Source organism: Pelmatolapia mariae, linkage group LG15, assembly GCF_036321145.2.
Source record: "Pelmatolapia mariae isolate MD_Pm_ZW linkage group LG15, Pm_UMD_F_2, whole genome shotgun sequence".
NCBI lineage: Eukaryota > Metazoa > Chordata > Actinopteri > Cichliformes > Cichlidae > Pelmatolapia > Pelmatolapia mariae.
Window position 1 is genome coordinate 40,643,857 of NC_086240.1, and position 144,179 is coordinate 40,788,035.

Here is a 144,179-nt window from a genome sequence, read left to right on the forward strand (position 1 = left end):
ATTGGTCAGCAAAATGTAATGCTCCAAACATTGCTTTCTTTTAAAATGAAACAGAAATGAATGGATCCTCACAGATTTGTACAGCTGTGTGCTACTTAAAAGTGCATCATTCTTCTCTCTGTGCTGCACCTGTTCTCTCGTCACAAAGGTGACATTCTCCTGTATCACCTTCATTTTGCACAGCAACACATGCCAAAATATCCCTGCAGTACTGATTTCCACAGCCCATTGTTCTTTAGTTTTATCATCACTTATTTTTCACATACTGAAGCACATCTGCGTTTTTGTCGTACCTATGAGAGCTGTTAATGCACTCTGTGAGGGGAAGATTCATGTCTATGTTGTCCACATAGACAGTTCATTTATCCAGTGATAACGTTCTTCCTACTCGGACATTTGGGAAGCACCATCGCTTCTGATGTTCTGTCAGCTTTCATTTTCAAATATGCTCAAATGCAATTTTGATCTGCTCTAGGATTTTTACTAAAAAAAACTATTTTTCATCAATCGATCAATATTTTTCATTATCTGGTAATCACTGGTATTATGCTAGTACAGTCGCTGTCTCTCAGACCTGGCACAAGCTGATGTGCTGCTGAGATTTCAGTTTCCATAAATCTTTGTCCCATTTATTTATCACATATGAACACGTGTGAAGTGTCTGAACAGAGAAAGCAGAATAAAAAAACTCTGAATTTGTCACAGTACTGTGACCCAGTATTTGTGTTTCAGACTGTATAATTATGTTCTTTGATTATTGTTGTTCGTGGTTTTGGTTTTCTTTAGTTCTCCGTGATCTTTGTTCTCCCTCCCATCACTGTTTTTCCCAGCCTGTGTCTGTTCCCGTGTCCACTCTGTGCTTCTCCTGTGTCCCACGTTTCTCCCCACTCACTGTGTTAAGCTTGCGTGTCTTGAGTCTGAGTTTCGGCTGTGTGTTTCCTGTTTTATTTTGATAGTCCTGGTCCTGTGTGCATTGTAGTCTTGCTTCCCTGTGCCTCATTGGGTCTGATTTGTCCCAGCTGTGCTTGTGTATTTAAGCCCTGTGTTTTTCTCTAGCAGTTGTCGTGTCGTACTCTCACTGTGCTGTGTTTCCTAGCTCTCAGTTCCTGGTTTATTTTCTGTTTTTTTAATTTAATTTTGTATTTGACGTGAAGTTTTTCCGGCAACAAGGCTGCTGTTTTGAGTTTACTCCTTCGTCTTGAGTCCTGCATATGCATCCTCATCCTGCCTGCCACACAGCAAATTCATGACAGAATTCTTAAATAGTCAACATGCATGCAACTTTTCGAAAGGTACATAAAAATAAATAAATAAATGAAAAAATAAAAAACTAAATAATAATTTCTGTGTTGCTACCCCAAGGAGAGAAGCTGAAGCATGTTGGGGTTTGATGGACTGGCACGGTGTCTGCAGTGACCTTAGAGAAAGGGTGATGAACTCTGAGTAGAGCCCATCCTGATAAAGCCAGCTGAGGGGTTTCCAGGGTGCCTCCTGGATGAGGTGCCTGGAGGTACTGAAGTGATTATGTCTTCTGGCTAGCCTGGGAAGGCTTCAGTATTTGCCCTGAGAGTTAGAGGGAGCAGCCAAGGACAGGGAGGTCTGGGCATCTCTGCTCACGCTGCTGCCCTGTGACCTGGATGCTGATAAGCTGCAGGGAGGGTGGAAGGATAAAATAAAGTTGATTTTGGTAGAAAAACCCAAACTTGTGAAAGGTGAAAACTGCTATCCCTTTATGAAGACAAAGAGGTTGTTTCTTTAAAATTTGGTGGAAAACGAGAAAATGTTTTAAATATATTTTCGACAGTAAACACAGATATCCCCAAATTGATGTGCCTATCTGGACTGTTTTAACACAAAGAGGACCAGCACAGGCGGTCTACAGTTTATTTAGGAAGCCCACAGTCAAATTAAAATGAATTGTCAAAACTGAAGCTATAGATGGAGATAATATTTCAAATGGTTTGCAACTTTAATCACTTTAGGCCAAATTTCTTTAGTTTCTTATCCTCCCCTAATATTTCCCTATATGCAAATATTAACAATACAGCTGTGGAAAATGAATTAAGATGTGATTCAGTGTGTAAAGTGCCCTGTTGGTTACACCTGGTGACATGTTTCACGTGTCATGGTGTATTTTAGTCAAAGTTATATTACTGGTCTCTGAAAAGTGTCTGAAATTGAAAAATCACAAATTAGGAAATCTGGAATGACAGTTCGGACGGCAGAAGGATCCCTGTGGATATCAAAGAGGTTCATTTTGACTAGAAAAAATGAACTGCTGAGTTCTCCAACATCATTCACTCTGGTTATTAAATGTTAAAACAGCCAGTTTCGTTTTACTGTTCTACGGTTTCAAGTCGTACGAACATGACTGTGAATGGCTTTAATTATGATTCTGACCAGAAATGCTGTGACAAAGATTTCCAGTTAGATTACAGACGTGAGAGTAACTGATTAAATGTTTAAACAGCTCGCTGTGACTACATGCAAACTGGGATTCATAATCTCTTTAAATTATTTAATTTTTGCTTTTCATAATTATCACACAGATATGTTTTAATACCATAAAGCACAAAAACTGTCTTTGATCTTTATTGTTATTTTGTATATGCCCAGCCATTTAGCTTTATTTGATTTATTCCCTTTGAACTGTTTTATCTGTCTTTAAATTCTAATTGCACAAAACAACATTTGAGCTACTGAATAAATAAACTGTGATCTCTGTGTGTGTGTGTGTGTGGGTGTGTGTGGGGGTGGTAATGTGATAATTGTTTTATATATATATATATATATATATATATATATATATATATATATATATATATATATATATATATATATATATATTATATATCCCTCAAAATTAAAACAACTATTTCAATCACTTGCGTGTTAGCTCTCCAGGTCAGGACCACATTGTTGTTTTATGTATCTGAAAAAGCTGTGCGTACACACACACACACACACACACACACACAGCAGGCCAAGTGTGTTTGTCTAATTGTGTGAGATCTCAAGAGACGGCCTGAGCCTTTCCCATTTTCTCTGCTCTTGTGCCTGTGAGCTTGTGGTTGGCTGCTGGGGAAAGATACTGCTGATGTGCCCTTGGGCCTGGTTAGCAAAGACACTCTGTGTGTTTCGCGTCGAATTGGAGATAAAAGGCCAAAGGAGGACGAAGAGGATTTAAAGCTGTCACAGAGAAGCTGCTGAGGACTAGACTGTGGCAAACATGCTGAATGCCAATGTGGGGATGTATGTCACTCTGTCACATGACTCTGTGTTCAGCCATTCATTCACTCTGCAGTGAATCTATAGAAACAACATCGCTTTTCCCAACCCGCTGATCGTGTTAAGGTGAAGTGCTGCCTATGCATCATCCATTATGGCAGGTTAAACCATACGAGTGTATTACACTGGCAACACAGTGAAACCTACTCGTGGTTTAAACAGTTTCATATTCTGAGGCTCAGTACTCGGGGGATGTGGGACACACAGGAATTAGATGAGAGTAGGATGAGCCTCACTGACAGTGGAAACATCTATTATTTCAAAAAAATGTGCAATAAAAATAATCTCTGTCATTTATTAATTAAAGTTAAAATGCTTTTATTTTCATGGCATTGTTTAACCCTTCCCCAAAAGCAACTGGAGTCAAATGAAACAGATTTCATAGAAGCCTCGTTTCCTGTCATGCTGTGCAACAGCAAACTTCACTCTGAGGTCAAACTGACCATTCAGCTGGTGGAGTTGTGTCAAGCTTCAAACTTGGATGATGTCGAGGAGTCTCAAAACATATAAAGACATCAGTCCAGATATCCAGCATTTTATTTAAATTTAAATGTATGTTAGCCTTTAACTTTTTGAACTCCTGCATCTCTGCAGTTTATATTGAAATGTAAGTACTTCAAACCCAATAAATAACCTTGAATGGTTAAAAGGGTAAGCAGCAAACTAACAAAGTGAAAGGAAAAAAAGAAGTCACTAAATATGAAGTGAAATGTGAACCATGTCACGTTTTACAGAAAGCAGCCTTACAGTGGTGCTCTTTAACTAAAAAACCACAAAATCCTGTGATCTGCAAGCTTCAGCGTCATCTCCTCGTGCACCTCTGCATCGCTCTGGCATTGCTCTTACACTCCCTGGACGTCCTGCACACACCACCGCTCGTGTTAATGTTTGTGAAAACAGCTGCAATGTCTGCTGTGTTTCTTCATCTTTTTCATGCCTGAGAAAATATCTGTCTTTGTGAGATGACCCAGGTTAGTTCTGTTTTGGAGTTGAATCCACAGACGGTAGTATATCACACTCTCTGCTGATTTCATGTTGTTCAGGTTTTAGTCTTCTGGAAAAACCTCCTAACGGCTCATTGTTACCTTTAATGGTGGTTTTACATTGCGCAAGTATTTCTGCCACCAATTACTTCTTGTCATGACGCACACTTATCATGGTTGTTTTAAATGCAACAGAGGACATTTGTAGTGCGATGAATCATTTTAGCCAGTTGTGTTGCTGTGTGACGGTGTGTAGCCTGTTGTGTGCTGGTTCCCTCTGAGAACACATGTGGACAAGTCTGAGAACAGTTTATTGTGCGGCATTACTGGCAGAAGTTACAGGAATTTCTGAATACTGTGTGTTGCATCTGTAGCCGCTTATTAAACACCAACATCAGTGCTTCCAACTTTTGGACCCAGGAATTCTGTTATGCTGTGCCGGTGCCAGCTTTCAGCATCAGCGTCTGTGCCAGGTTGTAGGTGAAAAATTGGTAATAGCGTCCTTCTGGCCACAGCAGGTAAGCTCTGATAAACCTACTGCCCAGCTAATCAACACTGTGGAGGTTTTACCTGCTAGAAAATTGTTTTAGAACGATGGAAAATGAAGCCAGGGGGATAAAAACACCAATCCAAATGAATAATGATGCTGCTTTGTGCCCATTGGATGTGGAAATATGCAACAGTTGGCTTATTTACACAAGTGACAAAACCATTAATTAAAATGTCATTGATCTCTTTGACCTTTAAGGTTTGGATGAGCCGCCTCTTTGGGCTTAACCACTCCAAAGGCAGAGTCCAGAGCGTCTGTGTGCTGGTATGTGTGGGTTTGATGTTTAACTCACTGGAAAAAAACCATCCAAAAATTATTGTTTTCCCATAATAAAAAGATAAAAACATGCAAAAACGTTTTAATTTGTAATCCAAATTACACATATACAAGGATTCAAGATATTAGCATGTCATTTTCAGAGACCACAGCCAAAAGAACAACAAGAGAAAAAATACAATCTGTACATGTTTCAGTTTACAGTGAGTAGCCAGTTGAAGAGTACCAGAGAACACTAAGGCAAATCATCAGCAGACAGAAGAAAACATTGCCTTTTGTATTTAATCCACCACAGCAGAGTATCAAGAAGTATCTTTGCTACAAAACAAGGACTGATGACTCCCTTTATTAGCAATCAGCTGCATACGTTACATCGTGATAAAAGCAAAACAAAAAACAACAGAAGGTATCTATCTAAAGTCTAGCATTACTGTACATGTCTTCTCACCAGCTTTGGAAAATCAAACTCGCAAAAATATCCAGCTCCTCTGTGCAGCTCTGGGTCTGACCAACCTTTGTTTCAAACAACATCACTGTCAAAGGAACAATGTTACTCGTGCAGCTTCACCAAGATGGCACGTCGGTGCTGAGCGTGGTGCGCCCTGCACTCAATTTTACAGGTGCAGCAAACAGTTTACTTCAATTATCTGATAATACTGGAAATCGGCTTCAAAAAGCATAAAACTGGACCTTTTATTAAAGTTTAGAAGTGAGACACTGATGTCCACGGCTACGCATTTTTGGTTGTTCATGTCGCTAACATGCAACTTCATCGAAGCCCTTTAAAAATGTTGAGTTTGGTGAATCCCTGGAGCAGTTTATGATGGCTCCACCTCAGAGGCAAAAAACTAGTCCTGATGAGTGAAATCAAAAAAGGGCCCGGGGACGCCGATCACCACTGTCACAGGATGGAGCGACTCCTGTGTGCTGTCACACAAAATCATTTTCATTGTCTAAAAAGCCTGAAAGCAAAGTGGGTGAGTAACAGAGCGCACACATTTAAATAAGCTGAGGGTGTCCTGTATGAAGTGTGCATGCTTTTGCAGTAAGAATTAAAAATGATCCAGGTTAGGTTATTTGGTCATTAGTAAATTATTTGAATATGAGACTGAGTGAGGCTGGTGACATGTCCAGGAGATATAACCCACCTCTATCCCTATGACAGCTCGGAAAGGCTCCAGCTTTTCACTGATGGGGTGGGCTGCAAAGTAGCTTGCAGAAGCAAAGAGAATATGAGAAGGCTACAACAGCTTCAAGCACACATTTACTGATGAACTGAGCCATCAGCTGATGTAGGCTGGCACTGAGATCAGCTGAGCTGCCTGAACTATGGACTGCGAGTACTTTGAAAAACAGATGCTCTAAAAGAGGCGCATTCTTGCAGTCTGTCTTCTAGCAGTGAACTGTGGAGTCCCATTAGTACTGAGTGTGAAGCAAAATCCATGCAGCTGATGCAAATTTGTGCCGTGTGGCGTGAACAGAAACTAATACGTGTCTGAAAGTTTTTGAACTTTGTAAAAAGATGAAATTCTCTCACAGACAGCAGCAGGTTTACATTAGTGGGCAGGATTCACTCTGCTCTTAAACAGAGAGACGACAAACAGGAGAAGGCTGGAGGAAGCCGAGTGAAACCACAGGAGCTCTGATCATGTTACTGTCCTCTTTCTTCTGTTGGTTGTTATGAAAAACAGAGTAATGGGAGGTGACACATGTTACTGTTTCAGCTTCTGTGGGACACAAACCACCTGTTGGCCTGTTGACTTTGTTTGGTCCTGAATGCTGAGCAGCTGTGTTTGCTGTGTGTGTCTCTATAGCTCTGCACAGACCTGCTAAAATACAAGATGGCAAAGGTTGGTTGGATAATACATGAGACACACTACCATTAGGTTTCCTGTACCTTAAAATTTCCTTTTGTACAAATATGCATATACACGCTTAACCACAAACCTGTCAAGGCTGAACATCAGTCAGCAGTCAGTCACTTTATATTCTGTCCACAACCTGTTCATCAAACATAAATGCTCACCTGTAAATAAAAGCTCCATCCAGAGTGCGTCTGCTCAGCCCAGACACAGCCCCACTGCTGCCATCTCTGTCATATTCATTAAATATTTCATTACCCAATCCATTTCTTTTATGATGGGAATTTTAATTTTATCTGTCACTTCCTCTAACAGCGGCTCAGCAAACAAAAATGTTTTTAGATTCCAGCTCCTTTGTTTGTGGCCTTGATGCTTTGTTGCCGTTTTTCTTTTTCTTTTTTGCTTTCATCTGCACAAACACCCAAATGGAAATTATATTTTATCTACTTGTTTTTCACTGCTTTGCTTCAGTGTTTTGTCATCCTGCAAACAAGCTAAACTGCATCCCATTCTGAATTCCCTTTTGTGAACGCACAGCAAGGACGTAACCACAACAGTTTAACTGCACCACAAATAACATCGTGTGTTTGCACAAACCTCACAGATCAGAAACAGTTGTTTAAACTCATTTTGGCCAACTAAATGTTCTCGACCATCTAAGAGTGAAAGCCAGACGAGGCAACGTTTCTGTGTAGCTATTTACTCAAAGACCAGGACGGATACTAAATGATCAGAATTTGCGGCGTGCGAAGAAGCATTAAGAAAATGAAAACTTCTGAGCTTGTCCAGGTTTGTTGATGCAGACAGTCACATTAATACTAGAGCACTGTGAAAATGTGCTTCAAGTAACCACTGCCACCAAGCAACACACGCAGCTGCGACTGTAAGTACAATGTGTTGGATCAAATCCAAGTCTAGACGTTTGACACTGTAGGCCGTGTGAAACCCAGAGTTGCACACTGAAGCCATGTTTTTGCTGGTAGGATCATCCAAGGCATCTCATAGTAGGCTTTACCCTTTAGAGTATCCATCCAGTGTGTCTCTGTGGAAACGGTTTACACTTGCTCGCACACACACACACACACACACACACACACACACACACACACACACACACACACACACACACACACACACGTTATGAGGTGGAACTCGAACATACACACACACACACACACTCATTAACATGGCGCAGTGCTCCTCCAGTTGCTGCTGCAAAACACCGGGAAATTTAAAGCAACAAAAAGAATCAAGACTGAACACAATCAAAAGAATGTACAAAAGGCACATTTGACCCCAGTGCTGCTGTACTGTAAGATTCAAGTGTAAATGAGCGTCTGTAGCATGGCTGTCGAAGCTCTCGACCATCACAAAGACAACATCCTCTCTGAGAGCATTGTTCTGGCTGCTCGCGTTTGTTAGCACAGAGGCTAACGCCCAGATCATGTCAGTTAGCCTGAATGCTAGCCAGTGCCAGGCCTTGCTAGGCCAGGAGTCAGCATGGCCCCTAGTGCCATCAAACTGTCCTTAAGAGGCAGCGAGTCTCTTTACAAGCTGTCCCGCAGAAATACAGAAGTGCAGATCCAAACCCCGTGTTTACCCAATTTCATCTTTCTTTACCCCACCCACCACCTGTGCTCCGAAGCAAGGGTGGGGGGCAGAGTGGCCGTTGTTAGTAGGGAGTGCTAATCATCCCCTCCGCCGTACAGGTCGGCCAGCTTGCGGAAGCGTGGCCCCCAGTCGCCCAGGTAATCGTAATCCTGGTCTCCGCAGCTCGAGGAGGAGTGCAGGGAGCTGAGGGAGCCGGCGGTGGAGCCGCTGCCTTCATAGTCAAACACCAGCAGGGAGTCATAGGGAGGAGCGGTGGGGTCGTTGTCTGCTGCCTTCAGACCCTGCAAAACAAAGAGGAGGAGGCAGGAAGGTGAGGGAACAATACTGGAAATAAGAGTGATACGAGCTTTCTCCAAGATGTTTCCTACACTGAGCCCTCGTGGTCATTGCCTGCTGGACCTGGAATGTCTAAAGCAGTCCCATAACACACTGCAGGACTATGAGGCCTACCTTTGTAGTAGGTTCAGAGTGCTTATCACATTTCATACCTCATCCATGTTCTTCCCTAGCAACAGCTTAGTCCTAACCAAGAGGAGTATTTCCAGTCTGAAGTGGACCGTTTCATGCTGCGTGCTGATTCCACTCACACTGTCTGGGGTTCATGTCTGCAAATGACTTTAGGCCAGTCGTTCTCAAACTTTTCGTGTATCCAGCCTGAGGATCATAGCACCACCATGTGCTTCATCAGACCTTTTGGAGACCACCCAAAGTTTGGTCTTTTATTCACCCTGTAGACAAGAACCTGGAGCACATCACTGGGTTCTAATACTGACACTCTGTTGTGAGTTACTGTTAGTAAATGCATAGTGGGTGGGTCAGTAAAGGTTTCATTTTCTTTATCAGTGGTTGCTGCAGCAGGGGAGTGATAACACCTTCCACACACAGACTGTTTTCTGTGGGTTAAGAACATCCATACTCCTGACACAGGTTAATCTGGGAAGTTCCACACTCATCACTTCTAAACCACTGAAGACTGTATGGAAAATCTCTGCTAAGTAAACTTTCAGCTGATGAGGAATAGATACTTCTGTATTTGTACCAGAGGTTTTCCACCCGTAACAACTCAGTGACTGAGAAAAGCACAATTTATAGTAGAGCAGCTACAAGTCTGACAGTATTAAGTAGAGGATTATAGTAATCTTACATTTCTATAGTAACTGTACAGTAAGCATGAGGGTATTATAGAAACCTATGTTCATGCTTGAACACAGGTGCTAAAAGTTACAAGACCAAGTTAAAACCGCAAAACAGCCCAGCTGATGATCTTTGTGGAGCCACCGAGACCATCGTCAGGGAGCAAAGCTCGCTTTCCCAACCAACTGGGATTTGAAATGTCAGTGTTCACTCCCAGCACTACTTCAGTCCCAGGAGAAGAAGAACGAGGGCGGCACTTTGGATCAGAGTAAGGTAGAGGAGGGTTGGAGGGCGAGGCAGGAAGATTCTGTCCTTGTATTCTGGATGAAGTGGGGACAAACTGTTTATGCAGCTGTAGTGTGGGGACCATGGCTATGCAAATACTCCTCATAATTAGGGTTGGGGTTATGTGTGTGTGTGTGTGTGTGTGTGTGTGTGTGTGTGTGTGTGTGTGTGTGTGTGTGTGAATGGGTTGAGATGGACAGTATGGAGGAAAGAGGGATTATGGAGGAGTGTAGGAGAGAGGAGGATTTGGGTCATGCTGGACAGATGCTGCCTCTGTCTCTACGAGGAGATTGAACAGATTACTCAGTGTGGCCTGAACTTAAAACCACCAAACCCCTCCTACATACAGTAAACATGTGTTTCACAAACATGCACTATTTTTATGAACAAAAAAAGTCTGTTCAAATGTGTTCAAGTAGCAGTCCTTTTCTTCTGCATCTCGCTGTCACTCAGAACGCTTAAATTGAAAGAAGCAAATCTGATAAGCTGTGAAAATGTTTTGTGGGCCCCGCCTGTCATCTGACTGAAGACACTCCTGTCACTCTGAACTCAGTGGAAGGAGAGAATTAACGCAGAGAGGGAGGGGCGGGATCAGCTTGCATCAGCTTGTCATGTCTGTAGGATTAAGCTGTCTAGATCAGCTTGCCATGTCTGACAGCTCCTGATCATTATTCATAGCTGTGCTTGGCAGATGTCTTTATGCAGCCCAACCCCACACACACACACACACACACACACACACACACACACACGTACACGTACATGCAGACAATATGGATGCAACTACTGCAGAGACAGCAACATGCATCAGCTGCATCAGTACAGATAACTCTTTGTGCTTGAGATTATGATGTCAGCTCTGTTGAAGAAAAAGTCTCTCTGAGACGCTTCGATGGATTAAGACGGCTCTCAGTTATTTCTCTAAGCGAGTGTACTTCTGTTAGGAAGAGTTACACGTGTGGCAAACACACAGGTGAAAGGAATAAATAATTTAAATACAGGAAAAACGTCCACCTCCTCACTGGAGTTCCACAGTGGGTCATTACTCATTCACAGCCGAGTCAGTGCTGCACAGCTTGTACATGAACTCAAACGAGAACCTCATATTCACATGGACTGAATGCAATGATTGGTCAGGTGTCTTTATATGTGAGCCTGTGCTGTATGTGTGCACATCTGATTGTTCTAGAAGCTCTTCATTATTAATTGTTTAAACTTAAATTTCAGGTTTGGGTGATGATAAGTCTAACACAGCGGTCCTCAACATTTTTACGCTACGGACGGTTTAATGTCCGACAATATTTTCACAGACCGGCCTTTAAGGTGTTGCAGATAAACACAACAAAATAAAACGATACAGACAAAGACAAAAACTGTGGTATTTTGTAAATATAATAATAAATGTGAGTTCACTGTGTAACTGTGTAACTTTATTAGCAGCGTCCTCCTGAAATGCACCAACAACATTGAGAGTAACATCCTCCTCTCTGCCCCTTAATGCTCTCTGGTCGCTATGGTAACGCGTAAATATTTCTTTCAAAATAAGACGCACAGCTACAACACGGGAAACGACCCAGGGAAACCGAGTTAACGATAAAACCCCCTGAAAACCATAAACTTCACATCCGAGCCTCAACTCTCGCAGCCCGGTACCAAACGACTCACGGACCAGCAGCGGTCCACGGGCCAGGGGTTGGGAACCGCTGCTATAGAGCATCAGAATCCCAAATAGCGAAGCAAACCGCTCTTCAAACAGATCAAATATGAACCTGATGATTATAAATGACCTGTATTTGTATAGCGCTTTACACTACATTCAGTCATCCACACATTCACACACTGGTGATAGCTGTGGCTACATTGTAGCCACAGCTGCCCTGGGGCGCACTGACAGAGGCGGTGATTATAAGAAGTTTCATTTGACATAAGAAAGGGCACTGCATGCTCATGCAACACTATGACCATTAATATAAATATGATGAGTTCTTCTACAGCACTGTGCAAAAAATCTTGAGCCCCCATAATTTTTTAGATTTTGCTAGAAACATGGGAAACAGGTGCAGTAATTTATTGAAACATGTATGGAAATGACAGTACTTAGGGCAACAATTTGTAACAAGCTTGACAGTCAATATCTGGTACGACCACTTTGAGCCTCCAACACAGCCTGGACTTAGGCAAGCTTTTCTTATAATTAGATTAACCGGTCTTCAGGAATAATTCTGCAGGCTTCTCTGAGGATAGATTTTGGATGTTGGCTGCAGTTTATTCCACTTTCTGTCGAGATGATCCCACACTGCTTCAATAACGTTGAAGTCCGGGCTCTGGCGAGGCTAATCCGTGCCTGAAAGTGTTTCATTGTTTTTTCATCCAGGTTTGTTTCTATTGCATTGGTCGTGTGTTTGGGATGAATGACATGCTGAATAACGAGGCTGTTCCAAATCAGACGCCTTCCAGGTGTTATCACCTGCTGGATCACAATCTGATTGGATTTTTCTGCATTAATGAGTCCATCATTTTTAACAAGAATGCCAACATCACTGCTAAAATGCAGCTCCTGACCGTAACAGCTGCATTTTTACAAACACTGTACCCTTTCTGACCTCCTCCATGCAGATTGTTGATAACTTGATATATAAGACCTGTTTTCAGCCGAGTTCTTGTATAATTTGGCTAATCTCATCCTTTTATCCTCTCTTCTGGAGATCCAGCTTTACACTGAGACCATTTCTGCTGAGGCTTTGCAAACAGTAAATGGATAAACTGAAGGACCAGATGTATCTCTTCCACTGCATGTCAAGTTTTTTGTGTATTTTTTCCTGTTTCTTAAAGACACTGCTTTCAGATACTCTTTATCTGCTGTAGATAGTGTTTTTTTCTTAGACATGCCACTTCTTTTGTCCTAACAAAATATGACAAGCAAAGCTCTTCAGAAATCACCTTGTTGGTTCAAAAACACTTTTTTCTGTTATCTTTACCATTTTTTTTAGATTCAACTAAAGAAATGGGCGAAAAATATTTGTTCTTGCAACAGGCTTCTAGTAATAAAATGCATAAAGATGCAATTTAATATCAGTTCTTTACTAAACCCTGTTAAATGTTATATAAACACTGGTTTATCTTTTGAGTTAGGTGCATCTTTAATACCTGATTCATACGTCAGTGTTAAGCAAAAAAAAAAAGAAAGAAAAGAAGAAGAAAATCCTGTGAATGTCCAAAGAAACAGCATCCTACAAAAAGCCAAGAAAGTCTAACTCATTGGAAGCAAAATATAAAGAAATGAGAAATAGCTGAAAACGTTTGCCCAGTAAAACAATCAAAGTTGGATTTCCCTAAACCCTAAATCAGCCCTTTAAGGACCCATGGACGGCCTCAGCTGGTCTGTGGGATTAACTAAACGTTGTGGATTTACCTCCAGTTAGGTAGCCAGGCTGTGACCACATGTCAAGCCAGCAAATCCGAACCATTAGCAGAGCTAATTAAGAATTAGCCATCACATCTCTGTGTTTTTCTAAATGTCACCAGCTCCATGAAGTGCTTCCTTCTTTCTCTTCGTGACACTCACAACTATCATTTCCAACAGTTTGATCAAAGAATTTGACATTTATTTGAGGGAAATGTTGTAAACAGCAGAGCCTAGAATGAAATACAATCTAAATGTGAATCATTTTAGTGATGATTAATGTGAGCTTCCCTTTTTAAATATGCTCAGCTTTCAGTTTTAAATAGCCACAGTCAAAGACTGTTGAAACGGGCCCGTTCTCACACTGGCAGCTCAGAATACCTCCACAGAGCTTTAAACAAACTGTTTGAACTTGAATATTTTAAATCCTTTAAGGTGATGAGGTAAACTGCACACATCCTGGACGCTCTTTGATGCTCGACACCAAAGGAGGAAAAAAGATGAGAGAAGCAAAAGTAACTAATGTTGGCAAATCCAGCTTTTTATGGACACAGTGTTCACTTAGTGCTGTCAGACAGACACTTTGTATTTCACTGAAGCTGTGATTCATCACTTCCTGTGTGCTTAGAAGTGCATGTGTACAACACTGGAATTTAATCTGGGAAACAGTCCGAATCCAAGTTTGTGCGGCTGGAACTCGACCGAAGCACACGCACAGGTTTGAACTGACATTTTACACAAAGATGTTGTCATCCAGGTCTGTATCATCTCAAAGATGCTGCTTATTGCCGTACCTCATGGATGAAGTCGCCTATGTCTCCTGGGTGGGGGGCTGCGGAGCGGAGCGGGTACTGGTGGTCATGGTGGAGGGGCCTCTCATCCAGACGTCTGATCCCCACTTTGACGCACTCTGGCTCCAGGGCATCAGGCTGCTGCAGCTGGCTCAGGTCGTAGTCCTGCACACCCACACAAACACACAAATGTTGGCATTACAGTGAGTCACACAGCCCTGCATCACAAATCACTATTCTGCCTCAAAGGGCTTTACAACCTGTGCAGCACACCGTCAATCCATAAAGAGGGAGTTCTCAGGACAGTCCATTGATGATTAATCCAGCATCCCATACTTCATAAGGATAAATAGTACGTATTATATTATGTATTAAACTGCTGTTTCCTGTTGCTGTTGTGTGTAAAGTTGCGGTCAAAGGTTTACATGAATGCCAGAGTAATGTTGGACTGATTTCTTTACAGCACACACCTCAGACCAGAACCATCGGCAGGTTAAAGCAGCTTAAACAGCACGCAGTGTGAAATTTGCCTGAAGCAGGTTATCAGCTCTCGCTGGCTCGGCACTGAGATCAGCCAGTTTCTGTACATCTGAAACTATTTATGCTCAGTTATACCAAGTTGTTATAACAGTTCAGCTGCTCAGTTTGTGTTTTATTTACTTTTCTGTTAAAATAGCAGAGCTGTAAGCCCCGGAGTGAAGTGGGTAGCTGTGTTATTGATTTGCTCTGTGGCAGCACAGACAGAGGTGCAGTGATGCTCTGCTCTGGTGTGAACAAAGAAAAACATCTCTAGATTTCTGCTTTGCTGTTGCTTATTCAGAGTGGGTCCAGAAAATGAGTAATGACCACAATTAACTGTCAATAATTGCATTATTTAAGGTGAGATAATGTAGCCATATTACTCATGTCTGCCTCAAGTAATGGGATTACAGTGCTGTTTTATCCAGGAGCAACATCTCAGGGTATCATTTTGTGTTGTTGTGAATTAAGAGTACTCTCTTATATACTCTAATGTTATGTGAGGCTGTAGAGTCGTTATATGAAAGTCACTCTCTACACGACTTGATCAGCACAATGCTGTAACAGCTGTGGCAACTAACCTGCTGTATGTAGCCAAATCTACCTGAATGTAGTGAAGACTCAGAAACGTTGGATTTCATGTACGGCTTAAAATGTCTCATTACTATGCACGGAGACACGGCGACCTCCAGAGTGTCCTGAAATATGAATTCAACTTCAAACACTTCCACCTTAAAAGAGACATTGGCAGAATATTTAAGCTGCTATAAATTCACACTTCAAGCTAAACGAGAAGAAATTAGTTCCTGGCCAACAATCCTCGCCATCATTGAATAATAATATATTCTCACTAATCGTAGCCTAATGCCAGGTACTCTGCAAGCCCGTGGCAGTGGAAATACCAAAAGGATTCTAAAATTCATAACGAACTTGACAGATCCATGAAAGCAGCAGTCTCACACTCAGTTAATGGACTTATCACCTTTCTGTTTTAGTTGTATTTAACAGTTTCAGTGAATTTCACCCAGTCAAATGAGCATAGTTGGCTCTCGTGATGCAATGTCTACCATTTCTCCCACATCATCCTCGGGGAAAAATGAGAACGACCCTAATGCAAACTAATTAGCATCCACTTAGAGAATCGCAGCTAGTCTTTCACCTTCTCTCCTACAGCGTGGATACAATCAGAGGAGTGTCACAGCCTCTGATCTGCTCATGGTGAATGGTTGTGTCTGAGTCATCGCAGAAAACAATTTATGCTTTCTGGTTTCCAGGGAAAATCGACTAAAGGAGTCTTTCAGGACAATAACTGTGGACTGACCTTGGGCTTTATTCACAATAACGACCAATCAGAAGAACACTCTGACTGAGAGCCCAGCGTTAACCTGCCAGGCAGCAACAAAACGATGTTTGCTTCTTTTCTTTGTATACTTGCCATGACCTGATTGAATGACGGCCTTTAGAAAGAATGTTTCATTTGAGGACTACAACTATGCCCGCACATTTGGATTTCTGTTGAAAAGATATAGAATTCTTTCTAAATGACATGAATGACTTACAAATTTGAGACGTGACAGCTTTGTCCCTGTTCTGAAGTTTAATAATAAGTGTCAGCATTTCTAAATTCAAGGATGGTTCAACTGAACGCAAAACTCATTAACCTCCGAGCATCTACCAGGCTGACGCTGTCAAGTCAAAACCAAAGCACGACACTAGAGGACTAACTAGTAGGAAAAACAATAACAATATGAACTCCATTCGGTTCAATTAAAATGTATTTATATATCACAAAATTGCAACAACAGTCGCCTGAAGGCGCTTAATATTATTAGGTATTGTCCCAAATCCTCGACCAACAAACCTGTGAGGAGAAACCCCCACACAGTGTATTATGGCTGTGTAATCAACTCGCGTAGCAATGCTGGCTACTTTGTGTCTTTACAGACTGATCGCAGCAGATGGCCCCGCCCCTCCCTGAGCCTGGTTCTGCCGGAGGTTTCTTCCTGTTAAAAGGGAGTTTTTCCTTCCCACTGTCACCAAAGTGCTTGCTCATAGGGGGTCATATGATTGTTGGGCTTCTCTCTGTATGTATTATTGTAGGGTCTACCTTACAATATAAAGCACCTTGAGGCGATTGTTGTTGTGATTTGGTGCCGTGTAAATAAAACTGAATTGATGGACCTTTTTTTATAAACTGAGTGGAGTTGTTGTCACAGGTTTAGTCATTTGTTATTAGTGGCTATATGTTTATCTATATATCTGTTTGCATCATTACTGAACCACAATTAAAGAACAAACACAGTTTGAGATTTTCAAGTTAAGCTGAATTTTTGAGACAACCCAGAAACACAAATGTTGGACTTGAGCCTGGTTTTTGCACGCTGTGTCACATATGCTTGTTCATCAAGCTGCTAACATCCAGTCGTAATAGGTTAAAACTTCCACAAATGTTAATAATTCCTTCATGACTCTTTTATGGTGCAGTATTGTGGTTCTTTCATGCTCTGGTCTTTTGTTCTAATGATGTTTTCTTGCACAAAAATAAAATGAAAATACTTTACAGATAAGACAGGTGCAGGTAATGGAGCTGGGTGTGTTTCAGTCTTGGACTGTATGCTGTAAATATAGCATCATCTGATCTGGTGCATTGGTGCTCTTTATCATCCAACTTACACCCCACAGCTATCAGTGGAATGCTATGCAACATCTGCTAATATGTATAAGTCAGTGTGCTAAATCCACAAATAGCAACAAACATCTGCGCCCCAACAGGTTCAGTGAGAACGCCTGCCCACAAAAACAAATGCTCAGAGTTATTCTGAGTCATTTTTCTTCCCAAACACTAAATCTCAGGATCCTCGCACCTTCCAAATCCCACATTCACCTGTGATTGTGACGAACATTTATCCACACAGATCGCTGTTATCAGATTATGTCGAGAGAGTTTGAGCATCTGTGTATTTCACTCTGTTTCATGTCACAGGCCAACGCCTTCACGTAGCGTTTAAAGATAATGTATTATTAGTTTAGTCAAAGAACACGGTGATCTGCAGTAATTTATAGTTGCTGGTTTGGCTCTGTCTTTCCTGCATAGATGAACCGCAGCATAGGGCAGTGATGAGGCCAGATGTTGGAGCTGGGAGGAAGCGGTTTGCAAAGCAGCTTGCAGAAGCATGGCAGTTATAGGCAGGCTAAAGTAGCTTAAAGAGGACACTGTACAATCTGTCAGTTGAATGTGTAAAAGGTTATCAGTTGAGCCATCAGCTGATGCTGAACTGGCACTAAGATCAGATCATCTGCTGGAGGGTGGCTGAACAATCTTGTAGCCTGTATGAACTCATGCGAAGCTCAGTTTTTGGCTAATGGTGCATAAGCAGAAGCCGACTAAAGGTCTAATGTGTGTATATGTAGAGTATGTCTCTGTGTTTCTTGTTGTTGGCATGCTTAAACACACAAGTGTGTTCCCGAGAACTCAGTCTGCTTTTTATCTGAAGCTTAAATCCAGACAAATAAAGAGCTGAGCTGCCTGTAGAAAAGAAATGAAAATCCTTATCAAACAGTGCAGATCCCCGACACCATCCGAGGCCTGTGCAGTGTGCTACTGTGGCAATGATAAAGGAAGAAGCAAACCTTGATTTTCTTTTATTAACTTTGTGTCCATTGTTTAGACTGGAGAGAGATTACATGAGCGCTGGTTCCTTCTGTTTATTGAACTGCAGGGAATAAAGTACGAACTGAACCAAAGTCAACCAACATGCCACTCAGTTCACTTTTCATTTTCTCTGTTTTATTCAAGGCTCTGTTGAGTGTGTTCCCTTTAATAATGTACTTTGTTATGATGTTTGGAAAAACTTCATCACTTACAATATTGATAGGATTCGTCAAGCTTATCAAGGCCCAGTTTTCAAATTCAGAGAAATATTTAAAATTAATATCTTTTGATGGAAATGTCAGTTTTTATTTTAGAGGAGCTGGAACAAAGCCTCGGGGCTTTCATGACCCTTTGTGTTCAAACTGGGTTATAAGTTACTGAGTTAGACTCAAATGTAATAACTGAGGAGGAAACGCTGTTTCTAAAGTTCTGTCTAAATATACGCACAGCTACAGCAGAAAGAGGATGAAGACGAATGAGTCAGAAACCATATTAAGTCCAAACTAATGTGAGCTCAATGAACATAACAACAATAACACAGATGTTGACCCTAATACACTTTAGTACTTCTAAGCCAGGGGCCGACTCTTTCATCCCTTATAATTTATTTTCCCCTCAGTCACGCGGAGCCACAGTATAAGTATTTAATTGAAGTTTATTTTATTTGTGTTAGTTCTAAATTGGAAGATTATTGTGATCTTGAAATATTAAAATAAAATTATATGTAATTTTGGTCACTCAAAATAAGCATCACACTCCACATCAGAAGGCCACTCCTGTTCACAATCACAAATGGAGTGAGAAGAAGGAGTGGAGAATTTTCCAAGACCGGAATAACTCTTGGAGTCGTGTTGATCTTTGGATCCACACACGTATGTGAGCAGCTGTTCTCCACCATGAACTATGTTAAAAACAAACACCGCTCACAGACGAGCTCACAGTCCTGCGTAAAGATGAACGGGACTTTGTGCAGCCCTGATTAGCAGACGCTGTGCGCAGAGGTTCAGGAGCAGACGTCCCATTAACCAGGTAAAATAAATATTTCTGCAGATATATTGTAAATATTTATTTTTTATTGTTTAGTGACACAGTGCTTTTTTCGAATTTATTTTTTAAATTGAGGTCAAGGCTCGGCGACACGCTCTGAAAGCCCAAAGGCGATGAAAGGATGAGGCTCACGACAGCTTTTGTTATGTGGATCATTTAAGTTCAGCTTTTTAATTCATTTGAAAGAGACCTTCAACTCAGAGTGTTTCTTTTTGTTATTATTTTTTAAGAGTCCAAAATGTTCAAAATGTGTTCATTACATAAATAAAATTGAGATTTCTCTGTAGACCTTCATGGATTTCATAAGCAACACACTACAGTTTCTTATACAAAGCATAAAGGTAAAAAAACAATCTACAGGGTGGGCCATTTATATGGATACACCGTAATAACATGGGAATGGTTGGTGATATTAAAGTCCTGTTTGTGGCACATTAGTATATGTGAGGGGGCAAACTCCTCAAGATGGGTGGTGACCATGGTGGCCATTTAGAAGTCGGCCATCTTGGATACAACGTTTGTTTTTTCAATAGGAAGAGGGCCATGTGACGCATCAAACTTATTGGTAATGTCACAAGAAAAACAATGGGGTGCTTGGTTTCAACGTAACTTTATTCTTTCATGAGTTATTTACAAGTTTCTCTTTGTTCACAGCCATTGACATGTCGAAGAGGTTAACACGTGAGGAGCGGATCGAAATTGTGTTGATATCTGGTGAACGCAGTAACTGGGTCATTGCAGCAGATTTCAATGCAAGACACCCTACGAGACCACCCATCTCCCATGCTACAGTTAGCAAACTGCTTGCTAAGTTTGGAGAAACTGGTTCAGTGTTCGATTTGCCAAAATGTGGACGCAAGAAAACTGTCACTAATGAAGAAACATCAGTGGCTGTCCTGGCTTCATTCAGCAAGAGCCCACAGCGTAGCACTCGCCGCATGTCACTGGAGAGTGGCATTAGTCGAACATCCCTTCGGCGGATATTAGCTACTCACAAATGGCACCCTTACAAACTCCAGCTACTGCAGCATCTCAACGAGGATGACCCAGATCGGCGCACAGAATTTGCAGAATGGGCAAAACAAAAATTGGAACAGGACCCTCAGTTCACGCAGAAGATTTTGTTCAGTGATGAGGCAAACTTTTATGTGAATGGTGAAGTTAACAAACAAAACCACCGCTATTGGTCTGACACTAACCCACATTGGACGGATCCCTCCAAGACTGTTGGAACAACAAAAGTGATGGTTTGGTGTGGTATATGGGGTACAACGATAGTGGGTCCATTCTTCATCAATGGAAACCTCAAGGCCACTGGTTATTTGAAATTACTACATGATGATGTGTTTCCCTCTTTATGCACTGAAGCTGGCACGTTCCCTGAGTTTTTCCAGCAAGATGGTGCACCACCACATTATGGGTGCCAGGTCCGAGCATTCCTAGATGAACAGTTTCCTGGAAAGTGGATTGGTCGTCGTGGGCCAGTTGAATGGCCCCCAAGGTCTCCCGATCTGACCCCCTTAGACTTTTATCTTTGGGGTCATCTGAAGGCAACTGTCTATGGTGTGAAGATACGAGATGTGCAGCACCTGAAACTACGGATACTGGATGCCTGTGCTGGCATTTCTCCTGCGGTGTTGCTATCAGTGTGTGAAGAGTGGGAGAAGAGGGTTGCATTGACAATCCAACACAATGGGCAGCACATTGAACACATTTTATAAGTGGTCAAAAACTCATTTCATATACATACAGTGTTATCTTCATTTTAGATGTCAAAAAGTATTTGCGGTGTTTTTTTTCCATGGAAACTGGGTCCAAATGTCTCTGTGGGTGTTAAAGGTTGCTGTTCTAAACAGTTCTTCACTTTCATGTTGTGCTTGTAGCAGAGTGTAACTCCTCCCGTGCTCTCAAACTGTTGTGGTGCCTGTTTGTCATCGTGCTCATCAGCCTCACTCATAATAGTGAGACTGTCTCATATTTGGGATCTGACTTATTCCCGAGAATTCTGCTGTGAGACTAAAGAACAGACGTGATCATGAGAACCATCATCGGGTAAAACAAGAGCTCTGCAGTCACGCTGTTTGAATTACAGCAGCATGCTAGCATGCTCAAACCATTGTGTCAAAGTACAGCGAGTACAATCATCTTTACCGTCTTACTATTAAATGTCATCTTTACAAATCTGATCAGTACACAGAGCGCAAACCAAACACAAACTTCCTTCTAAATGTTCAGGAATTTCATGTGAAAAAAGTTGTGACCTCATGGTGGTGGTACATAAAGAAATCAGAAACCAGCATCACTCCGACACACCACGCTACATGCTTACAATCTTAATGCTGCTGTTGGGCTGACGGCTATCAGGGACTAAAACACTGGCTGTGCCAGTTGGTGATGACAGTGGCCTTCACTTTTTGATGAAGGGGCAAATTTCTTGATTGTGGTTTTGCTGGAATAGTCTTGTTCAGTGCCCCGCAGCTGTGAAACCAAACTCTCAGGCCTGATTAGTAAAAGTTTGATGTATGAATCGCTGAATTGGTTGCACCCTAAATCCAAAAGGCAATTTCACTCATTTCTCTTCATTTTGAATTTTCTTTCCTCTTTGGAATAGTTTTTGTCCCATATTAATCTTTATACCCTCTCACACACAAACAGCCTGATGTGGATCCTTCCAGAATGAATGAATCATCTTGTGACCAGAATAATCTTCCCTCCCTTTCTGCTGTTTCAGCTCATCTTAAAAAGGACACATTTATGACTTTGACATGACAAATATCTTTTTGTCGAATCTGTCCAAGCTGTTGTATTTGTGTACTTGTAATGTCATGTTGTAACATGTCACCTTCAAAATAAGATGCTTTTTTCAGGAGACTATTCTTCAATAAATTCCAAGAAGATGAAATTCTAGAAACCTGGTCACTGATGAAGCCTCTCGATGTTAGCTTACTTTATGACTCTGCTGATTAGACTGGTGTAATATTTCTAAGCCAAATTCTACATTTATTATTAGAGAAGCATAAATATGATTAAAAAATGAAAAACAAACTATTGTTAGTCTTCCACAGGCTAATAATCGACTGACTCTGCTGTTTATTTCCGATACTTGAAGGAAACTAAAGCATAGCATCGATATTACTTCAAGCTACGCTTTCTGAGAGTACCAGTGCTTCTGTATTACCGCTGACATTGTCTTGCTTCCATTTTGACTGACTGCAGTTAGTTTGAAGACTTAATAAAAGCCCAGCAGGCAGGAGAAGAGGCGCTAAACAAAAGGACTTTGTCTTTTTCTGGAAAGCAAATGAGAAAATGGTGCAGCCTGTGAACCACAGCCTGCGTTCTCCTGAATGTTTTTTCATATTTTTTTAAACACACTTCCTACATCATTCACAGTTTAACATTTGTTGTTTCGCAGAGAGCCGCTTCTATAGAAAGTAAAACATGCCTGAGTGTGGTCGGCCGGGTAAACAGGGGTTAAACATTTCCGCAGTAGAAGTGCGGAGCGGCTTATGTGCTTGGCACCAGCAGAAAAGTTGTGTGCAGAGACACAGGAAATTGTTCTCCAACAGAAAGCAATTAATCCTGTTTCGAGGTCCTCTTTTGTAGTACACTTAATCTTAGCTGGAGGACAGATGATTGAAAACTGCAGAGAGGCATTGTGTGTGTGTGTGTTTTAGGTCTTCTATCTGAAGACGTGTGTGTGTGTGTGTGTGTGTGTGTGTGTGTGTGTGCTGCTACTGTATGGCAGTGATGGAAGGAAGCAGGCTAATATAAATAGTTACAAAAACATGAAGTGTTCATATGTATACCTGGTCCTCCTCTCCACCTCCCTCCTCGTCATATTTCAGGATGTTGTCTCGTACGTCGTCCTCCGGGTCGATGAGGAGCTGCTTGGCCTGACGTTCCTTATCCCTCCTCTTCATCCACATCACAAACAGCAGCACCAACACTGCAACGCAAGAGTGACGCAAGCAGATGAGGACACTGGCTAATAGAGAGGACATATGAAGACCTCAGTGAACATCAGTGAGTTTCCATAAAGGGCTTCAGAGACCACCAACTGTTTCATGTTTAGCTCAGACTGAAAGAACAAATCTACCAATCAGAGGCTCCGTTACAAACCCCCTATTGACTCACAGTAGGAAAGAAAACTGAAAAAAGACCCATCTACTGACATACTGAGCCATCCCACAGTCACAGATATATAAGATATGGTTCTGTCAGATATCTAAGCTGGAGTGGTCCCAGTATGATGTTACACTGAGGCCCAGTATTGTCAAAAAACATCTCCCTGCCCTAAAACACAGCAATGAAGTCATTTTGCTTTAGTTAGCAGCTACATGTTTGTGACGAGATCTTCAGTGATATGTAAATATGCCTTTGGTTTTTATTTCTCTCTTTGTTTTCTTTGAATTTGCAGATATGTTCCCACTTTTCTCTGCGTCTCTGCTCTGGCAGTGTAGTAGCAGTGAAACATAACATAATATAATATCATTATGTTTCCATTGTTTATGTCTGTCACTTTCACTTCTCTTCAAACTGGATATAAACATGCAGTCCATAAAGCAGCTGCTGCATGGGCCTGATTTTCCTCGACTCCCTTATTCATTTGAATTGAAGCTGCCACCGAAATGTGGAACTTTGCACAAACACCAGAGAGCAGCACGCATGGCTGTCCCATCAAATCAAAACGCTGCACTTTCTCCTGATTTATAGTTTCACATCTGTCTTTTTCCAGACTGGTTCTCTATTTAAACCACGAGGCAGTTCTCCAGGAGACTGACTTCATCATCTCTGATGCAAGATTTGAATCACCACTGCAAAGCCCCTGTTATCTCCTCAAGTACCGTGTACACAGTCACAGTTCAATACAAAATAGCTGCATGTTTCATTCCATTCTTTAAAATACTTGCTCCCGTACGCTGGGATTTCAGCTCTTATTTTGAGACAGCTGGTGGGTTTTAAAAGTCAGTGTGAATCTCTCTGTCTTACTGATCACATTAATCTGGAGGGATTTATGAGACAGCTCAGGGTGTGCCTGTATTCATGAACCTGCACCAATGTACCTGCACAGGCCAAAATACATGAGGAGAGAAATTCTAAATGACAATTGAAACCCCAGAGAGCCGATAATGTCACCATTAGTAACATTTCTCAGTATAACCATCAGCAAAAGCTGGATGCTATCCACCTAACCGCCTTTCAACAGGATACCAGACAACACATCCGGTCTATTTAGAATGCAAATCACTGCTGCTCCACAATTTACATCATTCCATAATGTGGGAAATGTTCCTCAGTCTGAGACCTAAACTTCCCATCTGTAGGTGTTCAGGCCCGGGAGCTGGTAGAAGTCTGTTTGCCAAAGATGTAAAGAAACATGCAGCTTTGCAACTTTCTCTGAAAAACAGATCAAACTAAGGAGAATACTTCACACACTGAAAAGTGCTGCAAATTACCTATGGCCACCAAGGTCGCAAAAACCTTTTTTATGGAGTGCTGAATTTGGCCAAAGAAGCACACAAAAAAAGCTCAAATATGGCCGTTTCCATATAAACAGAAAATCCCATGGGGCCCAGCTTATCTTAAAGCCTAACTCTATTCAAAATACAAGAGACATTGATGCATTTCCTTGAAAATTTTATTCCAAAATCATAAATAACCCAGGCTGCTGGTTATAAATGGTGTTGGTACCCAGTCATATGCAAAGTGTTCAGACCAAGGGACACATTTCAAGAACTGTAAATTTAGGTCAAAGTAATGAGAAATATCTCAAAATAACTAATTTGTTTTTTATATAAATAAATAAATGTGTATAAACAGGTGACCGTAACTGTACATGACTCCCCTGCAGTACCGTCACGGCCCACCAGGGGCGCCCGGCCCACACATTATATCCTGATATAATATGATTGAAAAAAGAAAAACCTTTAAGTTGGGCATATGTGTGCTTGTCAGCTACACATTTAAACACTGCTGCTCCTTCCAGCTGGCCAAAGGAATCCCAGTCGGTTAAATGCATATTAATATACAACTGAAGTTCCAACGCCAGCAGCCCTGAGAGGCTTCTTCGTGCCCCTCCTCTCTTTCCCTCTGTGAATGGAAACTGAAACCGACCGAGTGGGGAGAGTAAACGATGACACCTGTGCTAACCCTTAGATAAGCATGCAACCAAAGTGATGTGCAGCCACACTTTGCTCAGGGTGTGGATACGAGCATTAGCAAGGAGGGCTGTGTATTTTATTTGTAAAACCAAGGAAAGGCATAAAGTGTCGAGATGACATGAGCATTTAGTCTAACTGGTATCCACGTGTGCAGTTTCTTCTGCTGCTCTCTGCTAGCTTTAGCTTAGCTGGATCTCTCCACCACGTTTGTGCTGTTTGTAGTTATCTGACAGGTGACACAGCGTGCTGCCTGCCCAAGAAGTTTGTGCTTCAGTGTTGGTGAGTGAAATTAAAGCAAGTCCTTTACTCAGCACCAGTTAGCGTGTTTGTTTGCACCCATACTGTTTATGAATGTAGCTTGCTGGTGTTCATTTATAAGTCGATACTCCAGCCTTTCATCCAAATGTAGCCACATGTCACAAGGGCTGCAGCCATCTTTTATATACAGTCTATGGTCAAGAGCTGATGGTAATGTTGTAGCTATTATTTAAAATAAAGATGTATTATAAATATGGTAATAGTAATAAACATATTGACATCTCCAGTTCTCTGCACAGCCCTGCTGTCTTTGCTGCTACACAAAAGCATTTCCAAAGTCAGTACAGTAAAATACCAGAAACCTTCATCTTTTATCAGAGACTGAAATGAAGCTGCTTTAGTGGTGGACACTTGAATCTTCCCCACATCAAGAACTTTCATTTAAACTGATTTGACTTCACTTAGCTCTAAATCTGAAACTCAGAGTTCACTTTGATGTCTTTCAGTGCTCAAACCTCAGTTAAGTATTTCCTCTTGTAGCATTGGCTGCTTTCGTTGTCCCTCAGTTACTGAATCAGGTCCATGAAAGGCATATTGATGTGCTGCTCTCCTGCTTGTGGCTGTTTCTTCCGACTCCATTTGACCTCCTCTCGGCACAGCCAGACTTTATCAGTGGCGACATTTTTGTGCACAAAAATGGCCGTCATAATGATTTGAATGCTTTGTTCATGCCTTGTGTAACTTGAGGTGACATTACAATTTCCAGTAAGATTGCAGTTATTAAAATACAGTACAGCAGATTTCATTAAAGCTTCTCTGGCCCTGAATGTCGCCTGCTGCACTAATAATTCTTCTGCCACAGCTCAGTGTAGCCTGCAGAGCTTTGGCAATGGCTCTATTTTAAAGTATCCTAGCTGGCCAAAATGCTTTTATTCTAACTGGCTAATCAAACAGTTTGATTTGATCCATCATGTGAAACCCGAGTGAGAGCTCTGTGTTTTTTTCTTTAAAAAACCTACGCTTTAAAAGTGTGACTCAGTGGTTAAATGCAGGCTTCAGATCTCTTCTTTGTATAAGAACGCTCTGCAGTGCTTCAGCTGAGTTATCAGTGAGGCTGACTTTGTTTGCTGCTCTTCTGTCACCTGTAGCTTTGTGCTGAGGAAGCAGCTCAAAGGGCCACTCAGAGTGTCCAAGCACATCAAGTGCTACTTGCTAACAAGGACATAATTCAAGAAAAACTGTAAGACGTTTGACACCAACACTTTGGATTAGACCTGAAATGTCTTGCTGTTGCACACAATCTTGGCTCACAGGATCTGACTGTAGCTGAGCTGCAGCAGCAAACTGAACTGTTTCTTTAGCTCTGCTGTTGTGGCCTCTGTTCATACATTTACAAACACAGAAAGGAATGCATATTTAATAGCTGCTGTATTTTGCACAGAGACGATCATTAACATGGAGTTGACGGTGCAGTGAACACACAGGGTTTAGCAGCTTCGCTACATAGCTGAAGACCCACAACTCTATCAGCACCACTGAGCTGATCTAATAGTATCTGACCCAAGGTTTACAAGCATAGTAATTAATTTCTGGTAATTTGATTGGACACAACTATACTTAGAAATAAGTACCCTGTGAACACAATATGCACACACGGGTACAGCTGAGGATGATGGGAAAGTCATTAGTTTTGCAGGTATTTAGTCATAAGCCAAAGCACTCGATAGATTAAAATTGTGACCCGATGAAGTGATTATAATTCACCTTCACAGGAACATAAATGTCTGTAGAACATTTCACAGCAGTCCATTCAATATTTAATTTGACCCAAAGTGATGTACTGATGGACAGACTGATACTGTCATCCCTCAGAGCAATGCTGCCAGTGAGGATGAAACTGCAGTAAATGAACAGTAAATGAAACAGCTAAAGAAGGAACATCCATAAGCAGTGATAAATGTGATAATTAGTTTATTACCAAATATCTGGTCTAAGTGCTTGGCTTTATTTTGCCTTGTTTGACCGGTTCTAGCCACTTTCTGTGATATCATTTATTTTCTGAATACAATGTCATCAGAAGTTAATGCCCGAGTAATCAAATATCATTTCTGCAGCAATCTTAGTTCACTCTGGAAATCAGATTATTTCCATCTGCAGTAATTTATATGTGGCAAAATGGCTCGAGGCAGCTGCAAGATCTGAGCACAGAACAGAGACATCATGACAACAGATGTGACATTTATTAAGTCACATGCAGCACCTTATACGAGGTCTGAGAATTGGATGAATCAGCTTAGCCATCAGACATCAGTTTCTGTTCTTCTGCCCACTATCTTCTGGCTTCTCTCTGGTTTTGTTCAATCAGGCTCTAGTACAGTGTGCCTACATGCCCTTCACACATGTTTCCACACGGTACAGCGTCACAAATTAACAGAAGCCTTACGGTTAGGTGCCTAGATATACTGCCCAGACTTTCAGTTCTGGAAGGTTCAATATTCATGAGTTGACCAGTCACACCTAATGAAGCTTTGGTTGCAAACAATCTCTGCAGACAGCATTTGTTGAAATGCAGCGTCCAAACCACTGGCTGCCGTCTGCTGACAAATTAGCTTTATTAGCTTTTTCCAAATACATCTGCATTCATAACCACGGTAAGAAAAAGGACAGTCAGGAGACTAGCTAACAGGTTCCCACAGTGGCAAGTGGGAGTTACTGTCAGGATGTGGGGATGTTTCCAAGGAATTCATTTAAATCAATGAGTGTGTGTGTGTGTGTGTGTGTGTGTGTGTGTGTGTGTGTGTGTGTGTGTGTGTGTGAGAGACAGAGCTGGGCTGTAAGGGCTCACCTAGCAGGATGATGATGCAGATGAGGATGGCGATGATCGCTCCGGTGCCCAGTCCAGCTGCGATGATTCGCTCCATGTCCACACAGTCTCCATGGTGATCACACTGACACACTTTGACCCTCAGGTAGGATGTGTTGGACATGGGCAAGTTGCCAGAGTCTGTTATTGTGATGGGAACCTCATAGAGCCCACTGGCCAGGAAACCTATCCGCAGTCGAAGCTGGGCATGCTCACCTACGATGACACAGGGATGGATACAGATGAGTCACTGTCACCGACTCCTGGAATGTTTCCAGCTGTTCAGCTGTTGTAGCAAACTAACAAAAAATGTTTTTACTTTTTTCCTTTGCAAAAAACTTTCCACAATAAATAAAGAGAAGAGTTTCATCCATTTTCCTTTTACCTACTTTCAAGGATACCATTTGAAACAGAACGTGACATCCAAACAGAACATTTCACCTGAGGCTTGAACTCATTTAGTGCTGTGTTACTGAACTACTTAAGTCAAAAGGAGAATAAAATGTTTATTTCTAAAGAGTGCCTGCCACAAAGTGCAAGTGCTCTCCAGACATTTGATTTAGAGTGCAACAAGCAGGGACTTACTGTGAGATGTAGCTCTCAGCTAAGATGAGAAAGATAATGATTTTTCCTCTTTATATAGTGTTTCTTAACAGAGACCAAATGGTTTGTAAGCAGTGCTAACGGACAGTTTAATGTGCAAATCGCAAGTATCTGGATAAACTACGGCATGTTTCAAAAGATGAAACGCTTGTTTTATACCTAAAATGTGTCACAAGAGTTTTAATCGCTGCACAAAATGTATTTATTTATGTTCACTGGTCCAGAGCCTGATGGCTTTGAGTGCACTGATTATAGACAAGTCTATTCAAACTTCAGTCACCCACACATCATATACAACAGGTTTCTATTTATATAGTTGTTTTAAGTATATTTGAATTTGCCAAGCTTTCATCATATTACCACCAACATGTTCTACGACAAAGCGAGCTAATGTTGGAGTTAATATAACACAAACAAACAAGCAAACCTGCTTTTTCGGTCTTTCAGAATTGTCTTCCATACTTGACCCTCTATGATGCTACGTATGATATGCTACACAGACACTTGGGTGGAGAGAACAAGTACACTTTACAGTTTTAAATGCTTTAGTTTGGTTTAGATCTTCAGGTTCAGTTGCTGCTACCAAGCTAGCCCGGTTCTTCCTGTCTTACACTTCCTCCCTGTTAGCTGAGCAGGTCACTGTTGTGGTGAACTCCAGAGAGTTTCCTGTCCAGCTGTCAGATGAACTCTGACTCCACAGTCATGTACTGCAGCTGGTGACAGCTCTGTAGAGTTTGTAGTAGGTGGAAAAGCTGCAGAGCAACACAAGGACTGTAGCTGCAGACTGGAGCTGGAGTCGGTCCACATCACATTAGGATGAGGAACTCACTACTGTCTGTTTCTCACAAAGTATAAATGTATGAACGACAAAAACATAAAAACTAAAAGAGCTTAGGCCCACACTGTAAAGTTTTCCTCAATAAACTGTTACAGATGTTTTCATACAGCTCAGTAATGATACGAGCCAAGAAGAGGCCGCAAAGGAGGTGTAGAGAGATCAAGCACTGCAGGATGAGAAGCTCCACCTGACCAGCGACCTGGCCGCATAATAATAACATTTACATCAGGTGTTACATCATCTAATGCCAGTCTTCAAACCCCGAGGCAGCAGTGCTGACATCTCTGTGACAACCTGACTTGGCCTAACATCACAGGGTGCCACTCTGATTTAGTGGACCTTTACTGGGCCTCATTATCATATGTAGAGAGGCAATTGGCCCATCAGAACACTGAAAGAGCAAATGAATTTCTCAAGCTTATTGGAAAGTGATCCTGTCATTATCTCATGATCTATGACTGACACTGAGAGATTTGCATGACTTGAAATCTTGGAAGAATTCCTCCCACAGGCAGTTATTAACTGAATGAAAGTACAATGAAAAACTGAAACATTATGCAGTACTGACCGTTGAGGCGATGGAGAGTCCAGTTGCGACGTACATCTGAGGGACGATTGGCCAGCTCGAAGGCGAAAGGTCCAGCATTGGGACTCAGGTCGGGGTCGCTGGCTGTGAGGTTGAGAGCATTGGGCTCCGGCCTCTCACACATTTCCACCTCAGGCGGGAACACGTGAGGTGCATTGTCATTTATGTCAATCAGGTAAATCTGAAGGGTGCCTGTCCCACTGGCAGGGGGGGTACCTGCAAACCAGCAAGGAAAGTAAATGAAGCAGTGGATGCATGCATTTGCTTCCGCTTATCGCACAGAACATTTACTGCACCAGACGTGGCTAAAGTTCATTTCTATATGTGGTCCTGAGGTGTGATGCTGCAGGAGATGATGCAAACTGAGACAAATTAAAGCTGAAATCTTTCCACAATACAATTTCTCTCTCACATATGTAGGCTCGATAAATGATTGCTTTATATTAAATCTATAGTGAAAGGTTTCCTTATCAACATGATGGTTGTATTCTGTAATATGATGCAGTATTCTGTATCTTTCCTTAAATAATAAACCCTTTGACTTGTAAGAGACACATATTGACTGTACTTTGAACCAAAATCTGCTGATTTTTTCGTTTCCCACATGAAGCAAAGGAAACATGGTGGGAACGATTTCCTCTGTAAAGCCTAACTAAAAATAAATAATAGAAATAGTAGTCACATAATAATTCTAATGATGCTTCCTGTAATAAATCAGACATATTACTTTGCAGAGGACTGTGCTGGAGTATGCAGTTTGAGATATAGTCATTAAAACAAAGTGCATGCAGCACTGCACATGTGCAGTATTGTGCAGCAGTGAGAGGTGTTGCATTTGAATCACCTACATGTATATTCTCTCTTTGTGCCATTAAACTTCATTGTGAGCAAAAACAAATCAAACACATGAGTGAGCCACAATGTTGGCCCGACTGTGTTCTTTTATTACCTTCAACACACACTGCTGTTTAATGTGACGCTGTGGGGAACAAATCCACACCTTACTTCCAGTCTGACTAAACAGTCAATCCTCAATGATCCGCGATGCTCAGAGCAACGTGTGGATACTTAGAGAATATCTATCACAAGCTTCTACGGCAGTGAGACACATGATGATACGCCATCGTTTACTTTGATTAATCAATGATTAAAAATGTATTGAACACAGCAGGAGCTACAGTGTGTTCAATAATAGCTGGTGGCCGTGCACATACGGTGACCACCAACACACTGCAGACACACTCTTGCACAAGCCTGTGTGCTATTCTCTGTGTCTGGGCTTTTTGTGCATATCTGTGCATGTGTGTGTGCGCGTGTGTGCGTGTGCGTGTGTGAGAGACAAGGGCAGAGAAAGTGCTAAGACAGTCAGTTAGCAGGAAGCTGGAGCACAGCGGGTTCTCTGTGCAGAGGGGTCTATGGTAGACTGCATGGACTGAGCTGCTGCTGAATGACATTCCCCTTCAACAATTTTCCACTTTGAACAGAGAATCCTCTTTTCTCTCTTTTCTGTGGCTATAAAGAACAACTGTGATCAGAAACAAAAGGGAGACTTTGGAAATTGTGCACTAAATAGGCAGGAAAACATCTCCATTAGTAATCAATGAGAGTCCTGTGTCCAAAAGACCGTCTGTGTAGTCCTACAAGAGGTGAAGCATAATTGAATAAAGATGGAACAATCTGTTGCTCACAGGGGAAGATGTGTCTGCACCACAGGACAAGGCCAACTCTGTAAACCACGGGCAGCATGCTGAAGCAGTTTCACATACTCTGTTTCTAATGTGACTGGGCATCCTGCTGACCTGATGTTTGAGAAACAATAACTATGATGAATCAAATACAATATTACTTCAGCAAGAAGTGCCAAAACACGCTGTCTCAAGTGGCTTTAAAAGTGAATCAGTCCCAGTATGAAACTAGCCAACTTTACAGCAGAAATAAACCTGTTTATAGCCTGGCTTTGAATTTCCTCCATAAAACTGTGCTCTTCTATTAAATAATGCACCTGACTATATTAAAGTTTATTCTTCAACTTATTCGTTAGGTTCGTGACAGATGGGTGCAGCTAGCTGTCTGCTCGATGGACTCTGTGATATTTATGCTCTTTAACCTGTTGGCTGATCTGCTGATGCCCAGCTGCAGCCATCTATGCCTATGTAGCAGTAGTTGGTGTTAGTCCAGTGAATCCACTGCCCTGTGCATGAGAGACGACTGTAGACAACACAGTTTCCCACAGTTCACCTGAAGAAACAGCTGCTTATACTAATTAGCGAGTATCCCTGTCACTGTGATGTACCCATGCAGCCTACTGAGGTCTTCCTCCATCTGGGAGAAATGTATATTCCCTGACCTACTCTGAGTACTGTGGTCGCTGTCACGTCGTTTGCATGGAACATCTGATTTATTCCCAAACACTCGCCAACTATTCTCTGAGAGGTAACTGTGAACAGAAGCAGCCATTTTCCTTTAAAGTCAAAGCTGTGTGAATCAAATTCAAACCATTTTTACTCTGAACTTGAACATTTTTCATTTTTGGTTTTTGTGTTGCACCTTTCCCATGAGTGTGTAGCACTTAGTGAATGTTTGGACACAAACATGCAAACTTCCATGCAAACTAGATGCAAACTGCAGGCAACCGGGGCAATCTGCCACACCAGAGCAATCATAAAGTTTTTGATGCAGCGCCCTCTTTGCAACCAAGTTTGCTTAAAAAGTGGGTCCTAGCACTGTCATCAGTCTTTGTGACTGCTCTGACTACACCATCGAGGAACATAAAGTGCACTTCCTACATACTCAGTAGTGGGAACACTGGTTTTGGGGGGGTTTGAGTGTGACAGACTTGTGCTACCAACTGTAGTTATCAAGATAAGGAAGATGGAAGCCTTTTTATCATTTAGCAAGTAAACTGCAAATACTAACAGGTTAGTTATATTAGTGGTTTAACCACTGTAATGTTCTCCAGCAGTTATTTATTTTACCAAGAAGCACAATTCAACAAAACCATGTTATCAGTTACATTGATGCCAAAAACTTGCTATGTTAAGCAGTTTGTATCATTAGTTTTGTTACTTAAATATCAAACACCATCTCATGGCTGTTTCCATGTAGCACTTCCTGCACCAGGAGCTGCACTATGACGCTGACTCCACAGTGAAGCAGCACTAGTGCAGTTAATGAAAGAGCACTGAGGCATAGTGAACACAATCCACCTCTGTATGTGGGGGATGGGTTACTGCCGGACAGCAGCACAGCCTGTACGTCTCACCGTTATCAGATGCCATGAAGGTAACGTTGTAGTGGTTGTTCTTGATATATGGAGACTCTCGGTCAAGAATGGCGATGGTGGAAATCTGTCCGTTAGCCGGGTTAATCTCCAGCCAGTTGGCAGGGTCATACATCTTGGAGTACCTGTGTTCAGTGAGAGAGAGCCAGCATGAGAAGCCACCACAGAGAGGCCTCTTTATCTGCTTCCCTGGCTGCATGCCGAGCAGCCACTGGGAGCTGATGTATGGGGACTGCGGCACGCTCTCTCAAGGCAGCCACAACTCATTCATTTACTCTCAGGAATGAATTCAAACGTTAACTCACTTAAAAACGATAAAGAAAGACTGTTAGTGAAAGAATACTATATTTACTGGAATTGGAAACAACCAATGAGAGACCAATAAAAGCTCTGCAAATTCCTGCAAATTGTTGATGAAATGAATTCATGTGAGAGACTCTAGTCATGCATCTACATTGCTGTTAGCATAAACAGTCATCTTTCAAACATTGCACATGGATCAAACAGCACAGCTTCAACAAATGAAAACAGGTCAGCCAAAAAGTCACCATGAACAAGGCATGAAAGGGAACATTATCCATTTAGTATGTTTGTAATTGGTGAGATAAAGCGGAGAATAGCACAGATGACTAATCGAGGAGCACGCACACAACAGAGAGCAACAAAAAGCAAATAAAAAAAGCAAAAACGTTCTGCTGGCCCACTCTATACAGTGCACAACTCGCTTTATGTGTGTGTGTGTGTTTTTGTGAGCACAGTGTGCGTCCACTATTGGCTGTTGCTAGGCTACAAAGACTTCAGCACTACATTTAGAAACAAATAGTGGGATGTAAAAGAAAGAAGGATTGGGACAAAAGCATCAGTCCTGCAGGCTTTCTGCGCTCTGCTGTGCTTGTGCTGAGCGTTTGGATGAGTGCTGCAGCATCTGAAACCTGCATCTGCACTCATAACAAAATCTAGCTTTTATGAAAACGGGGACTGAAAAGTGGCGTGAGATGGAAGATGCAATTCTCTTAATGAGTTTAAAATGAAACCTGACCAGCAGAAGAAAATGAAAACTGTCACAGAGGAGGAGCGGCTGCTCACTCTGACAATGGTCACATTCTTAATGCCTCACAAACCTCATGCTGAGAGAGTAAGTAACATAATGCCTGTCATGTGAAAACTCAGAGTTGTTGCTCGCTGAGCGGTACACTGGCTGCTGTTTCAGAAAAGCTGTTAAAGTTGGTAAATCTTCACACAGTGTTCAACCTATAATTTTGAAATCTGCAATTCATCATCAAATGACCTCAGAGGTTTGTGATTTCACATACGTTTTCATATCTACATGATGCTTTCTCTCAACAATGAATGCCTAAACCTAACCATAGCCTAAACCTGACACTAAAACTAGGCCTTCAAACTGACGGGGACGGCATTTTGTCCCCACAAAGATATGCAAACACAGACACACACGCGTGTGCGAGGTCATGATAATGGCTGTGCTTGGACTCTGGATGTATTTACAAGTAAAATGATTACTGAGGAAGAAGGTTAGAAGCAGCGCTGTGCCTCCTTCTTTGTTCTCTCACATGTACACGCCCTCCACGTCTATGCGACGACTATGTGAGCAGCAGGAGAGCAAACAGCAACAGTCCCACAGACGTGCTGATTTGTCTTTTTTTGATCAAAAAGTCTAAAATTGTGTCTAACTGGAAACAGTCCATGAATTGTATACATTTTATAAATTCTCCTCGGCTTCATTTTTCAGTTTTACATGAGACGCACTCGACGCACTTTCTCTAAAACAAGGTGAAGAACGAGCACGTCAGCTAATGCGTCAGGACTCGTTCTGCTTTAATCTCACTACAGCCGCCATCAACATGAAGATGTGCACTGAATAAATGTATAAAAAATAAATAAATGTTGGAGGGTGAATTCTACTCAGATTTTAATTTCCTTTCAGTGGCACATTTTTCAGTGTCAGTCACCGACATTGACTTCACAATTTATTCTAATAGATGTGAGACTAATTTAAATAATGAAAAGGCTCCACATATTTAAGTGTTCTTCTTATCAAATCGCATTGAAACATACATTCACGTCTCTACTTAAACCTGCTCAACAGTTTATAGTTAAATTACAAACTGTAATTATATATTTAAGGATTATTTTAGTGCTGTAATTCGACCTCACTGGCACAAATGAAAGGTTTGTAAAGACAGAGTTTCCAGGAGTTTCTTACTTGATAGTTTGTCTCATGTAGCGGTCGGGGTCCTGCGCAGTGAAAGTGGTGAGCATGGACCCGGCCGACAGACCCTCCTCCAGTCGCATGGATTTCGGGTTTGGGCGAAACTCCGGGCTCTCGTTCAGATCCAGGATTCGAACAGAGACGGTTGCCGTGGACTGACGAGGCAAGTGGATGCCGCGGACCAGCGTGACCTCGTTCTCTGCTTCCACAGTCAGCATGAAGGAACGGGTGCTCTCGTAATCTATGGGCTGCACAGACAAAGCGAAGGATGACAATGATGCCGATCACCCGATGTCAAGGAAATTCAACACGTGCAACCTTAAGCATCATCTCATCGTGTTTCTCTGGAACATGTCAGACAGTACAAGCATCGCGATCACAGGGATCTTCTGCTCTCTGGATGTTACAAACCGACTACACTGATAGTCTGCATCGAGCACAGCTGCTACTTTGAGATCGCTCTGTGAGAACATTATTCGTCAGGCAACTAAAGTCTTGAGAATTAGCATTTTATTCTCGTGTTTTTGTGTGCGTGTGCATGTTGTGCACATCCAAACCACACCTTGACCACAGTGAGGAGGCCCTCGTTGGTGGTGGGGTCGGTGGGGATGGAGAAGCGTCCCGTGGGGTCCCCGGCGATGATGCGGTACACGGCGCTCCAGGCCGGAGTGTGAGGCTGGTCTTTGTCTGTCACGGTCAGGTTAGCCACGATCACGTTCACCCTGTTCTCGTGAACCTCTCCGAAGAACTGAAAGAGCAGAGACTCGATGACTCTACACAGCGATAAACAAAACTGTGGTGAACATTACAAACAAACAACGCTTTGCCACTGCAACCAGTTCTCTGTCACGCAGAGCCGAGTGCGGTATATCTGAAAATAAAGAGCACATCTCCCACAAATACTGCTCCTTCCTGTCCAGCCTGTTCAGCTTTACTGAGGAGGATAAACATGTTGGATGTTTCATTGGCTTTTCACTCCTCCACCATCTGCCTGCTGCCAATAAAAGCTCAGAGAGCTTTAGTGTCGTTTAGACGACGCTGCCTCGCCCCTGTTTGCCGATGCAGAGCCAGCATACTGTGTGTGTGTGTGGACCTACTGTCTCTGTGGTGAACTCTGGAGCATTGTCATTGACATCAGTGATCCTGATGACGGTGGTGGCAGTGTTGGAAAGGCCGTAGGTGGGATTCCCCTCCATGTCCGTGGCCTGGATGATCAGGGTGTACTGCGTGACTTTCTGGAATCACAGAACAGAAAGCATCACTTATTCTGCAGACTGAAGCGTCCCACTGCGCATTATATGACTTGGAAATAAATCTAATTAAAACCATTTGACAAGGGGACTGTCATTTTGTCTAATCACCATTATAGCTGATGATTCAGTCAGTGCTACTTAAAAATAATGTTCAGAGAGATAATGACTGCAAAATTGGTTCTCACTCACTCCCTGTACTAATGTAAGACCGTTTCTGCTTTCGAGAGCACAATAATCTCATTTTTAGGGCAGCCCACTGCTGATCCTTTTTCTAAAACTGATTGCTAATGTATCTCAGACCTTAATTACAGAATCCGCTGCTCTATAATAACACTATAACTGAGCTGCAGCTAGTCTGACAGATCACCTGACAGTGAGACCATGTGTAGACTTTGAGTTTCCTCCTTTTTTCTTTAAACTGAAATTTAAAAAGAATAAACTTTCAAGCTTCACGTCCATCAAAGTGTAAAAAGTGATGGAGACTTTTAAGCTGCTGAAAGCTTCACATGTATACTTAATTCGACCTCATCATGGCTTATTGACCTTGTTTACTTCATCTGTATTGCCTCATTTTCTTCTTTCTGCAAAGTTGGATTTTTCTGCTATTTTTCAGGCTTTTAAAATCTTCGGTCGATCCTTGTTTACTGCACATTTTTTCTTTTCAATTTCTGTGATGATGCTTTTATTCTGTTTTTAATTGCTCTCTATTATTACGCTGTCTGTGTTATCTCATTATCAGCTCGTCAGTCACCTATGAAAGAGCAACCTGCACCAAAGCTGCCACATAAATAAAGTTTGGTTGATTGACTGTGAACAAAAGAGGAGTGCAGATTACTTTGTCAATTACTTCAGGCTTTTTTGTACTATAATAACAGCTGCAGCTTTAGCGGAGATTGATGAATCTCCAGTGTGCCCAGATTCAGTTTGCCCTCCAGTTAAACTGTCTGCTTGTTTGTTAGTTTTGCTTCTTATATCAAACGTGCAGATTTTGCAACTATGACTTTTAGCTACGATGGAACTACGATTCAAGATTTTATCACATCCAGACTGAGTTTCTGCTCCATGTTGGACTCAGTAAGGCACAAACATCACAAGAATTAGAGCTGGTTGGAAACACTGGCTCCCAGTGCAGTTTACTGTTTGTGGGGCTTCCTTCTGAAACGTCTCCATTAGCTTGTCATGCTACATTTTATATATGTGTCATATTAGCACTTTTCACGTTTGCAGTTTAGATGTTTGCTCCTCATTGTTGCATCTGAAGGTGCAGCTGCTGTAATTTGGTTACACGCTACACTGACAATGACGGCTTCTGGTTCCAGATTTCATAGCTGTTACAGTTTTTTGCCCCGTGCAGCTTGATTAGGTCAGAAACTTCAGTTTAAAATTCCAGTTGCAGCTCAGAAACACTGGAACAGCCTCCCCAGCAGTACTCACATCACAGAGAAAAACAAACCTCTGCTTTTTCTTCTTCTTTTGGCAACTTTTTGTTAACAACAATGTTTCAAATGCGATACAAAAATATATAATAAATATATAACAGAAATATATCGTACACAACATGATATAGCAAAAAAATGGTGTGAATTTGTTATAAGGGTTAATAAATGTCTCAGTTCCAAAAAATCTGAATTTTCTGGTTATGTTTCGATGGGTTGGGTCTTACAGGGTTAATAATTAATATCAGTGACGGTGGGTGTTACAGATAGAGTTATCTCAGCCATGCAGGTCTGGCTGTTGGCACAGAGACTCAGCTCACCTGCTTTTATAAGGTAAACAGGGATAATCTGAACTGCGAATCACAGACGAGCTAAAATACAGAGCTCTGAATGAGAACAATAGGTACCTCTAAAAACAGACTTCATCAGTGACTATTAATACTGGCGTGCAGATAGCATGGCCTCACAACAGATGGAATTCAGTGGGCTCTACTGACGTAAGACTTTAAAAAGCTGTCTTTATGCTGCAGGATACACTGCAGGCTGGACACACACTCTCAGGCTGAGACGCAGCTGCTCCATATGGATTCAGATATGAGCATTAGAAAATGTCCACCTTTAACACACACACACACACCTCCCGATCAAGGCCTGCCGCCACAGTGATGATGTCACCAGTCTTGTTGTTAATGGTAAACATGTTGGAGGAGGGGCTCTGGGGATTCTGGGAAAGGATTTTATATCTCAGCATCCCGTTGGCAGTTTTTGGATCATCCTTGTCCACTGCTGTCACCGTCATCACGAAGGATCCTGCAGGGAAGCACACAGCAAGTCAGCGCACATATGCCAGGGAAGGTATGATGTAACCCAAAAGTTACTCTGTGTGTGTGTGTGTGTGTGTGTGTGTGTGTGTGTTGGTACCAGGCTTGGATCCCTCGGGGACGGAGCCATTAAAGATGCTGTGAGTGAACTCTGGTCTGTTGTCGTTCTGGTCGATGACATTAATGACGATGTCGATGGGGTTCTCCACCTGATTCCCATTCAGGTCCACTGCGTGGGCTCGCAACTATACACAGACACACAAACATGCACACACATACTTTTATTAGGAGAGAGACAGGCGAAGACGGTAATAAACTGCTTCCTTCCACTGAGACTAATTACGAGAGTTTAGTGCTCTGAGAGACCTCAGGAGATAAACGAAACAGCCCACAAGGTTAAAGGAAGCACAAGTGCACATATAGCATGGAACTGAGCTAATAAATGGACCTCAGGCACCTGTGAGTCACTTATTTTATGAACAAAGAGCTCACACGTAGTTTAGATTGAATGCTGTTACCGTGCAATCTTATATCAGTTTTATCTTGCAGGGGCTAAAAAGCAAAACTGTGTCGCTGAGAGGTCAAACGATTTGCCAACAATCTGACAAAACTGGTGATTACTGCTAAACTTGAAAATGTTAAATAAGATTGCAGCAGAGTCGTACAAGTGTATGGATGAGGACAAACCCTTTGCATGGTGAAGAAAATCCCTTTTATGGCTGCAGAGTAATTCAAGACTGCTGTGCAGGATTTAGACAGACATGTTTCTTTGTTAAAGATCAAGAGAAGACTTCAGGCTCGAACCTTTGAGGATGCAGCACACGCACAAACCCCATGGTACAACAAAAAAACAGAACCACTAAGGCTAGGTTGTGGTTTGGGCATGCATGGCTGCCAGTGGATATCCCACACCCACAAAAGCAAGCAGCTGAATGAATGCAGAATTATACAGAAGCGTTGTGTTTGTACACATTAATTCAAAGGCATAAAACCTTATTGGAGCACATTTCATCGGTCAGCTGGGCAATGATCCTAAACAAATGGATAAAACAACCAAAGCTTTTAAGGTGGAATAACTTGGCTGAGTCACCTGATCTCAGTCTGATTAAACTGCAGTCCACCTGCTGAAGATGAAACTGAAGCTGGGAAATCCAACAACAAGGAGTCTGCATGAAACTGTGTGTCACAGCAAAGATGCAAGGAGCCTAATGGGTTTCTATGGACCCCAGACTTCAGGCAACCATAAATCACAAAAGACTTTACACAAAATATGAATTATTATTATATTTAGAACAGGAATGGTTCTCCTACGTAGCTCTTTTAACAGTGATTCTGACATTTTGTCACATTGTGACAAATATTTACTGAGTACTTTGGAAAAAAATGTCACAATAACCCAGCAACTAGTTTTGGATCATGAATGAAAAAAAAAAATACTGAAAGCAACATTCCAGTCTCAGTGCATCAAACAGTCCCACACTGCTTTTACAACTAGGGCTGGGCCATATCATACCGCTCACGGTAACACCGGTATAATGTTGGGCAACGATAAGAAAATGAAATATCACGATAGAATATGGGTAAAACGTGCATGCGCAGTGCCTTTGTTTTCATACGCACATGGCGGCGGCGGAGAACGAGAAGGGCGAGAGCGGATCGTTGAGTGAAACACATGAACCAGAACTGGTTTGTAAAAATGCTGCAGCTTCAGTGGTGTGGAACTGGTTTAGCTTTCGTCCGTCAGATACACAACAAAGCACTATTTTTGGTAGAGCATGCTAGCGGGCCGTCGTTATTACCGTGTTTTTTGAAAAATACGGCAAACTTAAAATCAATCCTTTGATTTTTCTGTAAATTGACGGCGCCCCTTATAATCCCGTGCGCCTTATGTATGAACTCTGGTTGTGTTTACTGACCTCGAAACGATTTTATGTGCTACACGGCGCTCGAAAATCTGTCAAATGTTTTAGTACGACTTTGCTAAGCTACGAAGCCGCACCGCTTGATGGATTGTCGGACCATTACAGCCTCGCGGAGTGATACGTACTGTGCTTCAACATAATATCACCGTATTGTGTGTGTATAACCTCTTTTTAAGTTTTGTGGATATTATACATGGTTATGCTGAGGATATGTCGGCCAGTTTCCACTGGAAATGCCTTTTGGTTAAACTGTCAGCGAGGAATTTGCATTTGCACTGTTAAATTTTTATATAACTTTAATGCACATAAAAAACAGCTGCTTGTTTAAGTGAAAATACATTGATGGGATTTTTTTTGCACTAATAAAGTTGTGGAGTTGTAAAGTATTTTGTCTAGTGTCAATTATATCGTCAGTTATATGGTTATAACTGACGATATACATTTGAAAATTTATCGCAAATTTTCAAATGTATATCGCGATAAGAATTTTTGGTCATATTGCCCTGCTCTATTTACAACAGGATCATAGTGTGCCTGGATGTGAACACAACTGGGTAGCTGTCACTGTTTTGTACACCATTAATGTTGTGGAATGGCTCGTCTGAATTCAAACTATGATTTTATCTTAAGCCCAATAAAATAGTTTAAGGGTGGCTGTAGCTCAGGTGGTAGAGCAGGTCATCTACTGATCGGAAGGTTGGTGGTTCGATTCCTGGCTTCCCCTAGTCTGCATGCCAAATATCCTTGGGCAAGATATTAACCCCAAATTGCTCTCCGATGCATCCATCGGAGTATGAGTGTGTGTGTGAATGTTACTTAGAAAGCACCTAGAAAAATGTGCTTGTGCGAATGGGTGTGAATGGGTGAATGCACAAGTTGTGTAAAGCGCTTTGAGTGCTCAGAAGAGTAGAAAAGCGCTATATAAGAACCAGTCCATTTACCATTTAAAACTGAAATAAACTTAAGAGTCCCAAAAATGCAGCTGCTGGAAAACCTCTGACTTAATCCCTACAATGTTAACCTGCCGGCCTGCACTCACACTACACTTACACTAAACACTCACAGTACACGTACACTCGCACTACACTCACATTACACTCACACTTGCACTGCACTAGCACTACTCTTAATAAGTAATTGTGACCATTTTGTTTTGCTAAACATTTCACCTTTATGAACTGATTTATTTCAGAAATGCATGTACACACTGACCCACATGCATTTGTGCCTCCAGCCCAGGCTGCACCAACCGCGCTGTGCACAATACAGTTTGTACACCTGTTACATAAATACTCCTTTCCTGGCAATTTTAATGCATTTTGTTGTTTCATCTTGGAAAAGCTTTTTGCACCAGCGCATGAATCATATGGTCCTCTCAAATTCCTTAAAGAACAATTAATGAATGAAATAGCTAACAGTGATTATAGCAGAGGCAGCTGTGGTTCAGGAAGCGAGTTGTGCTTGACTGCACATAGCGATCACACTTCAAGCGCACTGTGAGTTCAACTAAACCACAGCCCAGACTATCCCTTGAAGCAGGACGGGGTACGTGCACTGTGGCCTAACACAGTCATGACACACGTCAGTGGAATTGGACTTTGGTGATCAGACATGGTGTGGACCATGTATATACTGAAAGAGGACCCTTAAACTGCTTATTATTCTGATACTGGTCGGTCACGGCACATGTGCCAAAGACCAAACTGTGCAGAATTTGGAGATGCTCTGGGATGATTACTTTAGAATAATATGTATGCAGCCTAAAGTTTATACCAGCAGCTGCAGAAAACATGCTATATGCCATTTGTTGTGTAGTTGAATGCATCTCTGGAGGTTTCAGCATAAAAGCTACAAAACAGTGCTTTGTAATTAATATTAAATAATCTGCTCAAAGATCAAAACCATCAAAGCTAACACAAAACTTTGGAAAAACAACTTTTCAAGGAACATATTCCCACTTTGAAAATCAAACATCTATTTTATTTTTGATGGCCTTAGTTTAAATCAGGTGCATATGTGATGTATTTATTCAGCATAATTTGGTCAAAGATGCTGAATATAGGTATTGATTGGCCCTGATAAGTCATTCCTTTACAGTGCATCTGTATGAGGCTCTCAAAGAGCCAAAGCCTCCCTCATGAATAAACATGCAGGCCAATCCCAGCTCCTAGCTCTGACAACTACATCCAATCACATGAATATTCATCAGACAGCTTAAATGCAAATCAACCTGCTGCGACTCCAGATTTCCACTCCCCCGTGTGAGTTGTGGGTGCATTCCTACAGATCAAAAGGTTAGACTCTGCTCTCGGAGCTGTTTGTGACGGTAGCAGATATAGTAAGCAAACACCAAGTGGCTTTTTTAAAGGAATTTCTTCATCATCTCTGCATGAGAGAGAATAAATCCAGGAGAGAGTGACAGCACAGATATAACATGAAAACGCGAGGGATGACACAGAGCAGCGTGCTGACTGGGAGCAGACTCATGCCTCCAGAGGCAGGTCCTACAAGTGTTAGGGTTGGTGTTAAACTGCATTTTATGTCATCTAAGGTGAAACTTTTAGTACTTTTAAAGTTACTTAAATAGAAAGAGTCCATCTTTGGCTGGCCACAGAAAACACTTTGAAGAGCACACACTAACACTATGACATATCTACCATGCAAGAACGGAATAAACGCTCAGTGGCAACGGATTGCAACAAGGAAGAAGGAACCGAGACACAACGCTGCAGACGTTTGTATCGCATATTAACCACGGACCTCGGTTTAACATGCAGCCAGAGGAGCTAACACACTGATCACTAAAGCATTCATCATTTGCTCCGCCTTTGACCTTCGCTGTCACGCCCACAGTCTTACGTGGAAATTGGAGATGTGCTCTCTGTCCAGAGGCTTGGTGACCGACAGCTGGCCTGAGATGGGGTTAATGATGAAGATCCCAGTGGGAGGCTGGTCAGCCCCAGGTCCCGTCACACTGTAGCGCAGCATTCGGTTCTTATCCCGGTCTGAGCGGATCTAAATAACAGATAGAAAAACAAAGGGCACAGGAAGTGTTTACTACAGGAAACGCAGAGCTGGAAGAACAGTGAAGGTGGTAAATAACAGCAAATCTGGATTAAAAAACCAAACTTTCTATGTTGAAGTCGACATTCTTTGTGAGCATCTGCTGCTGTCACAGTATTCTGGGAGCTGTTTCTTTCTGCTGAGCATGACTGCCATCTTTTTTTTAAATGTAAGAATATAATGAAACCAAAAGTGGAGCTAAACTTTGTGAGTTTGACCTGGATGTGTCTTGTGTGTCACGATGACTTTAGGCTTGCACAGGCAACACGCAGCAGGAGCCTGAAGCAGCTCAGGAAAGGAAATGTGATTTGAGGTGAAGCTAAAATAAACTGTGATGTCTGGAGCACCTTCAATATCCTGCACATTGTCCACATCATCACGGCATTAAAGAGCGAGGGGGTGCTGCAAAGATACTCGACGTGCACATACACATGTTTACAAGTCTCAGAAAAAGATGAAGACGTCTCCGAATTAATGCATTTTAAAGAGAAAACAGCATAATGCTAAGATAGTGGGCGGAGCCAGAGGGAAGGCTACGTTTGAAAACACTCATCAAAATCACTCAAACAGAAGCAAGGAATAAATGATCCGTGTACAAATCAAATTCAGTCTGAAAGGTAAGCTGCCTCTTTCTCCATCTGCACGGCTCATTGTGTACTAAAGAGCACAGATATCTACCTTTCATTTTCATAGCTTTCATTTTCACAACATACAGTATTTCTTTTTTCCTAAAGTTACATTTAGAAATGGACCAGCACTGATATGTAGTCTTATATTCTGCAAAGGCCACATATAACTGTACAGCACTGTATCTCCTACATATACACAGACTCAAACAGTCAGTATGCCAAATTTGCTGCTCTGAAGTTGAATGTGCATTTGGTAAGAAATAATGTTGAAATTTGGTTGTTTTGCTTCAAACGTCTGAAGCTGTTTGTGTTCTGCTCTGAAATATTAGAACAGACTTACAGTTCTTTACACTTATAAAAAGTAGATTATAGATCTACGTGTCTGCCTCCCTGAGGATCAAACCAGTGTGAGTTTGAGACTCCTCGATAAAATGAAGGCATCTCATCACATAGTTCTTACCGAGGCTGCAGCTGCATTTGTCATTCTGTACCTACTTCATCTCTATTACAGCAGTCACAGCTGCATAACTGGTTTCATAATAATTACGTATTATGTGTGGAGGCTGTTTGCTCTGCAAGGCTGCCATTGTTAAAAGTAACTAAACTAAAGTGATTTATTACATGTGTACTGTGACAGAAGAAATGTTGCCAAAGGTTTTCAAAGGTCATCGGGTTACAGGAAGTAGAGCTACGTCTGATTCATGAGGAACAAAGAGAGAGCCTCATGTCTTCCTGCAGCCCACAGAAAGCCATCGGTGTAAGTGTCGAGTTTAGATGATGGATACTGTATCTCATGAAAAGAATGTCGCTGACTGTAACGTGAAGTCTGCTAACATGTAGAGAAAGCACTGCAGATGTTTTGTTGTAGGAACAATGCTCATATCCCGACTAAACCACAGAAACTATCTCTGTTGATCAAAATTAAAAATATATTTTAAATGAAAATATTCCTTTAAAAAAGAACCAAGTTTATTTGAATATGAACAATGGTCCACCTCTGCAACCCAAGTGTAGCTCCCCTGCCTGCACCCTCTGCACAAACACAGCTAAACTAGCCTACGCCCGACAGAGACCAATCCAGCTTCATGTTCTGAAGAAGAACGGTTTCTAAAGAATGAAGAAGGTCAGCATCAGAATTTGTTTAGCTTCTATATATTTCTACATGGACCTTGGTAAGCAAAGTTTTATTTTGTGCTTTGAAGGCACAGATACTACTCATTTTTCACCGCACACTTATCTAACTCAGCATTAGCGTAGTATTTTATCATCATATTTGGACTCTTCATAGATGTCATCATTAGCATTGAGTTCATTTTTTATTCATACGTGCATGTCTGCTCTAAAATTTATTGCATGGTCTTGCTCCACTGTAAATCTCTGATTGGCTCTGAGGTCACTGGATGTGACCCTTTAAGCGTTTCAAGTTTCCAATCACGCTCCAGCATTCAGGGCTGAGAAATGAAGAGAAATGAAGAGAGTCCATTTCTTGTTCTGGACCAGTTGAGGCTGACTCAGAATCCAGTGATTCCACACAGACTCTTATTGAAATACTCTGTTTTAGACCAACTTACATCTTTTACCTTTTAAAACAAAGTTCATGAACATATTTGGTAAATTCTGTGAATTAATGGTAAACTTCTCTACGATCCACCTGAAAGCTGATGTTTCTGGGGCTGCTGTGACAGATGGGTGTCATCACAGTCCACACCTCATCTAAAGTCATGTAATGTCAGTCACTTAACTGAAGGTGCTGCTGATGCTTTTTGCATATTTTAATGCAATTATGTGAGAAATATTACAGCTTGCTGCATGGCTGATTGTACTGATTATTCAGTCTGTGCAGCATCGTTTCCAGTGTGTGATCTCCTAGCAGGTATCTGTCTATCTGTAATTAAGAGGCATATGTGTGCTTAGTTGGATTTACTAGTTTACAATCCTTCCTTTTGTTCTTAAAGCTCAGTCGCTGCTAACCAGCTAGCTGCTTCCTGTCTCGAGTGTCCAACTGGCTGCAGCTATGCTGGTACTACGTCAGCTGCTGGTGGCAGACAGGAGTCTGAGGACAGCTGAGCTCATTAGTGAAGCTGAAGTTAAACCACAGGATATGAGACCCATTGAGAGCTAGCTGGTTTATTGTTTAGCTATATCTCACAAAGCTTTTGGAAAATAGAATATTTTCAGAGGATAAACTTGTTAATGTCAATCATAAATGTTCTTGTCTGTGTCCCTCCTCCTCTGGTCCACAGACACTAACACTCGTGGGAAACACTGCTCTGAGATGCAGCTGCACATTTATGGCCGTATCCTGCTAACCAAGCAGGCTAGGCTTGGCTGATAGCATCATACACTAAATATCAGCAGGATTATCATCGTCATATCATTATGGACATCAAAAACTATATCACTACATCCATCTTTTATATTCAGTATGCTGGTGCATAGTTGCTAGCTGCTATAGTACTCTGTCAGACTGCATTAGCTTATTGTTGAAACAGGCTAACAAGGATCCTGTTTCCTGGGTATTTCATTAGCTTTATTTTGTCGTCGCTGTCCATTTGGGTCACATTTGATTATCTTTTTCAGACATTTTGCTCTTTGCTTTATTTTCCTGTTTGTTTTCCCTGTTTTCTTCCTTCTCTTCAGTCCTCACAGCCACTGTAAGACATGCCTTGTTGTGTGTGTCTGTGTGTGTGTGTGTCTTACTCTGACTAGGTCCTCAGGGAACTGTCCTCGTGAGTTCTCGGGAACGTTGATAGGCGGAATGACCCAGTCCCTCTTCACTCGCCTCAGAGTACCATCGCCTCTGACAACAACGCTGCGCCATGGAAACAAGATCTCTGGTACCTGCTGAGTCAGTGTTGCATCACTGGGCTTTACCTGCAGAGACAGTAAACAAGCATCGTGTATATTCAGCTCAGGGTTACACACACGCACACACACACACACACACACACACAGCAGAGCGCAGGGACGGCTCGGTGACTCAGGGTATTTCTGACCTCATTCCAGTGGCTTGGATTAATGCTCTCATTATAGTCTGCCTGATAAATGACCACCACCTGTCACCATGTGTGGGCGTGTGTGTGTGTGTCCTCTGCAGCCACAGATCTGCAGTGACACTGCAGGCCTCACAGACGACGATAAGAAAAAAAGGAAGGAGCCTCTCATTTACTCTCCCACAATGCACCTGCACAGGAGCCGTGCAGCCCCTGACCTTGGAGATGGGGAGGGCTACTCTCTGCAGGACCTGATTCAATTAAATGTTATACCAAGAATACTCTGACATACAGTACAATGGATTTATATGATACACTGCACAATAAATTATGTTAATATATCACTAGCAGCACTGACTGAACAGAAGCATCATTTCCAGCCAGCAGAGCAAAGAATCATCTGAGGTCAAAGAGTAAACAGATTTACTGTTGTGTGTTTCCAACATTTTATTTCATTTTTATAGCAAACACAATTGATTTGACATCACTGAAAAAAACGCCACACCTGAATAAACAACAGAGTATTCAAAGTGATTTGGAGCACTTTTATTGTTACAGACTTCAGCTCTGTTTGAGTTCATGCTTTCTTCTTATTTCTCTTCTCATTAAAAACCAACTAGTCTGTGTAGGAGCAACACGCAATCTCACACAGAAGTCTGTTTTATAAAACAACGATTTGATATGTGCGGAGTTAAAAACTCTCATTTCTTAGCAATGATCAAAAACATGAAAGGAGAAGACGTGGAAATGTCTGAATGGGATGAAAATAAATGAAACAGAGCATCAGAGAGGACGTGTGACTCATTCGATGGATACGTGCAACATTATGGAGGCTGGCTCATCTCAGGCAGAGCGTTCATCAGCTTTACCAGCTTTAGTGGTCAACATGTCCTCTAGTTTTATCATTTTTGTTCTTACTCTTATATATATATATGTGTCTGTGTGTGTGTGTGCGTGCCAGCTAACCAACTGTGTGTCCTGCCTGTCAGGTTCCTTGCTCACTTTTCCTCAGCATCATTCATATGGCGTTATTTTTGTGCCACTATTCTGAGCGCACGTAAAAAAATTTGAGCGCATGTAAAAAAAATTTGCAGGCGCAAGTGTTGCATTTTGAGGAGAAATTTATTTTGAGCGAAGAAAAGCTAAATCTGAGTGAACAAAATTCATTGCTGCGCGCAAAAAATGTATTTCAGTGTTTGCTATTATCCACACACACACACACACACACAATGGCAGGCCCGCTCGCTCAGTTTGTGCATTTGCACTTGCTCGCAATGTGTTGCTTACACTCTCAACATTTCTGCCCCTGCGCGCTCAACTCTTTCTGTACACCGTTATATTTGTGCCACAAAACCAGCCAATCACAGACTTGGATGCAAAAAACTCTGATTGGCTGTTTTGGTCTCCAATCAGCTCAAAATGACGAAATGCAATATCCCAGAATGCATTTCGTCCAAAACTCAAACGAGGCAGTGGCGGAGGAACACAGAGTGGCGGAGTTTGAAATATTACTCTTTCTGGGTCACAAAATAAACTTTTAAGATATTTTCATGCCAGAATGGTGCTGTGTAAACTTCTAATATCTGCTCGATTAACAAGACATCACATATTTGCATAAGTGCTCTAACGTTTTCAGAGATGCCTGTTACCAACCAGATGACCGCATAGCTGGACTGGCCGTGATTTTTCATTCTTATGTTTGTTTGTTTTTGTAACGGTATAAACAATGAAAGATGGATTAGCCAATTGGTCATGATCAACTCTGGGCTGGACCAATTACAATACATCCGTATTGAGGTGAAAAGGAACGCGATTCGTCCCGGACTTCAGCTAGAATAAAAAAAAGACACAAAGCTGGAGTTATTCTGTCTTTACGCTGTCAGCTGTCTCTTCTCCTCTCATTCTCTCCCCTCCCTCTCCTGTTGCTACTTCAATCATGAAACTGATCAATGATCAGCTGATCGTCTCTCTTGTTTGTTTATCGCCCACTTTGCGGCAGAAAGAGGAAACCAGCGGATGTCGCGCTAAACAACAGCAGCACGTTTAAGCTTGATCAGCTGTTGTTAGAATTTATTTAATATTAATTTCTAGGATCAGCTGATGTTTGCTGGAGCCACAGCTGTAAAAGCTGCTGCTCATGGTATTGGTTTGGAAACATGAAGATGATACAAATCATACATATATACCAACAAGACAGTGTACGTCACTGTCACAACAGCATTTGTTTTAGTTCAAAGGCTTTATGGTTTTTCCTGTAATACCTGGTGGTGTAGTCGGTGATTTTTTGTCAGTTCAGCCTTTTATATTATGTTTAACCCGAGTGACCACCCGGTCAGCTGGTGGGTAACAGGCATCTCTGAAAACGTTAGAGCACTTATGCAAATATGTGATGTCTTGTTAATCGAGCAGATATTTGAAGTTTACACAGCAGCATTCTCACATGAAAATATCTTAAAAGTTTATTTTGTGACCCAGAAAGAGTAATATTTCAAACTCCGCCACTCTGCGTTCCTCCGCCACTGCCTCGTTTGAGTTTTGGACGAAATGCATTCTGGGATATTGCATTTCCTCATTTCGAGCTGATTGGAGACCAAAACAGCCAATCAGATTTTTTTTGCATCCAAGTCTGTGATTGGCTGGTTTTGTGGCACAAATATAACGACGTACAGAAAGAGTTGAGCGCACACGGGCAGAAATGTTGAGAGTGTAAGCAACACATTGCGAGCAAGCGCAAATGCACAAACTGAGCGAGAGGGGCTGCTATTGTGTGTGTGTGTGTGTGGATAATAGCAAACACTGAAATACATTTTTTGCACGCAGCAATGAATTTTGTTCACTCAAATTAAGCTTTTCTTCGCTCAAAATAAATTTCTCCTCAAAATGCAACACTTGCACGTGCAATTTTTTTTTACATGCGCTGAAATTTTTTTTACATGCGCTCAGAATAGTGGCACAAAAATAACGCCATACATTCATGACTAACCTCACCAACCACTCGCCCAGCAACATCACGCTGTCACAGCCTCCTGTGTAACACTGGTGGCAGAGAGGTGCACGGTACCAGGACTGGTGGCGCTGGGCTGTTTCGCACACTGAGCCTCATCTCTGTCATTTGTGTAATTCAGCATATTTATATGATAATTATGTAGCTGCTGTTTTTGGGCTTCATGTGAGTGTGCCACTGTCTGAGCAGATCTGTATAACACTTCACTCTATAATTTGTTTCTCTATATCATTTTCATCGCTGTGATATTTGATGTAGGAGGTTTCTCTGTCTATGATCATTCAGCAGAGGTTTCCAGGTGAAGCAACAGAAGAAGGGATGCTGATGAGTAATCAAACAAGAAGAGATCGTTAGAAACGCCCCCCCCCACACACACACACACACACCAGGATGTGAACTTAGTCTTCAACTCTGTCAGCTGACCTAAATGAATACGGCTGCTTATCCTTCCTGACTCTGTGGACAACACAAAGTACCATTCCCTGTTGTGTCTCTGATTATTCTGACATCTACTTTAACGTTGTGGGGATTAATAAACACAGCGATGTCTAACTTTTCCAAAACAAGCAAAGGTCAAAGGCTCAATACTTCACATAACACGGAGGATTTGCAGCCATGTGGAGCCTGGCGAGCTGTAAATGTGACGCCTGTTCGTCTCACTCCACACTTCCATTGGATAACAACCCCGGTCCCGCCTCTCAGCTGAAGGCCTCGATGCTGACACTGCTGGAAAATGACTGGCTGTTAGCTGCGATGGCTCGTCCTCATGAGTCTTCCTTACGAAGGATTGTTGACAGCTTCTTTCACCCTCTGTGATTCTCCTCCTCGCCGACTGCAGCAAGTGATTCTGATAGCAGCTAAAGCATATGGCAGCCAGCTATTTCTGGGCCCTGTTTATAAGAACAGCCAATCAAAGCTGCTGCCTTGTCTAAATACATGCAGAGGGCCTTATTATCACTGTTGTACATGAAACAAACTAACAGATGGCTGTTTGACTTGCTTTGTCTCTGCAATCAGCACTTGGCCAACCTCAGACGCCTGCTGGGCTGCAAAAGCTGTGATTTTATATCTGTTCATACTGAAGCAGGGGGGAGATTTCTCTCACATGCTGGCTTCCTCAGACGTGCATACAGGTATGTGTTAACACTGTCGAGTTCTGAATGTGTTAATTAAGTCATTATTATTCAAAAAGGGACTGGGATTCTGCTTTTCTGCCTGTGTAGATGAAGAACTTTCAAACTATTCGATAAAAGAATCAAAATTAGAGATTAGATTGTCAGCCTGTTGTGATACACTTAGATCATCGAGCTTTAAACACGTGGACTATATGATGATCGGAGCTGAGACGCATGCATGTCATTGCTTTGCTGTTTGGCTGCCTTGGCTTGGTCATGGTGATGCTGGACCAATCATCTGCTGCACAGTTGGCAGAGCTTCTCCTTTATTGGTATCCTAAACATTTCATTTACCTGGTTTAATTAGACCTAATTCATTTGTGGTCGACACTCTGGCACAGACTGGCTCCAAACATGAGTCAGGCCGCATGTGTTAACACGTCTAACTTCAAATCACTCAGTAACATGTTTACAGCCTGGTATAAAAATAGTTTTGGCCTTTATGGACAGTTCCCTTCTTCATAACTGGTTAACAGCGTTCCTCATTAGTCTGTACAGTCAGATGAGTCGGCCTGTTTTGGTGGATCGGAGCTCTCTTATCAAAATATAAGACAAATATCAGAATATCAAACACATGAAAACTGTAAAGACAAAGTTTTAAAAAGGCCTTTGAATGCTTTTACCTCAGTTTGAGTGCTGTTGCTCGGATGAACACGGAGATGAATTCTGGCCTTCCAGACCTGTTTCGTGTGCAGGTCAAGGGCGTAGACCAGCACAGCCTTCTCCTTTCCCAGCAGGTTTAGGTGGTGCAGGGCGTAGACCCCACCGTCCTCATTCACACTGAAATCATGTTTATCTCCAACCTGGAACCAGACCTTCCCCCCGCCGCAGTCCAGGAAGCTCACTGTTGAAGAGAGAAGACAGACACTGACATCAGCGATATGTGCAGGCCAAGAAAAACATTTGTTTTTATGCAGCAGCTTTTGTCCTACTGGAACAGCTCGTCCTGGTACAGACGTCACAAACAGTTGGACTGGTTTTATCTCCAAAACTTTCTTTAGTTTTGCTGAAATTCAGGCTTTTCACTGTGACGTGACTGTTTTATCTGTATTCAGACGAACAGCATGAATAACTCCCTCACGTGCTGACACAGCGACACACTTTTCTCGTCCAGCACGGGGCTGTCACAATTTCATTGCTAGTTAATAACTGCTGTCTACACTGTGTGTGTGAAACAGATGATATTCTATTAATCAGTTATACTTTTTGCTTTATCTATATGACATTTCTTACAGTGCATTTTGCTGCACATTCACACCAGAGCTGCTTAATTATGACAGCAAATGTAATCAGCGATATTTGACTCGATACTGTGATCTGTGGGAAAGAAGAAGCCTCAGACTGGGGAGGATCTGTGATCATAAAGCTTGTCTGCCGAGGGCCACTGCTGGTCCCTGCAGGCCCCCAGCTTTAGATGTCTGTGGGTACAGAAAGGAGCAACAAGAGGCTTATGCAGCACTGGACCGGCACCCTTTGAAGACCTGAATGGTTTCCACAGGCAGGGCGATGCAGAGTTGCAGCAGGCAACCAACAGACAACATCAGATAGCCTGAAGTGCCCACAATCTCACCTCCAAATAGCTTTTAAAACTTTTGCTCCTTCTTGATAAATCTTGTTGACTCTCCTTCCATCAGCTGGGCTCGAGTTAAACTAAACTGTGACTTGGAGGCTTTTAGAGAAGAGCTAGCCTGCGACACTGTAAACGAGAAGGCTTGATCTATAATGTAAGACAACAGGAGAGCTGAAACTAATGCACAAAGGGAATGTTTTGTCTCAATTATGCTGTCTTCCTAAGTATTAACAACTCAACACTCGATGAAACCTGGACACAACCAATCACAGTGGTTTTTTTCTTCAAAGCCGCTTAAGGAGAATTTAAGAGAAGAAAAAAGTAATAGAGTAAATTGATGTAAAACCTGAGTCGCATTTAGATGAGCATTTGAGGAGAGACTGGTGGACCTGGCCCGAGAGTTTATCCAGCCTGTAAATCCCAAAGCTGAAGACGGGATTTGCAGGAGTAAAGCAGAGATGGGAGCAGCTTTCTGCAGGAAGACCATGCAACGCTCTCCTCTTTGTGTGCTTGCCAGCTTTAGCGCACCTTCGCAGAGGAAATGGCTCCTGCGATGCCCGGGGGAGGTGCACAATGCTGTGACTGCATTTTGCCAGAAATCAGTGCAACTCTGTTGACAGTGTGATGTGAGCAGACACAGCACACTCATGCAGAACAAAGCTGTCAATGGCAAATGTCAGCTCATCACAGCTTGCACATTAACAACAAGTCAGTGCATCCAGAACAGCTTCTTCCACCCCAGCTGGGGGAGAGGGGGGGCTGAAGCTTTGTTTCTGTCCAAATGTTGCTTTTGACAAGCACTAATAAGCCAAACAGGCCAGTGGAAAGAAGGAATTTGGTAACACAGAAATGTGTTGATGTGAAATGTTGTGATGTTTGCTTCACCCAGAACAAAGTTCCTGTGATATCTTCAGTCTGTCCTCAATTAGGCACGCAAGTCAGCGTTACACACTTTTAATGACTCACGTTTCTGCAAATGTGATGAAAAATGGCCCAAGCTGGCCTTTTTAAACTGCTTGTTTAATCCCTTCACAAACACATTTTATTACATTTCCTCAAAAATCATCTGGAAAGAAGAACGTGGAGCTGCATTACTGCCTCGTGGGTTAAACAGTGCATCAACCATGTGCCAGGAATAAAGTGTCACTGTTGGAGGGTAATCACAAACCATCTCTATAAAAATGTATAAAAATCAGAATCGTTTCATTTTCAATTATGTTCAACTGTCAACATGTGAAAGTTGCTAAATTGTTCCAACTGAAATATAAAGTTTTGTAGCAGAGGAAGCTACGACGTGAGAACACAATGAGCCACGTGCTTTTATAGAGCACTGTTATGTCTCCTTAACAGACACCAGACACCAGGATGTGGAGCTCACTCACCAGACAACAGGCAGGTTGTGGCTCTTGTCCAGCCATAATCGGCACTGATTTCATTTCCTTTCTCATAGGTTACAGTGACAATCAGTGCAGCTGACTAACGTCAATGCTCTGGACTGTCTTGGATTATAAATAAGACTCATCAGCGGGTCTGTGGGGCTGAAAACTCTTCAAACCACCGCTCGGCTCTGCCAGTGAACAAACACAGAGATATTCCAGGGACTGATGGGGAAACGGAGACTCGCTGGTAGCCCTGAAGGAAAAGTCAGGGGATCACTAACTTCAGTAGAGTTCATACTTCAGTAAATTACTGATCTGCTTCTGGTGCTGTGTGGTAAATGCATTAAAAATCAACATTTCACTGTTGAGTTTTTTAATTTCCATCAAAGTTTAGGACTTCCTACCCAACAGTCCTCGGTTCTGATGTATGAAGTTAGAACATTAGACAAATCTCTGTGTCGTGTAAGACATGGAACAAAATATTCAGCTTATATTTCACAGACTATTTTTCACATTCACTGTTAATTAATTCACTTCTCAGCTGACAGAAACACGTTTTATTTTTACTGGTGTTAGAGGTAGAACGTGTTTGATGGAAAGCACTGACGACGAGCGAAAAATAGCAACTGATGAGAGCTAAGAGCAGGCGGCTGTGACGACGGCAGGGAAACGGCGATGACCGTGTGAACGAGCGTCTGTCTGCTCGTATGTAATCCTGTCAGTAACTGTTTGCACATCGTAAATCTATGCACGGACCGACAGCATTTACAACATTCATTGTTGTGTCGGATACATTAGAATACAGCTTGAGTGTAATAATATACATTTCTGTTTCTGGAACCCTGTGGCTGTTTGATTTGTTCTCCTAACTATGAACCATTAACAGCACCTCCATCTCTGCTGCGCCTGGCAGAAAAGGAGAGTATTATATAACACAATAAATAAATACAAACTCTCAATGCAGCTTTATTTATGTCCTCAGGGTTTAATGACAACAGTTGTTTCAAGGGACTTCAGAAAGTAACCAAAGTCCTAAAGTACGATTCGCCATGCTCTCTATCACGGTGGGGAGAAAAACAAGAGATTTAAATGAGTCATTTTGACCTTGACCAGTTTTGGTTTGAGGTTAAAGAGAAGACAGGAAAGAGGACAGTAGAGAGACCACGGACAAAACCAAGAAACTCTGGCAGAAAGTTCTCCCTCCATCAGAGGAAAACCTTAGCAGCCTCACGACACTGATCCAGCGTTCACTTTATGCCACAGTTTGAGCTTTTACAGAGTGAAGCTCAACACTTCATCTTAAAGTAAACTTAAACTGTCAGGTCCACAAAAAATTCAGGAAACTGAAAGGCTTGAATAAAACAGAGTCTTCTCTGTGTGTGAGATGGTTATGGGACTGCAAACACATGTCAGTGTTATAAATGCACAGTATGTTCCTGAGAAATATTAAAGGCTTCTCAGCCTCCAGCCTTCTCTGACGCTCAACCAAACAAGCTAAAAACAGCAGAAAGATCTTCTGCATGAGCTCTTCACCATATGCAACAACAGGGTTGCTTTAAAGCATATTTCTTGATGCATTCTCAATCAACCAGGAAAGTAAATCTCCAAAAGTTGATTCTGTTCATCTGGACGTAGCGTTTTGTGGGAGAAACGTTTCGTCACTCATCCAAGTGACTTCTTCAGTCGCTGCAGTAGGAGGCTTCAAAACGCTACGTCCAGATGAACAGAATCAACTTTTGGAGATTTAAAGCATATTATTTTCAAACTTTATGAAACTGCAGTAAATATCTATCAAACTCTTTCATGTCCATCAGAAATAAAGACATCGGACTGAATTTCATAAAAGGGACAATTTGGGCCTGATGCACTCACAGAAGTCTTTGTGACTGAGGAGTCCTGTGGGTGCTATTATTATGTCAACTTATCAGGAGGAAAATCTTAATGCCATGTTTGATCCTTCAAGAACAAAAACGTGACAAATTGCTGCTTAAATCAGCCATAAAACTGATTCACTGGACAAAGACAGGAGAGACGCTAACAAGCTTCTCACAAATACTCTGTGAATATGAAGTGAGTGTTTGACAGAATATTCTGTGATGTGTCCCTCAGCATGTTAGCTATGGATTTCACATTAACTGGCTCATATACCAAAAAGGAAAAAATGCATCAACCGGTGCAACAAAGTGAACTTAACCGAACTGAAACTGAGAGCTAACTGTGCCAACCTTCATCAGCAGTAAGTCCATCCCAGCTCTTGATATTAATTTCATGCTGCTGAGGCAAAAATGTTTCTTTTAACAGTTTCAGAGTTCATGTTTCCCCAAAAGTTGGAGTCTCACCCTGACCCTTAATCAGCAATCATCCCCCAGCATCAGACTGCCACTGCTTCTACACTTCACTGTAGATATACTCTGGCATTATGTTTGCCTCTAGTATGACTGTGAAAACCTCGGAGTCATGTTTGACCAGGATATGTCATTTAAACTGCACATTAAACAGTTCTCCAGGCCTGCCTCGTCTGATCTGCACAAGCTAAAATCATGAATTCCTGCAGACTGATGCTCAAAGTAGTCCATGCATTTGTTATTACTGCACTAATTACAGTTGTTCTTAAAGCTCCTGAAAGGCCTTCAGTTAATCCAGAACGCTGCAGTAGGAGGCTTCATTGCTCACCCACCCAACTGATGAGCGTCTGTCTCACGGTGCAGAGGGTGGAGTTAGCGGTGAGTTACTCTTGGGAAACTTCATTTTTCTTCTTCATTGGTAGATAATGTGTCACACATCTGCAGCAGCTCTGTAAGCCTTTTCACATGGATGCACTTATTTTGCATTAGCCGTACTTTGGTCCTGCGTCGAACTTTCAGCCAAAACCATAGTTTTAAAAACTGTTTATTGAAGTGCTCATTTGATTTAAGACTGCTGGCTGTAATCAGACCTGAATGAGTCAACCTGGCAGTTTATGTACAGCTAGTTATTTTTGGTGGAGAGCAAAAGCTTCTTAGCACAGATACGTTTTTGCTTCATTTTTTATGGTTTTGTTTAAAATTGCATTTTTTTGAAAACCCGACACTCTTTAGTTTGATATACATTCTAAAAATAGAACAAACTGGGAATGTATCGACTCTGTTTTCACAAAAACGTACATTGTTTTGAGATTTAAATGTTAAGGTTAAGGACATTATACAGTATCTTACATTACTTGCTTTAACATGAAAACAAAGCTAAGAGACAATCACAGCTTGTTTTGCTGTTGGCCTCTGAGGTGGTTGAGATTCTGCACCCTGCACTCTGTCTGATGGTCTGTACCTGCTTGGTGTAAATGCTCATACATTATCCATGGTCCAGCTCAAAAACACTCATGCTGCTACATGATTTTAGAGCCGTGTGATTTAACACCCCCATCCTCCTACTACACAGAGGGAACTGGAGCAGAACTAAGCATGGGGCTTTTAGATGTTGCTGGGCAGCAGTGGGTGATTGCCCAGTTCAACCACCTATTTTCAGACAGCTCAGAACATCAACATGGACAGCAGGGAGCAGCAGCCTGAAGCTGCAGGTGTGCAAAAACAGCAGATAATGTGTCACAAAGTTTTTTGGTTTTTTGAACTGAAGTATTTCCACAGCATGCCGTTAACCTGCCTGCTCTGCAGTTTGTGTCGTGTCCTGTTTATATTGGCGGTCACTCTAAGCTCCTCCCACAGATGGCTGAAACTACCACTGTCATTCACAGTACTCACTCCACGTGATTGCCCTGAGTGCCCTGAGATGACTGTTGTTAGGAACCGCTGCTAAGTCAGTACTCGCTGACCTTTGCACATAATTCATTCTGTAATTAACCAGCTGGAGTTCATAATATTGCTGCACAAATCCTCGGCTTTTATTTTGTATTTTCAATGATTATTTGTGCTTGCTAGTTCATCATTTATAAAGTGATTACATTTTAAATTGAATAAAATATGTTGACTTTGATCCTGAAATAAGAGTAGCAGGATTCATTACTATAATTCTCAAGAACCCCTCTCAGTCCTGAATGTGCCACACAGGATCAATGCGTTACTGGCGTTTAATCAATATCTTTGCTGGAAGCAAATGATCCTAACGAAGTAACCCCTGAAAAGTCTGGCATGCACTCTTCTCTGCAATAACAAGAAGGCACAGGGAGAGAAACCAGGACAGAGTACTGTTTGGGAGATTTCCTGCAATCTCTGTTAGGAGTGACAGCAGCCCAGTGTTTTCCTCAGGTTGTTAGTGGGGTCAGAGTAAAACGCTGGAAAATCACATCCTGGGCCACACTGGGACCCCCAAACTCTCCACTGACACAAACACTAATGAAACAGTTTGAGGGCTGGAAGCGCCTCAGGGCATGTGAGGGCCGATTCATTACACGTGTGACTGACTGGAAATCCTCCCACAGCAGCTCAAATCATTTCACTGGCTGTCACACATTGGACAGAGAAGAAGTCTGACCAAGTCTGCCAGCCTAACTAACGTTGTTCAAGTAGAAATATGCAGCTTCAGGTATCGTTAGCTAAAAAATGATGTAATATAAAAATTATAACACTGCTGAGTTTGGTACTATATGGTTACCTAAACATTCAGAGAAAGCATTCGATGGTTGTCTGGGTTTAAATACACAGTCAGATACAAACTGTTCAGTTTTGTTGCTGTCAAAGAAAATCTTTGAAGAACCATCCATTCATCTTTTTCTGCTTATACGGTCTCACAGAGCTTAGCTCTCAGGTGATGCTAGCAACCAACTGGCTTGGTAACTCTGTTAAGTTTGTTTACCAAGAAAACTCAGCTACAAGCTTGAAAAGACACAAGTTCACAAGAGTTACGAGTCCAAATACTAAAAAAGTTAAAAAAAAAGTTAGTTAATAGCTTACTGTTATTCATGAACAGCAGCAGGGCTGATTTTTAGTTCACACAGACTGTTCAAGGCAAACAGTGTGTTAATGTCATGTTTGCAGGATACACAGACTTTGACCTGATGAGACCACTGTGATTGGCGAGTGATTTTAGATGAAAGATTCAGATCCTGTATGGCATGGTAACAGTTAGATCAGAAATAAATACCAAAGCAAACACTTTGGTGCACCAACGTAGCGCCTTCATAAGCATGCACTGAGAGCCACCCTGTAATAATATAGCTGCACTGAGAAGTACAACACTGTTTCTCCCAGAAAAAAAACGAACCCGGACTTTGCTTTGATATGACAAACACGTGCGGGGTTGGGGGCACCAGGACTAGCCAATTACGTTTCAGTGGGAGCAGTGCCACCCCTTTAGCCCCGTCCCTGCTACTAAAAATCAAATCCTGTCCCCTACAGAAACCAGTTAGAGTGAAGCGAAGGTCAGACTGAAGACGCAACAGGGTGTAACAAGCTGTCTGACGCTGCTGCTGCGACTGTTGATTTAAGAAAGCGTTCCAATCATGATCAATGCGAGCTTGGCCGGCTTTGATGAGCCGTAGCCACGATTTCATGTTCCAAACTCAGTATAAAAGTATTAAAGATAAAACAAACAACAAGTCAAACCCAGAAACCTGTGACACGGTGGCCTGACTGAACACACATGGAGATAAAAAGGACACACAAATGAAGGCTCATGTGAACCTGCACATACAGACATTCACACACACACACACGAAAATCAAACAAAAAAACCCAAACAGGATTAAAGCCTCACTAGTGAATCATCCAAAGTAACTTTCTGTTTGCTGAATACTCACAAACACTACTGAACTTTGAGGCTGTGTGTGTGTGTGTGTGTGTGTGTGTGTGTGTGTGTGTGTGTGTGTGTGTGTGTGTGTGTGTGTGTGTGTGTCTCAGTGACAGCTGGGTGTTGCTAGATAAACTCAGTCTAGGAGCGAAGCCAGAGGCCAACTTCTTCTTCTCTCTGTCAGCCCAGCCCATGGAGGCAGAAAATATGGAGGGCATAATATTTCATGAATTTAAATTAAATTAAGAGGCTCTTGCTAGGCCAACAACTTATCAAAAAACATCAGAAAGTGATATGTGGCCTTTTATGCACCAAATTCTGGTTCATCTCCTGTAAAAATGAACAGTTTCTACATCTAAATGAAGTGAATGGTAACAATGTGTCTGCATTAACCTGTTTAAATAACTAAACACATCTTTTTCTGCACAGTTTCCAAACATGGAGGATTTCACCTACAGTGTGTAAATACAAAAACTTTGCAGATCATTGTGTACAGTGGAAACGAAAACGTCACTTCATCAGCTTTACTCTAATAAGCCCATCCAAGTGTCAGTATTATGTCGTTAAACACACGACGTTATGATAAAATTACGATTTTAGTCATTTGGTTTTTAGTCGCGTTTGTTGTTCGGGGCTTTCTGGAAACACAGCTGTGCTCTCTAAGGCTGCGCTCCTTGGATCAAGTTTCGTATAATTATAGGCGGGGCTGCTTGGAGGAGCACGTCGTTGTTGGCTAGGTTGCTAGCTGGCTGCTGCTACAGTTCCCTCGGATACTCTGATGTATAAATCTGGAATGAACATTCACTACCTTCTGAAATCTTAAGAAAAGAAATTAGCATCTCAGTTAATTCTTGTAATAATTGTTGATGAAGTAATTAATTTTATGTTATGTCTAATCCTTTCTTTTATTTTAATTTACACAAGCTAGTTTTCCTTTCTGCTTTGGTAAGCTCTTTGATCATGACTTTTATTGTCTTTTTCCAGTTTTTGTATTTTTGCTTAATCCTGCTGTATCCATTTAATCTCACATCAAGTATATCTCTAATATCTGATTTTCTTCATTTTGTATGTTTTCAGAAAAAAAAAAATCAAAAATACCAAAAAAAATTCCCTCTGGTTCTCACGTCTTCTAACTAACTGCTCAGAAGGACATGGCTTCCTTTTCCAAACCACTTTCCTTGACCTCGACAAAAAACATCATCCTCATAAGAACTTTGAAAAAGAGAAAAGTGGTGTGCTGAGAATCCGAATGACCTCACACTGCTTACACTACCCTCCATAACAATGTGACGCTAGATGTCACCCAATATGAAACTGCAATGTGCAGAAAATGGACTGCAAAATGCAATGTAATGTTCTTACTCTGTTATTTCATGCAGGTTGTTTAAATGAGAACATCCTGTGAAAAGTAACACTTCATTGCAAAGACTGGAGTTTGAAAGAAGGACATATAGGACCAGATTTACTAATGATCTGCAGCAGCGCATTTTCTTTTTTCTATTTTCATGAATTGTTGGATGTAGGGCTGCCACGATTAGTCGACTAGTCGCGATTACGTCGACTATCAAAATCGCCGACAACTAATTTAATAGTCGGCGCGTCATTTGAAGCTTTGTAAGATCCTGAAAGACGGAGGAATAAGTAGCATTAGTATAACGGACTGAAACAGTAGATGGAAGCATTGAATCTACAAGGATGCCAGCTGCCGTTAAACGCCAAAGAAGAAGAACAAGTATCGTATCGTGTCCAAATTCATAGGCTGCATCCTGCTGAGGCTGCATTTGTAGGCCGATTACGTCACAGCGATGCAACGAAGGCTGTCCACATTCGTAGACTCCTCAAAATGCGGCCGACAAATGCATCCTCCTTTTCCCCAGATTTGAAGGATGGGTCGGGTGTGTCCTTTGTGGCCCAACCTATCCCAGAATTGAGAGCACGGCCCAGCCAATTACAGTTTCCAACAATGGCGGCAGCTACTTAGTTTTAATATTACTCTTATTACGCTTTCTGGGTCACAAAATAAACTTTTAAGATATTTTCAGGCCAGAATGTAGCTGTGTAAACTTCTGCTCGGTTTATCAAGACATCACATATTTGCAAAAGTGCTCCGACGATTTCGGAGGCGTCATTCTCTCATCATTCTCTCCTTTCATAAAAGATGGTCCAGTGTGCTCTAAGTTATAGGAGGTAAAAAAAAGGAAGCACTGTCACTCGTTTCCAAAGCATTTGGAGAATTCAAACAGCTCTTATTAAGGCTGCCATGGAGCTACTTCTGGGTCACTTCTCCCGGCTAGGAGCCTTCATAAGCAAAATAGCTTATTTGAATGTACGCAGTGCTTTCCTTTTTCCTCTAGGGGTGGGACTGAGTGACACAGCCCCGCCCCCTCCCAGACAGAAGCTGCAAGGAGAAGCGTGCAAAATCAATCAGCTCCAGCTCTGAAAGGCCAATATGTTGCTAATAAACACACAGAGTGAGTGAATGCTGAGCCGCTAGTCAGACAAAAGCAGTCATCACTCTGTGGTCCCATACCTGCATTACACACTCTGTCAGGGTATTACCATGTGAAGAGAGCACCGGGCTGATGGATGAATCACCAGGCAATAAGAGCTGCAGCCTCTGAGAGGCCACGGCTCAACCACTATCATCACCTGCTGTTCACAGGACCTTCCATTTACTGACCCACCATGTCTTCCTGCTAAACAGCTGGCTGACTTGATGCACTCGGATATGTGTTGAAGGGAAAAATCTCTCCTTAAACACACTTCACACATGGCTGCAGTCCAGCAAACAGGCAGCTTTACAAAGAAGCCAGCCTGTTTTCTGTCGCTGCTCTTCATACATTTTTAATCAGTTTGGATGCTGTAAAGCAACTGCAGTATGCTTAATGTAATGAAAGGGTTTTGTTCTGGCATCCTTAAATGAAAGGATTTATATTTCTAGCTTTCAGTCATGTTTCTTCTGTTCTCTCATTTAAACAGTGGGCGATGTATGCCGGCTTTGTGTATTCTTTTCATGTTAAAATTCAGAAACTGTGTCTAAATGCTTCTCACATCATAGGCCCCTGAGATAGCTATACCATACTGAAGCTAATTCCTGTATCTGTCTGTACTGTATGTTTGGTTAACAATCCCATCTTTTACACCAGCGTGCTGTCTTTTCTTGATTCTGTTACTACTGGTGTTCTGGATCTGAACACCTTTCCTTGGGGGTCAAGCCAATTTTTTTAAATCCAGTGTTTTGGTGGGGGGTTGGAATTTGTGACGGCTTGGTCTTAAACTGCATCATCGAGGCTTTGTTAGCATACAAACAGAACTGGCCTTTGGGATGGAGACACCAAGGGGCACCAAAACCCCACATTTTTAGGAATTAGGTTCATTTTTGTACTACTCTGCATGTCAACGTTCATATTCGGGGGGTAATGCGGGAAGTGTGTGCTGAAATCTTGCCCTGAATATCTGCTGGCTCCAACAGAAGACCAGATAAATTGGCCACTGCTCCCAGAGGCTAAGTTAGCCAATGGGTTACGAAATTGTAGAGCCAGGTGCTATTTTTTTCAGCGTGGGATTACTGAAGCTGCCATGTGCAGTTTGTTCCCTGCACTGTGCTTCCTTGGGAACTTGGAGGCGAAAACAATAATATACATAATACCGTATTTTTCAGACCATAAGGAGCATTAAGCGAAACAAAACAGTCAGATAAGTCAAACTTTCCTCAGCTCCTTCTTCTTGCTTCCTCCTCTTCCGTACCATTGATTCATTAATGTTGAATTCTCTGCAGCTGCTCTGTTCTCATGTTGTTGCAGTATATTAATGACTAACCTGGTATTGTGGATGGATTATCTCAGTTGTTCTCCTGACTGAAGTTTGGTCCGTTTACAGCATCCTGCCATGCGATTGCATTTGTCCCTAACCATCAGGAACCCTCACGTTAACTTTTATCCAGTGGGAAAAAGTTAGCGTTCATCCTCCAGCTTCACTGTGTTTATGTTATGCTAACATGGCTGTGTAGCTAACGATCACGTAGCACATCATTATATACCAGCTAGCCCAACTTCAGTAACCCTACAAACGTCACTGCTGTTTAGTTTTCTGTCTTCATTTATGTTGGAAGTGATAGCAGAGCAGTACGTTTGAATTTATTCACAAATCTCTCAGTCAGAACATGCTATATCATGTTTAGGTGGAAGCTAGCGAGCTAACTTCCTGCTAACTTCTAACTCTGTTAAATTTAATAAATTCTGTTTTCATGGATGCCTGGATGTTAAACTTAATTGTTACACCTGGTAAAGCAGCAACGCTGATCATTTTATTAAAGATAAAAGAATTTAGACAGTTTTTAACTCTCAGTGATGCCGCAGTGTTCGTTTGACTTTGAGACCTGAAGCGGACGGAGTTTAGGACCCAGACTACTCCGCGAGGGTCCTGACTACGGTAGCTGTAATGCTCCGACAATCCATCAGGCGGTGCGGCTTCGTAGCTTACAAAAGTCGTACTAAAACATTTTTTGACAGATTTTTGAGCGCCGTGTACCACATAAAATTGGTTCGAGGTCAGTAAGCACAACCAGAATTCATACATAAGACGCACTGTCGATTTTTGAGAAAATTAAAGGATTTTAAGTGCGCCTTATAGTGCGGAAAATACGATATGTTCTTAATATATAAGGCTGGGAGGTGAGGAGGGCTCATCCAAACAGCACACTCTTCTGCCAGAAATTTCTGTTCAATTAGAACCAATTTGAGTTGATTGTAATTTTTATACAGTTGTTGTAATTTGTGTTTTAACAATTTTTTGATTTATGTTTTGTTTCCTTTACAATATAATTTAATATATAATATTGTAAACGAAACAAAACATCATTGTCTCTTTCAAAACATTGTTCTCTTTTTTATTCGGGCTACTTAAATTTATTTTGGGCTACCAAAAACTGAAGAGTGCCTGCCCGAAGTGCTACCAGGGATTTTGAAATTTTGCGAGCCCTGTTAGTGAATTCTGCAGTGGTGCATTAGCATAAATTAACACTAACACTCAATCGCTGACTTGTTCACAGATATAAATCAGCTTTATGAATGTGATATAAATCTGCTTTACGGTGGCTTTTCCATCATTCACACAAACAGGCACACACTGAGTGAAATGAGGAGAGCTTGCTGCAGAGTGAAGTGGTTTAAGGAAAGCCTCATCTTAACCAGAGCTCCCATCTGTTATTCCTACAGTGTTGGACAGACAATCGATATCTGTAGCGCAGATCTGCGACAACTGCTGATTGTCTTGGTGGACTCTCACAGCTAAATGAGATTTACTTCATTATGCTGCTTTATTTAATTGTAACAGCGCCAGGATGGAACCACAAAATAGCCTCGGGAGAAATCAGGCTGGTCACTGGACCTGCGGTCACAGAGTGTGTTTTCCAATTCGTTTGTAATAGAGCGATTCCAGGAACTGTCCATTTATAACAGCACAACAGGCAAACCAATTACTCTGAAGCTGAATCATATTAATCATCTGCTGTCATTGTGCTTTACAGGTGTTTTCACTGCCTTCAACAGTGAGTCAGGAACATTTGCTTCAGCAAAGACTCGTCTTTCTTTTTATTGTGATTCAGTTTAAACAGAGGTGGCTCAGCTCTGCTGTATGTCGACTGACACAAAACAAAACCAGCAATCACATGAACTTTCCATGTTATGTTTGTTAAGGCTGTGATCAGTGCCTGCATTGATCAGCTACACATGCACACAAATTAGAAATGCAAACAGACAGATTAGCCGAGTGGCTTAAAGCAGAACACGCAGCCATGTTCAGGCTGATCCACCCACTCAGCCTCTCGTTTCTAATAAACCGGAGCACGGACGAGTGGCTGCAGCGTCGGGACAAACACTGGAGAGTCACTGGAGATAGTGGGGACATGCACACTCATCCTCAAGCATATTTACCTTAGTGGACTATAATGACTGCCATCCTTTTCCTATAAAATGACACAGTTTTCATACATATACATATACACAGACATCCAATAGAAACTGCCTAAATACAGCCTAAAAATGGTTACATTTACTCATATTGGTAATCTTTTTGTTTTAATGAGACAATAGGTGATTTAGACTCGTGTTTATTAGTGCTAAATGCCAAAGCTTAATATTTCATGGTTTAAAGATTTTAAAACTTGTTGTTTATCAGATTTTTTATGATCCGTTTCTTTTGAACATAATAGTTCAGATCATACTTCCTGGCTTTATTCAGGTACACTGCTTTTCCTTCTCACCACAAACAGGTAACGGCAGATGGCTGCCACTCCCTGAGCCTGGTCCAGGATTCATATTTAAAAGTGAGTTCGTCGTCACGTGGTTACTCACAGGTAATGTCTGGACTCTCTCTCCAATATTGTTGGTTATTTACATGGAAATATAAAATGTCCCCTGATGAGTGCTTTTAATATGGATCACAATGTTAGCGTCACACAATTAAATGATAGTGAAAATGTGCTCTCCACCAACAGTACCCACAGCAAATCAAGAGCTCCCTAAATCAGCACCTGACCACATGCCTGCGTTTGCCAATTACAGCTGTTCCCTGCACTGCACAGCATGAAGTTCCCTACATGTAGTTTAGTCGCAACGTGTTCAAAGAAAGACAGACAAAATTAAAATATCTGGCACAGCAGAAAGGGAAGAGATTATCCCTTGAAGTAGACCATCACTCGTTGTTTGGAAATACTTCAAATTTACCACAAATGATGTTAAACAAGAAGAAATCACATGTGGCTGAGAACACAACCCAAGTTACAGGATAATTAATGCATTAAGGCCAAGAAAAACAATGCAGTTGTTATTAACATGAATCATCCAACATTAACTCCGTCATCCATCAGACTTGGCCTTAAACAAATAAAGCTATTGCTTACATAGCTTAAGAAGCTCTTGGCTTGCTTTCACAGTATGTTTTGGGTCCTTATTAAACTGAACTGTGAGTCAACCCCAAAAACTAGTAAATTCACATATCGTCACATTGCCTCCACCATGTTTGCCACATGATGTCCATCATCCGGACCATGAGCCCTGCCTTTCCTTTCACGTTCTTTTATTTCAGATTGACAGAGCTTCTTCGTTTTCCCATCCATTCTCTTCCACTTATCCTTCTGAGGGTTGCTGGAGCCTATCCCAGCTACCACAGGGCGAGGGGTGGGCACACCCTGCCAGGTTGCCAATTAACCTAATCCCACGAATCGCATGTCTTTGGCCTGTGGGAGGAGTGTCCGGAGACAACCAGCGTAAACACAGGGAGAACATGCAAACTCTACAGCTAGATGGTGGCATTGAACTCAGGACCCTCTTACTGTGAGGCAACAATGCTAACCACTGCACCACCCTGCAGTGGTTAGCTAGATTACTTCTAGCAAAATCCACCTGCCTTTCTATTCTGAATAGAATCAGGAAACCAGCAGTGGCTTGTATGTCATACTAATACATTTGTTAACTGTGGTGAACGTCCTTGAGAAAGTTGATGACATGGTGAGATGCTGTGAAGATGGTTTTCTCAGCAAAGACATGTATGAATGTTATAGTTTTGAATGTTATAGTTTTCTTGGTAAAGAAAACCTTTAATGTGATCGTATTATTCAAACCCTTTGTAAAAACCCTAAAGCAGCACTCACTGTTCAGTGGCTTCATTTCAAACCTGCAGTGTCCCCATTGCTAGGATGTCAATTACCGCTGTTTTGTCACACATAATATTAAGTTCTCCTTTTCCTGCAGTGCCTGACACACAAAACAGGCAACAGTGTGACTGGTTTGCTACTCCTGACTTGCCTTATAGGGATGCTTGGAGTCATATTTAAACAGTGGGCAAGCTTGTGACTTCACCACCACCCTGCAATCACTTAATATAGACCTTTTTGTTTCTAACAAAGAACAATTAACTCTTGACTCCAACTTTGCTGTGGCCAGTGCACACGGCACTGATACAAGCACACTGTGCATAACAGCAGTGTTTCATATCCTGCAATGAGAATGGGTTTGGTGCTGTATAGACATACATTTGAAAATAAACCAAACTCATTTTTTCATATTTTGCTTCCCAGACTCATTTGTGGAAGTGGTCATAATCAATAGATTTCCGGGTGTTTTCTTTGGAAATTGGCTGCTTTCCCTCATTTTCAGTCCAGTTCTTGTACCTGACTGTTTTCAGAGGAATGTTTATTTTGTTAAGCCCTGAGACTGACACATGAATCACTCCAATAAAAAACAACACCCCCACAAACTTAACAGATGAACGAGTATTGTGGCAACACCTGAGCCATCAAACCAAAGACCAATTTTAAACAGTATCTTTTGAAACTTGTGTTATCTTCTGCCAAAGATAACACAGCTTGAAAGGAATAAATCAGTATTTTTGCACCAAAAAGGTAAAACCCAACAAACTATGTACAGCAGATGAACAGTATATGAAAGCTATGTCTATAAGAAAGACTGGCAGCGCCTTTGTTTTTCAGCACAGCATTGATCAAGAAACTGCCAATGTGGATAGAAACAAAAACCCCAGTAATCCCAGTATAACAGTATCAGTTATGGGCCTGCCTCCTCACAGCCGGGGCCGTTACTGCATTATTAACATTACTGAAGCCGTGTGGGATCAGCTCGACACAGAACATAACAAAAGGCACCAAACATCCAAAGAAAAGCTTTGAATGTCCTTCAAGAAGCAAACGGACGTATAGATGAAACTGCTGAAAGCTTTCCTATGAGAGTTCAGGCTGTGTGCAGAATGAAGGCGACTTTACCAAACGCTGATTTCAAGCTCGTTCGAACTGTGCAAACGCTGCCGTTGTGCATTTCCATGTATGACTGCTTATGTTTGGATTTTCCTCACAAGATATAAACATTGTTTTCCTCTCATTTCTCTTTTTTCATTTTTGTTATTCATAGTCTCTCTGTGCCCCCCACCCCCACCACACACACACACACACACACACACACAGCTGATTGCAGTAGATAGCTGCCCCTCACTGAGCCTGGTTTTCCTGCAGGGCCTTTCTGTCCTCTCTCTAATATTGTAGGTCTTTACCTTACGATACAAACTGCCTTCAGATCCCTGCTGTTGTATAAATCTAAGAAAAAGTGAACTATTGGTATCATTTTGTAACTCGTAGTTAAATGTTTCACACACACCATGCCTATATGTTCATAACCTACAGCAGTCTTTCTTATTCATCTAACACATTCAGATGCAATTACAATGATCAATTAATTCTTTTCTCTTTGATCAGTAATCGGCAATAATTTGGCAAAAAAAATGTAAAAGAAATTCCAGGAATCTTAATTCCCCTGGTCAACGATTTTCAGCAAAATTTAACGCTTAACACCAACACATCCGGTGAAACTAGTCTGGCAAGAGAACACAGAAAATAACAAAAGTTTCACAGACTTTTGGCCATGGACTGTTGGATCATGGCAGCACTACAGCAGAGTGCATTTCTTTGAAGAGAAGTCTGGCTTTGTGAAACTGCCACATACTGTTCACCAGCAACTTTTCTTCCATTTCCACACAGCCCTGCATCAAGAGCAGTGCCAGTTAAAATTCTTCACACAAGGCCATCTATTCCCCGTCAGAGAGAGAAAAAGGGTTGGACACAGGAGACGGAGAGAGAAACGAAAGAAGGAAAGAAAGAAGAGAGAGACGCACACAGACAGCCACGGGGGAATCTGGACTCTCAAAGCCAATGAGACAGTGAAGATCTCTACTTTTAGATCTGTGCCTGAGCAAACATGAGACTACTACCAATTATCACCTCCTGCACCTGCCAACACACACACACACACACACACACACACACACACACGTGCGTTGCATGCCTTGTTCCTCCCCAGTCTAACAGTGGGACTCTCCTTTCAGCAGGGATGCTGGGTGTTAATGAACCCATCTCCTCGTGTTAATGAAGCCATTCACAGGTCCTCTCCTGCTCCCTCCCCCTGCTCCCTCCCCCTCCATAACCTCCCGACTTTCTACATGCTCTTTAGACTTAAAAGAGTTTCATGTGAAATAAAGCTTTAATCTAGCTCAGGAGCAGACATTTAGAGTCATTGTGAGGGCAAACATCTTCTCCCCTCCGTTTTCCTCTGGGCTGCACACACCAAAGGGAACGCAGAGGAAAACGCTTCAGGGAAATCTGTGAGGCAGAAACCTGAGAGGGTTCAGGCAGTATGCTATCAGGTTATATGATGTAAACGGGATGATAGCTGTGTGTTCTTGCTCTGAATATGATCCTGGGGGAGTAAATGACATAAGTCTAGTTTCTGGAGAAAATCGATTGCAGTGCTGGGAGGGACGGAGAAGCCGAATTCATCACAGAGATAAACGGTGTGACAGTACCTGAGGGCCTGTGTGATGGCTTTTTAAATACAGTCGAGCAGTGGACTTCCTGTTCAGGCTGCTGTCCTAGCACCTCTACACACCGATGGTTGGTAGGGACCCAGAGCTGTAATTAAAGTCTTCATGCGTGTAACCTTTTCAGCACTTCAGATGAACAAGAACAGAACATTGTGCATTTTTTCTTGATATTTCTACGTTTTCTTTTTTAACTAGATGAATATTTGCAGACTTACTGGTTTTCTGTTTCTACTATCTGGTCTCACACATCTCTGCGGTCTCACAGAACCCAAATCAATCAGCTCAGTAATTACTGATGAAAATCAGCTGACTGCTGGTTATTGCAGCCTGGCTGCTGCACAAAGCACGCACCGCCTCACTGTTCAGTCGCCGCCTCACTGTTCAGTCGCCGCCTCACTGTTCAGTCAGCCATCTTCAATAGCATTTTTTCCTTTTGTACACCGTGCAGTTCGTGACATCTATTGTACTTAAAAAGATGCACAACATAAATGTGTGTTACAGCAGCAGGGTTGATCGATCTGAGGGACTAAGATTCATCATTGGCTTGAACTTCTGATACTGAGTGGATGTATTGAGCTAAGCTATGATTTGCTCTTTGTTCCAAAATTTGAAATCACCTCACTAATGACTGGTGTATCTTCAGTTGCTAGGTCATCACATCACATTGCCCTCCAACCTCACTCTACACTGTAACTAGCTACAGCTGTTATGTTTTTGTAAGAATGAGCTAAACAGACACATTTTGCATAGTTTAAATCCTCGGATCAGTAATGTCAAACTCCAATTTATAACATGAACCTGAATACTTTTGTTAAATGAGATGTTAATCACAGATCCAGCATACAAGCAGTGGGAAGGTGCTTCCTGTAAAGAGTGACTGAAGCTTCATTTAGAGATAAGCAGAGCTGCAGCTTCTTTGCAACGAAAGGAAGTTGAGGTGATTCAGGCATCTGACCAGGGTGACTCTTTGACAATATCCACGGGGACAGAGTGAAGTTTGGGTATCTCTATTTGGATCGACGCCTCAAAATCTTTTTAACACTGCTCTGACGTGTTATTACCTTTTACCACTGTGTGTTTTATCAGCACTGGCCTGGATAACAAATAATATCTGGTTCTGGTGTGGTTAGTGTAAGGGACCTGGCTAAGATTCAGGTAATAGGCTGATACAGAGGAAAACTGCATAAAGCTGCAGCTCCTCCACCTCTGCACTTTCTGCCTCGGTGCATTAGGGCCACACCAGTGACTTTCTGTGTATTTCTGCTTTCTTGGTGCTGAGCAGGTACTGTGCAGTGCTTTATCACTGACAACTCAAAACAGGAATAAGCTCACTTAAGCTGAGGGAAGCAGCAGAGCAGGTGATCATTTCCTGGTGGCTTGCTGCTGCAATCATCAGCTTTCCCATTAGATGTCTTTTGATGCACGCTTAATATAAAAATCTGAATTAATGAAGCAAAAAAACAATTTAAGCATAAAGTATTAGCAGTTTTGTTTGCTTTAAGACAGTGGGTAAACTTAAAATTGGCTTTGATTCACATGTCTTGCATTAAAAAGAATTACACTTCAGCTCTGGTTGTCCTCATCTGTGCAGGAACATTAAAAGCCTGCTCGCTGCTTTTTTTCAGGTGGTGGAACAAATATTACACTCTGCTTCATTTTGTTCTCCGTCAGACTCACTGAGGCCAAACTGGACTAACTGGACTAAACACAGTGTCATCACATTTTGGCCCAGACGTCTCTAATCCAGGCTCCAGCTGCTTGTTTTGCTCTTTAATTTCCACACATTTACGTCCCTGCTGCTCTTACACTTATAACGTCTTACACACTGCGTGTGTTTAGGCTTTACTTATTTATATATTTATTTATTTTTTTAAACATATCTTACATTTCTATTCTGTTTGGAGTCATAATCCATAATCCATAATAATCCGTGCTTTGGCTTTCAGACCTCTGCTAAATCAAATCAGTCATTGTTGTGTTTTTTTACTGTTGCTCCATTGTGAGTGCAGAGAAAGAAAAACTAAGTTGAGACCTAAAGAAAATAATTACTGCACAATCTGATCGGCTTTAGTCCCTGCAGCTGAAGTCGGAGTGAATATTTGCTAAAAACAGATTTGCCCCAAAACAGAGATCTACTGTGAGCTGGAGCTCAGCAAGATGGAGCTGATGGTCAACATCTATGTAAACTGTTGTGGATGTGGACTGGTGAGACTACATATGGATGGGATGGAGATGGCCTGAGCGACGGCCTGAATGTAGTCACAGTGGACAGGATGTCTGGGACGTTCCTCCTTAAACCTGCCGTGAACGGCGACCGCAGCGACGCCCGTCCTCTCAATCCTTCGGACCAGACTGACGGTTTCCTCCAGTGAGGGCAGGATTCAGATTTTACACGTCACCGGGATGGAAACTCCTGTCACGAGCGTCCTCAGGATCGCTTCGATCTTATCAGGATCCGACAGGAGAGCAGCTCCCATCCCGCCCTTAGTGGAATACTCCTTTGGACAGCCCATGTTCACGTCGACAGCAGCCACATCCTTCTCCACGAGTCGGGCCACAGCCAACGCTCTGTCCGGGTCAGCGGTTCCCATCTGGAAGACGACCTTGCCCTTCTCCCTCTCACAGGTCCTGAACATCACTTGGTCATCCGGAGCGACGAAATCCACCGTCTCCAGCACGTCGTTTACCACTCTCTGACACTGGGCCATTTTGATGTCACAGCACAGAAACAGCTTTAGTGAAGGTTACAAATGATCTTCTTATGGCCTCTGACAGTGGACTCATCTCTGTGCTTGTCCTGCTAGACCTTAGTGCAGCGTTCGATACTGTTGACCATAATATCCTATTAGAGCGATTGGAACATGCTGTAGGTATTACAGGTACTGCGCTGCAGTGGTTTGTATCATATCTATCTAATAGACTCCAATTTGTTCAAGTAAATGGAGAGTCCTCTTCACACACTAAGGTCTATTATGGTGTTCCTCAGGGTTCAGTGCTAGGACCAATTCTATTTACATTATACATGCTTCCCCTAGGCAGCATCATTAGAAGACATAGCATACATTTTCACTGCTATGCAGATGATACGCAGCTCTATCTATCCATGAAGCCAGATAACACACACCAATTAGTTAAACTGCAGGAATGTCTTAAAGACATAAAGACCTGGATGGCCGCTAACTTTCTGCTTCTTAATTCAGATAAAACTGAGGTTATTGTACTCGGCCCTGAAAATCTTAGAAATATGGTATCTAACCAGATTCTTACTCTGGATGGCATTACCTTGGCCTCCAGTAATGCTGTGAGGAACCTTGGAGTCATTTTTGACCAGGACATGTCCTTCAACGCACATATTAAACAAATATGTAAGACTGCTTTCTTCCATTTGCGCAACATCTCTAAGATTAGAAATATCCTGTCTCAGAGTGATGCTGAAAAACTAGTTCATGCCTTCATTACTTCCAGGCTGGACGACTGTAATTCATTATTATCAGGATGTCCTAAAAACTCGCTGAAAAGTCTTCAGCTAATCCAAAATGCTGCAGCAAGAGTCCTGACAGGGACTAGGAAGAGAGAGCAGATTTCTCCTGTTTTGGCTTCCCTTCATTGGCTTCCTGTTAAATCCAGAATTGAATTCAAAATCCTGCTCCTCACTTACAAGGTCTTAAATAATCAGGCCCCATCTTATCTTAATGACCTTGTAGTACCATATCACCCTATTAGAGCACTTCGCTCTCGCTCTGCAGGCCTACTTGTTGTCCCTAGGGTATTTAAAAGTAGAATGGGAGGCAGAGCCTTCAGTTTTCAGGCCCCTCTTCTGTGGAACCAGCTTCCAGTTTGGATTCGGGAGACAGACACTATCTCTACTTTCAAGATTAGGCTTCAAACTTTCCTTTTTGCTAAAGCATATAGTTAGAGCTGGACCAGGTGACCCTGAATCCTCCCTTAGTTATGCTGCAATAGACGTAGGCTGCCGGGGATTCCCATGATGCATCGAGTTTTTCCTTTCCAGTCACCTTTCTCACTCACTATGTGTTAATAGACCTCTCTGCATCGAATCATATCTGTTATTAATCTCTGTCTCTCTTCCACAGCATGTCTTTATCCTGTTTTCCTTCTTTCACCCCAACCGGTCGCAGCAGATGGCCCCGCCCCTCCCTGAGCCTGGTTCTGCCGGAGGTTTCTTCCTGTTAAAAGGGAGTTTTTCCTTCCCACTGTCGCCAAAGTGCTTGCTCATAGGGGGTCATATGATATGATTGTTGGGTTTTTCTCTGTATTTAATATTGTGCTATCTACTGTACAATATAAAGCGCCTTGAGGCGACTTTTGTTGTGATTTGGCGCTATATAAATAAAATTGAATTGAATTGAATTGAATATATATATATATATATATATGTATATATATATATATATATATATATATATATATATATATATATATAAATGGTGGCGGCTAACCAACCGGACATAGTGGTGGTAGACAAACAGAAGAAGACGGCTGTAGTGATCGATGTAGCGGTTCCGAATGACAGCAACATCAGGAAGAAGGAACACGAGAAGCTGGAGAAATACCAAGGGCTCAGAGAAGAGCTCGAGAAGATGTGGAGGGTGAAGGTGACGGTTGTCCCCGTGGTAATCGGAGCACTAGGTGCTGTGACTCCCAAGCTAGGCGAGTGGCTCCAGCAGATCCCGGGAACAACATCGGAGATCTCTGTCCAGCAGAGCGCAGTCCTAGGAACAGCTAAGATACTGCGCAGGACCCTTAAGCTCCCAGGCCTTTGGTAGAGGTATATATATAAACACCCATCTCGCCCCTGCTGGCGGTTTATCCTTCAAGCTCGGGTCCTCTACCGTTATGGGTTGCATCCTTCTCCCATATGCTCTTCCAGTATTGCTCCGTCTCCAGCCTTGGTGGTGCTGTTCTCTTATTGTTCCCTTGCCACTGAGAGTACACCTTTGCTGGTTCTGTGGAGAACAGCTGGTTTATTCTCCTGCCTTCTATCTCTCTGGTGTACCTCCTCAAGCGGCTGGCCAAGGCTGTGAGTCTTTGCTTGGCAGTTTCCAAGGCCTCAGGTATGGACAGCTTGCTGTATTTCTTATGCACCTTCTTTGTCGCGCCTTTCTGCAACTCCGTTAGTTGGCTAACCTCCCTCTGTGCTACTTTGATCTTGCCCTCTAGCCTCCTTCTCCATGGAGGGTACTGCCCCTTGTGGCCTATATATATATATATATATATATATATATATATATATGTATGTATATTTTATATATGTACAGCTGATTTTGTTCTTGTTACATATCTAAAGCTAAACAGGATGTTAATGAGAAGCACTGCAGAGAAATCAGGTTACAGCAGTCGAGGAGAGTTGGTGAGTAAATGTGTTTGTTTTCCACACTAATCGCTTTAAACCGCTGTGGTAGGTTTCATTTACAGTTAGAATAATCAATCTTTGTTCTGAGTCATGATATAGTATAATATACAAATATTAAGCTTCATCATGCTATACTAACATAACAGGATTTACACGTCTAATTTTAATGCTTAATCCAGTTTACATACATGTCAAATCAACGTATAACCAGCAACGTATAAGAGTAAACATGAGAAAAAATCTAGCAGCTGAAATAAAACTGAAAAAACCCATGGAAAACTGTTTTCTATCCAAAGTATTATACACATACATATATATATATATATGTATGTGTGTATAGACTCAGACAAATGCGACAGAAAATCAATATTCTGTATTTAATATAAGAATTCAAATAATTAATTAAATATAATAAAACTAATTAGCCACATAGAAAATGTACACATTTATCAAACCCTCAAATCCAACACACTATAATTAGAGTGAAAGTCTGTAAGTCTAACCCTCCACTCTGAGCTCTTTGACTGCCCTCAAATTTGACTTTGAATACCTGGAGGATACAGATGTTTATTTCATGTTACCCATGTTGCCATTGTCTATGCAATCCACTCTACACATAGTTATCATACTTATCTTTTAGTGCAACCTGGCAACCCACAAACCAATTGAAAGGATGTGGGCAGCTAATCTCAGACACAGCAGCTGTCACACATCAATGGACTGATAAATATGCTACATAGAATAGTAAAGTAAAAAAAACAGTACAACCAAGGCCTTAGTCTACTGTAATTAAGTGGATGGATATCAGCTGAATTACCTATTAGAAAATGTATATTATATTATAAAAAAGGCTTCAAATGTGTTAAATAACGAATAAGAGAACAGAACGCTAACTGAGTTTGTTTGGTTGCAGCCTGTGTCTAAAAAAACACATTTAAATGAGAAAATACGCACCAGTATGTTTTGTATTGTCTGATGAGAGTTTGATGGTTCTGGCTCTTATTTTTAAGATATTAATATTTGAATGGATCATTTCTTTGAAAGAATAATCAAATGTGTTTATGCAGTTTAGCAAAGATGGATCGATCCACCTTCCAGATTTGGTGCCAAAGATGAGATCATCCTCAGGGAGAGGCAGGTGGGACGTGTCTTTTTCAGCCACACAGACATGTTTGCTGCAGAGCCACGGCAGCTTTTTAGGAGAGAAACAGCACACCATCTGTGAAGCATGGTGCTGGGAATCAGACTTGCTTTGCTGCCTCAGGGACTGGGCAGCTTGAAGTCAACTCAACTATGAATCCTAAAGATAATGTGAGGCCATCTGTCTGAAAGCTGATCTTTAATCGGAGGTGGATGTAAGCGCACTAACAAATCCACTCAGGAGTGGTTTAAAAAGAAGAAATGGTCTGGTTAAAGTTTTCATTTGATGTGCGGAGACTTTAGAAACTGGGAGAACATAAAAAAGCCTTAAACATGCAGCTGAACAGCTACGTGAAACGCCTACTGGAGGTGATTTCAGCTAAAAGGTGACAGAGAGACAAAGACTGCTCCTGACTCCAAGCATCGTAGCTACTTCTCTATTTATATTTACTGAAACTGTTGTAAGATCATGGAAAAGCTCAGTGTTGTACACATAAACTATCTTTATCTGCAGGCACGGCATTCAAATCGTTGAAAAAGATCATTACTTTTTCATTTGACTGTATGTCATCACATGACCCAACCCGAACCCCCCCAGTGAGCACAAGCATTCTTCACCCATTCCCCGGATTTTGCTCCACATCCCAGGGAAGAGTCAAAAATAAATCTCAGGGCCTATGAGATGGCACACACAACAGGAAAACAGGGAAACACAAAATGATGCTTATTTTTCCGACTGTAATCTTTGCTGCCAGCTGCAACAACAATCATGTGAACATAAAGAAGACACGCCTGCAGTTTGCAGAGTTCACCTGTGCCAGCGTCTGCCTCACAGTCAGAGCTTCCAGCCTGCACAACATTTAGAAAGAAAGTCCACCTACACAAGTGTGACGTACGTAACAGACAGACCTAACTCAGCCCAGACCAGCTATGCTTATCATCTCATCCAAAACCAGATTATTTCTTCAGGGCACATAAACATATAAACGTGCATTTAGACGTCTCCACCTCCTTGTACTCCTGCAGAAACCTTCTGTCTTTATGTTTTTTGGAAACTATTTTTATGCTTAGAACTATAGTTAAGCTTTAATTGCTGGTTATGAGTCACAATTTATAGTTTCCCCTGAGACCGAAGGTTTACTATAAACATGTGAGTGAGTGCATGGAAGTAAACTGGAAGCCAGGATTAAGGCGTCTGGCTGCTAACTCACAAAGACAGCACATGCACATTATAGACTCACAGCTAATCCACACGGGACAGCTGTCACCCTGTGCTAACTGATCTGACGAACACACACACACACACACACACACACTAACATACAGAGACAATGTTGCTGAGGGCTGTTTCCAGCCATATAGCACACAGTTGGATTATGAATGTAACAAAAGCTGACTTTGAAATTGCATCATTTTGAAATCAGCAGCACCCCCTCCCCATCCCTCTTCATCGGGAGGAATCCCATAATCCTCCCTGAGCCATGCCTTCGCTCAGAGATGGACCACACCCTGCTGCTCTGGACACCACGACCAAACATTTGTGTATTTGACACTTAATGCACTAAAACCTCCACCAGGAAGACATGTCACAGCAGTCCATCCCGTCGAATCAAACCAACGTACTGGCTTTGGTGTTAGCGTCGGGTGGATGTCTCCCATTTCAGTCTAGCTGTTAACATTGGAGCTGACACATACCATAACCCTGAAAAATCTCCCATTGGAGCAGGTATTGATTTTACAACATGTTGCCCAGTAAAGGAGGTGAAAACATGCCCCAGAAGCATACAGTGCATTTGTGTTGATTTATAACCTTTGTCTTCACTTTTTACACCTATAATTTGATCCACTCCACAGATGTAGAGAAAGCTATCCGTGAGCTTCTTTGATGGAAGGGCTTTGTTTCTAGATTAGGATGGCAATGAAATGTGTGCTGCAGTTTTTGTAATGTGGTCACAGATTTCTGCACCTTCCCTTTAAAGCTCACCCATTCATAGCAGCTGACAGCCTCCATGAGCCTGGTCTTTCTGGAGATTTCATTGTGTTAAACTGAAGATGTTAGAGGTTACAGAGTTTCCTTTCCTAGTGTTTGCTCACAGGCGATGGCCGAATCCTTCATGTTCTTCCTCATATATTAGAAGCTTTTACCTGACAATAAAACGCCACCTGAGACACTCAGTAATGACGACAATACATTAAACTGAAAATCTGACAAATCTGTGTGTTAAGTTGTGAACTTTATTGACAAACTTGCAAATCAGTGACGTGCAGCCTCTCTGTGCTCAGCGACATCAGAGAAAAGGAAGATTTGGATGCTAAAAAAATGGAGACTTCAGAGTCAGTTTATCTATTTAATGCACACAGCAGTGGAGCCTCCTGCTACACCGGACTCAGTTATTTTACACTCAAACTCAGCAGGGAGAAAGAGAAACTGTAGCTCGTGTCCTTACAGCCCTTTCTGCTGGAGCCCCCCCCTCCCCACAGCGAGAGGGACAGGCTGGGTGGGCCCACTCTCTCGCCGTGCACCAGTCTCCCTGATCTCCCACTGACAGATTACTACCCAGAGGGGCTGCAGACCTCTCCTTCCCTCCCTGGTTAGACAGGACGAGGAGGAAGAGCTCCACATTACAGTCGTGCCTTGAGCTTTCCCCCTCGTACTGTGTTCACTGCACAGCTCTGCCTCTAACACCACAGGGAAGGACATGCTGGAGGAAATTCCCACATAGGAAGGTGCAATAATGACAGTCCCCCTATCACAACTACACAGAGCGTTTTCTCTTCGTATATACAGCGCTTCAAACTGATGCAGAAAGAAAAAACAACACGATAAAGAAAAGATGGTTCACCGCTAGAAAAAACAATTTCCAAATTTCTGTGTTTTTCAGATTTTTTTAAACCATTATTTATATTTTCGCTGCAGATTGAATCTCCTAACAAAATATCCTAATAATTCTAGCAGGATTTATTCTTTCCAAATGGAGCTATTCAGGTCATCTGGTATTTATTTCATATGGCAGAAAAAACGTCATCTTTTTATCCAGTGTGCCATCTTATTTAATTCTGACGAATATTCTGATTCTTATGCAAGCTGTAGAGTCATAAAGGATTTCTGAGCTTGTTTACTTGTAATGAACATCAGAGATAATGATCCTCACAAAGTCACACTGAAGCTAAAAATACGCACTTCCTGTCTGCCTGCATCTGTCTGAGGTACGACTTAAAGAAAAACTACAGTTTTCTGACACAAACTGCATAATTGGGTCCACGGTGCATTGAAGTACTTTCAAGTACTCATTGCCTCTGTGACCTACCAACCTATCCCTTCACTGTGCAGTAGCTCTGAGTCAAGTCTTCCGACTGTGCCTCCCTCTCAAACAGACTAAAAGAAGAGCTTGGTGTTCTAGATGAGGGACAGCAGCCTCACTGGTGACCGTTACACCAACCTGGCAACACAAAGTCCTGTCCTGCAGCAGCATAAGTGCCTGCCCCTCCCAGGCAGACTCTATCAGCTCATGAGGTGGCGATGTCTAAAAGTTTTTGCCTTCAGAAAGCCCCGATCAGTCAAAGCGTTACATATTTGTGTTGATTTTTTTATCCATCAGTTGTTTGTCCTGTGGCTCCACTTGGAATAGCTCCTCCCTCCAGCAGGCTCGCACTCTGTAAACACTGAGTACTGGAGAACATTTTTAAAGGCAATTTCATGTATACTTGTGTAATAAACGAGCAAACACACAACTTTGGCTTCAAAAACTGTAGTTTTACCCGGTAACACAGCACAGACCTCCCTCAAAAGTTCAACGAGGGATTAAAGCAGAAAATATTAGGCTGGCATAACAAAAGCAAAGGCACATGATGTTATGGTGTGAACACACACACACACACACACACAGGACAGCCCGTCCCTGCTGGGAGGCTGTTTTGTGGAGAGCCGCAGGAAGCTGTCGCCCCAGATTAAAGAAAAGCGCCATCTCAGCCGCTCCCACCAGCGTCCCGTATAGCATGTGAAAACACTGTTAACACTTTTGTAGCTGTCTAAATATGACATGGCAACCCCACAGACATGCAGTCCAAAGCCATGGGGATGCTTCGGTTCATGCTCCAACATTTGTGCCCCTTACAGATGAATCGCTATCAGCACAGAAACGCTGTGAACGTTGTGCCCGTTTACAAACTCCAGTCTGAGCTCCAGAGAACGGTCAGAGCAATTTCTAACACTGTAAACTCCGCCCACTCAACACATCTTGATATTTGGCTCAAAGCTTTGGATACCGAGGTACAGGTCATCAACTAATACATCATATTATGACTTTTAAACAAAAAAAAAAAAAGTTTAACGAATTTTAAATATACCTGAGTGATATAGATCGCTCATATTGGTCAACTAATTTGGCAAACTTGGTGGTATGAATATACTAAATCTGTACATGGAAGGAAGTCATTTTTCTAACTGGTGTTGCCTTTGTTTAAACTGATCACACATGAGTGAAAAAAATGATTTTTTATCTGCATTAATAACAGAAGTGTCCAAAGCTTCACTGATCACGCTGGCTTGGATGGACGAGAAAAATACAAATAGAACAACAAACACTGAGGTGCAGAACCAAGATCCACATACAGGAAACACTGTTGGTGTTCATAAGATTTCATGTGTGTGTGTGTGTGTGTGTGTGTGTGTGTGTGTGTGTGTGTGTGTGTGTGTGTGGGCGGTGGAGGCGGGGCTGGGGGGGTGATGATGTGTTTTTACAGTTTATGGACACAATGGCTGGAATGATGGCAGCAGACTCCTAATAGACCATGACAGATCCTACTGATTACATTAGCCCAGTATTAGACAGAAACATATTCACTTGTTCTCAGTAGATCACACACACACACACGCACACACACGCACACACACACACACACACACACACAGACCGAGCAGCTGTCAGTCACCTTACAGAGACAGACCTGCAGACACACTCTGGCCTCACAAAGCGCTGATAGTTTGTCTCCTGCTGGTTAACGACGTCAACTTTAGCAATTTAAGAAATAAATCTGTTTTTATCAAAAAACGTATTTCATACATTTATAAGGTAAACACTGGACCCAGTACTTGGATTGGATATCGGTCATGTGAGGAGGCGATTTAAGCCAGCAAATGAACCTGGATGTAGTTTCCTGCGATATAAAAGTAATATGCTGAACACCTCTGGACTGTTCTGGGTCATCTTAAGATATCAGACACTCTGAGAAAATGTGATGGATGTTTTTTAATATTCTGTGGTTTTTAATTGACTGAACAATTAATCAACTAATCAAGAAAACAATGAGGAGAGTAGGAGATAAGAAGATAAGTGATAAGTATAGCCTGGAGCAGACACACAGTTCTAATTGTGATTGGCTCTGTGCTGATCTGGACGCTGCACTTCGTCCTGACCCAACCCCCCACCCACCACCACCCCCAGCTCCGAGTGATCAGAGTGGGGATTGATTTATTCATCTCCAAGAAGCTTGATCAGTTTCCAGTTGTATGCTTCGGGTACACCAGTCAGAAACACCTCAGAATGGACGCGTCAGATAATGAAAACTGCAACACTGTCAGAGCCACAGATATTCAGTTACTATTCATGAAACACAGAACAGACAGGAAATCCTCTGAACCCACCAGATTTTAGTCTTTGTGTTTGACATCAAAGGAAAATCAAATGATTGTTAAAGTTGTTGCAAAGATTAACAAGCTCCAAAACAGAACACCATGACCGATAAAGCATTAGGTGTTTGCTAATTACATGATAAAAAACCCAAAGCGTGCGGTCTGAGTCATTTGCTTTGTCGGCTGCAGCCTAATGCATCTGTGAGTCTGTCTACGATCTTTATCTCACAAGCAGGAAAACCTGTTTAGACAGTGATAACTGCTGCTGGGCATCACCTGAAATTTCTGGTGTCAAGATCCGATGTAGCAGAACTGTAAACAGCGCTGGGCTGTGATGGGAGGTGTTGGCGGAGTCAGTGGAGCACTGAACAGTGTGTGTTTCCTCCCTGCCGGTGTATCGCACACACACAGGGTTAGGCTTTCCAAGGAACAGCGTCACGTTCCTCACCAGAGAAAAAAGCCAGCAAAATACAGCAGATCCTTCAAGACTAATGATGTTCATGTCACACTAATTATTCCATGTACTCTGGATATTAATTGGCTGGCAAATACATCTAACAGTCCTTAGTGAACAAGGTTCTGTGCAGTGTTTTAGTTGCTTAATGAGCAAACTCCAGTTGCTGATGAAGACCAAGAGAAGCTGTTAAAAGCTACAGAAAAAGAAAATGTAAGAAACCTTGAGCGAGTGTTTTGTTTTTTTACTGCTATTTATGAGTAAAATAGATGCTTTGATTTCCTTTAAGACTGGCACTGCAGTCTGAGGTGTCACCAAACTAATGAAGACACTGAGAACACAACACGGTGACTCTCAGCAGGCAGTCTTTGTGTGTTCGCTGTCAGGGCCTCGCTTTCCATGCTTATAATAAAGAATCCTTTGTTTACTTAACACAAAGTGAAATAAATCATAGCAACCTCAGAAATGGGACCAAACCTGAAAGCTAGCTTAGGCACATAGAGCCACATTCACACTAGAAAACAGTCGACAACTGCTTGGCCAACAGCAGTGATGAGGAAACATTAGTCTCCCCACAGTTTGTGAGCAGTTGCTGTGAAATCACCTGCGAGGCCTCAGTCGCTACAGGCAACCATGACAATCTGCTAACAGTCAAAGCAACAACAAGGTACCCCCATCTCTCTCTCTGACAGTTCAGTGCTGCTGCTGCTGTTGTTTCAGCCTCTCCTTTGCTTCAGCATCCATTCTTCAGACTTTAAAGATGGCACAGGGCGCTGTGCCAGCGTATCCTGTAGGTGTTAAACATCTGCGTGTTATTCAGTTCTTTAGGATTCATCCTTTTTTGTCTGAAACTGCAGACACAGTTTTGATTGGTCCATTCAAAGCTACAGTACGTTTCTCATCAGTCACTTCACTGCTGTGACGTTCTGCTCTGATTCCATGAGGATCCGTTTAAGCTGCCGGCATCTTCCAATCTCTGCCGCAAATACAGAACATCACAAAGATTAACAGCATCCTCCCGCTACACTCGGACCGAGGCATCCGCACAACCCCAACTCCACTGCTCAGAAACACACACACACACACACACACACACACACACACACACACACACACACACACACACACACACACACTCATTAGTCAGATGTGAGGTCAGGCATGCAGCCATCATTTATTTAGCAGAAAATGGCTGCAAGACAGAGATGGAGAGGGAGATGGGAAGGAATCAGGGAACGACAAATGGGAGGACAGGAATTAGTTGAACATGAACAACCACAACTGGAAGAGGACCCGTGGGAGTAGACACACGCACACAAACACACACATGGGTATCTCTGTGTTACCATACTAGTCTTTACCATCACACCTGAATGCCTAATGCCAGCTTTCAAAGGACTATGAGGAAAAAACTGTCCACAACATCCCCATCAGCAAACCCCGGATCCTCACATAGATAGCGGTCAAAGTAAACACACACCCACACAGCGCACACATTCCATCCATATCTGTGGAGCTGGGAGTTTCGGTGCCTGGCTTTCGTCAGTCCAACATAGAAACTTTATTATGAGAACCAGAGCCAGAATCTGTTCCTCCTCCACATTAACACACACAAAGCATGTTGTAGAGAAAGTGAGCCTCCCTCTGTCTGCACACTGTGGTTAGTCTGTGGTCCCGAGCTGTCTCTGTTAGACTTTTTAGCATTTTTGTGTGAGTCACGATGAACAGGATCAGAAACGCAGAGTGAAAAGAATAATCTGCTGTCTTCAATGTTCCCAAAAACATGCAACTCCAGTAAAAAACAGCAATGCAAGGAAATCTGTTCATGCACGCATTTGTCACGACACAGATGGGGTTTGATCTCAGGGGGCAAAGTTCACAAGGAGCCACGGACTCAGATGTCTCTGATGTGTGCAAATCATGTGACTCACATATATGTCACATATGGAACATCTCCTCTGTGGTTATAACCACAATCCTCGTGTGTTGTTTCTATACACCCAACACTGTACGCCATGAAAGTTTCAGTGTTTTGTTATTAGAAGACGTCACAATGTAAAGAAGAAAGAAACATTACCCAGACTCTGTTTCACTTCTTGATTTCCACCTCTCAGTATTTTTTAAATATATCCCACCTAATTATAAGTTTGACACTGATATGTAGGCATGAATGAGGTACACAAGGCTTGGAAAGCACACGGGGCATTTGTAAGACTGCAGCCTTTCTGAAAGTCAGAGCAGTAATGCTTAATAAGACGGGTCAGGCTCTACAGCAGCAGTGTCAAATCTATTCTTCTCTGTGGCTCAGAAACCTGGATTCTAATGAAAATCCTGCCACAGTCCAAAAAATACCTCAAATGAGAAACGCTACAGAAAGACATGAGAGACAGAGTGTGGTGCTTGAGACCAGGACCAAGAATGGACCAGAACCACTTATCAAAGCTTTCAAATGGACATGAAACAGAAACAACAACATGGTGTTGACTGCAGAGCTGAAAGAGCTCTGACACTGGGAGAGAGACAACATTTCGCTCCCTATAGGTAAGATAAGATGACCTTTATTAGTCCCACAGGTGGGAAATTTGTTTCGTTACAGCAAAAGTGCAAAGTTATGTAGCAGAAATTAGAAAACACTGGAATGGAATAAAATAAAATAAAATAAAATACTATATACAATAGAATAAAATAGAATACAAATGCTATATACAACTGAGTAAGAAAAAACAGAAGTACAACTTTGTCAGAAAAAGAATTGCACATATAGCAGCCTTATTGCACATGTGTGGGTTTGTGTGGGTTTGATCAGCTGCAAAAGTCTTTGTTGTAGAGTCTGACAGCAGTGGAGAGGAAAGACTTGCGAAATCTCTCCGTCCCACATCGTGGCTGCAGCCACGATGTGGGACGGATGGATGAGGACAAAGGACGCGAGTAAACTGTGACGTTTGAGCAGGATAAAGAAAGAACGTGCACCGTTTAGTAGAAATGACCTCAGCTCAGCCTGAACACACTTTCACTGCTCTAAGCGGGCAAAGGGAGAAATGTTTGAGCGAGGTTTGTTCGCACACTTTCATTAACATCTCGGTTCATTTTCCACGTGCTGTTTGAAAGTTCAGTGTCTGCAGTCAAACCTCCATCTACCACAGACACACCCTCACAGCTTCACGCTGGAGTTCACACTGCTCTGTCACGTCTCCCTGATTGGTTAATAACCTTCTTCAGATTTTAGCAGTTGTATGTAACTCAGTGATATGAGAGTCATATAGTCTGTGGATGTGCTCCTCTCAGACTGGTGTGTCAGTGTTTCCTGGCTGCTGGGTTATAATTACAGCCTCGGCATTCCAGTGGTCCAACTTGGACACCGCAGGAAGACATACACAGATGTGTGTTACACAATATTATAGTAATTACAGTGTTTCTGTAGTATAGCAAAGTAAATATAATTTCATTCACAAGCTTATTGTGTCATTTATAACGAGAGATCCAGTAAAACCCTGAATCCACTCATCACTATGTTTTTAATGGTCTCTGTTTTCAGTCTCGCTAACATCAACTGCACACTTCCTTTTTCTCCCAGCAGTACACTAATGTGAAACTGGACTCACGGCACTTTTACAGTCAAGAACAGCACATCTCTGTGGGAAACTCACAGCTGACTGACAGCACAGCAGCCATCAACAGGAAACAAAAAAAGGTCAAGCCAAGTCAAAACTAAAGATTAGAAAGGACGCGCTGACACCGACCCTGGGAACTAAATCAGACTCTAGTCCTACAGCTGCTTCCAGCACGTCTGCAGGTATAAGCAGGGGAACTCTTTACATTTAGTCAACACTGCTCCTAAACAAATGCATTTTGCTGCTGACACAACGTTGGCTCTTTGCATTTGCACAGACACGATGCAAAGGCAGAGCTAGCCAAGAACCCAGGATGATGTGTACGACTGGTCACAGGTTCTAAAGTAAACAGGTGTCAGCCCTGTGACAGACGGGTGACCTTTACAGGCGTACCCCGCCTCATCCTCCACGATAGCTGGGATAGGATCCAGCACACCCACAACTCTGAATGATACAGTTGCACTGAGGGTGTCCAAGTAACAGCATTGTGCACTGATGTAACTAAAACCATGTAAGACTCAACCTCACTCATATCATCGAGGTTTTAACATTTTAGGTAATTCATCACAGCTCGTTCAAATGATGGTTTTAGTTATAAGTTACAAAGTCAGGTGGACACAGAACCTGTTTATTCTTTCAGTATTTAACCCCCAGCTTTCTCGTTCCTTCGGTAGCCCTTGTTTTGTGCCGTGTAACACGCTCTCTTTGCCTTGAAGCTCTGCGGTACCATCAGAAAATGGTCCATGAACAGCTGCATCAGCTCAGCTGCAGCCCAGGTAAACTTTATTCTGTTTATGGGATTTTGTTCCCTGAGTGCAGGTATTTCTTATTGATGATGATGATGATGGAAGAGGACAGATTGGTTTTTGCCTCTCTGCTGAGAACATGAATGAAACTCTGATTGGCTGTGACACAAGCGGCCGTCCTCCTTCCTCGTTGACCCCTGGCAACAACATAGCTGACCCTTGCTCCTCATTGGCTGTGACAGAAGCCTCCCACCTCCATGTCAGCAGCTCCCTTTATGCATTTAACAGTTTGACTGTCTGACACAGAAGCTTTTGCACTGAGAGAAGAATAAATGATGTGGAACAATCATACCTACATCGGATACAAGGGGCAAAATAGCAAATTATATATAAAACACATTAACCTCTTATATGTAAACAGGGACATTTGAATGCAGTGCAGTCCACTATCACACTATATCTGCAAATATAGAAGCTTTGTAACATTAGAATTTATGTCAGAACAGATTAACTGAGCTGCATTAGATTCCTGGTGAGTGTTAATATTTAATTACATTTAAATATGAGTCATGATTAGTTTCTTTTTTTACTGAAGGTTTTAGTAAAATATGTAAAAAGGAGAGGAACACAATCCAGGCAGCATTAAAGGGACCGACTGTCTTAATTTACGTCATAAATATATTGTTACAGTAGATGGATGCTCATATTAAGCATGATGAGCTCAGTGTGTGTGTCTGATATAAACTCTGGTTTTTGTTTCACTTTCTGTTTTGCAGTTTTTCTTCTAGTCTTATATTTGTGAAAGGAGGATTTCAATGAGGGAGAATATCCTAATATGGTCAAAATCAGGGACACAGTTTAGCACAGAAGCTCCACCCACATGCTGTTCAAATCACATGTTTATAGGGGGACAGCCAATCAGAATGAAGCTGGATCATTTTAAACTGTAAATCATGCTAAGCTGCTCTAGCGCAGCCAAACGAACACGATTGCTCCCCTTTATGAAGAGCAGTGTAACACTTCAAGGCCAGGACGGGCTGAACTACACAGAGTTCAGTACAGAAAGAGGCAGCCTTTATTTTAGCAGACATATTAAAGTTTGCCATGATTATCCCTGAAACCAATCCCAGGATTGGCTGAGGAGCACAAAAGACTTTACACAAACTTAATGTTGGCATTACAGGAAAGGCTTTGGAATCATTAAAAACCCAAGTGTCTCACTTTAATGTAGCCAGTTATCTTTAGAACTGAAGCATAAATCTGTCACTCTGAATCGATTTTCACAATAATAAAGATTTATGCTAATTCTGATGAGGTCATCATCTGTGGAGTATTTTAAGTCTCCTCAATTTCGGCTTTTTAGGCATCAAAAAGACTTTCAGCTTTATGATGAGGAACAATTCTGTTGCAATAAAAGATGTTATCCATGGTGGGAGGCATGAGTCACAAACTATATGAAAGTGCGACTGACGTAGTGAAGATCACAATAACGTCCACGAGCCCAGCTCAAAACCAAACAGCTCATTTTTAACCCAGAGTGGTCCAAACTAAATGCAACAGAACAATTTAGGTAACAAACAGTACGAGGCGTTAGATACAGAAGCAAACACATATAAGAGCACATCCCAGTGCTGAGACGTTAACAAGCTCCTTAGAGGAAAAACAATGCCGGGATCAGGAATCAAATGAGAGTGGGATGGATTCAGAGGCAGAGAGAGAGGGAGCTTTCACTTTAAATCTTGAACGCCATTCCCAAATCCGTCTATGAGGGGAGACAGTGATGTATGAGGCAGGAATAAAGTAGGGCAATCCCCTGCATGACAAGAGAAAAGAAGAAGACAGCAAAAGAAAGCAAGAGATGGGAAAGAGAGGGAGGATGGTGGGAGCTGAATGTGCTCGCTTCTTAGTGGATGGTGGGATGGGGGTTTCCACAGCTTTGCATGGCGGTGCTGACCAGCAGCCGCTGTATGAGGCTGTGTCACTGACTGCAACTCACTCCCTTAATAGGGAGGAAGGCAGAAAAAATGGGAAGGTCAAGGCAGCCACTTCACAGGAAGTACTGGACAGTCACTGATCTCATCCTGACTCACAGATGTACAGAGAGCCTGTATGTACATGCAAGCACAGCACACACACACACACACACACACACACACACACACACACACACACACACACACACACACACACACAAATAAGACGACAAACAGGAAGAGAGCCCACACAAACCAAGCCGCAACATGTATTTCTTTGCAGAGAGTCATTGCACACACACACGCACACACACACTGACTCACACGCTGGTCTGGCAGCAGCTGAATCAACTTTACATGTAACTGCTTATTTTTGGGGTTTTTGTTTCTTTTCCACTGAAATCTGCGCTGCTGTTTCCTGTAAGAACTAAATGTGTTGTTTTTTCCACCTCGTTACCTGAAACTTGGTTTAGGAAGCACGATTTAATTTTACAAGTCAAACTTTTACAAAGAAATTAAAAAAGAAAGAAATCTTTTCTTTCTCCTCACACTTTGCCCAGCTTCAGTCAAAGCCATCCTTTGAGGAACATCACAAAGTCAAAATTCGAAGCAAATGTGTGATTGTAGCTGTCGTTCACTGAGCTGTAGGTTTTATTTTGGGGGAAGTCTGTTAGTTAAACCAAAGGCACAGGATCCCGTCGTACTCCCTGCTCCGTGTCTCTGCTTTTAATCTTTACCTCTCACCCCTTTCTCTTTCTAACCTTCCCTCAGACACTTCATTTGTCTGGCTCTTTATTATGTCTCTCGCCTCCATCTCCTCATTAATCATTCAGTCTTCCTCTGCTCCAATTAAATAATTAAAAGCACCCAGAGCCATCACTTTTTATCCAGCAAAGATGCCCTCCACACAGCTCAGTGGTGCCTTTCATCAGCACCACAGCGAAATGCTCCAAATATTGTATTCAGGACTTTCAGTAATTAAGGGCAGAAAATGTAAAATAGTGTTTTTGAAAACAATCAAATGTAAACGCTGCTGTCTTTGGCTGATCACTGACCTCATGCTCTGATAGGCTGCCACCTTTGTGTCTAACAAACTGGGACAGTAGTTATGTCAGCAGGTAGCGTTGTCTCTGATATTTAATAATTAATGAAACCTTTCTTCAAATCAGTGATTTAACATTACAAACCCAAACACAAAACGATCTAATACAATAATAAGAATAATTATATTCAATAATAACTGTTTGAACACAGGCTGTCACCCACTGGGAGACGATCGTCGCCACAACCACAGTTTTTTCCAGTTGCCAGGAAATCAGACTTTAACATGGCAGCAGCAGAAGCTGCTCATCACACACACGGAGCTGTTGGAGAGACTAAACCAGTGCAGTTCAGTCTGTTTGGGTTGCACCTACCAAAACTAAGACTTATGTCCAATCTGAGTATAGAAATATAATTTTAGCAGATAAACCAGGCTGACTACAGATCACTGAAAGAAACTAGCACAGAGGATTGTTATGATCACACACTGGCATGTAGAGAGGCAGGCTGAGCGGGACTAAGTATAAAGAAAGCCTGACACAACTAAAGCAAAGGCCACTGACCTGTTATAAATATGAGAAGTGAAAAAAGCAATATTACTTGGCGATTAGGGCGCTGACATCATTACAGCGCAGCATATTTAAACTTTTATTTCCTCAATTTATTTCTAGATTTCATGTGAAAGAAACACTTTTTTGGAGTTTTTGCTGGAGGACCGACACAGATCTTCATTCATCTCTGGAGCCACGGCTGCATACAAAGTAGCAATTAGTGTTTGTTACACTGTCTAAAAACACAGCCTCCTGATTTGTCTGCTGACCCTCCAGCCCCGCCCCCTCACCTGCACATCATCACAGGAGGACACGCTGAAATGCGCGCTCTTCTTGTTTCTGCAACAGCTCTGTCGGCTTCACTCGCTCTCGCCTCGTTACACTTCACAGAGCCCACACGTGTCCACCGAAGCACACAAACATGTAGTCGCACACTCCCTCACACATTCCCACTCATATACACTCACACATACACATGCATAACCACCTCAAAGCTGTGTTATTGTTGGGCTTTTGCCTGCTGCCTGGCTGCTCTGCTCTGTTTCAGACTCGCTGTAACACAATGGACACTGATTTATTTCCAGCAGAGGAAAGTCTCTCTCTGAGCTGTTTCCTACTTTCACAGCGAGTGCTGCACTGTCCACAGTTTTCTCTCTCAGGCTGAAGAGCATCTCTGCAACACAAAGCCAGATGACACTTTTACATCCCACAGATCAGCTCCTCTCTGAGCTCAGACACCACCCTCATCAGAGCTGAACTATATGTGCCATAAGTCAAACAACACTATCGCACTCAAACACAACTCTTACACTTCTCACTGCACTAAAATGCTAAATTACAGGCATACAGGCATCATCCTGTATGCATAGAATAAGCAGACCGGCTGGCCGACTGGACATATGTGTGGAGTATTTCTCCCAGTTTCTAAAACGAGCTTTTATAAAACAGAGACAAACATGCGAGCAGAGATCAAGCTCCAGTTTGAATATTGATCGACCTCGAACCCAGCAGAACATGATTGAAACCGTATCCAAGTAGCTGCAGCATGTTTGCCTTTAATCTTCTGTTAAATTCAGGTTAACATACATAAAATAAACAAAGAGGTTACAGAGTTACTAATGCTCTGTTTGAAAGAAAATACAGATATATGCAAAGCAGCTCCATATCACTCCTGGAGGCCACACACAGCACCGTCTCACAGCCCTGCTGCTATCCTGTGCTTATTGACCAACCTGCTGCTGATACCCCGGGGCTCAGTCAATACAGATCGCTCCAACCGCTCTGCCACACACAGCACAGATGAGCAGCACGCTCATTTATTCTGCTTGATCAGGTAAACAACACCAGGCCGTGCAACCCATCTTTGTGTATAAACTACAGGTTGACTTATACAGCATGGTTTGAAAGGACTGCAGGTACAACGTGAAAGTGAAAAACATGTTACAGAAAATGGACAGAAAACCTGCCTGAAAGCCAGAAAGTAACATTCAGTGAAAGAAATCACAGGATTTTCTTAACATGTGCTTGTTCCAAACCTCTTGGCTGACCCACTGACCACTGCTTTAGCTTTCAGCAGTTGGTTGATAGCAGATTAAAGATAACAGATTAAATATTTTTCCCACTATGTGCTCAACTGGCTGAAGTTGCAGCTCATGAGCTCAAGTCTACCAAAAAACAAAAATCGTCCACTTTCTTATGTTTAGAGCGTGGCACGAGGCCGGTGGGATTTCCAACAGGAGAGCACCAAATCCAAAGTAGCAACAACAACATTTAAACCAACATTTAGCTTAATCTTTTCCTCTGGCTTAAAGCTGTGGAACTGTGGGTTCGGGGTGAGACCACCACCTCCTCCCAAGAGTTTTTCCAAAACCAGAAGAAGAAGACCGAAACATTCAGTGATGGTTTTACATTAAAAACATCAACAAAAATCCATTGAATGCTCGAGTCACAGTCGAGTTTCATCACAATGCTGAAATCAGATTAAGCCAGACTGGGGCACACACATCCACCTCAACAGGAGGCCCATATCGGCTCAGTATATCAGTCTAATCCACACTCAGTCTTTGCAAAGGTCAGTCCTCTCCAAGCTCCATTATGGTTCAAATATCAGCAGGACTCTTAAGCAACCCCCACCCAACAGCAGGGGATTATTACTGGAGTTGTCCCGAGTCTGTGTGTGTGTGTGTGTGTGTGTGTGTGTGTGTGTGTGCGCGCACGAGCACTGACCGTTGCAGACAGCCTGTCCCTTCGCCAGCTCTGGTTCCATCTCGATGATGTATTCCTCCTGTGTAAACCCCCTCGTGCATGGCAACGACCCCTGCTTGCTTGACAACGATTGCTCGGCCTCTCCAACCACAACCACCGCCTAAAGAGGAGGAGGGAAAAGAGAATAAAAAGAGCTGTTTGCATTTTAGATTGCATCTTTTTACCCCTTCGACCAGGCAAAAGGATGTTTTTCTACAAAGCATTATCGACCTGATTCAAACCGACCCAGGAGGAAATCACAGCCGTTTTAAAATGACTTCTCTTTTTCACAAATCTGTGGTCGTTCATGAAAATGACAGACACCAATTTGTTTCAGAAGAGTTGTTAAGCATGAATATAAGGATAGAAAACAGCAAAGAGAAACGTAATTAGCACAGACCAATTATCTCATTTCCCACATTTACTTATTGGGGTTTGTTTTGCTTGTCTTGCGATGTGGAGGCACAGAAGAAGAGCCGTGCGTCAGAGGGAAAATAAACCCAGCGCAGCACCGGCCCAAGCCAAGAGAGCTTTATTAATCACTATGAAGCGCAACAGACAACTGGGTCAATTAATTTTGATGATAATTAGCGTCTAGACTTTTGTCTCTCCTGTTGTTTGAGCGTTGGCCCAATGTGACCCCCCCCTCCACCTCGTGTCCCACATACACACTGACACACAGACACACACACACTCCCAGTCCTGCACAGAGAAAAGCATCTGTTGTGTGGCTTCTTCTGTGATTAAAGGAATAAAGCCAACAGGGTGCTGTGATTCGCTTCCACTTAACCCAAAAACTTTAAACTCTCGCGTCCTCGCTGCCCATCCTGCCATGTTTGGAAGAGCTGGGGGTTTAGCAGGCTGGCCTTTATCTGTTCCCTTATTAGCATAAGTAAGGAGGAAGTACACATGTGTTTCTGATGCTGTGTTTCTGCAGAGTGCAGTGTGGGATTCAGTGGTCACATTAAGAGATCAGGCAAAACGTGCAGCGGAGAAAAACTGGAAAGAGGCCATTCCAGGACAGAGGGGCTGATCTCCATTTTTCCCCTTTTTTCCTTATAATTCCCGGTGATCCATTTCCTGCTGGGTGATCGCTCCTATGTTTGAAAGTTCTGTCCCCTCTAACCAGCAAGCACAGACCCTTCAGTCCTCTTTGTTTCTTTGCTGTTGTGGAGGTGGTTGATGTCATGCATGGCTCACCTGAAAGGACTATAAATGAGTCTTTCTGTGCAATTCAAACAAAATGTGGTCCGTTGCAGTTTGCTTCCACAGGAGGCAGGTTGCTCAGTGAGTGGAGGGGAGAACTGTGTACGAATGCTTTTAACTGTCCAAGCTCGCGTCTAAGCATCCACACCTCTGCGGTGGTATCGATATGTCGGGGAGTTGATTTTTTACTTGGCACAAAAGGTAAAAGTCAATACAGTTTATCTGATGCTCCTTCTTCTTCCCCAGAGATGAGTCCTTTCACCACTTTTGTTTTACATACAATTGAGTGATGGAGCCTTTATGGACACATCATGAAGCACACAGATAGTTTTGTCATTGTGTGTCTCTTCAAACGCTGTAAAACTAACCAGGATCCAGTGCTGGGTGACCACGGTCTACATAAATGTGTCTACACCACGGGAACGTCTCTTATTTACAGAGGCAGTTAGACTGTAAATGGACAGAGTGCAACATGTTCAGACGTCCCCACAGGAATCTGATGCAAAAATACTACATTTCCCTTTTTGGGATTATTTTGGTCATAAACCAAACACAACCAGGAGCCCAAACATAGCATGAGATGAAGCATGCCTCTGCTTGGCTCTGAATGGATTACCAGAAGGAAAAGGAGGGGGTGGGGGGTAACATACTGTATGCTGCTAAGTGATTTGGATGCACAGCTGCACAGTTTTAGTTCTAAAATATGATTTTAAATTGATGTTGCTGTTAATGTAAGAAAGAAACTCTGATGCAAAGACCAGCATTCGTTTCTTTCTTGCCTTGACTCGCTTCCCTTCAAAGAGGCAGTTGGTTGAATGTGCAGCAACACTGAAGCCACAAAGAAGGCCCAATCAGACCCTGCTGATCCTGGTCAGTCCTCTTTCAGTCTGCTGAATCCATCTGGTCACAGATGTAATCCTCCAAGATGCAGGACCAACAGATTTAAGAACTGATTTGTCCCTCCTGCTTTTGGCCTTTTCAGAAACCTGATGCAATCCCATATTTTTAGTGTGTCGATTGTTGATGATTATTTTATTTACTGCCTGCAGTGCGACAAAATTGCCTCTTGTGGGTAAAAAAAATCAACTTGACCTTGAATCAACCAATCAGTCTAACAGCAGAAAAGTAATCAGCAACAATTCATCAAAAAAATCTAAAACTTTTCCAGTTTTGTAACCGTTTTCATTTTTAAATGAAACATTGTGACAGCAAACAGCTTCATGACATTGTTGGAATCTTAAACTGACAGCTATTAAATACATAAAGCAATCAATGCATACACAGAGGAGGCACTCAGATTAATGGTGAACGCACGCTCAGTAAGAATCCTTATTTAATATCTGACAGATCTGTTGTGTCACATTGCTTTCGCAGACTTTACTGATTAAGCCCTTCATGTCACAACTCATTGTTTGGGATGCAGCGTACAGTAATTACAGCCACAGCAGGTATGTGACAAGGCAGCACGAGGAGAGGAGAGCTTTCTGAAATGACTTTATGTTCTAATGCTGGTGGATGATGCTGTCATTCTGGGAAGTGTCATCAAGGGAGTGAAAAACTGAAGTAGCTCAGCAAACAGACACGCTGTAAACCTGAAGCTGTTCTCATTACAGCCCTCTGAAACCCGCCAGGACCACCGCCCACCTGACCTCTTTATCAGAGTCAAGGATGTAATCACTTAATGCAACTCATCACCTTCACGTGGAGGATGATCTGCTGATGATGGCAGGTAATCTCACCTGGTACAGATTATATTATCATTGACAGAAATATTATGATCAAAAGCAGAGAGAAAAAAGGAATCAGGTCGTGCTGAGAGCTGAGCGGTCTTTACTAATTGGAGCTGACACTGAAGATCATTTAAGAACAGAGCGGTCCATCAATGAGACGAGTGTTCAAGCAATTAACAACCTGACTGATAATCTGGGCCAGTACTCAGCATTTTTCACAGTTATCTGCATTAGCTTTGTTTCTAAACTTCTCTGTCCACAGTCCACTCTGCAGTCTCTAGAAATCTTGGTTTATTCCACGATAAATCTCCACTGAAGGCTGTTTGTGCCACAGAAACATATTTTCAGACGAGACCATCGATTTTATATAACAGACGGCCGGAGCCCAACTCTGCATTTTGAAGCCTAAATGTTTTGGCTGCTGCCATGTTGGTTTTTCGACGCCAGCAGTGACCAGCTGAGCGGGTGGAGTGCTAATGTATCGGGCTATGCTAGCTTCATTAGCGAGCTGCATGCACCATAAACTGCACGGGTCCAATGTTCCGGCACAGATGCCCGCTAACCAGTGCTGAGCAACAGACTAATACAATAATATAATCAGAGTGCAGCACAAACTTCTGGGCTGGCTGTGCCACACGCCAAGCAACATTATTTTACAAATAATAATTAAAAAACTGCCAGCGAGCGCTAACAAAGCACAAAAGCAGCGATGACCAGACTGAAGGAAATCGAACTACATGTCAGCAGCACACTGTTCAGTCAAAGAAGCCACGCCCACAACTTTAAGTCTTTCCAAGTATAAGAGAAATATTCCAACCACTGTATATTTATTATACAAAAGAAAATTCATTTTTAAAACCGAAAGTTCTTTTGTGCCAGCTGTGCATCATTTTAGCAGCGTTAAACTGTCCAGTTTAACATGGAAGTCTGCAGGGACTCACTCACTGTGGAGCCTGCCCCAAGTGGCCACTTAAGCAACTCCAGACTTTGGCACCTTCAAATCTGACAAAAATCTGACAAATACATATGATCAAAACTGTAAACTGTAGCTCTGGATATTTCACATATCTCCTGTTGGTCTCCTCTGATTCCTTATAGTCTGTTTTGCCCCCCCACACACACACACCCACACACACACACACACCCACTCGGCAGGTTGCTATTAAACAATGATACCTCGTGTCTCAATAAGATTTACTGTGTAAATAAAGGTGAAATAAAAAAATAGAGTCCAACACTGACAGACGTGGCTTATTTTCATTAACCGTTCAGCTCGTGGCTGGAGTTTATTATCAGCCGTCTTGTTTTTTAATAAAATATCAGAAATAAACTAAATGCCTGCAAGAGGCTCAGATTTATTGTCAGCTGACTGACTGAACAGCGTGCAGTGGAAACCCAGCTACTCCAACCAAACGCATCACCCACTGATTTCTGGGAAAGAGGACTAAACATCCACTGCTGAAAAGCCGCATCTCCTTAACACCTGACATTACTCACTCACTATTTCAGCAGCTAAAATATATCAAAGGTGACATTTCCATACAATAAACAGATGCTGCATATTTGACTTTTTTCCTCTACAAATCTTTAAGCCTAACGTGGGGATGCACTTTCCACCCAAAAGCATCACTCGGCCTGCTGTCAGTGAGTCAGCTTCCCATGCACATCTGAGCACAAACCTGTTCATGTAAACACAGCTGGTGCAAAAGATACACCTCTGATTAAAGAGGAGTTGATGCGGTGCTTCGTTATCCTCGATGAATGCAGAAAGTCTAACACGTCCGGTCCTTCCCCTCGTTTGTTTGTCGATTATGAGCCTATTTATATATTTAAATATGAAGCTCGCCATCACTTCAAAGTTCTCAGTGAGTCAAGCGTTTAAAGCTTTGCCCGCAGCAAAATTAATCTGCGTCATTTTAATCACAAAGCACAGGATTCACAAATGACAATAATTTAGCAGAGCCCCCCTCAGGAGGAAAGGTCAGCACACAGAGGGGCATTATCACAAGGATGGATAGCGTTTGTGACACCACAGATAAAATCAAACCCTAATCAACTTGCAAACATTTCTTCCTCCTGGTGTAACTAAAGGCTGCGGGGAACAGGGGGCTCATTATCTCCACAAACTGAGATGATGTTCTGCCTAATGCTGTTAACTGTTTTATCTACAAATAACTGCATTATCTACAAGCCCGTTAACCCTCTACAGTGACGTATCACTGAATCATTAACCCTATCATCAGCAGCACCTTCAGCTACATGATCAAAGCCTTGATAACAGCTACAAATTGTACCTACTAGGTAACAAAGGCAGACCAATCAAAGGCTTGTAGAGGATTGGAGGTAAGCCCCGGAGAGTGCTGACCTTGCTTTTTTGAGAGAGAGGCATTGGTGATGGGCTTATTTTAGGACCCAACCTTTGACCCTTTGGCACAGCACTGTCTTCTTCATTGATTTTTTCCCACACAGAAAGGATCGCCTTGTCTTTTTTTTGCCTTCATTAAATCTTGCTGAAGGTGCATTTGTGTGCTTCTTTCAGCCCACATGGAGCCTCGCCTGTGGCAGAGCTTTGCTGCTTTAATACAAATGATCCATAACATTTTCAAAGCATGCCACAGTTAAAAAAAATCTTCCACGCTTATACTTTTATTTTTCTGAGTGTATTAAATAAAAACCACAGATTTTTCAGCGTCGCTGCTGAAATGGATGGAAAATGTCATTACGCGTAAAACAAAGGACAGCCTGGTCAGCAGCAATAAAACACTATGTAAACTGTAGCGTATGAAACAACACAACACTGGAGCGGTGATTTAAAAAGTTAAGCTTGATACTGAATCACAGGACTGTGGATGTTACACGGACTCCTGCTGTAACACTGCACATCAGCTCAGTGTTCCCACAGGCCAAGTGACAGCACAGAAACAGCATTAAAGGTTAGCATGACTGCGCCTCAGGATGCACACGGAACACAACACAGGGCGAGAGCACAGGCGTGGATGCAGCCTGCACTGTGGACCGAGCCGCGGCTCAGACACGACTCTGGCTCCAGCGTTACGTTTGGGCGTGAGAGGACAAATCAAACTGCCATCTTTTTTTTTAATGGAGATCGGCGCTATGTGACACAGATCCAGTCAGGCTAAACTGGATTACAGCTGAATAAAAGTAACGCGTGGTATTCGGGCAGGTGTCACAATGAGCAGCAGGAACAGGGCGACGGACAGCCGCCTGTCACCGAGGATGCAGGGACGGATGATAAAGAGGCTCCTGACTCGGGAGTCTTCACACCAGCAGCATCCGAGCTGAAACCCGCAGCTTTCACCGACACACGGACCGTTACGCAGCGACTGCGTCGCTCCTGACCGGGACCAGCAACGTTTCCTCCCAGCAGGCTGAGTGAATCTAAGCGGCTCTTTGGTGAGAATAGCACTGATCACATGAGGACAAACGACGCGGATGGAAGTGTTTTCTAGTTCAACTGTATTGTCCTCCCATCTGCGCAGAGCGCTCCTCTCTGTCTCCTCTAACCAGCATCACTCTGCTCTGCTGCGGCGAAAATCCCACCGCAGTTCGTTCGCGGTTAAAAAAAAGAGACATATTTACCTGCACCGCCACCATCAGCATCCAAACACGAAGCATTCTGTTCTCGTAAATTTCCTCCTTCCAAAGCAGGTAGATGGTTTTTTCAGTTCCCGGTAAAACCCGGCGTCATGAGGAGCCTTCCTCCTTCCACCAGCCGTTCTCTGTGTCTGTCTGCTGTACCCGGCTGAGTGGCACTACAGCCTGCCTGGGACTGGCTCTGGGCCGGCCCCTCTGCGCCTCGGTGTCGCCCTCTAACGGACACAAGGTGATGTTCAGTGGCTGGTGTCAGAACAAATATGCAGCCAGAGGAACAATTCCATTTCTTTGTAACTCATAACTTGGAGAACAGAATCTAAAAACAAAGGCACCTCTCGCTAATATTACAAAAATGTGCAGTTTGTGCTACACTAGAAGAGCACAGCTTTGATGGTCTGTAAAGGTGATCCATCCTGTTTTTAAATATTTGTAATACTTGTGTCATTAAAAACCTTTTATAGCCTTTGTTATCGGTTCTTCGTTTAAACTTCCAGCACTGAAAAATGAAGACAATGAAGGGCCAGTAGCTGCAGTTCCTCTCGTGGCCACAGCTTCACAGCTTTTAATGAAAGTTTCCTCTTTTACAGGAACTCTGTCTGTGCGAAGGTGCAGCCAGGCACGACCTGTTACATCTGTCCACATTGTTTGTGCTCTTATTGCATTTTGTAGCATTTTTAATGAAACAAGCAGACAAACAGTTTGTTGTTTAAGCACTGAATCAGTCTGTTTTCTTAGTCTCTTAGCAACAATCAGCAGGTATGTGTACCTGTTTGTAGTTTATGGATGTAGTTTGGTAATCAAACATGCTAACATTAGCTATGGTGACTTGTTGCTCTAAAAAACTAAAATTCGAAACACAAGCCATCCAGAAACAAACTGTTACTCATTTGTTCTTCAAAGAATGCGTCACACATCCTTTTTGTTTACTTTTACCACTTAGTCGTAGTTCTGTTGGATACTGTATTTGGTATCTGATAACAACTGGGCCACTATCACAGCTGCACCTAACTTTTTAATGATCACGTAATGTCTGTGATGTTTGCTTTCTACTGTGAATTAGTTTTTACAACAAAACAACTTTTGCAGCATTTCAGAAGTTTTGAACCTGAGTGTTTTGAAAGCCTTAGTTTGGTATTTAGTTCATCTAGAATTTTCTGATTTCTGGTGGCTTTCCCTGACTGGTTCTTGGTTGCCCCGTGTTTAACACAACATTAAAAATTCTGGAAATGCCCCGACTTCCTGCCCCTGCTTCTGTTTGAGCTTCCATACTCTTAAAGAAAGGGTTCTCTTCGCTTCGAGGGTTCTCTTACAATATAAATCATTTTGAGATTACTGTTGTTGTAAACTGGTGCTATATGAATTGAACTGAAATTACATTGCATTACTGTCCATAATGGAGCACAGGAAGGAGGTCATGCTAAATAATCTCAACATCATCTGAAATGACAGTCGCAGGTTGTGCCTGACTGTTACTGTTGGCAACCAAATATCCTGATGTTTTATATTTTTGTAGTTTCTTTTGTTTTTAATTCTGATTTCTCTTTATGTCTGTGTTTATTTTATAACAGTATTTTTTGTATTTTAATATAGTTTTTATATACATTGCTGTGTCTGAGTCGAAAAATAATAAGCACTGAAAATTTTAAGATATCAATAGTCTGTTTTTGGATGAACTGAAGGTTAATAAAACAAATAAATAAATAATCAAACAGCCTTCAAACATTTACTGTAACAGGGTGAAAAAATAATTAATTTGTTGATGGACTGTGGATGAATTTTTTCAGGAATCATTCAGTATTAATCAAAACAACAACTCTGAGCTTCCTTTAATCCTTTAAACTCCTCAAGACCTCCGTCGGGCAGCGAGCCTGCTTTCATGAACTGCAGTGAAGTCACGTTTTTATACATGCAGCCCACTGAAAGTGACAGCAGCTCCCTGCTGATCATCCTGTTTACTTAATTAAACACTGAGAATTATGACTTACACAGTAACACACACACACACACACACACGCACACACATACACACACGCACGCACACACACACACGCACAGACACACACACACACGCACACATGGACACACGCACACACACACACACGCACACATACACACGCACACATACACACACACACATACACACACACGCACACATACACACACACACACACACACACACACACACACACCTTTATTTCATCACATGTCCTATCATTTAATTTAATTAGAATGTGTCACTGAGATTAAAAATCACATGGCTGTGAGTCCGAGTCTGATTTCCTCATCTTTCATTTTTAATTGAACTTTATTAAACAGAAGAGAAAAGTACAGTAGGTGTATTCAAGCTATGCAGCACCGTGCACAGAACTGTCAGCCACACAGCTGACCTGAGGAGTCAGGTTTAATATTTGCACACTGAGTTTCAGGATAAACAACATGATGTTGTAGCAAATTGCTGAACCCTGCAGCAAGTGTCAAAGACGTGTCATTTCCTACTCATGCTGAATGTTCACAATGCAGGGAAAAGGAAACATACTCATGAGTGTGGCCTTAGCCTCGCACTGCTAGTTTGCACTGCTGTGTTCATCCATCCATCTTCTTCCCCACTTATTTGGGCTGAAGCCTATCCCAGCAAAGGCATCTTGCACAGTACATCACAGGGCTAACTCACAGAAGGACAACTATTCACATTCACACTGACACCTGCGGACAATTTAGAATCACCAGTTAACCTAACAAGCATGTTTCTGAAATGTGGAGGAAGCTGGAGTAGCTGAAAAGAAGGGATGCAGAGTTTGCATCTTCTTGCTGTGCCTGCAGTTCCTTTCGCAGTCAAACACATGCATGTCAGGCTAACTGCTGTTTCTGAACTGTGAGGCAGGTGAAGTACTTAAAATGTGTAAAGTGCTGTATGAACGTACAGTTAAACATGTGACTTCTCTCAGCTAAAGTGCTTTGAGTGGTCAGTAAGACCAGAAAGGCACCTACACTATACAATACATTACAGGCACTGGGAGAAGATGCAAGCCCCAACCTGGACCCTGTTAATGCGACATGACAGTGCTAACCACTGTTAGGTCTCTGCTGTCTGCACTGACAAATAAATCCACTCCCTTTGTTTAGGATTGTACAGTCAGAGACAAAGATGGTGAAACTGTAGCAGCCTGGTTGTAAATCTAACTGTACATACGTACACAGCAGGGTAGAAATGCTGGGTGAGCCTTGAACTCATCTGTGTGCTAACAGTATACCTTCTGTGAATGAGATCTGTCTTATGTTAGAGGCGTGGCTGCTTTGACATATATGTGCACACACATGCAGCCAGTTTTTGTAGCATTTTTGATTAAAATAAAACCCCAATTACAAAAACATTCCCCAAAAACTGTGACATGTAAATAAAAACAGAATGCAGTAATTTGCATATTTCATAAAGCCATGTTTTGGGTGGGGATGCTAGTTATTTAAAAGTCCTGTTTCTTTTTCATCATACTTTGTGTTTCATCATGTGCCCGGTGTTTTCAGCTGGTGAAGGTTCTGGACTGCAGACTTGGACCAGTTCACCGTCTGCATTCTTCTGATGCAAAGCTGTTTTAAAATGTGTGGTTTAGCAAATATGAAAGGCCTTCCCTGAAAAAGACGTCATCTGCATGCGAGAAAATGTTGCTCTAAAACATGTTTATATCTTTCAGCACTGATGGTGCCTGTCCAGATGTGCAAGCACAGGTACTAATGCATCCCCGTACATATCAGAGATCTTTCGAGTGCTGATACCACAGATAACAGCAGGTGTCCCTCTCCTCTTTGGAGGATGCAACATCCACGTTTTCCAACAATGATTCATCATGTATTATGATTCATACTTTTAAAAATGTTTTTGCAAGATCGAGCTTTAACCTGCATTTGTGAATGGCCCAATCATGAATGTAAATTCCCTGCAGTTATTTCAATGACAGAATCGTTCCCGTGTGTAGCTCTGTGGTGCCTGAAGACCCAAACACACATCCAGCACTGATGTTTGGCCTCGTCCCATGGGCATACATTTTCAGAATCTTCTGATTTGCTAATATTATTTAGTGTAGATGAGATTTTCAAAGTCTTTGCAACTTTACATTAAGGGACACTTTAACACTTCCACAGCTTGTAGATACTGTTTTTGGGTTGTTTTTTGCAGACTGGTGAACTTCTGCCCTCGTGTACTTTTACGAAACTCTGCTTCTCTGAGATGTTCTCTTTATGCCCACTCATGCTGCTGAGCTTTTGCAGATTCGCCCAATTAGTTGCAAAATGGTCCTCCAATTGTTTCTTTTTAGTAGCACTTACTTTGCCGGCCTTTTGTTGCCCCTGTCCAAACATTTGACAGATGTTGATGCCATCAAATTCAAACTGAGCAAATTCTTCTTAAAACTGTCATTTTTCACAGGTTTATGAAATGCACAGTTTACATTTCACACTGGAAATGAGTCAGTAGTGGGTCTGCTGTGTGTGATAAAGGTTGTCCAGAAAGCTGTGTTCCAGTTTTGGAGTGAAATTCTAGTTATTGTATTAGAAAATGTTAAAGCTGAAGCTTTAAAAAGCCAGTGTGGGATGGCATTTTAAATACAGTCTATGCTTCATTATGTTTTAATTCAATTTTTACTCCATGTCAGGGTGTCTTACACACTAAGGTCAGGACCTTACAGTAGCAGAGAAAACCATGCTATTTGCCCACGAGCAGCCTTTAGTCACACTGAGTATGAAAAATATGAAGAAACCTCCGTTACAGAGTAAAGCTGTCTGCTTTGAACTCCAAGACCCGCACGTAACCCTGCACTGTGAAAGTGAAGTGCTGTACTCGGATACACTGTGAGGTGTGATGAAGCTCGGTCATTAAGGATGAAGGAGAATTATATTTTGTTTTATAGCATAGTCAATGAAAAGAAGCTAAATGGAAGAGATACAAAATTTCTTTTGAGCTTTGTTCTGAGTCTGATACACCTGATCTCACCAGGCAAACATGCAGACCGTGCAGGCACTCAGCTCACAAACTAAAAACAGTTAGCATCAAATTAGCTGAAGTTTGTTGTGATGCAATCGTCATATCATCACTCATCAGAGTGGGTCATCTCTATTTATAGCCACACACTGACAAACTCACATGCACTGTCTGACTCTGCTTATTCTTCCCTCTGTGAAACTGAAAAATACAGAAGCTGTCACAAAAAATGCAAAAAAATAAAAATAATAAAATGAAATGTGTCATGAACGTCTCCCAGTTCCAAGACGTTTCAGTCTTTTTGTTTCAGGCTGGTTTCATTACATTCTGCTGAAATCTCCATAGCTTATGATTCTTCATTTTCACTTTTCAGCCAGCAAAAGACTGACGGGGCAGCTTGCACTTGACTCATGGTAACAACCTTCACTTCAAGGCCACTGGACACGAAACCCTCTCGAAAAAAGTGACTGACCTGCTGTGTTGACTCAAAGGATGCTATCGCAGCAGGGAGGTACAGGACAAAAACCTAACAGCTGGTCAGCCTGCTCTTAATTTGGACAATATTACGCAGCTGAAAAAAGTAGTCCTTGGTTCCCGTTTGTGTGAATTTAAAGGATGTGCAGTGTCATGCTGAGACATAAATCTGGGGTTGGAATATGGTTCCTGTGCGTCACTCAAGTCTGGAATTAAAATCACGTATGTTTATGTCTTGACATATCTTATTTTTTGGTACGTGCCAAAGCATTACACTTGACAGTAGCATTTGGTGCTAATACTGTTTAATAACTGATAGAAAAGGATCATTCCAGAAAGAGTTTTTTTGAATTAAATAACAGATTTTCACGCTACTGTCTTATTTTGGACTATAATGGTCACACACATCTGTAGTAGTTACATGACTGACGTGCTCGGATAAACTGAAGGGCAGTTTTTACAGATTCATTTAATGAGTCTATATGTTAAAGTAGTAAGTGAATGAGTTCTGGGGTAAAGGGCGGAGGAAGGGTGGTGGTGAGGAGGTAGTACCAGAGGAGTGGAAAGCTGAGTTTGGCCTGAGAGGGATTTTCTTCACATGTGGAGCGGAGCCAAGCGAGATGAATCTGTCCAGAGGGCGAGTGATAATCCAAATGGGCTCTCGGAGCTCAGGAGACACAGAGAGAACTGGAAGAAGTAAAAGTAGAAAGATTTTACACTAAAAAGCTGAAGTAGCCTAAACTGTTCATCACTCAAGGAGTTGTACAATCTGGCAATAAGTGGGTGAGGTCCTTTTATTGCAGGTAAGTGAAAGGGGAGCAGGCGTGTCAGCCAGAAGACAGACGGTGAGAAGGACCCACCGTGCTCTCACACAGCCACACCAAACCAGGAGACAATAGGAGAGACTGGGAACCACTGAGGGACTGGGACACTGACAGCATTGTTGTGCGGTCAGCTTCGACTCGTTCATTAGTGATTCTGCAGCAGCATCAAGTAGGTGCACTTAGCACGTATGATAGATGTTGGTGTAGCCGCTAAAACTGGTGGACCTAAATCTTCACCTCCAAGTCCGTTCACATACAAGAGGAAGGGGAGTGAGTGGGTCAGCGCTCAGGGCAAAGAGACTAAGTTGGCTTTACACACACCATTTTTTTCCAGGGTAACAAACACAGCCAGAATTATAAATACAGTTTAAAATCCCCCCTAAACAATAAAAAGAGTGTTCTCAATACGCTAAAAACCCTGCCGGCAGAAATAACTATACACTATTAAAACAAAGTTAAACAAATGTCTCCCATATGCTAAAATTCCCCTCCCACACAGTCCAATCACACTCGGGAAAATGTTCCTTATCTGAAAGGGACAGGAGAGGAATTCCTCTTCCGGGATGGAAATCTCGCCGGCCAGAAGAACACAGAAGGGGGCTCCTGTCTCTGACCTGTCTCCTCCTGACAGCGCGTCACCGCACAGTCCCGCCCCACTCCAAACCTGAACACGGCCTCCCTCGTAACACCGCCAGATGCAGGCAGAGGGGCACCCCTGCCCTGCTGTGGATTGCGGCCATCGCCACCCACTGTTGCTGTTCCTGCCGTTGGGACTGGATCACCGAATGACTCGTGGCACCCCACAGTCAGGCAGCAGGTCCTCCAACACATGTGTGGGCTTACACGTGTTTCTTTTTTTTCTCTGCTCACCTTTCGTGCGTCGCTCTCTCGTCTCTGCGCTCACTATCCCGTTTAACAGGTCAGCCTGGTGGCTGATAGGCCACCTCGGGGAACGCCCCCACAGTGGATTAGAAGAATATTGTGCAACAACACTAAAATACATAATATAAATATGAGGATAAAACCATGCAATATAAATATCAATAAACAAACATGCAATATAAATATCACAATAAAATCATGCAAATAAAATCAACACTATGTACCAATACACAGATTGATAAAACATAAAAACACAAATTTCCACTGTGTGACATCGGCACATGTTTTGCTATGTTCCAAAACAGAAAGCCAACCTAATGTTGGCCAGCATATCGCTGAGCGGGCCCCGAATCATGATTAACCTTGTTCACATACAACAGTGAGCGATTCAGTCGACAGTCATTAGTGGATGTGTATCAGCTGAATGTCTGAGAATAAAACTGCATTAAGCTGAAACTGGTTCTTTTTTTTCTTTTTTTTAACAAAGGTTTAATATTTTATTTCTCTATAGAAACACAAACTAATTTTATGGATGAAAACAAAAAGGGTTCAACCAAAAACAAATAAATGAGATACACAACATGATTTTCTTAGAAGCCATAATTTATCTAGACTTATTTGAAAGGTTCACTAAAACAGTTTAATATTATCCACCACACAGCTGCACGTCCACTGACTGAGGTTCAGCTCATATTAAGTGTTGTAATGTGACGATGGCTCGGCTGTTACAGACATGCAACTCAATTAAAACAATTACAATGAACCATGATAATGTACAAATACAGTAAATATGACCAAATGTATTTTGTAACCGCACATGATTCATGTGTTACGTCCCTCTGCAGCCCATAATCTCTTCAGTGGGTTCAGCTGTTGCTAACTGACCACACCTAGTCAGGTGTGGATAAAAGGATACCTGAGACAAGCTTTCAAGAAAGCCTCAGTAGCCGTTGCCTTGGTGGCATCAGCTGTTAAAGCCAACTTTCTGTGCAATTTAAGATAAAAACCTCTCCCCACTGAAATTCTGGTGTTCGTCTCCTTATTTATGTTGCGGCCTTGAGCTTGCTCGTAACAGATGGGAATATGGAAAGTGATGTGTGTACTGACATGGACATAGTGACAGGACACGGGTGGGCTCAGAGTGTGCCACAAATACCCCGCACACTACGACATCAGCAGCAACAACAGCCTGAACTTTTGATACACGGCAGGATCGATCCATGATCCTGATCAAACAAGGAATCAGACCAGGAAATTTTTTCCAATCTTCTATTATCTAATTTTGCTGAGCCTATGCTGACTGTAGCCTCAGCTGCACAGCTGTGGCACAGTGTGGTCTTCTGCTGCTGCTGCTCAGCTGCTTCAGGGTTTGACATTGTCGGCTCTCCAAAGATTCTCCTTTGCATACCGGGCTGTCAGGACTGAATATTTGAGTTAGTGCTGCCTTCCTGTCAGCTTGAAGCAGTCTAGGTATTCTCCTCTGCACATCATTAAGATATTTCACTCAGAGAACTGCAGTTTACTCCATGTTTTCTCTGTTCTGTACACTCAGAGATGGCTGTGCTTGGAAAAACCAGCCTGCTGAGCACAAACATGCCACATTCAGAGTAACCTCAATCACCTTTCTTACTCATTCTGATTGGTGGTTGGAACTTCAGCAGGTCGTCTCGACCATGTGATTGGCTGATTAGATATTTTAGAGCAGGTGAGTCCACTTTGATAAGTGTGCACAACAAAGTGGGCGGCAACAGGATTAAATATAAAACAAGTAAAATGAAATGGACAGTACTACTACTGATAATAATGATAATAAAATTAGGCAAAGTTTAAATTTGGCTCTTATAATAAGACACGGCTAAGATGAAGCTCTAAGTTTTGTCTAACAAAACAAAACAACATCCCAGTGCTACCGGGACGTCACTTTACTAGTAATGAAGCAAAGTTTATTGTGAAAGCATTTTCACAGACAAGCATTCACAATGTGCCAGAGAAAACTTGACTTTTTCATATGCTGCACAGTGTCTGATAGTTTCGGCTCTTCTGCCTCTGCTAATAACATTGCCTGGGGGACTCCACTAATGTTAATGCATAACAGCATCCAGGCTTGTATAGCATGTTAAGTTTTAATCACACAGACACTTAGCTACCAGGGTGTTTTATTTAGAAGCGTGCATGAAGTGCTTGTCATTGTGACAGCCTGTTTCTAAATTCACTGTTGTCATCCAACCACTGCACAGTGAGCAGGAGGAGGCCCTGCTCCTCTGTCGTCCAGTTGCTCCTGCTGTTCTTTGGTATGTATGACATTAGCTTGGTTCTCAGCAGATGTGCCCATCACACTGTCGTGTCTTCATATTTGTTGGCAGCTTCAATTTCCTGCTGTTTCTTCTTCATCTCAACATGTCACAGGCACGGCTGGCACCAGCACTGCACCTGTGCACCTCTGCTGTGTGGAGATTACACTCTTGTGACCAATGACATTTGTCACTTTCAGTTTTTTGGGGACTGAATTACAAAAACAAACAAAATAAAACAAAAACAAAGCTAAGTGTTGTTTTTTAGTGATAATTTCCTCCTGATTGCATTCAGAAATCTTACTTTAAAGTAAATATTTGTGTTTATTCTGTGTATTGCATGCAAGGAATTTCACTGTCCGTAACGGTCTGTCAGAAAACCATCAGCAAAACAGATCCACACCTTGCACCTTTGCACCGTGCAGGCAGAGGATTGTATAGCCTAAATTAATGTTACTGACAGTAAGTGGTGGGTACATTGTAATGCATCTGATAAATATGTGTAATCAAAGGGATGGTTTTTGTTTTTAAGTAAAATCTGTCTGAATCCTTGAAGGTGCGTCATGATATCACCTGCGGCATGTTTTTTTCTGAGCTGTTGTGCAGCTCTTGATTTTTGTACCTGTGTATGTGCAGCATGTCATGTCAGGGCTTGAGGCATAAGTGTGTGAGTGAGTCAGTCTCACTGACTCTGCGTGCTGTTCATTGATACATCGATGCATCAACACAGACGTTCCTGGATTACACTAAGATGATTACTGTAAGAGTTGAAAAAGATGAGTCATTCTTCAGAAAACTTCAGGTGATTGCTTTGCTTTCTCTTTGACTTCAGCATGAAGCAGTGATTGTTGTCTCAGCTGTTAGTCATCAGTCTGCAGTGACTCTGCATGGATGTGGTGCTGACATCAATTTGTGACCAGCATGTGCCGTTACTATCCCAATACTGTGGCTCAAATTAATGCTGATTTGACTTGATAATAATATTTATTTTTATTTTATTTTATTTTATTTTATTTTATTTAGGACAGTGCATGTTAATGAACATATATGTAAAAAAAAAATACATGAATGTAAACATACCAGATTATAGCCAAAGGCTAATTTCCATCTGTTGTCCATGAAACATAAAAAAATAGACATAATAATTCATAAAAAATTCATAATTCATTCATAATAAAAACTCCATCACCAAACTCACACATACACACCATTCTATTCCCAAATAAAACATTAAAACTATACAACTTATACATGATCACACACTTGATTTGTCTATAACCAGTTTTTAACCTGTGCCTTAAACAAGTTGAATGTAAAGCATTTTCTAATGGATTGAGGAGGTCTGTTCCACAGATGGCCGCCCTGGACAGAGAGGACGTTCTGCCCAAATGCTTTCCGTCTGTGGGGTATAAACAAGTCTCCTCGGGTTGCAGCTCGAGTGGTCCTGTCTAAGCTTTCTTTATGCCTAATGAACTGCTTTAGTGGTGGTGGAGCAAGGGAGTGTAAGACTTTATATATTAAACAGACTCTTTTAAGTTTCACTAAGTTATTGAAGTTCAGTAATTTATGTTTTTGGTGGTGGGAAGTCGGTTTTTTGTCAAGTAGTTTTAAACTTCTTTTATAAATGTTTTCAATAGTTCTGAACTATCTCTTATATCAAGCCCTTCAGTCACTACTAAGTCAGAGCAATATGGTATTGTTTGCTTTTAGTGCCAGATTTCTACTATTTTCTTCTTTTTCTGCCTCTGCTGCTCTTTCTTCTCCTCTCTATCTCTCTGAATAAGTTAGTGCTCATAGTAACTTCACCTATGGTAGCATGTTCAGCCTCAGCTATGTATCTTGCTATTTTTTTCCACCTCCTTGAACTCCAGATCTCCCATGTGTCAGCCAGCCTCGTCTTTGCAACCTTGTCTCACCGCAGACTCACCCTCCTGCTCTCTCTCAGCTGCTGCTTGCTGTTTCAGCCTCACACACAGGTGGAAAACAACCCAAAACAAAAACACTTGCACTACTGGACTGGTTGAATTTGTGAATTACAGTCTGAATCTGCCAGTTCTGGTGAATATGATTCAAACAAGCATCAGTGGCAGAGAAGCCAGTCGTTCTGAATTCGGCCTCTCCGGTCACACATGGGCTGTGCCACCTTGGTGAAGGCCGCCTGACCTGTGAAGAGATCTGTGAGAAAAGGATGCACAGTGCCAATATGTTGCTAGCACAACAGCACGATAGCATACCATTCATTACTGTAGTTTCACAGATGACAGAGTTATATGTTTTGTGCTGAGGCTAGTGGAACTTCTTGAAGCGGAACAAGAGGTACATCCTCTGCTTTTCCTGTAGCGCCATGAAACAAGCAACAATAATGGCAAAGTTTTCTGAGGTAACTATAATAAAGAAAATGTAATTCCATCAGACTCCAAATGAAAACTTCAATGCAAAAATAGTGAAATTGCTCTACAATTGGTTTGAAATGGTACATTAGGACTCCGACATTAATAACGTCTTGTTTGACACATTGTATTTCAATATTTTGTGGACCATCCAGCGTATACTGTGACAGGGTAACACCCAGCTGGCACACAGAACTCTTTAATTTGCAAAATAATAACCCTCAGTCATCATCTAACAAGAGCACAGATGGTACTCTAACATTATTCAACCAAACTCCAGAAAGCCACGTCTGATACGTGATTAAACATGTAAAGGGCACTTTTCCAGCCAAATGTTAATCACATTGTGAAATCACATTTTAAATTCTACTATAATCCACTTAATGACTTGGCACCAGAAGTGTTGACATGCTAGGGAGCTGCTGTGTCTCCACTGCTGCATCCGAACCTCAGGTGAGTTCAAGGATTGTTTATCAGGGCTAATTCACAGATGAGAACCATTGTCCTGGTGACTGGTATCATGTGACTCTAACGGCTGGTTTAATACTGAAGCAGCAGGGAGAACAGAGGCCTGTACTGCAAAGCCCGATCTTTGCCCTCCAGTCCAGCCAGCACGTCCTTCCTAGCCTCTCTCAGCTCACATCCATGCAACAGGGGTCTGTATTAGAGGCTTAGTTTAAGCTTCAGGTTCAACACCAGTTTTTCAGTGTTACGAATGTAATTTCATAACATAGTTTAAATCTGCAGAGCAGGTTATGTTCAAGATAAATGATCCACATGTAGGGACCCCGCAAGCGCTGCCTTGGATTGTGGTCCTGTCTCGATGTCTCGTCTTGATTAAAAAGATCATTTCAAAATAAAAACTGCAATGTCAATAGGAAATCAACCTTTTGAATGTCAGCAGGGGATCTTTGTTAGACTTTCTAGAATGAGAAGGTTTGTCTTTAAAAATGTGTTTTCTACTGTAATTTTATTGATTAGAACAAAATAAAACAAGAAGAACAAAAAGATGCATCACATGTTTATGATTATGACACTGGAAGCATCACAGAGGTTATCGTTTGAATGGATTGAATGATACATCATTGATCATGCATATCAAAGTGTTGTTTACATTTGGAAAGAAAAAACAAAACAAAACAAAAACCCTTCAGTGACCCGGCGCTGTGAGCCTCGTCTCATCACAAGCATTTAATAAAAGAAGGAGACTCAGAGATTATTGTATTAAAAACACCCAAAGATGTACATTTGATTATGTCACTGCAAAACTGACTCGTCTGCTTTTTACATCAACATCTGTCGATCTGCACTGCAACAAACAAGAACAGCTTATGAGCCTCAATCCACAGATCGTTAGAGAGTCTATGATTTTTTTATAGAATTTATTTTTAACATGGATGATGTACATGAATAAATATTGCTGTAAATGAATCAGAGCCAATTTTCACCTGTAGGTTACATTTTAAATGCAACATAGTTTTAGAGATGAAAGCTTTTATCTTTCCCTGCTGAGCATCTTTGAGAATTACAACTACACTGTAACAAAAAAAATCCTAAAAAAACGGTAATATTCCGGCAGCTGGGGCGCCAAAATAATACCGTAAAATAACAGAAAATAACTTTCTCATAAAAATACGGTTATTTTCAGTAATGACAATACAGTTTGTTGCCCTAATTTCACATGGGATTTTGCCTTTTTCAAGTGCTTTTAAACATTAAATTAGGAACATTTTAATGTGATTAAACAATGAAATTACCTATAAACAAGGTCAATGAATGCGGCAATATGAATAATAATACTTAAATGTACAGAAATGTGCAGTTAACAGTTGGTTTAAAGCTCTCAGTTTAAATTGGTTGAAGCGTTTCTATGTGAAGTTTGCATGTTGCCCTGTGTGTGCGTGGGTCCATCCTCCTTCTATGGTTCAAACACATGCATTTCAGGTAATTGGTGATTCTAAAATGGCCTTGAATGTGAGGTAGACAAAGTGCACGTAGTTGTGTGGGTAAATACAGCATGTAGTCTGAAGTGCTTTGAGTGGTCAGTAAGACTAGAAGAGTGTTAAGTTCGGGAAATGACGAAGTCTGAAGTTCTCTAAGACAAACTGAACCTGAGCTGCATGAATATAAAAACAGTCCACTGTCACCAAAGAACAGCTTTAGTCACTCCAAAGACTCCTGCATTAACTCAGTGCTGTAGCTAGAGCATCGTTTTGTGGAAATAATGTTTACATGCTACAAAAATTCATTACAAGCACGACTGAAAAATGTACTCCTCCACCAGCAACAACACACTTTGCCTAACCTGAGTGAGGGTTGTCATTTTCTAATTTAACACCAGTGAAACAACTTTAAAGATGATGAAATCCAATCAGATACTTTTCTGATAATCAAGTCACGGCGCTCGGTCAGCACCTGTAGACAAATGCGCCTGTGTGAGCAACAGAGACACAGGGAGACTGATGTAGACAGTGTGAGGCCAAATTAAAGTGCCCTGCAATTTTGCTAAGGCCATGGGGGTCATAACCATGGTAACCAGGAAGCAAATTTGTGTCTTTGGACGTGTGTGTGAATGGGTGCATTTTTGCTCAGACCTAATCAATCAACTATGTGCAACAAAGCAGGAGGAAAGGAGCCTGTATGATTTAACAATCATAAAGAGATTCCTGCCCAAATGATAAATTGGGAATTTGAATGTGTTATATAATGACACACTTAAAATATAGGAGACTGAATACCTGCTACTAAAAGTTCAGAGCTGCGGTGATTGTGACGAGCCATTTTGTGGTTAACATGCTTCAACTTCAGACTTTCAAAATTTGTCTTCGTGTGGTTAACTTCAGGCGTATCCAAATGAAGAGGCCTGCAAGAAAAACTAGAAAAAGTTGCATTTCCTGCGAAAATGCAGTGTGAATGCCGTGTAGTGGAATCTGATGAAAAGAGCTGAAGAAGCTGAAGTTTGTACTGAAAAGAGGTGAAAAAAAAATTGAACTGTCTGCTGAAAGGAAACGTTGCCATGAGCTGGGTTTGAACCCGGGCATTGTGGCCTTAAGACTGCTACTCATCTCACTGAACCAAACTGGTTCTCAGGAAACTGACCACAAGTGAAAAAGCTGAAAATTCTGCTGAAAAGAGGTGAACTTTTTGAACTTTCTGCTGAAAAGGAATGATGAAACAGAAAATTGAGCTGAAATTTTTACTGAAAAGAGCTGAAAATTCTGCTGAAAAGAGGTGAAGAAACTGAAATTTGTGCTGAAAACAGGTGAAAAGGCTGAACTTTCTGCTGAAAAGAGGTGAAGGAGCTGCAATTTTTGCTGAAAAGAGCTGAAAAAGCTGAAAATTCTGCTGAAAAGAGGTGAAGAAGCTGAAATTTGTGTTGAAAAGAGTTAAAAAAAATTGAACTGTTAACTGAAGAAATTGTTGCCATAAGCGGGATTCGAACCCAGGCGTCCCACTCTGAGAACGGCTGCTCATCTTACTGAGCTAAACATGGCTCAGCCCGGCAAGCTAAACTGGTGATCGCACTGATAATGTGGTCCCATTCAGCAAAATGGGCCAAAAAATGGCATAAAAAGCTTAATATCTCAAAAAGTATAACAGTTATGAGCACCAAAAGCTCTAGCAGGAATTAGCAGAAGGAGCAGAACAGTTTAAAGTTTGAATGGTGAAAATCGGCTGAAAACCGAGGGAGTAGTTAACCAGCAAACTAGAATAAGGTAGAAGAAAGAATAAAGAGAAACAGGATCTCAATAGTGTGAATGCCTGTGAGGCATTCACACAATAAGGACCTGTAGTGTTTATTTACTGACAAACTGTAGCTTCAGCTGTACGTTCACTACTGCACACTAGCTGTTTTTGACTGCCAGCACCTGCCTGATCTAAACTCGGCTACTCTACTCGGCTAGCGTTCATATTCAAGCAGCAGCAGGCCTTGAGACATACTGACAAAGAGATCAGACATCTGTGGCACTAAAATGAGACCTCACCCAACCCAAGGAGATGGCATGTAATTTGGAATGGGTCCAGTCCGGGTCTCTGGTTGCATCTTTGTTCTTTACGAGCGGCGTAGCCACCACTGCCCAGCTCTGTGCAGTCTGTGTATTACAGCACATCCTGCACAGTGGTGTGAAACATTTTTAGACACCGTACAATCCTGTCTCCTAGCAACAATGTTCCCATGCAACTCAACTGTTTTTGTGTAATGTAACGTTTACAGTAATGAATGAAGTGTCCCTTTTATGAACTGTGTTAGAGTGGGCAGGAGGTGGCTCAGGTGGATGAAGGGCGTTCATTAACAGAGGACCTAATCCACTAAAGGGCAGCGTTAATTAGGACGTCTGAATGAAACTAAAACACAGGAAGAAAAAGCCATTCCCTGAATGAGCACACTGTATCAAAAATGTGCTTTGGCGTTGCATTTTTCCTCTAAAAGCAAAGGTGTCATGCAAATTACTGAGTGGCCGATTTAGGCAAAACCAATAGCCAAGAAACAAAAGAAAGGCCTTAAGGGATAATCTGCATAGCAGAATGGAGATCGTCTGAAAGAAGGCTCATGTTTGGCTTGAAGGAGCCTGAGGAGGAAGACAATCCCTCTGATGTGGAACTATTTGTCATCAAGCATGGATATTTCCTGCAGAATACTGTGATATTCTAAGCAAGTGCTAATGCCTGTGATTTCCCAAGGCTAACGTCTGCCTACAGGGGGAACAGGAAAATATCTTTAGAGCTGTAAAGCAAGAACCCACCGGGAAACGATGACAAGAAAAATCAGAAGATAAAGGACAAAGAACAGTTTATCCCTTGGACAACATCCAGCTTGAGGTTATTGCATATTCAGCTGTCAGATTTGTAAGGAATGCAGCCACATCCTATTCTGACTGAATGATAAAACTGCAAAAATACAATTTAACAAAGCAAAAGATGCCAGAAAGGAAGACATACCATTTTAAAAAACACATTACAAGCAAGAAACAGCAATTTAACCTTCATTCACATTGTGCACAACCTGGGGGCGTCTGGTGAAAAGGGTAATTGGATATACATCAGCATAAAGAAAGCCTGTTGCCTGGAGAGAAGAGTACAAAGTTCACAGGTTGAAGTCTGGAGACAGAGCTGTGGGAAGCAAGATAAATAGCCAGAGCGGTGAGTTTATGGTGAGCCAACAGTCAATGCCTCTAAGCACACTGTCATTTTGGTCAATTAAGGTGATGACTGAAGGAGAAAAATTAAAAAGTGTTAGGCACTGTGGTAACACGCTGGCAAATCAGCCACAGGACGCTGCAGAGGGATCTGAGGTTGTTTTAACTTTCAGTTGTCTAAATTCTCAAAGATTTAAATAATGTATTTTTTTTTCTTTAATAATGCTCTACCTGTGTCTGCGTGCGTTCTCTCTGGGCTTCCTGCCACAGTCCAAAGATATGCAAGGAGTTTGTGTTTCTAAACTGGGCCTAAATGTGAGCTTGGCTGTCTGCACATGTTAGCTGTGCGCCTGGAAACCTGTCCACACTGTATCCTGCCTCCGAATTTAGAGGATTGAATGAATTTTAATATCGTATGATGCAGAGCAACCCTACACGAACATACACAACAGTAGCCTCCGGTGTTTCACTGCTTCTTGTTGGATTGTCAAGCTGTGGAGCTATAGCTATGTACAGTCCCGATCAAAAGTTTAACACCACTTGAAAAATGGCAAAAATCATATTTTGCATGGTTGGATCTTAACAAGGTTCCAAGTCGAGCTTCAACATGAACAAGAAGAAATAAGAGTGAGACAAAACATTTTTTGAGCATGCAATTTATTGAAAACAGCACTTAAACTAAAACAGGCTGTTTTACAGCTGATCAACTTTAGGACCACACCTCCAAAAAACCCTGTAAACCCCCAAAACAGAAATCAAAGTTCCAAACATGAACTCAGTAATGAGTAGCTCCACTGTTATTGTTGATCACTTCAAAAATTCAGTGCGGCATGCTTGATGCGAGCGTTTCCATGAGGTGATAGGAACATTTCTCCAAGTGGTGAAGACGGCCACACGAAGGGCAGCTACTGTCTGGAACTGTTGTCCATCTCTGTAAACTTCCCTTGCCATCCATCCCCAAAGGTTCTCAGTTGGATTTAGATCAGGGGAACACGCGGGATGGTCCAACAGAGTGATGTTATTCTCCTGGAAGAAGTCCCTTGTCCTGCGGGCATTGTGTACTGTAGTTGTCCTGTTGACAGACCCAGTGGTTACCACACAGACGAGGGCCCTCGGTCACGAGGATGCTCTCTGCAACATCTGGACATAGCCAGCAGCTGTTTGACACCCCTGCACCTCCCGAAGCTCCATTGTTCCACTGAAGGAAAAAGGACCCCGACCATTATGGCGCCCCCTCCACTGTGGCGTGCAGAAAACATCTCAGGTGGGATCTGCTTGTCAAGCTGGTAACATTGGAAACCATCAAGGTTAAATAAAAACTTTCTGCCACTTTTCAAAGTTCCATCTTTGGTTTTCCCTTGCAAAATCCAAACAGTCAGTCCTGTGGCGTTCAAGGAGACGAGGCCTTTGAAGACGTTTTTTGTTTTTGAAGCCGTTCAGTCTCAAAAGCCGTCTGATGGTTACGGGGCTGCACCAGGAACGGCCTTAATTTGGGTCAAGCAGCGAGCTGCAAGAGACCCTGCGTATGCAATTGAACAGCCCACCTCGTTCAAAAAGGGAAAGTCTTTTTGTCTTTGCCATCAGAATGTCATGACAGTGTGACTGACAGAAAATGACAAGGAATCCACATTTTTGTACAGATTTGGCCTTTTAAAGGCACGTGATCCTAAACTTTTGATCAGCTGTAAAACGGCCTGTTTCAGTTTAAGCGTTGTTTGTAATAAATTACATGCTCAAAGAAATGTTTTGTCTCACTTACATTTCTTCTTGTTTCGTGTTGAAGCTCTGCTTCGATCCAAACATGCAAAATATGATTTATTTTTTACATTTTTCAAGTGGTCTTAAACTTCTCATCGGGACTGCATGCAGGATTTTTGTGCTGTTAACATAACTGAAGTGAAACGTTACCCATTGTTGTGTGTTTTCCTGACAATGCTGAGGAGGAGCAGAGTGACTGCAAACGATTACACAATTGAACATTATGAAAACAGCTCTCAGTTAAAAGTCGGGTTATGGATGAGATGAGCGGGCACTACCGAAGGCGACTAAAAGTTTTTAAATATTTTTATATTTTAAAATGCATCAATCAAAGCACTGACCATCTGGTGACTGACACACTTATAATACCCTGTGTGCTTCATGAGAGGAGATCAGGTTCTTCTTAAAGCCGTGTGTGTGAATTTGATTACTGTGGCGATCCCCTGAATCCCTTCACGGTGTTTTACGACTGCTGTCACAAAAGATTTGAAGGAAGAATTTTGGTTTTTAATTGGTATTGAATTCCAAGTGGCCTTTAAAATGTCATAAAGTGTGGCCCTTAAGAGCTTTAGAAAGCTGCTCCTGTTGTAAGGACATGACAGGTGTGAATGGGAGGCTGACACCGGCTGACCCGACCATTTCATTGCTCTAAAGCAAAGGCTGTTGGAGGAATTTTCTTGTGGCAGCTGCAGACGAGAGCAGAGAGCTTAGGAGGCTGAGGATGAGTTTAGCGGTGCAGCAATACCCCAGGACCCATTAGAAGCTATTCTGTATCAAATCAAGTTTAAGTCCTCGAGCCATTTACAGAAGAGGCAGACCAGACATTACATTAAGTAAAGCTTCTATGGCTGCACTGCCGTTACACCTTCCATCAAACCAAAATGTAGGCTCACTAAAAATAGCTCACCATACATTTGGTTTAGACTGAACTCACTTTGTCCAACATGCACTGCTCAGCTGCTGGAATGATTTCCAGCCTCCTCCTCAGATAAATGCACCTTGCCTGGAGGCAAGATTAGTCATGGCCTGCTCATCTCTTAAGGATCGTTAACCATTTAGCGCTGTGGCCCCGCCAGGCTCTCTGACAAACTATGCTGACTTTATTGACTGATACATTACGGTAGCATCGCAAATCTCCCAGGAAACGTCACCAGCAATAATGCTCACAGTGCGCATGGTTAGTTAAAATTCTTTAAAACTGAGAGAGATTTATGTGGTAAGAAGTAAATCTAAATGTGTTAAATATGATGAATAAAGATGACAGGGATGGTACTCTGTGATATTTGGCACCAAGGTCTTAGTCGTGGCTCCTTTAAGTACAGAGAGTTATCAGCTGGAGCCTTCACAGACTAGTGTTGTTCCAGAACAGTACCTGTCACTGGTTCATGGTGTATTCGTCCTCATACTGCTGTCAGTAGGTTCTCACAAACCCTGACATTTCAGAAATGCTTCAACTCAGTCGTCTAGTCGTAGCAATTTAATCCTTGGCTCAGGCCTTCACACCTGCACGATGAACTGTCTTCACCTGCAGAGTCTGACACTGTTCTATCTACTGTCACAGTGTTACCATCATCTTATTCTGGGTGATATTTATAAATAAATATATGCATTTGAGAGAGCATCATCTGCAGGCGAGAGGCAGGACTGTTGGTACCTTTCTGGGCAAACAACTTGTTACATTTTGAGGAGGCTTCAGCTGCAAGGAGATAAATTATCCATCGTCAAAAATAATCCAAGTGTTTGGACCTCTCTCTTTCTCTCTCTCTCTCTCTCTCTCTCTCTTTCTCTCTCTCTCACACACACACACACACACACACACACACACACACACACACACACACACACACACACACACTGACTCTGCTTAAGACATACAGTAAAATAGATGGACTGGTCCTGTGGAAGTTGCTTCCTATGCAAATATTTTAATATTTGAAAAACTGTTTTACTCTGTTTGTGTGTAGCCTCAGTCATGTTTAACCGCTCTTGCTCTGTGTTTAAAAAAAGAGGAATTATACTTTGTCACAACATTGACACTTTTTTACTTTGTTTGTAATGATATGTTGCTTCCACCCAGCGTAGCAGCAACTTGCTGCAACATGAAGGCAGCTGTCTTTGATAAACAACGTTCTCTACTAAACAATTTTAAGTTTGCTATGAGACATTCAATAAAATCAGTTTAATCTCATGTAGGCACAGCTAAAATTACAATCAAGTTAACAGAAATATAAAGAAAACATTTCCTGTTTATTTAAGCTCTATATTGTCCTATTTCACTTTAAATTATGTAAAAAGGAAAGTTGAATCATCTGCACAAAAGAGCGAAATGTATTTTTTGTTTCAGATTTTAAATTAGTAATGTCCTACCTGTGCTGTATGTACACAGTGTGATACACTGCTACACAGCTACGTTCTGCTCTATATTAAAGCGATCTCTTTGTGAAGTCTGTTGGTGAGAGTAGATGATGGTACAATGAGGCCCTAACTGTGGCCCCTTGGAAAAAGCCCATCCTGCTAAAGGCTGCACACACAATACTTCCATGAGATCAGCTGAAATCAGCTACATTTGCTGATTGTTTGCTAGTGAAGACACTGATCACGGGGAAAAGTAAACCCTTCCATGATGCACTGAATCCTTCAGGGACAGAAACACACTGAAGTGTTAACTTAACACTTCAGTCTTGAACACAGTTTACTGAAGACTGAAATAACATAACAGCCTTTAAGGCTGTGTTCACACCTGAGCTGTTCAGTGCTTTCAGACCGAGTCCTGTTGTTCTCCTTCTTGGTGCTGTTCGTTTGGGCAGATGTGAAACCAAAACCTTTGGAGGAAGCGGTCTCAGTGAGATTCCAAATGAACTGCAGAGCAGTTTGGATCCACTGAGATCTGATCTCTGTTTGACCAAACTACCAGGTGTACAATGCAAGTTTGAGCTGAACACCTTCCTGTGTGCTTTGATTTCTAGGCTACGATCGAGCCTGCAGCGGTTTCCCCTGAAACACGGCTGAGGTAAACATGAGCATTAGGCGTAAATCCTTCATGTTATGCACACAGCACCTTCATACAGTATTTATTCTTGGTGATCTGCCCCAGACTCCTGATCAGTAAGTGGACTAAACACTCTGATGTAGTTTATTAGTGACATGCTCGCTTGGAGTTTTGTGTGAAATATGGCCAAGCAAAATGAAACGTGACAATGCTCCGAAACACTTTGTGATTTAGTGTTTTCAGTATTTAAATGTTATACTTCCTTAGCATTAACATGACTGGTATCGACATTGTGAATGTACATAAATATGATACTTAGGAGTCCTTTAAAGTGTTCACTGTGACGAAGGTGGAATCAAACACTCACTGTGACCATAAACCTGGTGCCTTATCCCCAGAGCTGAATAACACTGGACATCATTCTCAGATAGTTTGGGAAACAAACCAAAAACAGAAACCATGTCACTGTTTAAAACGACTGATTTTAAAACAATAGTACCATGGTGCACAGTGTTTGTGCAGTTTGTCTGTGTGCAGTAGAGTGTTTGGCTTCTCTTAGAGTGCCTGATTTAAAAGTGGCTTTTCTTTTATGTAACATTTTCTTATCAAGAGGAAAAACATTATGCGATGGAACTTTTTTCAGCCTCAAGCATCTTTTATGCCATGTGTCACTGCCATGCATGCACACACACATGCACGCACACATCTGGGTGTAAAAACCGAGGCCATCAGCTGAGATTGTGCTCTAATTCAAGTTGGCAGAGAGGACTTGGGATGAGAGCAACGAGTAATCAAGTAGACAGACGAGAGAGAAGAGGAGGTAAGAGCAGAGGGAGACAGAGAGAGCGAGGGCAAACTAGGAAACATGAAAGTAGAGGAAGGAAGAAATTCGACCCGACAGTATCTGGGTCGTCTTTGGCAGATGAAAAAAGAGACTGTAACAGAATTAGAAGCTCTTCAGTTGCCAAAAAACTCAAAACCTGCACTTTGTGTAGGTTATGACACTGGTTTACCACAGCACTAAGAGAAGAGATAAAAATCACATAAATTTCCTCTTAAATGGAGAATAAAAACAACTGAGTACGGTGCATGTGTCCCCGTCATCCCTTATTAATCACAAGGTTTGTAAAAAACATTTTGATGGTGACAAATTGTTTTTAGGGACATTCAAAAATTAAACCAAAAGCAACAAAAAGCATCAACCCTCTGATGTTGGAGACACTGTCCTCACAGTAATATTCAATATTCATGATGAGCTGCCTGAAACTGACTGTGAGGTTAAACTGATGTGTTTCATGATGAGAAGAGACGCCCATTTAAAGGAAGATATACAGAAAACTTGGTTTGTCAAAATCATCAGCTGGATTTACGTTTTTAACAGGAAACATAAAAAGGGTCAAAAAGATGGAAGGCTGAGGAACACAAGTGAAAATAATTTGTTTATTGGAAAAAAACCTTTGAGTGCAGAGCAAACCATGAAACAGGTTTCTTTATCAAACATGAAGAGAAAACTTTACATACATAAAGAACATTCAGCTAGTTGTGACCTGTCACTGTGAGGCAAACACACAAACATGAATGAGGGTGCGCTCGTACTCTGCACGTACTGTGCTCAAGCATGATCGCCTGCGCTCACCGTGTGCAGAATAACCTGGGCACGAGTGGGCATCAGCTTGTCTCACCAACCTCACTTCTTCCACTTGCTCTTCGGTGTTTTTGAAAAGCATTCTTGCAGAGCGTGAGTTTCATGATTTTATGCACGTCGTTACTTAATTGGAGAAGCAGTGACATCCCGTCTTCTCATATTTGTTACTTACTTAAAGCAGTTTTTACGGAGGCAGCTGTCAAAGCAACGCTTGAGAAAAACATTGTTCCATGTTTGGGCCCATGGCTAACCAGGCCCAGTCACATGGGCACGCAGCATTTAGTCAGCTGAACAGGATTTAGGGGTGAAACACACTCGGGCACAACACAGGTTGCCTGGTGTTAGTCTGCCTTTAAGCTGGAACCTTCAGTTCAGCTCTGATTTCTAAAAGGGATTAAATAATGAATGCAGACCAAAACTGTTCAAGAATCAGCTGGATAGACCTACAGCCAGTTAAAGAAGTTAGCACGATGAGGAGAAAAAAAGGAAATCGACATGACCTCGATGGGTAAAACCCAGGAAAAGACTGGGAAAAATCTATGAGTACATATGATCGGATAATTGAATTCGATTTTATTTATATAGCGCCAAATCACAACAAGAGTTGCCTCAAGGCGCTTTATATGGTGTGTATGGTTTTCCATCGCTCTTACCTGAATACAGGTGAAATGGAAGAGGCTAAAGCAGACAGCTGGGCCCAAGTCCAGCCTGCTCCCTACACTTTGTCATGCCTTGTCAAGTCCAAAGCTGCTTTTATGGTCTTGGAAAGGTAACACATTTTGTGCCCACTCTACTCCAAAAACTGCCCGTCTGCCTGCAGAGTCTGTGGTGCTAGCCGTCTGTTGGCTACTGTTGCCTGTGCTGTTGTTCGTCAGTCAGCCAGCACCGGAGCAGAGCCAAGTGTTAACGTACAAAACGCTGAAATGAAACCGAATGTTTAAAACATTGAAGTGTTGACTGCAGCTACTATCTGTGCTTTTCACACTGTGTTTGTTTCACAGTTCTCCTGTTCCTGGTCAGCTGCATGGTCTGTTATGGCCCACTTGTAAACCAATCATCATCTGCATCCAATAATGTGCAGTCAAGATTTTGGAGGCTGCGTGGACGTGAGGATGCGTGAAAGCTCTTCTCACTCTCTGTCAAACCAGAATCGTATACGTGGACTGAAGATCAGACTAAAGATGGATACAGGACAACAAACACGATCTGGAAGAGTTTGGAGTAAAGGTCTAGTAGAGATGCAAAGAATCGTCTCTGTGGGTGCAAAACTTCGAGCATTCACTGACTGTAAACACTTTTGCACAAAAGCTTCAGTATCATGAATCTATTTAAGTTCATGGGTATCTGTCCAATTACTAAAAATCCCTTGACTTCAGAAACTTAGCATTAAAAGAACGTGATCTCCCACACAGTTCTTTCAATATTGATGCTAACTTGCTCAAATTAAAGCTGAGACTCTGCACTTGTACACTGTAGTGCCCATTATTATTTCTAATTCAATGTGACACTGAGGAAGAATACAATGTCTAAGTGTCTAAAATATTCCAAATGTTTGTGTATATATAACCAACATATGATGAAACCTTTAAACATGGTTATCTAATTATTTATTGTATTTGGAGCAGCACAGTGTATAGTGTTTGCAGCTGAAGGATCCATTTATAATGAAGAAACATAAAGTGAGTGGAGGAAAGAGCAAAAACATAAATAAAACAGAGCCGTGGTGAGAGAATAGATGTGGTTAGACGAAGAGAAAGAGGTGCCTTAGGGGAAAGAAACGATGGGGAAGAAAGAGGCTTTAAGAAAGTGAAAGCTGCAGAAATGGAAAGGACAGGAGAGACGGGGAGAGGATGTCTCAGATAAAGAGAAAAAAAGGGGAGAGATGGAAGGAGATATGCTATGAAACAGGAGGAGGAGGAGGGGGAGGAGGGGGACTGGTCCATTGGAAGGAAGGAGGCAGACAGTAAAGAGGAAGAGAGTGATGAGAGGAGGGAGTGAAGTGGAGGATGAAGGAGAGCAGTGATCAGTGCTGGGCTGCGACCCCACTTAGTGACCAGGCAGAAAGCTTTCCACTCCAGCAGCCTGCTGGCTGCATGCCCTGCACCACACACACACACCAAACACATGACATGCACACTCTGTGACTGATGCCCACTTCACATCACAGTTTAAACTGCACTAGGCAAGATTTTAGATACAAGTCCAGCTTTTTTATATCAGTCCAAATAACAACATCAGGCTCCATCTCTGCTTACACCACATATACACCACCAACACCCCTGATATCCAAATTAACCACTGCTGTTGTATTGTGTTCCCAAAGCCAAGTCTGAATATAAAAGTGCCCAAACTGTGGAATTCAGAAATGTCGACTATCGAGCTCTTTACACTTCTTCTTCCCAGGAAACCATCACATGAACATTTGGTTTGGTAGCACAGAGTGATTCCATGCATACATTCTTAGCTGTATATTTGTCTCTATTACCAAAACCATCTGGAGGCATCTCACTGTGAATTTACACAATGCAGCAAAACTATGAAGCTAAACCTCGAGCCAGTGTAAGAACAAACTGACCAGAGCAGCTGATGAGCTTACAGCAGAGTCCTGATCGCAACAATCTGAGTGGCAAGTTCTCAAAAATGCCTGAAACAAGTACAATAAACAGTATACAATTATGCCCTGAAGATTTTGCAAATACTTTTATACTCTGGTGTTTATCATTTTCTGTGTTTTTCTACTGTTCTGATATCAAAAGTTATTTTAAGTTAGAATGTTTTCTTAGATTTGGTAAATGTTAAATATGCAATTGTAACTCTCTGGTGCCACCTTAAAACCTGTAGTCGGTAATAGGAAATGATGTCGTCAGTAAACAGGAAGTAAGTGTGTGAATAGGGCTTTGGAGCGTGATGTCACGGGAGGGGGCGTGGGCAGGATTTTTGGTCGACGCGCCATTTGAGCAGACCAAACAAAGGGGGAAAGCACACGGATAATATGAGCCATGGTTCGTACTTGCTGTGTCGTCGGTTGTAATGTTAGATCGCACGATCGGGAAGGGAATAAGCTGGAAAATGGGCTCTCTTTTTATCGTTTCCCCTCCTGGAAGCAACGTCAGGGATCTCATGTATCGGATATTAGCAAACGAAGACGTCAGGCCTGGATAGCAGCGGCGAGACGAGCTGATATCGAGTTCTCTGCCATCCCCAGATTTCTCTTGGTGTGCTGCTGGATAAGAGAGTTAAGATTTGCTGCGTGTTGGTAAATATGTGCCCAAGTGTGGTTGTCAAACCAGGGCGAAATGAAACTTGCTCTTGTTAAATATTCTTAAAAATGCTGTGTTGTTTGTACAGTTCATTGTAACCAATGTAACTTTCTACAAAGTGTTTTCAATAAAACAGAAAAGACATATGTTTTTGTTTTTTATTCAAGACTTGTTCAGATGTATTTAGTCCAGGGGTGGGCAATCTCAGTCCACGAGGGCCGGTGTCCCTGCAGGTTTTAGATCTCACCTTGGGTCAGCACACCTGAATCACATGATTAGTTTGTTACCAGGCCTCTGGAGAACTTCAGGACATGTTGAGGAGCTAATTTAGCCATTTAAATCAGCTGTGTTGGTTGGAGGACACATCTAAAACCTGCAGGGACACCGGCCCTCGTGGACTGAGATTGCCCACCCCTGATTTAGTCAGTACATACACATGACATGCAAACTATTAACATGGCTACGCCAATGCCTGCTTTATGCTGTCCGTTCAGTGTTTAAAAGGACACTTAATCTCCAGACACACCTTCCCACAACAGTCACACATTGTGAGTCCGTCTGGAGAGAGTTCAGGAAAATTTGTGTTCACTAAAAAACCACATAAACTAACCTGCAGTTTGTGGTGATGTGCTGCCATTGTCTTGGTGTAGGCCTTTTGTGCGTCCTCTTCATGTGTAACGCCACATCTTGTTTGCACAGTGGACACAGACTTTTCGGGGTAACACACACGATTCACAACACTTTGGGCTGGTGTGTCCAAATACAGCATGCATCACCGAAGCTGTGACTCCCTGCACGCCAGCGAAACCAAGCAGGGGTCTCGTGCTGAAATCTGTGTTTGTTTTGACTCGTGGTCTGCTAAAATGGTGCAGCGCTCCCACAATGCATTGCGGCGTTACGTCAACTCCAAAGCCCTATTAAGGAGAAGGCTTGTGCAGCAGGGTGGGCAATCTCAGTCCACGTGGGCCGGTGTCCCTGCAGGTTTTAGATCTCACCTTGGGTCAACACACCTGAATCACATGATTAGTTCGTTACCAGGCCTCTGGAGAACTTCAGGACATGTTGAGGAGCTAATTTAGCCATTTAAATCAGCTGTGTTGGTTGGAGGACACATCTAAAACCTGCAGGGACACCGGCCCTCGTGGACTGAGATTGCCCACCCCTGCCTTAGCCAGTTAAATCCAGCAGCATCCACATACATCCTATGTCTTTGGTAGCATTGTGGGTATCTACAGACTTGTTTTATGTTTTATGTGCATTTATAGACCATTTTCTTTCAAGTAAGTTCATTTTTCTACAAGTTTAATGATAAAACCAATCTTATGCAATTTACGCAAGCAATCGCTTATGGGGCTAGTTAAAGGGGAACGACGAATTAGACGAATACAGCAAGAGTTGTTAAAATCATAATTTAATGTTTGTATTTGAGTTAAAAAGGGAAGTAATTCATATGAATATTGCATGTTGACTTATATAACGATGAACATATATTAACCCAGTTTTTTAATATATGTACAGTAATTATGCCTTGTACTGTTTGTTACAGTTTCACCTTTCCCTGTGTCAATAAACCTGTGAACCGTGTCGTCAGAGTCTTGATGTGGGGAAGGAGTTTAGCTGACTGCCCAACCATAGCAGAGGCAGCACATCTACTCTTAATTACAGACTCTCATCACGAAATGTGCATTTATTAATTTGCAAGAAAAAGACACAATGAACATCTAACACATTTCTACATTAAGTTGACTGATATTATTTACTGTGGAACTTTAAACGTTCCAAGGTGACCTGTTATTGCAATCACATGAACATTTTCAGTAACGCAGCAGTGTAATAATTTACTGCACTGATTGTCTTACGTTCCATGTAACTACATTACATACATTTGAGACTATTAATATGTTAATGATAAGACACCTCTAAAATATCACTGACAGCTAAATTAGCTTGCTAACGAAATTGGCATCATATTTGGTAATCACTTTACAGTTGCAATTGTGCCATATACCTGTTATAAAGATTTTTCTCTTTTTTGGAACGAGAGAAAGGAAAAAAAATTCAAATGCGCCTTTTTCTGGCTGCACGCTCGCAATGCAGTCAGCTGACTCTGGCAGTGTTGCCAACTTAGCAACTTTGTTGCTATATTTAGCGAGTTTTCAGACCCCCTTAGTGACATTTCTGGCGACTTTTGCTGGTGTTATTAGGACGTATCGCTCTTACTCTCAACAAGCAGCGCATGCTGCTGTGGGCACCTCGCCTGTGCCAAAGCGCTCACAGGCGGCGGATCGTCGTCACGCAGCAGTCGCCCCCAGCTGCTGTCAGAGCAGGAGATGTTGACCCCTACCCCTCCAAAACTGCAAATGAATCGTGCATGAGCGAAGCCGCTGCTCCTGTCCTGACTGTAATGCAGTCAGTTCTTCTTTTAATCTTACTTTTTGTGGATCACAGGTTTTAAAACTACTTAAAAAAACACAGACACAAAAAGTAACTCCACCAGAGTGCCTATTTCGGGTCACTTTTGCTGGTACCAAGCCCGGATAAAGGAGGTGGGTTGGAATTGTGACATTAAAAAAACACAATAGTTGCTAAAAGAAATTTAATTTGTAGTTCTAAATAAATTCTAAATGCATTTATTGTGTTTTTTCCTCACTTTGTCTCTTCCACGATGATATTTTCCTCTCCTACAACGTAGGTTACAATTACATAAGCATGACCAATTATGCAAATAATTGATAACATCATTTAGCAACTTCTAGCAGCTTTTAGGACAGCCAATAGTGATTTTCCTTACTGAGGAGTTGGCAACACTGGACTTTGGTTCATGTGCAGGGAGAAAGAAAATAACAAAGCAGTCCATCACATCTGAGGAGTGGAGATACTTTTGTTTTTATTCCACAAAAGAACAAGAGCACAATTAAAGTACAATGCAAATTGCATACAGGACATAAAAAGTTGCATTATGCTGTTAACACGACATTTGCACACACAGAACGATAACACAAAGCTAACGATGAACCAAAGCAGTGTTAAAGCTAAGTGCATGCTAACCCCAGCCTAGCCTGGCCTTTCTGAGCTAACGAATGACCTGATGAGCAGTCAGACAGACGAAGCAGAAACACTGCGGCAATAATTTTGTAGTCGTTTTGTCCTGGATACTTCGCACTGAAGACATGCTGAATTGTCAAACAATAATTTGAACATGCACTTGACTAAGCCTGTGCTGCAGAAGTAGCGGTACAAAAATGAGACAAGATGCACAAGGACGGGTTTTTTTCATGAGGATGAAGATCATATCAGTTTTTGCAGTTCTTTATGCAGCTGGCTTTTTCAGTAAAAAGTAATGGCCTTGTCAAAAAGTGAGTTTTTCATCCATCATGCAGCTATATAATTAATTCTGTCCACAAGGACATTCAGATATTGTTTGTTAAGTCAGAGTCAAGCTCGCTGCTTTTTGTTGGTTCTTAACCTTCTAGTGTGCACACAATGCGACATACACACTGACCCCTTCAAAGCTTTCACAGCTGATCAATACGTCCTGTGGAAAAGTGTTTGCTTGTAGTTTAATTATCTTTCTTGAATATAGTCGATGCTTTGCAAGAAGCTCTGCATCAATCAGGCCGCTGCGCCCCACAAACACTCCAAATGAGAACATTTGTTTACACACATGTTCGGCTCAGTGGAAAGTGTCAGACTTCTCAGTGTGATCATTCATGGCGTTGTAGTAATGAGTGTACCGACTCGAGAGATGTTTGCAGTGTCTGAGCAGGATACATGCATGCACACTACATAATCATGATTCATGTTCTCACAGAAGGATGCCAGACCAAACAGAGGCACACTGTATAATCTATTAATCTCCATAGCTGTATAATAACCTGCTCTCACATCTTTCCACTGTTATCATTTGACACTCATGTGTCACACATGAAATAACTCAGTGCTTTATTTTTATAAAGAACCTCATTGAATCAAAGCAGTTCTGAAAACAAAAGGGATTCAACCCAGTGTCAGGTGTGCCTGACCGAGTGGATGAGTGCAGCTTCTTTAGATCGTCTTACATTACATGTACATACATTAAATAGATTTGACACTAAAATGTCACCTCTAAATATCAATGACAGTTAAGTTAGCTTGCTAATGTAACTGGCAATGTTAGCTAAAGTCAGTTTAGAGAAAGAGAGACTCAAATTAGCCAGAAAAACCCCCAAATTGTGCCGCTTTTATATTTTCTCCATGTACTTTATTAACTTTTAATCAATGTTTTGCTCGTGTTTTCTGTTTTAGATGACCTGACCGTACGAGGTAGAAGCAGGACGTCATAAAGCGTAGGAGAGAATTCACCATGAATATTGAACTAAATAACCTTGTTTTAATGAACTAAATGCACTTTTTATTTTTAACTGCTGTGAAGTTGTGTGTTTTTCACATGCTAATAAAGACTATGTTTATTAATATAATTCCAGCTTTTATTTAACATCATTTTGACATTTATCCTAGCTTTAGCTAAAGCAGAGTGTATTTTTCACAGTATTTTGAATTGTAATAATAACTCAGTGTTTGCTGTCTGTGGCTGCTTTTCCTACTGCATTTATAACAAAATATGGAATCTATTTAATAATTTACTTTCCTTTAATTATTTGCTGAAAAAAAAAACTATTAGGGGCCAATATTTAAGTTTGCAGTTTTCCACCATGTTGGTATTGTTACGCCTAAACACAGACTGTGGTTTGGCTTCTGTCACTGTGACATGATGACACAACTGCTCTTACAGTTTTATTTCAGATTTTTTTTATGTTTTTATTTTGATAAAGGGCTTAGATGACAACATCTCTGCAGATGAAAATGTACTCGAGGCTGCTGCTGATGAGTTAATTAGTGATGGCATTCAGAGTGCATATCAGATGATATGAGCTGGGAACAGTCAGAATATGTCCTCAGCTGCCTCAGCCATGCTGCTAAAAAACCCATGAGCAGAAAACTTCCAACTTTCTGTGGTGTGAGTACATCACACCACAGAAAAAAGTATTACCAAAACTAAGAAAAAAACTTTTTTAAACTGATCTGATTTCCAAAGTTTCTCTTCGCTGTCACGGTGAAAACGAATGCAAAAACACACACAAACAAACTCAAATGTGCATATTGTTCATATTGTTCAGGCATAAACATCCTAAACAAACAACGGAGTAAAACAGAAGATAAAACCACTGACACTCATAATTATACACATAATAAACATATCAACTCACACCAGTCTGAATGCTATCAAAAAAAGGTGTGTTTTCAAAAGCGTTTTAAAAACAGGAAAGGCAACGTGGCTGTGGCTCAGGTGGTAGAGCAGGTCAACTACTGGAAGGTTGGTGGTTCGATCCTTGGCTTCCCCAGTCTGCATGCCAAGTATCCTCGGGCAAGATACTAACCCCAAGTTGCCCTCTGATGCGTCCATCGGAGTGTGAATGTGTGTGAATGCTTAGATTGCACTTAAGTTTAGAAGGAAGTGCTTGTACGAGTGGGTGTGAATGGGTGAACGAGGCAAGTTGTATAGAGCGCTTTGAGTACTCCGGGAGAGTAGAAAAGCGCTATATATAGAATCAGTCCATTTACCAGCGTATTCCAAAGTTTGGGGCATAATTACAAAGGCTCGTTCTCCTCTACGTTTTAGCCTAGATTTTGGGACAACCAAAGGGACAACCAAGGTAGCTTGGTGTTCATCTGAACAATAAACTGGACTCTCTACAGGAGAGGGCAGAGCAGGCTGCACCTGCTGCTGAGGCTCAGGTCTTTGGACCCACTTCCTCTCTGTGTGATACTTTTGTTCTTATATTCTTAGTTTTTAGTTCATGGGAGAGTTTTGTTTAGTCTAATACTGTGGTTATTATTATTTTCAGACCTCATTGTTTTTTGAGTACTTAGTTGATTACTTTTCTGTCATAGTCAGAGTAATATTCATAGTGAGTTTGGGTTTCATTGTCCACAGTTTTGGACTGAGGTCTGTGCTCACCTTTGACTTCATTGTTTAGTGCGTGACCATGTTATCTCATTTCCTGTCTTACTTTGGTAAATGTCTTTCTCTTTAGCCTTCGGTACGATTCCTTGGTCTTCAGTTTCCACTCTGAGTGTATTTCCTTCATTTTTCTTGCTCTCGTTCAGTTTGTCCACTCTTTTGGACTTTTTGGATGTTGGACCTTTGCTTTAACCGGCAACAAACTGTTTGTTTTTTGTTAAATCTGCTCAACAGTTCTCATATCCCAACATATGAGAGTTCATTTTTCTCTCTTAGTGTTGCGATCTTCTCTAATAGTCATAATAATTATTTACCTGTTATGGAACTGGAGCATGTCAATTTCATTATTTCCTAAATTCCTGAAGTTACACAGAGTTCTGTGTGAGGACAAATACTTTATTACAAACAACTACTTTGGTTTCGTCTTGTTTGGCGACTTCTGGCATCTCAGGTTCAGTCACCATCTGATGTATTCATGCTATCAGAATGTTAATAATTTGAAAATCATTGTATTCTGTTTTATACATTTTTAAACCAACTTTGTGTTGTATTAACTTCAAACATAGTTCAGTATTCACAGCTGTCTCCTCTCGCCTCCTTATTCACTGCATTCATAGTTCAATCGCTTTTCAGTGCAAAAGGCCTTCAGTGGTGGTCACACCAAGTACTCATTCTGTTATTTATTCATTGACATTTCATTTATCCATTTTATAATAGTATAGCTTTAATAGCTTGAAGTTTTTTTCTATTATGGATCTCTTCATAATCGTCCTGAGTGGTCCTTCTCATACATGCTGGTTTAAGTTTAGTGAATCAACTCTCAACGAGTGTTTTCAGTGTTTGAAAAAAAAAAAAACAGAGACAGATTAGAGTCAGGATTTTATTTCATTTGAACTTCAAAGCTTCACACTGGTTAATAAATGTAATCAATTCAAACTGGTGCAATTAAACGTTTTGTCTTTCACAGTAAATGAGTCTCAGCTTTTTCTGTGACCATGTGACATTCATGTTGTAGCCTGTGGCTGTAGTGTTCACATCATGCCAGTTATGTGTTTAATTCCTGTGTTAAGTCTTTTCCCACAGAAATAAATCACATACACTGAAGGTGTATAAAAGATTACAGACATGAGAGTAAATTTGAAAGAAAATAAAAGTTTGATTTTAATGTTTTTCCTTGGACAAAGTGTTTTTAGTGGGAGAAACTTTTGTCACTCATCCAAGTGACTTCTGCAGTCTCAGCTAAATGCAGGTTTCCCCAAATACATTAACATGCAAAGTGTCATGACCATTGATCAAACACCACTGATCAATAGTCATGAGTACCGTTCACAGAGAGTTGGGGAATGGCTGCAATCACAGTGAATCCCAAAACACGCTGCACCAAAAAATTGATCACCCACAAGGATCCGGTCCCCAACCTGTTTTGCTCCACGGACGGTTTAATGTCACACAATATTCTCACAGACCGGCCTTTAAGGTGTTGCAGATAAACACAACAAAATAAAATGATACAGACAAAGACAAAAACTGTGGTGTTTTGTAAATATAATAATAAATGTGAGTTCACTGTGTAATTGTGTAACTTTATTAGCAGCGTCCTCCTGAAATGCACCAACAACATTGAGAGTAACATCCTCCTCTCTGCCCCTTAATGCTCTCTGGTCGCTATGGTAACACGTAAATATTTCTTTCAAAATAAGACACAAGTACAACACGGGAAAAGATCCAGGGAAACCGAGCTAACGATAAAAACCCTGAAAAACTTCACACCCAAGCCTCAACTCTCACGGCCCGGTACCAAACAACTCACGGACCGGTACCGGTCCACAGCCCGGGGGTTGGGAACCGCTGTTCTACACCATTGATCAGTGGTCATGAGAATTTGCATATTAATGATCAAGGAACTGACCTCCCAGCCCATTGTTCATTCAGTGGTGCTGGTTTCAGTCATTATGTAAATGTACTGTTTATAAGGTTGGACACCTGCAGTCAGCTGAGACTGAAGACGTCAAACGTTTCTCCCACTGAAAACATCCAGATGAACAGAATCAACTTTTTGGGATTTCCTTTCCTTTTGTTCCTTGACTGCAGTATAAGGAAACTTGTACTATTTTCTCTGCTCACTTTGCCTTTTATTTTGCCAGCGGGCACGGCTGAACAGGGTAAAAAGAAATATATGTTTCTGGTAATTTTCTGAAGGACTGCTCCTGTGGGCAGCTTCTTCACAACATGTAAAACCATCTGTGATTGCTACATGACCAGATGCGTCCCACCTCCCTGGTAGCTCACAGTGAGCCGTGCTGTTCAGCTGTGATGAAAGATGTCGTCACTAGCCTGTGGAACGAGAGCAAGGAAATTATTTATCACTCAACTGCTGTACACCAAACACGGTTTACACAGTATTATTCACCCTGATGGGTTTGCCCTCCACCATAAAGTGGATGCCTTTAATTTTCAGGCCGTCTCATCCATTACAGGGTGGAAATGGAATCATGCAGGCACTGATCTATTATTACCCCCCGCATCCCCACCATCATCCATCACCTGCTTAGTAAAAGAAGTAAAAAAAGAGAATAAATTGCTCCTGAAAACCGAATTAGCCATAAAACAGACATCGTGTTTAGACTGTCTTGATGCAGTTTTCAGAAGCAGAAAGCACCACATGCAAGTGTGAGGACAGTCTGTGGTGATTGTGTCTCGTATACAGTTGATTCACAAAGGAAAACACTGCAGATAAATGTGTTCTTTTCTCTAATGAGACAGGGTGTGTTTGTCACAGAAGCGCTAACAATATGTTGCACTGCTCTGCAGCCACCCACTCACATTCAGCCTCTCAATCTTTGACACTGTGTGAAAGTGATTAAAACCTCTTCCTGGTAGATGGCTGCCTCCCCCCGGTCCCTCGCCTCCTTCAGCCTGCAGGCTTGAGTGGGTGTCCGCATGTGAGCGTTTCCATACTATCGACTAAGGTATAAAGATTTGAACCGCAACACAACACAGTGAGTAGCCTTTTTAAACAGTGGCTATAAAGAGCCCATTATTAACCCTGAGCATGCAAACAGATGCAGGTGCCAAGTAATCAGAAATGAATGAATGATTAAAAAGAATCGTTTGGCTCAAAGAGGTTGATTGATAAAAGTACAGACAATAGAAAGACGTCAACAATAATGTTCATGCTGGCATAGATACATGCAGCAATCAGACTGTAGTTCATCCAGTGCCTCAGATCACAGCATCCTTCTCTCATGTTGCAGTATTTCTAATAAGTGTGATTTCAGTTTATGTCACATTTGGTAAATAGTGTCAGCGTGAAAAAATAATGTCTGCTCATATCAGTTCAACGTGATTTCATTCGCACATGCAAAAATGTGTGTGTGCGCTTGTGAAAAGAAGATTGTTTGTTGACCCAGTGAACAGGGATTGTTTGGTTTCTTCTTTCACATTACAGCATTGAAAAAGCCCAACTACTTCCTGACCCACACATACAGAACAAACAGCCCTTCAGGAGATGTATTTTATTATATTCTGTATCAGACACGTCTTCAGAATCTGAGAACATCACGCAGTGCTGTGAAACATGCCCTACAGCGAGCGATCTGCATCAGAGGTTCGAGAGTAACCAGGCTGGGATGGCGGCAGTTTACTTAAGAACTTTGTTTCATGGCTCAGGCTGAGACTTCTTGTTCTTACACCTCATAAATATGGAGGAACAGTTGGTGAAATAGGCTCCAAGGTAAAACTGAGGCTGACTTTTAAGAGTGTAAGTTGTTTAGGTGTGAAGACAAGCGAAACCTGAGACTGCCTGTCGGGATCCACGTACTGAACTTGTTAAAAAGATTTATTATTATGCATCTCTTGACTACTTGCAGAAACCTGAGGGTCTAAGGCGAGACACCAGGTGAATGGGGCAAAAAGTCATAACTATTAGACGTCACCATGAAACTTCCCCCGTCGGTTAATTTCCTTAAGTTATTTTTTTATACTGTATTTTCCTCCCTTACCATTTTTAAGTATTCAAATGATCTAATTAAATATGCCCTCATTTACACATATTCAGTCTGATACCAGGTTCAGGCCTGTGCAGAACAGCAGAGCAGACAGAGCAGAGGGCAGATGTGACAGAAGAGGATGGCAGGGATGGGGTGAGATGAAGGCAGATGATCTGATGTGGTGACTCCTAAAAGGTGAAATTGACAGAAGAAGATGATTCACACAGTTCATAATGAAAGCTAAAACGTGACTGCATATTTGGATGTTTTGGTAAATCCATTTATAAAAACATCTTTAATCTAAGTAATCAAAGATCTCAGTTCATTCCAGCGATTAGGGACCAGAACACCAGGACAAACCTGATCCACAAACATCCCAATTCTTAATCTGTCAAGGGCCAGTGACACCTTGTCCATGCTGTCATGGGCCAGACCTAGATAATATTTAATATAAAGATAATATTTAATATAATTGATATAAATCTGGATACAGCTGATTTTAAAATCTTTGATTGACACAAAATTGGACATTCTGCAAATCACCAGTTGCGCAGGGTTGTCTTTTTTGCGATAACTATTGTGTATTTACCACGAGAGCGCGGCTGTGATTAGTGGTTTGGATTTGATAAGCATGACTCTGTGAGAAGTTACTCTGTAACGAAACACAGCAAACAACTGAAATATTCACGAGAGGAAGAAAAACATCCTTAAATGATCACAAACTAAACTGTTAATTACAAACACATGTAACTTACTACTGCACCATGCCATGCTGCTAATAAACCAATATATGCAGTACATTCAGACACAGACCCTTAGTACAAATGATCCCTGTCACTATGACTAGCCTGTGCACTCAGCAGGGGTTTATTTTTAAAAAAATATATTTTACTTTGTACATCTGAAAGAACAATTTTGTCCCCAGCAAGAATAAAGAAGCTTCGGTGCTTTGCTACGAGATAATGTCCCCTTTGAAAAGGTGCAGATATGTCCCTGAAGGGCTGCCACATCTTCATCACAGCACCTTGTACCCGAGGATGACAAAAGCATACTTTCATATTCAAAGAACATGAATACATAAATATAAATGAACATGCATAGGAAATGTGCTCCCTTTTGCTCTCAGGTTATTTTTTGTGCAAAAAGCAATAATGATTACATTTGTGATGCACTGTCAAATACAACCAATAACACAACAGGTTGGATGTTATCTGCTGAACGGCTTTAATGCTTTATTGGAAAGTGTTCACTGGAAAAATGCTTCAAGTCACACGTAACTTGTTTTATGTACAATGAAAATACATATTTCTGACTTTTAATTCTGGTCTGTTTAACAGCTGACAGAAGTAGAGTATTATCCTGAACTACAACTGGATCTAGACTTAAGGGAAGGTTGGTTATGAAGTACAATGAGCAGACGCTGCACTCACTGGACATGTAACCTGTGAAATCTAATGTAATCAGGGCCTGGTTAGAGCTCAGCTGGGGAGGGGGGAGTTGCTGGGAATGGTTCAGGTAATGGGGCCATGGAGGCAGAGTCTCATATGCACAGGTGGTTTGTGTTTGCTAATTACTCTCTTCCTTTATCTCTGTCTTGGAGCTCAGAGCCCAGGAGGAAAACACAGCAGAGCAAAGGAGTGTGGCATGTCTCTTTGTCCTGATTATAATTCTTTAAATTGACTGGGCAGTGATAAGAGTGCACGGCTTAGTGCTTTCCAGTGTGTGAAATAAACATTGCTGATTGCACCTTTTCTGATTATCCTCTGACCTGAGGGGAAACCAGTAGCCAACAGACTCGTCAGCCAGCTTACACCAGCTCTGCTGTTACAGTACATTTTACAAACTGAAGCTGAGGTGGGTGGTGGGGGTGTACCTGATGGTATTAAAATAAAACTGGCAAAATAAAGATGAAATTGTGTTGTTAGAGTGCATAGAAAGAAGGCAATCTTATTTTACAAGACAATCTGTTGTAACTTTAAACCCTTTAGTGATGAAAAGACCTACAGCCATATTTAGGATCTTATGGATTTTACATTTTCATTAAAGCCAGGCTACTATTGTTATTTTTTTTAATGAAAAAGTTAGTCTGAAATAGCCACACTAATCTAATTTTGCAGGTGTGTGTGGAAGTTCCTATATACACATATACAGATACTAAATACTCCAGTGGGCCATACTGGACCTTGAGTTAGACAGGGTGAGTCTGGCTACCTCATGTCAGCCACAGGTCCGGCTCATATGGGCAGGAGGTCACATTTGGGTCAAATAGAAGCCATAACCTATCAGACCCATCTTATGACATCAGTACGGTGGCCCTGAAGTGCAAACCACAAAAACAAATCACAAAACGCACAACAAATTGAAAAGCGCAACAACAAATCACTTAAAGCAAAAACAAATTGAAAAGCGCAACAACAAATTGAAAAGCGCAACAACAAATCACTTAAAGCAAAAACAAATTGAAAAGCGCAAAAACAAATTGAAAAGCGCAACAACAAATCACTTAACGCAAAAACAAATTGAAAAGCGCAAAAACAAATTGAAAAGCGCAACAACAAAAACCAAACCGGAAGAGGTAGGTACCAATGCTGCAACAACAGGCATTACTGATTGGATGATGGATCCGGTAGCCTTTTGAACCGGAAGTTGTTCTGCCGAACGTGGTTATGAGAAAGAGCAGTCAACATGTTTTGTCCAAGTTGTGGAAAAAAGTTGGTAGAGCAGTCACCAAACTTTTGCAGCGGCTGTGGCAAAAGACTTCAAGACTCTATCACAGACCCTCTACAACCATCCAGTGAGTTAAAATCAAATTCAAAGGCTTCTGTTGCTCATGGACATATGAGCTTACTGACGCTAGCACTTTTGTCGCTAGCACTTTTGTCGCTAATAGCTGTTAATTGAAAGGTTTTAGGGTTTTAGGTAACGCAATTCTTTTATTAGTAATGGAATAATTTAACTAACTACAGTTTCCATCGTTTTGACGCTGTTACCAATACAGAATGTTAAATGATGTGCATTACTACGAATTGACGGTGTTCCGTCAGATAGTGTTTCACCGTCACGATCTGTTTCCCTTGCTTCTCCGCGTTGCCTGACTTACAAGACCCTGACTGCATCAGATCTGGAGAATATATTCAGACCAAGTCTCAGCCCAGCAGGAAGCAACAGGCGGCAGAAGGAAGCGCTAACACTTGGCTTTTGGGCAGATTATCTGCTTGATTGTGAAGGTTTTTAATGAATGCTTTTTTTCTTTGCTTTTAAAATTTTTAAGATTAGAAATTTGTTTTATTAAAGGAGAAATAAGGTGATTCCCTGGAATGCAGAGTCAAAAAATGAACTACAGTGTTTACTTTCTTCTTTCAGAGAAAGTGACAGCTGTGTCACTGGAAGAATTATTAATGTTTGCAACAGGTTTGACTGCACTTCCACCAGCTGGGATGACACCACCTCCATGCCTGGAGTTTTCGAGTGATTCACCTTTTCCTGTTGCCAACACCTGTGCAAATGCACTGAAGCTACCACTCTCTGAATCATACAGAATCTTTAAGGCAAATATGGACTTTGGAATACAAAATTCCCCTGGATTTGGAAATTTTTAAATCACACGTCTTAAGTGTCATGACAGTTATTAATGTTCACTGAGTGATTTAAATAAATTGTTACAGAAGATTTCATTGACTCGGTATCTCAGGGATTTTTTTATTATTTTTTAGAGAGGTCACCCATTATTGAAACTCTGCTGCTCTTGGCACATTTGAAAGTTTAAATTGTGGTTCAACATTGAGTGTTTTAATTCTAATCAGTTGCTGTATATCAAATGATATTAACAATATAAGTTTCACTTTAGCAAGAGGAACATACACTAAAAACAGGAGTTCAGTAGTTAGTGTCTAAAATCCAGCTACATTCTTCAGGGCTAGATACAGTTCTGTGGCTGACTCCCAGTCTTGTGGCTGCTCCAGTCTGTTTTGTTGTACAGTGTGGTGTAGATATTCCTCAATGTTTGGGTCACCACACAATTTAATAGTTTGCCTCCCCTCGGGAAATACATCCAGTTCTCTCTCCTCAACAGCAAATCCACAGTCCCTTGAACCATATCTGCAAAAGGGAAATTGAATTAAGGTTTTTTATGGTTTAAAATGCCAAATTCGTTTGTTTACAATATATAACTGTATGGTAGCATTGACTGTTCATAAAAAATATAATGCTATCATAATTAGTTGTGTAATTAAAACTGTCATCCAGCAAAATTGTTGGAGAGCAATTTAATATTCAACATAAACTTTTATTTTTGAACAAGTGTAGATTGGAAAACTGAAGGTTACGGTTATTTAATTTTGTAGGACAAAGCAATAAATAAATGTAGCCGTTTTTTGCTACAAAGTGTAGAAATCTGACAGTTTTCTTCCTTTTACCTGAAACTGCAAAGTTCATTAAAATTTTTAATGTGCTGCAATCATCTCTTAATATTGTTTTTTTTTTTCAGATAGCACAAAATTACACTTCAACTAACACTTCAAAACAGATGATAATGATTGTAATACAAGGGTGAGTGCATGCTGCTAAGATAAATTACGATTGCAAGGCAAGTATGATCAGATTAGTAGACCAATAGACAAAATAATTGTGACGGTCAACTTATGCTTTCACACTAAATTTCTTTTAATACAAAAGCTTAATTTATTCAGTGAAGATGTGAATTACCTGTGAGGCAAGAGATAGAGCTCATTTGGAATTCCCCCAGGACATGATGCAAGTCTGCTTGGACGGATCCTGTCTTTGTTCCAGAGATCTTTGCATTCATCCAGGTCTTTCTGTAGTACATTGATGAAGCAGAATCTCAACAAGCATTGGTGTTCGTGGCTTCCATTAAAGTTTCCAGAATCTCTTAGGTCTCCAAACAGGTCCATCCAAAACTGAGACCTGGGAATACATTAAGAAAATATCTTTGTTATTTTATAGTGGTTTAGGAAAGGTCCTTCCTATTCTAATTCGATCCATGCCAGAAATGACTCAAAATGATACATATTTCTATTCAATAGAATTGACACCTGTGGTGGCCAATGGAAACAACTAATTTTTACCACATAATTAATTATGGTAATTAATTAGCCGACTTAATTTTGGTTTTAAAATAAATGGGTTCAACAAATCGTTTTAAACAAATGTTTTCAAAAATTTATAAAAACCACTGCTTATCAGTTTCCACTCTACCAGGCACACTGTACCCACCTTCCTCTTCTAAGAAAAGACCACCATGACTCGATGCGTTGATTCCCTGTTGACGATCCGTAATTGTGGCTTAAGGAACCGGCGTAATGATCCGCATGCGCGTGACGGAAGGTACACTGAATAGCAGCCATTGTCCCATTCTCTGTCCCGAGGTCTGTTCGTAATCTCATTGGTATAACACCAAGACTCTTGACACAGTTTATAAAATTATGAGCAATGACGGCTGGATTGTTGTTTGATGCTCCACACACAAGCCACATCATTCTTCTTGAAAACCCATCAATACATCCTGACAGGGCAAAGCCAAAGGGTTTCAGTTTGTCATAACCAGTTGGGTCCCATGGAGTGATACATGCGTCTTGTAAACCTCCTGCGAGTTCTAGAAACGATTCCTTGAGGATTCAGCTGTCTTAGCAACACCATAACTACACTACGTTTAACATGTACCTTGTGTTTTTGTTTGAGAACTTGCCACATGGTCCGATAGCCAAACAAATGTCCTGGTCCTCGAAGCTCATTTAAAATGGCACGCCTCACCTCAGGTAGAGGAGAGTAGTTGCCACGTCTATACAGTCCTGCTTCTTTTAAATGCGTCTTCAGTGTACGTAAACTAATTGAAATTTCGTGGTTAGTCTTGAGCATATCCAGAATAACTTCGTATGTATGCCCTGAATCAAAATATTCCCGAATAGCGGAAGCAACGTGTGGATCACTCGTAACGTTCATGTTTGCAAAAATGCGTTCGGCAGAACAACTTCCGGTTCAAAAGGCTACCGGATCCATCATCCAATCAGTGATGCCTGTTGTTGCAGCATTGGTACCTACCTCTTCCGGTTTGGTTTTTGTTGTTGCGCTTTTCAATTTGTTTTTGCGCTTTTCAATTTGTTGTGCGTTTTGTGATTTGTTTTTGCGTTTAGTGAATTTGTTTTTGCGCTTTTCAATTTGTTTTTGCGCTTTTCAATTTGTTGTGCGTTTTGTGATTTGTTTTTGCGCCTTTCAATTTGTTGTGCGTTTTGTGATTTGTTTTTGCGCCTTTCAATTTGTTGTGCGTTTTGTGATTTGTTTTTGCGTTAAGTGATTTGTTTTTGTGCCTTTCAATTTGTTGTGCGTTTTGTGACTTGTTTTTTCGTTAAGTGATTTGTTGTTGCGCTTTTCAATTTGTTTTTGCGCTTTTCAATTTGTTGTGCGTTTTGTGATTTGTTTTTGTGGTTTGCACTTCAGGGCCACCGTACATCAGGCCTTATTAAGCAAAACTTGCCATTAGTGCCAGTGATTGGGCCTATATGTGTCTGTTATCTGGAGGACACATTGATTATGGGCTTTATAACCCACTAACACCTAAAAGTGTGATAAGAAAACTCAAAACGCCGGGTCAAATGACTCAGGATTGTGACAAATCTACTGACAACTAGCACTAAGATTTTACACACTGTACCTTTTTTGTTTTT

General features: G+C 41.8%; 1 protein-coding gene across 1 annotated transcript; it reads right to left on the bottom strand.

Moving 5' to 3' along the window:
• Positions 1 to 5,129: 5,129 nt before the first annotated feature.
• Positions 5,130 to 101,340, bottom strand: LOC134642660 (cadherin-2-like). The gene is made up of 16 exons (XM_063494566.1): positions 100,872 to 101,340; positions 94,318 to 94,456; positions 53,140 to 53,360; positions 48,045 to 48,218; positions 44,512 to 44,667; positions 39,831 to 39,975; positions 39,547 to 39,719; positions 37,318 to 37,455; positions 36,783 to 36,968; positions 36,215 to 36,468; positions 33,973 to 34,115; positions 30,693 to 30,926; positions 28,666 to 28,899; positions 23,208 to 23,347; positions 14,187 to 14,348; positions 5,130 to 8,851 (listed from the first exon to the last, which is right to left on the bottom strand). Exons 1-16 carry the CDS (start codon positions 100,905 to 100,907, stop codon positions 8,645 to 8,647), a joined length of 2,742 nt encoding a protein of 913 aa, XP_063350636.1. The 5' UTR covers positions 100,908 to 101,340; the 3' UTR covers positions 5,130 to 8,644.
• Positions 101,341 to 144,179: the final 42,839 nt, after the last annotated feature.

Excerpts from the sequence above, each read along its gene's own strand:
- LOC134642660 (XM_063494566.1), bottom strand. The coding sequence starts at position 100,907 with ATGCTTCGTGTTTGGATGCTGATGGTGGCGGTGCAG. Across the intron at positions 39,976-44,511 it reads AGCACATCTCCAATTTCCAC|TTGCGAGCCCACGCAGTGGA; the intron begins GTAAGACTGTGG and ends GTCTGTGTATAG. Across the intron at positions 23,348-28,665 it reads CTGCATCATCATCCTGCTAG|TGTTGGTGCTGCTGTTTGTG; the intron begins GTGAGCCCTTAC and ends CTTGCGTTGCAG.